Source organism: Labeo rohita, chromosome 9 (assembly GCF_022985175.1).
Source record: "Labeo rohita strain BAU-BD-2019 chromosome 9, IGBB_LRoh.1.0, whole genome shotgun sequence".
NCBI lineage: Eukaryota > Metazoa > Chordata > Actinopteri > Cypriniformes > Cyprinidae > Labeo > Labeo rohita.
Window position 1 is genome coordinate 36,189,091 of NC_066877.1, and position 144,179 is coordinate 36,333,269.

The following is a 144,179-nucleotide window of genomic DNA, read 5'->3' on the forward strand; positions in this document are numbered from 1 at the left end:
GAGATTCAAAAACATTAAAAAATCTAAATTTTTCCAACCTTTTGACTGGTAGTGTATATATATATATATATATACATACATACATATATATATATATATATATATATATATATATATATATACACACACAGTAGTCAACATTTGAAGTGGATCAAAACCAAAATGGATTAAAGTTTTCCTAAAACCAACAAAACAATACCCATTCTTGTCAACTTTCATTAACTTCTTTGATCTATTTCAAATGTTGACTACTATAAATATATATATATATAGTGCATGAAATGCGCTGCAAAATTCATGTCGATGAATTATTTAACTATAGGGCATGGGTTCACAAGCTTTTTGGCATAAATTAAAACTGTATTAAATTATTTACTTGAAGTACTACCTCATATTTGAAAGGTGATGTGTGTAATTTTTTGTTGTTGTTAAAATATTTCTAGAGCTCATTCTGATAACTTCTTTCTTTGTTTATTTTTGCCTATTTATTTATTTATTTATTTTATGTACATTTGGTAAATTTTTTTTACTCATAATATTGACATTTTACTTCTTCCCCTCCAAAAAAACCCGAATTTAAGAACACACAATTGCAAGATACAAACTTTTTAATAAGCAGTTGCACGTTTAGATTTTACAATTCTAACATTTTTCCCTTAGAATTGCGAGGGGAAAGCCCATTTAGTGTCAAACGTGATGAAACAACATCTTTTTTTGTAATAACGAGATGTATTTAGTATTTATTATTAGGATTAACCCCTTGAGATGCACCATCTCATTTTTGAGGGGGTCCCAGAATACAATATATCACAATCACAACGTAAAACAAAACAAATCAACAAATGTTATTAAAACAAAATAATCATTGTTAAAATGACATAATTTCTTGTAATAACGAGATGTTATGTCATTTTAACCAGATCTTTTCTTGTTAAAAATTGCATCACATCACATCTGTCGGCTGTCGTTAAAATGGCAATTAGCTCATTAAAACAACATCTTTACTCGTAATAACGAGATGTCATTAAAATAAAATAAGTATCTTGTTAAAATGACATAATTTCTTGTCCTAACAAAAAATTCTTGATTTAACAACATCTTTTCTTGTTAAAAGAACATCTTCTCTTGTAATAACAAGATATTATGTAATTTTAACAAAGTCCTTTCTCATTAAAATAACATCTTACCGTAATAATGAGATGCTATGTTGTTGAGATGTTTAACATCTTTTCTCTTTAAAATCACATCTTACTGTAATAATGAGATGTTATGTCATTAAAATGACAATTAGCTTGTTAAAACAAAAAAAAAATCTCGTAATAACAAGATGTTACGCTGTTTTAACATCTTTTCTTGTAGATGTTATGTCGTTAAAACAAGTGTCTTGTTAAAATGACAATTTCTCATAATAACGAGATGTTATGTCCTTTTAACAACATCTTTTCTCTTTAAAATCACATCTTACTGCAATAACGAGATGTTATGTCGTTACAACGGCAATTAGCTTGTTAAAACAACATCTTTTCTCGCAATAACGAGACGTTACGCTGTTTTAACATCTTTTCTTGTAGATGTTATGTTGTTAAAACAACAAGTATCTTGTTAAAATGACAATTTCTCATAATAACAAGATGTTATGTCCTTTTAACAACATCTTTTCTCATGAAAATCACATCTTACTGTAATAACAAGACATTATGTGGTTAAAACGACAATTAGCTTGTTAAAACAACTTCTTTTCTCGCAATAACGAGACGTTATGTTGTGAAAAAATCTTTTCTTGTAATAAGATGTCATTAAAACATAATAATTATCTTGTTAAAATGACATAATTTCTCGTCATAATGAGATATTATGTTGTTTTAACAACATCTTTTCTTGTTAAAAAACATCTTTTCCCGTAATAATGAGATTTTTTGTCGTTAAAACAAGTATCTTGTTAAAATGGCATAATTTCATCTTACCGTAACGAGATATTGTCATTTTAACATCTTTTCTCATTAAAATCACATCTTACCATAATAATGAGATTTTGTGTAATTTTAAGTCTTTTCTCTTTAAAATCACCTTACTGTAATAACGAGATGTTATGTCGTTAAAACGACAATTAGCTTGTTAAAACATCTTTTCTCAAAATAACGAGACGTTATGCTGTTTTAACATCTTTTCTTATAGATGTTATGTCATTAAAACAAGTATCTTGTTAAAATGGCATCATTTCATCTTACCGTAATAACGTGATATTGTCATTTTAACATCTTTTCTCATTAAAATCACATCTTACCATAATAACAAGATTTTATGTGATTTTAACAGTCTTTTCTCGTTAAAAAATCTTTTCTTGTAGATGTTATATTTTTAAAATGACAATTTCTCGTACTAATATGTTGTTAAACAACATAATTATCTTGTTAAAATTGCATCATCTAATAACGAGATGTTGTCATTTTAACAACATCTTTTCTTGTTAAAATCACATATTACAGTAATAACGAGATGTTGTCAATAAAACAGCAATTAACTTGTAATAACAAGATCACATTAAAACAAAATCATTTTTTTGTTAAAATGACATAATTTCTCATAATAAGATTTGATCTTTTCTTGTAATAACGAGATGTCATGCTGACATGAAATATGCAGTTGCATTGAAATAAACATTGTTGACATTAATTTTTTATGTAAAATGTGTGAAAGAAATTAATCTAATTCTTCCGAGCTCATTTTCATCTTGTCTGTGTCCGTTAAGTTCTAAAAAAATATATATACATAAAATAATCAAATGAGTTAAAATGCATTTTAAAGTAAAGCATTCCCTGTATGTTCACAAAATGCATTATCATATGGTTGAAATGTAAGCTACTTTGAAGGAATTGCTTCATGATATAATATAATATAAGTACTCATACTGAGATTTCAGTCACACGCCAACAACTACTAACCGTCATTAGATAAACACACCCAATAAAGTCGCCAATAACTGTCATATCAGTATTCAGTTGCACTGATGTTCTCCATGAGGATGCCTCACTTACATGTGTATTTTTTTTCATGTGTCATTTTTCTCATTACGCTCACTGCAGGGAGTCTTCGAGTCATTACCAAGATCCCACTTTCAGCAATGTGGAGCAATAAAGATAATAGATCGTTTATCCACAGCGAAAAAATACAACACAGCAAGCCCACATATTACTTTATCATGCTTATAATTACAGGCTTCAGTCGCCTAATTGCGATATTAATATCATTCTGTAATATTATGACTCGTCACTGCCGTACAAGCAGAAAATGAATGGCGCACGGTAACAGTAAAAGACATACTGAGAAGCGTTTATGACAAACACAACAAATGCAAATGAACATTCAGCTTTTAAAATCAAGCTCTTCCAAAAATGAAACACTAAACCTGATCACTTGTGAACTGTGATGTTTTGCGATGTTTGGACTGTCATTCTGACGGCACCCATTCACATTCATTGGTGAGATAGTGATGCAATTTTTTCAAATCTGATGAAGAAACAAACTCATCCTAATATTGGATGACCTAAGGAGAGTATATCTGCAGCTAATATTTATTTTTGGGTGAATTACTCCTTTAATGCATCGAGATAAACTCTTTTCGTCAGGGCTGTATTGATCACAAACACGTCCGAGTGCACAAGGCGGTCGTGAGGTCCGTGATCTCACCTGGAAATGGTGTGATTCCCTGAGCGCTGCTGTCGGGGTTGTTGAAGCGTGGCGGTGTATCCGTGACACATCGATCTGCCCTCATAATGACTCTCTGTGAACCAGACACACAGTCCGGCGCCTGTCCTCATTCATTCCTACTGCTGGTTGAGGAAAACCAGAGTTGGTTTATGGATTTCTTTTTTGTCCCAGTTTGAGAAATACAGAATCTGTTGTTTCATAACTGCACTTAGTTTGATATTAGTTTGATTTGGCTGAAACATTTGATGGGACTAAAATAGAACAGAGTGTTTTGTTGTTGTGGAGAAATATGAATGAGATGAGCATTGAATTTCTTTGATTATTTATTCTACCACAATCTAACAAAACCTATTAAAAACACATATTATATTAAATGCATTAAGCCTAAGTCTTCAAGTTTATTAGTTTGTAATTTAAGCTTTTACCAGCCATATTCATTTTTATTTATTTTGCTTTATTTTATTTTATTGAGCTACAACGCAAAATTTCACCTCAAACTAAAAGACTTTTTAAAAAGAATTTTACATGTATAATGTATAAGCAAACATATAAAATTAATTAAAAAATTAGAAACATAAGTTTCCATGGTCATTTTTAGTTGCATTTCTTTACTGTTCATTCGGTTGTGTGTATCATCCACACAAACTAAACACTTGCTAACAACACACTGAATTTTAGTAAGCATAAGTGTTAAAATATAATAATTTTTCCACTAATTTAATATTTTGACAGCCACAATAATTGTTATATTGAAGTTAATATATAATTGTTATATATTATTTAATTTAATTTTATTTTATTTTATTGCACTACAACACGAAATTGTACCTAAAAGTTAAAGACTTCATCTTAATTTTATATGTTTGTACTGTAATGTATAAGTAAAACACATAAAATTAATTTACAAATTAGAAACATAAGTTTTCATGGTAATTTTAAATGCATTTCTTTAAGCCTAAGTGTTAAAATGTAACTGTTAAAATGTAAATGTTTTTCATTTATTTAATCTTTTGACAGATAATAATCATTTTTATTTTAAATACTATTTTATTTTATTTTACTTTTTTGTCACAAAACTGCACCTAAAACTAAAATTGCACCTAAAACTAATTACATATTTGTAATGTATAAGTACAAATATTTTTAAAATTACAAACATGAGTTTTCATGGTAATTTTTAGTTGAATTTCTTTACTGTTCATTCTGTTGTGTGTATCATCCACACAAACTAAACACTTGCTAAAAACACATTGAATTTTAATAAGCCTAAGTGTTAAAATGTAATAGTATTTTATTAATTTAATCTTTTGACAGCCATAACGCAAAGTAGCACCTAAAACTAAAAGACTTGTTTGTTGACATGTTTGTAAAACACATTAAACTAATTTAAACATTAAAAGCATAAGTTTTCATTTGTATTTTTAATTGCTTTTTATTTTTAATTTCTTTACTGTTGATTCTGTTGTGCATATCATCCACACATTATTTAATTGCTTTTTATTTTTAATTTAATTTTATTATTTAATTTTATTTCTTTTTTTTTTTTTTTTTTTTTTTATTGAGCCACAACACAAAATTGCAAAATTGCACCTAAAGTTAAAAGATTTTATCTTAATTTTACGTTTGTAATGTATAAGTAAAACATATAAAATTAATTTAAACATTAAAAGCATACGTTTTCACTGGTATGTTTAATTGCTTTTTATTTTTAATTTCTTTCTTTACTGTAGATTCTGTTGTGTGTATCATCCACACATTATTTAATTTATTTAATTTCATTATTTTTTATTTCATTTTATTTCATTTTTTTTATTGAGCCACAACACAAAATTGCAAAATTGCAAAATTGCACCTAAAAGTAAAAGACTGCATCTTAATTTTTTGTTTGTAATGTATAAGTAAAACATATAAAATTAATTTAAACATTAAAAACATAGGTTATTATATATTGTATTTATATATTGTATTTTTAATTGCATTTATTTACTGTTGATTCTGTTGTGTGTATCATCCATAAATTATTTTATTTGATTATTTTTTTTATTTTTAAATTTAATTTATTTTTTTCATTTTATTTATTTTATTTTTTTTGAGCCACAACACAAAATTGCTAAATTGCACTTAAAAGTAAAAGACTTCATCTTAATTTTACATGTTTGTAATGTATAAGTAAAACATCTTCAATTAATTTACACATTAAAAACATTTTTTAATTGCATTTCTTTACTGTTCATTCTGTTGTATCACAAACTAACTAAACTTCCTAAAAAGACTATTTTATTTTAGAGCCACAATGTAACAGCTAAATTGCACCTAATAGCTGAAGACTTGATTTGCTTATATGCTTTGATCATTTTGCTGTGATGTGCATTCGAATCACTGTATAAATCACATAAAAATACAGTAAACAAATCATGCAAAAGTGCGTCTCCAACCCTAAACGACATGCCAAATAGTGTCGTGTGCAGCTGTGTTTTCTGTGCTGGTACTTTGTCTGCACGGATTATCTTCAGGGATGCTTTATAAACTGTTTTTGCGAGATATTTTGCAGTCGTTCAGCCTTTGGCCAATGGCCGCCTTCCTTGAGCTGTCAGTGTCGTCTCCATCAGTTCGCTTACAGGAGTCGAGTCGCTGTCAGATTGAGAACGGCAGCGTCTTTAGATCGGCCATCATTCCAATAGCTGCACCGTTTTTATTGCCGTGACCCGGTCAAGATGAAGAATTGTCACATGAAATAAGAAAACCTGCCAAATGCATTGAAGTGATTGTTTGTTGAACACCTTTTCATGCACGACAACAGAGCCGCTTCTTATTCTTGTAGATAAAAGCTGAACAAGCAGCAGGTTTGGAGCTTGACAGATCGAACGTGACGTAAAAAACGCAGTTGAAGTGAGTGAAACTAGTGACTCTTTACGAAACTTTAAGGCTAAATATGTCATGCCATCAATGAGTCCGAGATGAACGGCTTGATGAAGGGCTGTCGGCAGCATTTACAGCAAAAAAAACAGTGTCTTGAGTTCATTCTCTCAGATCCTGCAGTCAGTGAAGAGCTAAAATACTGTCATCATGTACACTGGAGTTTTGATGGCACTGAGTGCTGTTTTATCCCTCTATAAATAAAGCATAGGCTTTCATTTATAGTGCTTCCTGTAGCAGCTGAAAATTGAAGCAGCATATATTTTTGAGTGTTCAACCATCCGTGTTGAATTATTGATCGAAGCGCATTACTGCATTAGTAAACTTTCAATAACACAAACCCTCCACTGAAGCTCTGAGATGATGTTTACTATAACCTTCAGATGTTTGCAGTGAAGATTTGGAGAAGTAAAGCTCACTAATGGATCCTCTGCAGTGAATGGGTGCCGTCAGAATGAAAGTCCAAACTGCTGATAAAAACATCACAATAATCCACAAGTAATTTACACCATTCCAGTCCATCAGTTAACATCCTGAGAAGACAAAAGCTGAAACAAATACATCATTAAGAATTTCTTAACCTATAATAACGCTTCTTTCAGTGAAAAGGTCCATTTCCTGTTGTCTCTCACAACAAAATCCAGCCACATATTTGTTTAGAGCTGTTTTCGAGCTTGTAAACGGTGCTTGATCTGTGCAGATTTCTCTCCTGATTCAGACCAGATTACTTTTTCACTGGAAGAAGCGTTATTATGGATTAAGGACTTGTATTTTAGTTTAAAACGTCTTATTGATGGATTTGTTTCAGCTTTTGTCTTCTCAAGATGTTAACTGGATTGTTTATTTTATTTTATTTTATTTTATTCTATTTTATTTATTTATTTTATTTTATTTTTGAGCCACAGCACATACACGTTTGTAATGTATAAGTATACAATTCATTTAAAAATTAAAAAAACATAAGTTAACATTGAATTTGAGTAAGCCTATGTGTTAAAATGTAATAGTTTTTCATTAAATTAAACTTTTGACAACCATAATCATTTTTATTTTAAAGTCTACTAATTTATTTATTTATTTTTTTATTTTATTGAGCCACAACACAAATTTGCAAAATTGCACCTAACATTAAAAAAAACACTTTATCTTAATTTTACATGTTTGTAATGTATAAGTAAAACATATCAAATTAATTTAAAAATCAACATCCACACAAACTAAAAACTTTAATAATTTTTCATTAATTGAATCTTTTGACAACCATAATCATTTTAATTTTAAAGTCTACTATTTATGTTGTTTATTTTTATTTTATTTTAACCTAAAATTAAAACACTTCATCTTAATTTTACGTTTGTAGTGTATGAGTAAAACATATCAAATTAATTTAAAAATTAAAAACATACGTTTTCATGGTATTTTAAACTAACAAACTAAAAACTTACTAAAAAGACACTGAACTTTATTAAGCATAAGTGTTCAAATGTAATAGTTTTACATTAATTTAATCCTTTGAGAACATAATAATTTTTATTTTAAAATCTACTATTTTATTTTATCTTATTTTATTTTATTTTATTTTAGAGGCACAACAGAACAGCTAAATTGTACCACTTCTTTTATTTATTTGGTTTGATAATTTTGCTGTGATATGCATCTGAATCATTGTATAAATCACATAAAATACAGTAACGCTTCCTCCAGTGAACAGTCCATCTCCTGTTGTTTCTCACATCAAAATCCACCCGCATATTTGTTTAGACCTGTTTTGTCTTTTAAACAGTGCTTGATGTGTGCAGATTTCTCTCCTGATTCAGGCCAGACCTTTTTTTCACCGGAGGAAGTGTTATTATGGATTATGGACTCAATGTATTTTAGTTAAAAACGTCTTAATGATGGATTGTTTCAGTTTTTGTCTTCTCAAGATGTTATTTGATTGACTGGAGTGGTGTGGATTACTTGTGAGGTTTTTATCAGCTGTTTGGACGCTCATTCTGACGGCACCCATTCACTGCAGAGGATCCATTGGTGAGCAAGTGATGGAATGACACATTTCTACAAATCTGATGAAGAAACAAACTCATCTATATCTTGGATGGCCTGAGGGTAAGCACAATTTCATTTTTTGGGTGAACTATTCCTTTAAGGCCTGTTCATGCCAAAGACAATAACAATAAAGTATTAAAAATAGCTGTAATTGTAACAATAACACATTATCGTTGGAACCACTTTCAGAACATTGTTTCCCAATGAAAATTCATTAGTAAATGCACAAGTGTCTGCTCCATATTTACCATATTTAACATTTTACACATGCATCTAAGTGTCTGTCAGCTGTATAAATGCTGAAACCTTTTATTTGACACCTATACTGTAAAATAACTCATTCTGACTGCTGTACCTTAAGGCTTGTTTCACACATCCGCATGCATTGAGATTTCACACAACGCCGTTCTGCTGCATTTCAGAGCTGTGGCTTGATCACCCTGAAAAATAAATTAAAAGAGAAATATCACATTTACATCCTATAGACGTCATGATTTGGTCAGTTACCCGGATGCACGACTATATTGGCGATACTCGGATATAAACGACAGTATGAATTGCACAGTTAATGCACTACTGAACACGTTGTTCTGCTAATTTATGCTGTCTAAACCATGGGAATAAACATGTGGAAGCTGCCAAATCATATAGAGAAGGACTTAGTAAGCAGGAAAAGACATAATATTTGGACATACTAAAGTTAATAGGTGGTAAAGATACATACAAGCAGAATTAATTAAGATATTAGCCTAATATTTCACCGACCTGACCAGAAGCAATAAGAACAAACACAAATGTTGTGACGTGTCGTGAAAACACTATTAGTAAATCATTTACAGAGACAAAAATTCTAAAGCATACCTAAAGCTTAAAATCTTGTGAATTCAGTCATTTACTGAACAGAATGCAGAATTTAACCCCATATTTAATGTTTAGAGTTTATTTTAACCACATTTGAATTATAAATCATACCAAAACACACTATAAATCACTGTGGATGAGCAGAAAAATAGAAATAATTGTAAACTGCATGTTTATTAAATTGCTGATAATAAATTGAAGGTTAAAAAAATATTTTATAGTGCTCCTTATTGACAAAAATAAAAAACAATATAGTCAATGTCGATGTTTATGGCTCAGTCTGACTAAAAAAGCTTGATCAAACTGATTGAGTTTGATCCCAATTCAATTTCGGATTGAAAACGGCAATGTAGACCTGAAATAATCTCATCAATAGAAAAACAAAGAAAGAATAGAAACGCATCGATTCGATTTTTCTCATTCTGATTCAAAAATAGTAGCAGGAAGTAGCAAGTCCGACTTAAAAAGAACCGAATGAGCCGGTTCAACCAACTGTCGAAATTTACCGAGAGTTACCGAGGACTCGAAAAAACCTGAATGAGCGGTTAAACCAACAGTCGAAGTTTTCCGAGGATTACCGAGCGATGATTCTGATGAGTGAGTTGACGATACTTGGCAACAGTTTATTGTGCTTGCAGATTTTTTAAGTTGTTTAAGCGACATGTCGGACATATCTGTTTGTGCATCAATGTCTATAATGTGTGCTGCAGTTGTGAAACGTTTAGGAATCTTATCCCAAGTTGTCAATATTGGTGATATGTGACCACAAACACAGTTAACCCTGGTTAGGTAGGCATATGCTGGTTAGGTAGGTTTTGATGCTGGTTTAAGCTGGTTCTTGACCAGCAACATGACCAGCAAAGGACCAGCTTAAACCAGCATCAAAACCTACCACTGTAAAAAATTTCCCTGGAAAAAAAACGGTAATCTACTGGCAGCTGTGGTTGCCAGCATCTTACTGTAAAAATACAGTGTGCTACTGTTTTTGAAATTAACAGCAAAATGCTGTTTTGTCATCTACAGTATACAACTGTAATTTAGCAGCATATATCTGTTAAATTACATAACCAGCATTCCAGCATCAACATACCTACCAGCATATGCTGTTTTTTTTACCAGGGAACTTAAACTTAAGTGAATGAAAGGCAATAATCAGCAATATGCGTCCACACAATAACTTTATATTTGAATGTTTAAGTATGTCTTGACTCAAATTACTTTATTTGAATGATTTATTGATACAAAAAGACATGAGTTGTTAGAAAAGGGAAGCGTAGTGACATTGACAGCGTCAGGAACTGATGAATCGGGCTTTTTGAACCGGTTCATTGAGTCGAACTGTCCGAAAAGAACCGGCTCGCGGAAATGAATCGGACTTTGCATCACTATTAAGTGGAATATTTACTACATATTTGCTACAAAAAGCTCTTCTGACATATTTATCAGTGTTCCTTTTTGGTATATAATCAAGGAAAAGACATTCATTTTACTCACGGAAGCTCCTGTGATTGTAAAGCGATCCGGTTCTGAACGCAGCTGACATACTGCGCATGCGCTGAAGTGCGTATGTGAATCGGATCGCGAATCGGATCGGTTAAATAGAGTTAAGTGCTACAGACATTCTAAAAGGCATTGTGTTCAAAAGATTATATCGAAAGAGTTCGAAGAAAACTACCTTCAGAAGCACATCCCACCAAAAAATTAGAAATGACCCAAAAGAAATGGGTTTTGCACATTTGTAAAGCTCAAAGAGGTTTTGCATGGAGAGAAAGGTGTGCTTTTTAAGAGAAAACCTGTCAATAAAGTGAGAAAGATGCTTCCCTCTGTTGGATAAATGACTCATCTGGAGTTTTATTTAAAGCAGAAATAGCCAGTTTCTCTCTTTTTTGTTCGGCATCCGTCTGACTGAAGGATAAAGTGTCAAATGTGAAACACGAAGCTGACATATACAGAGACCTTCATTGATTTTTCACTCATTACAGCTTTAAACTATGATATTATGACAGCATCCAGTTCAGATTTAATGACCGCATTATATAAGAATATATAAAAAGGCCAATCTCTGACCACAGCTTTATTAAACCAGGCGTCTCCTATATAATTACCAATCCTACAGACCAAAGGTCATCGCTCACAGGATTTAATGACCAGTTTGATGATCGCACCTTTGGCCGGGCCAATTGCACCTGTCTCGTAAAGACACACAAAGAGACCCGTTGCCCTCTTTGCATTCGTTTTTTTATATTTCATCCTTAACCGCAGCTTTTGATTCAACCACAATAAAGTCTAAAAGCACTAAATGAACTACTGCTGTGTTTTTGCATGAACGAATCTTTTCCAACAAAGATCTTTTGCACTGTTTTGACACTGACAGACGCAAATTACAAGGTACGAGATCATAGAAATAACGCGCTCGATTTTCTTGTCACTCATTGTCAGTCTGTTTTGTAGGTCAGGCGCTGTTTGATTTAAAGATGTTGAAGGAAATGAGTTTCGACAGTGTCAGTGACAGTGACCTGTCATATTGTGGATCAAACAGATATTATTCATTGCCTGAAGCGCCACAGGAATCATATAGAACAGGATAAGTTGAGACTTGAGGCTATAGAAAAAAAATCTTATGCAAAGTCTCACATTTCAGCATCTTTATCTCTTGCATTTTATCATCCAGCAAGAAATCTGGCATCAGTTTGAGCCATGCAGCTTGTTTTTTGTGTTTGATTACTAGTATATAAATACTGTATGGCATTTGCCTATATGGTTTGTGCAACTGTTGCTGTTAATTTTTCATATGCTCAGAGACTCAATAGTGCCACATTTCAGAATTTTGTACTATGGAGTTCAACCAGCTGCCGCTGAATCCCATGCAAAAATCATAATAGGAAAACCAACAGATGGAATAAGTGTCTGCACACCTTTGAGCTCCTAGAAAGGAATTGAGACAAAACAGAAGAAAACACTTTGCTAAAGCTGTCTGGTCCTCTAGATAATGTGATTGATGCTGTCAGTCACACAGGCGTGACCTGTCTGTTAGTCTCCTCCTGCACTAAAGCAACACGCTCAACCTTTTAGCATTTGCAATCATGTGCTAAGTGAATCTGTTTCCAAGGCAACCTGGGTTCCCCATAAATTCCCTAGAGGTGTGAGCTGGTGAGCCTATTGTTTATTTCCTTTTTAATTTGATAGATGTTTTCAAAAAGAGAAACAAAGTACAACAGAGGTTTTCCACCATATTCTAATGACTTTACCTGAAAATGGCAAACCTAAGGGAAATATAGAATTTACACATCAATATAGTCAGGGTTATTAACTAAAACTAAAACTAATATCATAAAAAAAAGAAAATAGAAAAGGAAAATAAAACAAAATATAAAAACCTCCTTAAGTCTATAACCTATATAGAGATATAAAAACAATTAAAAGTAATAAAAATGGCAAAAACCCAACAACAACAAAATTACTCAAACTTTAGCTTCTAAATTAAAATCTAAAAACAAATTCAAAATATTAAAAATACAATGGTGTATAGCTAATAGCACTTGAATATATAATATTTTAAAGCTATATCAGGACAAGTTCGTATGTATTTTACACGGTGGCTAATTTGTATGAATTTGTACGACCTCACTCGTACAATTTTGTAGGTTTTCTTTGACGGGTTGGTTTAGGGGCGGAGTTACGAGGTGTTCATTTTTATGAATTCTTACGAATTTGTCACCTTGTATAAAATACGTATGATTTTTCACAAAATGTGCGAATTCGTACGACCTGACTTGAATCAGTCACCTCATAAAATATGTACAAATTGCAATATCTTATGAGAGCACAAAAAGTCAAGCACGATATTTTTCATAAAACAATATTTTTAGGATCTATTTGTGATGTTTAAATAATGTAAACAATGAACGAAAATATGTGTATAATAATAAAAAATTACAATACTTACGATGTTACGTCCGATCCAAAATAGAAATGGCGCGGTTGCTATGGTTACCGCATGGGCGAACACAAATTCTGTTCACAAACATTTGTTTTGCGCACATTTTGATGTAATTAAACATTTGTGGTTATATCAAAATGTTATTGTAATCGATTTGTGTTGTTAAATAATATAAACAATTAAATAAAATGTGTGTATAATAACTGAAAATAAAAATTACCAAAGTTGGGATGTCATGTCCGATCCAAAACGGAAATCACTTGGTTTCTATGGTTACGACATGACCAACAGAAATTCTGTTCACGAGCCTCTGTTTTGCACAGATTTTGATGTAATGTAATATTTTTGATTACTTCGAAATGTTATTGTGATCGATTTGTGATGTTTAAGTAATATAAACATTTAAATAAAATGTGCGCATAATAATAAAAAAATGATAAAACTTCGTTATTATGTCCCAGTCAAAACAGAAATCGCTCGGTTGCTATGGTTACCGTGTCTATGAATGCAAATTCTGTTTGCAAGCATCTGTTTTGTGCGCATTTTGATGTAATGTAACAATTTTTGCTGTCAAAATGTTATTGTGATCTATTTGTGATGATTTAATAATTTTAAAAATGAAAATAAATATATGTGCGTATAATAGTAAAAAAATGACAATACTTCGATGTTACGTCTGACCCAAAACAGAAATGGCTCGGTTGCTATAGTTACCGCATCGGTTTTACAGGCATTTTGATGTAATTTAACAATTTTTATATCATGTCGAAACGTTTTTGTTATCAATTTGTGATGTTAAACAATATAAACAATGAAATAAAATATATGTATAATAACTGAAAAAAAGACAGTACTTTCAATGCTACGTCTGATCCAAAACAGAAATCGCCCGCTTGCTATGGTTACCACATCAAACAAACACAAATTCTGTTCATGAGCATCTGTTTTGCACACCTTTTGATGTAATGTAACATTTTTGATTACTTCGAAATGTTATTGTGATCTATTTGTGATGTTTAAATATTCTAAACAATTAAATAAAAAATTGATAGTGATAAAAAAATTACAATACTTCGATGCTATGTCTGATCTAAAACAGAAATCGCTCAGTTGCTATGGTTACCGCATCAGCTAACACGAATTCTGTTCGCGAGCGTAATGTTTAATGTAATTAAACATTTTTGGTTATGTCGAAATGTTATTGTGATCTATTTGTGATGTTTAAATAATATAAACAATTAAAAAAAAAAAACTTTAAAAAATTGCATTACTTCCATGTTATGTCTGATCCAAAACAGAAATCACCTGGTTGCTATGGTTACCGGATCCTGAAGGCAAATTCTGTTTGCGAGGGTCTGATTTTTGCACATTTTCATGTAGTGTAACATTTTTGGTTATGTCGAAATGTTATTGTGATTTATCTATAATGTCTAAATAATATAAAGAATTACATAAAATATCTGTATAATCATAAAAAAAAATTGAATATTTCGATGTTACGTCCGATCCAAAACAGAAATCGCTCGGTTGCTATGGTTACCACATTGGCAAACAGAATAGCGTCTGTTTTGTGTATTTTTATGTAATGTAACATTTTTGGTTACTTCAAAATATTATTGTGATCTATTTGTGATGTTTAAATAATATAAACAATTAAATTAAATATCTGTATAATAATAAAAAAAAATTACAATACTTCGAAGCAGTGCTTGAAGTGGAAAAAAAGAAGTGCGGGTACTCACCAAAATGTATAGTGCCACAATCAATCAATCAATCAGTCATTACATAACTTTTTCAGTACAAATAAGCTCAGGTCCTGACTACACTGTAAAATGTAATTAGTTGACTTTACTTGTAAAAAGCGTGGAAACTGATTACCTTAAAAAAACTAAGTAAAGTGAAATAGGAATAGTATGTTGTACTGACAAATGCTTACTTAGTATAGTTTACTTACACAAGAGTTGTAGTAACTAACAAAAAACTGTTGAGAGTACTTGATTCTTTACTTTAGGTTTACTCTTGACTTAGTATAGCTACTCACTGACTCCCAGAGTGCATTGCGACATGAATAAATTATGCAATTGCTTTGCTTTACTGTTGCTGTTTGTATTTGCCAATTTCATTTGCTGTCTTGTGTCAGTAGTAGCACAACAAAAAACAAACAAAAAAAGCTCATAAAATGGTTATTGATAGTTAATAAAAATAAATAAAATTGAGTTGTTGCCATTGTTGTGATTCACATGCTGAATGTTGAAGTCTGTGTGTGACTCACGCACATTACCCCAAATATTAAAAGATGATATCAACGCAGTTAAAAGCTTCTTATAGTGTTTATAAAAAAAGAAAAACAGTAAAATCGTAAAAAAAATCATTAATCATCATGAAAAACACTCAACCTAATGATTCTTTGAAATCAAAGAACTCTGATTTCATGCTGCATTGTTGCAACAACAGAAAGAAAACTATAGCAATAGAAACAAAGTTCCAAGTGCCCAACCAAAAGTAACACTATTCACTATAATGGTGAGTATTAAAAAAAAAAAAAAAAAAAAAACCTTTTCAGGAAAATCAACATTAATTTATGAAGTCAGCTTATGTGATGTTCTCTCAAATATTTCAGTTGTATTGAAAATTCAACATTCAAGATGACTTTGGGAAATGAGTGAATTCAAATAGTGAAAGAAAGATGTGAGTGAAAAGTCTACTAAAAATTGCCCCATCTCAAAAACTTTCTTTTCTTCTTCTTCTGTTGTCAAGTTGCACATTAGCAACATATTAGTGCACTGCTGCCTCTCACTGGTTTATTAATGTCATTGGTTTCTTTGTGGATACTTGAATATTTTAAGTAAACATCACTCAAAGCAAGTAAGTAAATTGTTTTATTTGCCTTGAAAGTAGCTGTAACTTAATAAAACCTATCAAGTATAGTAACTAAGTAAAGATAACTAATTGTAACTAAGTAAGGTAAACTACTGGGTTTTACAGTGTATACCTGACTGTTACTTTAAATTTCAGACTTCACAATGTGTGTATAGTGCCACAATCAACCAATAATTAAACGTTATTAATACAAATAAATAAGTCCTGACTGCACCTTACTGTACTACTATATGGAACCATTCAGAATCACTATCTGAGCAGTGCATAAATCACCTTTAGCCAGTATTCATTATAAAACATGCTTATAAGCCAAATACACGGTGAAAAGAATAAATTACCGGCATCTGGACGCAAGTCACTGTTCTCTGCATCATTAGCGCTGTTTTTAACTTACTGTTTGAATGCTTTCACTTTTAACTGGAGTTTACCGTTTTAAAATTATATGATCGCAAAAACCTGCTTAATATACTGATTCGAGGGCCCAGTCTCATATTCTATTTGGCGTGCTATTCATACGCTGAAATTGACTTCGGCGTGAATGATATGCACGTGCTTGACGTGCAGTTTTTGTGTGCCTATTATACGCATCTACCCCACGCCTACAATAAATTAATCTTTCCCGTTTCTTATAGCATTATAGTTTTGTCTTGTTTGTAGTGTGATCAACGTTTGTGTAAGCAGTAGATGTGTTAGGGAAGTAACACGTAACATTCTAATTATATTTTGCTAAAACGAACGAAATTACTCAAAAAAAAGAAAAAGATTTGTTCATTTTGCTGAACGAGACTCCGAGTCGGTATGATCCGAACTTCCCATCACTACATTCACTCATGCCCTCAGACACTCTATGCCTCGCTTACACAACAAGACCCGCCCACTGATTAACATCGAATTTGCATACAGATTGACTTTGAAAATGAAAACTGTGAAATAAAAGAGACAATAAAACGAAAACTAAACTTTACATTTGAACTCACTATTATTGCGTGAGCATTAGTAAAAGACTTTGTAAAAAAATGTATTTGCATTTTCTTTTTCACGTTTGGCTTTCTATTTTAATATTGGCAGTCTTACCTCGAGATTGCAGTGAAAATGAAAAGTCAAATCTCCAACTGCATTTTATTTTTCAATTTGACAAGGACAATGTGTTGTCACAGTGAAAAATAGAATGAAAGTTAAATCTTTTCATTTAATTTTCAATTTTGGCACATATTTTGCGTACAGTTTTCTATAATGAAATTGTTAATCTGGTTTTCATTTTCATTTTTATCATTTAATTTATTTATTTAAATTTGGCAGAAAATACCTTCCATAGGTTTGGATTGTCTGACAATGATAATGATGATAATAATAATAATAATAATAATAATAATATCACTTTTTGTATCTTAGAAATGCACATTTAATAGTAGGTTGAGGATGCAGAGGTAAATTTTTGTTGCTTATCAATCAGTAACACTGTAAAAATTGTAGCAACCTCAGTTTTATATGGTTAAATTTATTCTGATTATTCTGGTGAGTAAATCATGATAAACACAGTTAAAACCACACATAATGGGACCTCAATACCATGGTAAAAATCAGCTGCGCTCATACCGGAAGCGACGCCGTCGCGACGTGCTGGGTTTGTCCAGGCGCGTCCACGCCGCGTCAAAAAAAAAAAATACATCTTCTCTAGTGATTTCGCGCAGCGCGGCAGTTTGAACTTTGGTCCGAGCAGATGAATGGTCCGCATGGCGCGATTCAAATGAGCCACGCTGTTTCGTTCCGCTTTCGACACGTAAAAATGATAAAAACTCTTCATATCTTTTTATCGAGGAAAATTATATCGCAATAATTATCGTTATCGAATTATCGCCCAGCCATAATTTTGATGTAATGTAACATTATGTTGAAATGTTATTGTGATCCATTTGTGATGACTAAATAATACAAAAATTAAATAAAATGTGTGTATAATAATAATAATAATAAATTGCAATACCTTGATGTTAAGTCTAATCTAAAACAAAATTCGCTCACTTACTAGAGTAACCACAATGGTGAATGCAAATTCTGTTTGGGAGCATCTTTTTTGTGCACATTTTGATTTAATTTAACATTTTTTTTATGTTGAAATGTTATTGTGATCTATTTGTGATGTTTAAATAATATAAACTGTTAAATAAAATCTGTATAATAATTTAAAAAATTACAATACTTAAATGTTATGTCTAATCCAAAACAGAAATCGCTCGGTTGCTATGGTTACCACATCAGCAAACACAAATTCTGTTGGCAAGCGTTTGTTTTGCACAAATTTTGATATAATGTAATATTTTTGGTTATGTCGAAATGTTATTGTGGTCTATTTGTGATGTTTAAATAATATAAACAATTAAATAAAATATGTGTAATAATAATAATAATTACAATATTTCGATGTTACATCAGATTCAAAACAGAAATCGCTCGGTTGCTATGGTTACCGCATCGGCGATTGCGAATTCTGTTCGCGAGCATATGTTTTGCGCACATTTTAGATGCAATATTTTTGGTTATGTCAAATTGTTATTTGAAAGCACTGCTTGAAAGCAGCATATACATACAAGAATACATACATACTTCTAAAACAAAAGTTACTTTACGGTTTTTAATTCTTAAAAACTCCCTAATCAGCATTTCAGTTTAAGAATGCGCTCACGATTCACCGCTTCGGAATTGTTGCGCATGCGCACAGAGAGGCGCGGAGCTGCCCAAGTGCTGAACCCGGCGCACAAGCCAGCGTCTGTCATCAGAAGAGATTCTCCAGCGCTGACAGACGCGTCACACTCTGAAAACACACCATTTAACGACAGCCAGGACTGTACCCGTCATCTCTAATCGCGCGTTCCGTTCCCGCTGCATCTGATTCGAGCGCAGAATGATTTTACGCGCTTTCTGGATGCGCAACAGCGGACCCGCGGCGTCTCGGTGTCGTTTCTTTCACACAGCCGAACCATGAGATTCCGGGCTGAAGTGGCGCTTGTGTGCTCGGCTTTTCCTGCGGAAACCTCGGGCTGTGTTTTAGTTGGGAAGAAAACGCGACTGACGTTCGTTCGGGGCGCGTTTCTGAGCCCATGAGGGAAAGCGAGCGAAGCCAGAGGAATGACTCGCCCTTCTGTAAAACTCCTCACAACTTTACTCGCATGCTTGATAGAAATGCTCAACTTCAGGTACGTGCTTCACTTCCTAAAGCAACTATTCAGTCTTCTAAACAGCTCGTTATTAGAAATACGAGGACGTTTATGAAGCATAAACGCGAAGAGCGTCTCCTGTCATTCTCAGGTACACGCATCCTGACGCGCGTTGCCATGACAATTAAAGGATGCTCGGATGGAAATCAAAACGTCAATTCGAATTTAAATTAGAATTCGTGCAGATAAACAAAGATTCCATACTATTTTTCTAATTCTTTATGTAGAGGGTTAGTTGTCACAAAGGTGACAGTTTCTTTTATTTGTGTCAATAGTGTGACAACATGCCCCGCCATAAGGGTCAGTGTGTGTTAAACGAACTGTATCTTATTTTCTGGACAAGGATAGACCTGTTCGATAACTTGTTTGTAGCTCATATTTTAAGGTTTGTGTCCTGAAACTGACTTTCAAAAATAAAAACAAAAGTGTGACAACTAGCCCCGGTCTGTTGCCTCAGTTTATTCTCAAGGACAAAGAGCCTCAAGTGCATTGATATGAAATGAAAAAAGAAAGATTTTTATAAGATAAATAAATTCAGATCTACTCTTTTCTATTCTAGTGATGTCAATTTGTTACGTTTTCTTACCCTGGACCACAAAACCAGTTTTAAGTCGCACCGGTATATTTGAAGCAATAGCCAACAGTACATTGTATGGGTCAAAATTCTTTCTTTTATGCCAAAAATCATTAGGATATTAAGTAAAGATAATGTTGCATGAAGGAATTTTGTAAATCTCCTACCATATATATTAAAAATTAATTTCTGATTGGTAATATGCATTGCTAAGAACTTCATTTGGACAACTTTAACGGTGATTTTCTCATCATTTTGATTTTTTCCCACCCTCAGATTCCAGATTTTCAAATAGTTTTATCTCAGCCAAATATTGTACTATCCTAACAAACCATACATCTGTGGAAAGCTTATTTATTCAGCTTTCAAAAACAGACTTATGACTGGTTTTGTGGTGCAGGGTCACCTTTTATTACATTAACAATAACAGTTGTTGTAACATTCTGGGAACGTTAGTTTAAGGTTATAAAAATGATGAGCATAATGATTATTAAGAATAAATTCCCTATACAAGCACAGTGAATGCATGTGATGTTTATTGACACTTACTGCTCTGTGTCTCAGGATAACGTCAGGAAAAGAGTACGAGAGAATGTCCGGACGTGAATTTTCTTCTGCGTTGTCTCCCTCTGATTTCCTGGACAAACTGATGGGCAGAACGTCAGGTTATGATGCTCGGATAAGACCCAACTTTAAAGGCATGTAACCGTTGAATATTCAGTTCATTACACTGCTGTTCTTACACATGTGATTACAATCAGTCAAAACATTCTGATGCTGCTATATATACAAAATATATCTACAGTCATACAATTTGTGTCAGAAACAGACCCCATTTTCATTTTTATTCTTTCATTCTTTCATTTTGCATTAATTCTTAATCCAATCTAGGGCTGTCAAGCCATTATTTATTTTTTTATCTAAATAATTGCAACTAATTTATCACAAAGTAATTACACATTAATTCAAGTTATTACCCTCCAAATGATCATTTAAAGTCATTACTGTGTTAAATGAGAAAAGCATTGAATAGACAAGCTTTAGAAACATTATTTTAATTCAACATATAAGTTAATACACAAACATTTAAGGCTAGAATGTCATAACATTTGGTGTTTAGGTTAGATTTGCAAAAATAAAGCTATAGGTTTTAAATAGACATCAATGGGTTTTAAAAACTTAAATACTGAAATATGAATAATTAAATTATACTAAATATGAAACTAAAACTGCGAGTTGGAGGTGGCAAATCGCTATATTAATGAGTGAGTTATTCAGTAATTTAATCAGGCGAATCGTTCAAACCACTGGTTCATTCAGAAATGATTGTCTTTACGAACGAGTCACTGAATCATTGCATTACTTGATTTGTTCAAACAGCTGATTCATTCAGAAATGAAGCAAGCGACTGTGCTTGCAAATGAGTCACTGAATAATCACCTTGCTTAATTCGTTGAGAAATTAAGCAAGTGTCTTTATGAATGAGTCAATGAATCACTGACTCACTCAGTCTTTTCAAAAGGCTGATTTGCTCATGTGACTGTCTATTTGACTAACTCACTGAATCATCGTCTCACTCGATTTGTTCAAACAGCTTATTTGCTCAGAAATAGAGCAAGCTACTGTCCTTATGAATGAGTCAAAGAATCATTATAGCTCACTTGATTTGTTCAAACAGCTGATTTATTCAGAAATGAAGCAAGTGACTGTTTTTATGAACGAGTCACCGAATCATTGTCTCCCTTGATTTGCTCAAACAGCTGATTCATTTAGACACAAAGCAAGTGACTGTGCTTGCAAACGAGTCACTGAATAATCACCTTGCTTAATTTGTTCAAACTGCTGATTTGTTCAGAAATGAAGCAAGTGTCTTTATGAATGAGTCAATAAATCACTGACTCAGTCTGTTCAAACAGCTGATTTGCTCAGAAACTAAGCAAGTGACTGTCTTTATAAATGAGTAACTGAATCATTGACTCACTTGAATTGTTCAAATGGCTGATTAGCTCAGAAATAAAGCAAGTGACTGTCTTTATGAACAAGTCACAAAATCACTGACTCATTCGATTTGTTCAAACAGCTGATTCATTCAGAAATGAAGCAAGTGACTGTCTTTATGACTGCCTCACTGAATTGTTGACTCAATTTGTTCAAATGGCTGATTTGCCTAGAAACGAAGCGACTGTCCTTATGAATGAGTCACTGAATAATCACCTCACTTAATTAATTCAAACAGCTGATTCACTGAGAAAGGAAGGAAGTGACGGTCTTTATGAATGATTCACTGAATCATTGACTCATTCGATTTGTTCAAACGGCTGATTAGCTCAGAAACGAAGCAAGCTGCTGTCCTTATGAATGAGTCACTGAATCATTGTCTCACATGATTTGTTCAAACAGCTGATTAGTTTAGAAAAGAAGCAAGTGACTGTCTTTATGAATGAGTCACTGAATCACTGACTCACTCGATTTGTTCAAATGGCTGATTCGTCCAGAAAAGCAGCAAGTGACAGTCTTTATAAATGAGTCACTGAATCATTAACTTACTTGATTTGTTCAAAAATGAAAGAAATGACTGTCTTTATAGACGAGTCACTGAATCACTCGATTGACTCACTTGATTTGTTCAAATGGCTGATTAGCTCAGAAACTAAGGAAGCTACTGTCCTTATGAACAAGTCACTGAAAAATCACCTCGATTAATTGATTCAAACAGCTGATTAGTTCAGAAAAGCAGCAAGTGACCGTCTTTATAAATGAGTCACTGAATCATTGACTCACTCGATTTGTTCAAACTGCTGATTAGCTCAGAAACGAAGCAAGCTACTGTCACCTCAATGAATTAATCACCTCGATTAATTCATTTAAACAGCTGATTAGTTCAGAAAAGAACAAGTCACAGAATTGTTGATTCACTCGATTTGTTCAAACAGCTGATTCATTCAGAAATAAAGCAAGTGACTGTCTTTATGACTGACTCACTGAATCGCAGACTCGCTAAATTTGTTCAAATGGCTGATTTGCTCAGAAACGAAGCAAGTGACTGTCTTTACGAACAAGTCACTGAATCATTGGGTTGTATGATTCAATCACACTGCTGATTCGTTCAGAAAGGAAGCAAGTGATCATCTTTTTGAACAAGTCACTGAATCATTGACTCACTTGATTTGTTCTAATGGCTGATTCATTTAGACATGAAGCACGTGACTGTCCTTGTGAACGAGTCATTAAATATTCACCTCACTTAATTTGTTCAAACAGCTGATTTGTTTAGAAATAAAGCAAGTGACTGTCTTTATGAACGAGTCACTAAATCAATGACTCACTTGATCTGTTCAAAACAATCAAAATCAAATCATTCAGTAACGAATCACAGCTGCATGTCAGTCGAATATGCTAAAAATTTCTGCTCAATTTATGAAATTGAGCCAATATAGTGTCTAAAACACAATATTAACTTATCGTTTATTGACCTGTTGTATAAAATCAATAATCACATTTGCAGTCATGCAGCTCTTTTGCTTGTGTGATATATCTAAAATATATCATATGTTGTAAATATAAGACAAAAACTCATATGGAGTCATTTTTGCCCTCATATTTTGAATTTTAGGGCCATATTCTGTACATTCTGATGAACACAGGCCGATTAAATGTGGGCTGTTATTATTGTCCTGTAAGTGTTTGCCCTTGACCTGACTTTGACCGAGAGGAGTGTCTGTCCGTTCCTCCGGATGAGCTTTTGCTTAATGGCCTGTAAAACAAACATATTTAGTGAGTTATCTACTAGTGCTTTGGGGAACACGGCTCACCGAAACACGTTCAGTCAACCTTCAGCTTCCACTCGCATCTCACGCAAACATCGCTCACATCTCACCCTCATTTCAAAAGAAAAAATGAGAAATGATTCATGTGTGAAATATCTAAACAATAGAACTCACTAACACTTTACTTTCACTTTAAGGTCTCATTTGTCAACATTAATTAATGCGTTAGTTAATATGAACTAACATTTGTATACTATTATTAATCTTTTTAATGTTTGTTTATGATAGTTCAGACAGTGAAATAATTAATGTTAACTAAGATTTAAAATATTGAAGAAATATTTTTTGTTAGTTTGTTAATAATGTAGTTTCTTGTCTTTTTTATTTTGTGCCAAGAAAACAATTTTTTTGATATTTTACTTTTTTATTATTATTCTCATCACTACATACAGTATTTTGAACTGTATTACTATAAAAATGTAATGCAATGTTTTTGTTATTTAAATCAGCATAAATTAAAAGCATTACAACAAATAAAACCATAATGTAAATATTTTAAAATTTCATTATTTAATTATCTTTGTAATTAACATTATTTTTGCATGTTAAGGTAACCAATGAGAAGTTTGAATGAAATGTGCATAAGTGATTAAATTAATGTCACAATGCAAATCTTAATATTTACAAAAAATTTTCTTTATGCAAAATCTAATTTATTCTTTCTGTTTTCTTTTCTTTTTTTTTTTTTTTTTTTTTTTGTAACTACAGCAATAAGAATTTTGGATGTAACATTAATGTAATAATGTTATTATATTAGTAATAAAATATAAACATTTAAGTTAAAATATACATTCTTTTATTAATTATTTTACATTAATTAATATTAAAACAAACAAACATATATACATATATATATATATATATATATAAAATGTATTAGTTATAATTATAAAATTTATGTATAATTAAATATATTACCTATGTCATATTTAATATATTAACATTTAATTATTATTTTAATCTCTTAAAAGTTATTTGATGACATCAATTGTTTACAATGATTTCTCAATGCAAAAAAAATAAAAAATAAATAATAAAAATATATAGGGTTGAATTTCCTTATGCAAAATATCTTAAATTATTTATTTATTTGGTGTTTTTTTTTATTTCAGCAGTAAGAGTTTTGTATGCAAAATATATATATTTTTTTACACTACAGCAATAAGAATTTTGGATGTAATAAAATTATTTATATATAATTGTATATAAATTATTAAATTAATAAAAAATAAAATTAACAGTATGTACATGCATGTGCGTATATATATAAAATTTTATATTAGTAATAATATATTATAAATATATTTAAATTAAAATATACATTCTTCTAATTCTTTTACATTCATTTTAATATTAAAGCAAACAAACAAATGTATATATTTAGAATTGATTAATTATGAATATAAAATTATTTATGTTTAATTACATATATTAAGTACAAATATAATAATATTTAACCATATAATATTTAATATATTAATATTTAAATAATATTTTTAATCTCTTAAAAAGCTGTTAAAAAAAGCTGAGTTCTATTTGATGACATCAATTATTCACAATGATTTCTCAATGTAATACATAAAAAAAATATATAAATAAAATAAATAAATAAAGACTTAAATATAGGGTTGATTTTACTTATGCAAAATATCATTAATTATTTATTTATTTAGTGTTTTTTAAATTACAACAATAAGAGTTTTGTATGAAATGGTGGATAATTGTTAAAATTATGGAAATTCATTTTCTTTATGCAAAATAAAATGTATTATTATTTTTTTGTTGACTTTTAGGTAAAATATATCTATTTACAATAAAAAAAAACAAAAACTTTTAAGTAGTTTGTGCAACTCAGATTTATAATATAACTATAACTTTCATCACCTGAAATAAATTTAAAAAACGTTTTAAAAAAATAATACATTAATTTTATTTTCAGCTAGTTGGCAACACTTTTTATTTCATTTAGTTGATCTTGAAATACAAGTTTAAAACTAAAATTAAATGTATATGTAATATATACATTTTATATACATGCTATATTCCACATAAAGTCATCTGCTCATTCAATATTGAGAAGGTTTCTACAAGAGGAACTGTAGTTTTATCTTGTATTTTGGAAGATATTGTCTGTCAAAGCGAAGCACAGACGAATGAACACAGCAGAGTGATTTGTCTACTGTATTATTTAACAGTGTCTTATTTTATTTGTTCGAAAGCGTTGGCTGAAGAACGGCTATTAAAGCTGAATGTGTGTGTGTGTGTGTGTGTGTTTCTCAGCATCGAGCGCCAGCTTTGACTCAGTCGATGTCTTCCAGTTGAGTTTGGCGTGGATGTGTGTTTGTGCCCAGGAGTGATTAAAAGGCAATCTTGTTAGAAAACATTCACGAGCTTCAAAATACCTCCGGGGGCGCATCTAATGGATTATTTTTAGAAAGCTGCACCTACAGAACCTTAATAAACTCCTTTCATGATTTTCAACATGCATGACAGGACACAATCTGCTCAAAAAAAGATGCTGTGTGGCGCTGACTGATATATTCACTATACATTACATTGTTTTAAATCAGAGAACAACATCAGAGAAACATAAAAAATACTACTTGGCTGTTTTTAACATAATAATAATAATCATAAATGTTTGTTGAGCAGCACAAGACTGGAGTAATGATGCTGAAAATTCAGGTTTGATCACAGAAATAAATTACATTTACAAATATATTCAAATAGAAAACAGTTATTTTAAATAGTAAAAATATTTCAGTTTTTACTGTTTTTGCTGTACTTCGGATTTCATAAATACAGGCTTGGTGAGCAGAAGAGACTTCTGGGAAAAAATAAAAAATTAAAAATCTTACTGTTCAAAAACCTGTGCCTGGTAGTGTATAATCAAATATTGTCAAAAGGCAATAAATATATATTATTTCAGTTACAAGACTGTACAAGGATGCATTAAATTAATAAAAAGTGACAGCAAAACAGTTTTTTATTATGTTAACTAAAAATAAAACAACATTTTTGTTAATTGAAATAAAGGTGAAAGAAAATATTAGATTTAAATATATAAATCAATTATAAAATAAAATATATATAAAAAACTAAAACTAAAAAACATTTTTGCTAATTAAAATGCAGAAATAAAATAAAATATTAGAGTTAAATATCTAATCTAATCTAAAATAATAATAAAGAAAATACTGTTAAAAATGTTTGCTAACTTAAAGTTGAAATAAAAATATAATATATAAATAAATATAAATATAAATTAAATCATTTTTGATAACAAAAAAGCTAAAATTACATAAAATTAAATATATTAAATATATAATCAAATATAAAATTTATATATATATACATATATAATTTTATATTTGATTATATATTTAATTTATATATATATATACAAATTATATAAATTATATAAATATATAATATCATATCTTTATATTTATATATATATATATATATATATATATATATATATACACACACACACAAAATAAAACAGTAAAAAATGTTTGCTGCCTGAAATAAAAATATAACATACAAAGCAGAATTATAAACACAATATAGAAAACTGAAATATAAATATTTGATGAAAAACATAAAATAAATAAATACATAAATAAATAAATAAAATTGGCAAAAGAAAATAACAAATTAATATTATAAACATTTAATATTATTAATATTATGTTAACTAAAAATAAAACCCATAACATTTTTGTTAATTGAAATAAAGGTAAAATAAAATATTAGATTTAAATATATAATCAGTTATAAAATAAAATAGATATAAAAAATTAAATAGATATAAAAAACTAAAAATAAAACAAAAACACATTTTTGCTTATTAAAATAAAGCTGAAATAAAATAAAATATTAGAGTTAAATATATATTCAAAAAAATATATAAAACTGTTAAAGGTGAAATAAAAAATAAAATGAAATATAAATATCCAATGAAAAACTTAAATTAATGCTAAATTTTGCACTAGAAGAATACTAGAAGAAAACCTGGAATAAAAAAAATAAAGTTAAACATTAATATTTAAAAAAATAAAAATTGCAAAAGAAAATAACAAAAATGATTTTTAAAAGATTGCAAAAATAAAAATATTAATATTATAAAATATAATATTATAAAAATGTAATATCATTAATATTAATATTATAAAAATGTAATATTAATATTGTTAACAAATAAAACTCCTAACATTTTTGTTAATTGAAGTAAAGGTGAAATAAAATATTAGATTTAAATACATAATCAATTATAAAATAAAATATATATAAAAAACTAAAAAGAAAAAGAAAACATTTTTGCTTACTACAATAAAGCTGAAATAAAATAAAATATTAGTTACATATATATAATCAAAAATAATATATATATATACACATATATATATATATATATATATATATATATATATATATATAGATAGATAGATAGATAGATAGATAGATAGATAGATAACTTGAGGTAAACCTGAAATAAAAAAAAAAAAATGAAATAAAAATATTTGTTAAAAAAACTTGATAAATGTTACACTGGCAATTAAAATTATTATTATAATAAAGCTGAAATAAAATAAAATATTGGAGTTACACACACACACGCACACATATATATATATATATATATATATATATATATATGTATATGTATATATATATTAAAAATATAAACTTAAAAATTGGTAATTGAGATAAAGCTGAAATAAAAAATAAAATTAAATATAAATATTTTATTAAAAAAAACAACAACTTAAAAATGCTAAATGTTGCACTGGCAATTAACTGTAGTGAAGCAAAAGTATTTGTTGGAAATAAATAAATACTAGAAGAAATAAAAAAATAAAGTAAAAAAAAATGGCAAACGAAAATAAAAACATTTTTAAAAAGATTGTAAAAAATAAAAATGAATTCAAAATATTAAGTAAATACTAAATAGTAAATACTAAAATGACACTGCAGTAAAAACATTTATAATGTTACAAAATGCATCACATTTTCCACAAAAATATTGTGCAGCACAAAAGTTTTCAACATTGCTAATAATCATAAATGTTTGTTGAGCAGCAAATCAGAATATTAGAATGATTTCTGAAGGATCATGTGACACTGAAGACTGGAGTAATGATGCTGAAAATTCAGCTGCGCATCACAGAATAAATTACATTTTAACAGATATTCACATAGAAAACAGCTGTTTTAATTTATAAAAATATTTAACATTTTTTTACTAGTTTTTTTAATAAAATAAAAGCAGCCATGGTGAGCAAAAGAGACTAAATCTTTCCAATTGTTGTCATTTGTGGCCTGCAGGTCCTCCTGTGAACGTCACATGCAATATATTCATCAACAGCTTCGGTTCAGTGACAGAAACCACTATGGTAAGTGTTTGTCATTCAGCTGACAGGAGTCCCACCTATATTTCAAAATAAGAAAACGAGATTTTACTTTCCACTAACTTTCCATTAAAACATTCCCTCGCATTAAACGGCTTTGTTTTAATAATTCAAATGGCGAGCGATGCTGTGGAACAGGCCTAAATTCAGATTGATTAGAGTCACGTCTGGAGATTTTAAGACGCTTCGGGCGTAAACAATTCCCAAATCTGGAGTCGGCTCTCATTCTTCTTTCCCAAGGAAAATTACTGACGCCCAAAATCCGAGAGCATCTCGAGTGGATATTAAACACAAACACGAGAGACGCTGCTTTGATCAAATGCTAATTTTGTTTACATGTTTTTGATGATCATTTTTAAGCAAGCAATCATACTAATGAACAGCACAGAGAATACAAGACTACGATGAGAACTTAATGAACTCGGACAAAGTGACACTAAAATGATGCTAAAAAAATACTACATGTGCAAAAATCACTAATGCAAACCACTAATTTATTATTTTATATTTTATTACTTTTTTTTAATTAATGATTTTTTAAATACAAAAATAAATGTAATGCATCTAGATGATTTACATGAAAAATAAACATAAAAACAAATAAATAGATAAAAAATGTGCACACACAATATTATGCTGCACTAAATTAAAGCTGCTTATCTTTATATTTCAGTTAATTAGCTTGATTTCTATAGGCTTTTTGTAATGCCGTTATTTGCCCGTCACGAGTGGAACAAAACGTCTGGCTTATTCATTCATTCAACAATGAAAACCGTGAATGACATTGGGTTTCTAGAGTCACTTCTCAAGCTAAACTTTGAACAAAAGCACATAGAAATGCTTATGAAGTCACTGAATGGCTTTACTAGACATGTTATGATGAAGTGAAGTCATGTCATTCTTATATTGAAAAGGGAAAATAACAGAAAATAATATATATATTTTTTTTTTATGGCTGTGTTAAAAAGTCTTTTATGAAGCCGTTGTATAAAATACTGTGTGTGAAAACACAGCAACATCTATACTGTGTTATTTTAGTAGATGCTATTAAAATTTTAATTAATAAATAATAAATTTTAAATGTTTTTTTTTTTTCTGTTTTAATTTATATTGTTGTTGTTGTTGTTGTTGGTCATTTTCATTCTCTCTTTTTTAATATCTCTAATAGTTGTTATTTATTTTTATTTCAGGTTTAGTTTTTTTAGTACATCAAGTTAAACTAAATGAAAATGAGAAAAATTTCCTTGACATCACATTTTCCACAAAAACAACTAGGCAACTTATTTTATAATGTTTTTTTTTTTTTTTTTTTTTTGATAATTATTTGTTTTACTTTACTTATATTGTTTTATTTTATTTTATTTTAAGTTTATTTTATATCAAGTAACAAAAAAATAGCATAAAAGTGCACACAATTAAAATTCATATCTCACCTTTTTAGAAGTATCCTTTTTTTAATAAAATTAAAATGAAAAAAATAATAAAATAAAATATTATTATTTGTCTATATAATTTTTATTTAGTTAATTTAGCATCAAGTTTAATTAAATAAAAATAAGTCATGTTTTAATTTTTAATTTTGTTGTGTTTGTCATTTTCATTCTTTTTTGTTTGTTTGTTTGTTTGTTTTTTTTTTTGTTTTTTGTTTTCCAAATATCTGTATATAGTTTTTATTCATTTTTATTTCAGGGTTAGTTTTAGTTTTTTTCAATACATCAAGTTAAACTAAATGAAAATGAGAAAAGTTTCATTGGCAACTAAGCAACTTATTTTATTTTATATTTTATGTTAAAGTGTATTTTATATCAAGTAACAAAAAAGAATCATAAAAGTGCAGACAATAATTAAAATGCACAGCTCAGCTTTTCAAAAGTATTTTTTTTTAATAACACTAAAATAAAATAAAAAATAATAAAATACAATGTTATTAATATGTTTATATAATTTGTATTTATTAGTTTTTAGTTATTTTAGCATCATGTTTACATAAATTAAAATAAGTTGTTTTAATTTTTAATTACTTTGTTGTGTTCGTCATTTTCATTCTTTTTTTGAATATGTTTATATAGTTTTGATTCATTTTTGTTTCAGGTTTAGTTTAAGGTTTTTTTAGTACATCAAGTTAAACTAAATAAAAATGATAAAAGTTCCCTTGGCAACTGGGCAACTTTAACTGAAAAAATAAAATAAAATAAAATTTCTTTTTAGAAGTATAATTCTTTAAAATATTTTTTTTTAGTTAAAGTTTATTTTACATCAATCAACAAAAAAGCACCAGTAAGTGTAGACAATAATTAAAATGCGTCTCATCTTTTTAGAAGTATATTTAAAAAAAAAAAAATTAAATAAAAAAATTAAATAAAAAAATTATATAGACATTAATAACATTTATTAGCTTTATTCAGTTATTTTAGAATCAACATTAATTAAATGAAAATGACTTATGATTTAATTTTTAATTATTTTGTTGTGTTTGTTATTTTCATTTTTTTTATATCTCTCTGTACTTTTTATTTATTTTTATTTTAGGGTTAGTTTTAGTTTTTTTCAGTACATCAAGTTAAACTAAATGAAAATGAGAAAAGTTTCATTGGCAACTAAGCAAAATTTTATTTTATATTTTATGTTAAAGTGTATTTTATATCAAGTAACAAAAAAGAATCATAAAAGTGCAGACAATAATTAAAATGCACAGCTCAACTTTTCAAAAGTATTTTTTTTAATAACATTAAAATAAAATAAAAAATAATAAAATACAATGTTATTAATATGTTTATATAATTTGTATTTATTAGATTTTAGTTATTTTAGCATCAAGTTGACATAAATGAAAATAATAAGTTGTTTTCATTTTTAATTACTTTGTTGTGTTTGTCATTTTCATTCTTTTTTTTTTGAATATGTTTATATAGTTTTGATTCATTTTTGTTTCAGGTTTAGTTTAAGGTTTTTTTAGTACATCAAGTTAAACTAAATAAAAATGATACAAGTTCCCTTGGCAACTGGGCAACTTTAACTGAAAAAATAAAATAAAATTTCTTTTTAGAAGTATAATTCTTTAAAATATTTTTTTTTAGTTAAAGTTTATTTTATATCAATCAACAAAAAAGCACCAGTAAGTGTAGACAATAATTAAAATGCGTCTCATCTTTTTAGAAGTATATTTTTTTTAAATAAAATAAAAATTAAATAATAAAATTAAATTACAAAAATTATATAGACATTAATAACATTTATTAGTTTTATTGAGTTATTTTAGAATCAACATCAATTAAATGAAAATAACTTACAGGTCTGCTGATCTTCTGATTGAATTTAGCCACAAACCATCTCTTGTGTGTTTTCTATCAAATGTGCCTGTAAAGTCAGAAGCAAAGATACGTATCTGTGTCTTGTTTTGCGTCTCAGGACTACAGGGTGAACATCTTCCTGCGGCAGAAGTGGAACGACCCTCGTCTGGCCTACAGCGAGTATCCGGACTCGTCTCTGGATCTGGACCCGTCCATGCTGGACTCCATCTGGAAACCAGATCTGTTCTTCGCCAACGAGAAAGGAGCAAACTTCCACGACGTCACCACAGACAACAAACTCCTGAGGATCTTCAAGGATGGGACCGTCCTGTACAGCATCAGGTGCGAAGATGAAGATGATGTATTAACATTTATACGCTTTTTTTTTTTTATTATAAAAAATAAATATTAGATGAAAAACAAACTTACATTAGAAATGTTGCCTTGGCAACGTAAAATTACATTTAGGTATTGAGTTGAAACACTAAAATGACTAAAGCTGAAATAAAAAAGCTAAATAAACATTTACAAACAGAGAATTAAAATGACATAAAATTACAATGAAAGCTGAAATTTAAAAAAAAAAAAAAAAAAAAACCCTGAACTTAAACAAAATAAACGTTGCTTTATAAAATACGTTTAAATTGAAGAATTAAAATTACTAAAACAAATAAAAATGGATGAAAGCTAAATTGATTAGCTTAAAAAAATCTAATTAAAATTACAAAAGCACATAAAATGACTAAACTAAAATTAAAATGAAATCTGAAATAAAATATTAAATGATAAACTTAAACTTATAAATCTTAAAAATAGAAATGTTGCCTCTGCAACTGACTGGAATAAAATAAGCTCAAGTTGCAGTAATAAAATGACTAAAATGGAAACAAAAAGTAAAAGCTAAATAAAAATATTTTAAAAAGAGAATAAAGAAAGACAAAAGCACATAAAAATGAAAGCTGAAATAACTAACTAACTAACTAAAATAAATAAAAACATTAATATGAAAAACCTTAAAGTAAAGTTAAACAAAGTTAAACAAAATAAGAAATGCTGCTTTGGAAACTAACTGAAATAAAATAAGTTTAAGAATAAAATTACTAAAAATGAAACAAAAAAAAATGCATGAAAGCTACATACATTAAACAAACAATTGAAAAAATTACAAAAGCAAATAACAAAATGACTAAACTAAAATTAAATGAATATAAAATTAAATAAAATATTAAATGAAAAACTTAAACTTATAAATCTTAAAAATAGAAATGTTGCCTCTGCAACTGACTGGAATAAAATAAGCTCAAGTTGCAGCAATAAAATGGAAATAAAAATAAAAGCTAAATAAAAATATATTTAAAAAGATATAAAAATGACAAAAGCACATAAATATACAATGAAAGCTGAATTAATATATATATATATATATATATATATATATAAACATAAGATAAAAAACCTAAACAAAATAAGAAATGCTGCTTTGGAAGCTAACTGAAAGAAAATAAGTTTAAGTCGAAGAATTAAATTACTAAAACTGAAACAAATAAAAAGGATGAAAACTAAATCGATTTTTTTTTAATCTAATAAAAATTACGAAAGCACATAAAATAAATAAACTAAAATGAAAATGAAATCTGAAAACTTAAATTTATAAAGTTTAAAAATAGAAATGTTGCCTCAACAACTGACTGGCTCAAGTTGCAGTACTAAAATGACTAAAATAATTGTTTTGTATTGTATTGTTACTGAACGCAATCCAAACAACAGCAGAAACGATCACAGAATTCATCAAATCCACTGATAATGAAGCTGTTTATTCGTGCACCGTCTGCACTGATCTGATATGAAAACATTATTCATGAATTGCAGCTGCTCACAGTTGTTTTTCTCCAGTGTATTTTGTCACATTGTAAGAGACGTTCAGCGATTCTCTCGTTCCGCCGGCGGCAAAAGCACACGACAACGACTGAAGTCATTATCAATTAAAGCTCTCGCCTCCCTGAATCAAGAGGCTGATGAAATCTCACAGATCGACGCTCGTTTTCAATCATCTCAGGTGAAGACGAAGATCGAGCGCAAGATTCGCTTTAAAGCATTTCAGAGAACAAAACGCTGAACATCCAGACCTGAGTGACACACAAAACACAGGAGTCTCAGTCTGTTTTCCTTAACTAAATATAAAACTATTCAGAAATGATTTTTATTACTTCAAATAAAGCAGAAACATTACAATATTAGATGAAAAACTTAAACTTAAATTAGAAATGCTGTATTGGCAACTGAAATAAAATTAAAGTATAATAAAATAAAACATTTAAAGTACTAAAATAACTAAAATAAAATTAATTGAAATAAAAATAAATTAATAAATATTTAATAAATAAATAAATATTTAAAAAACTAATAAAAGTGAGAAAAGCACAAAAAGTATAAGAAAGTAAAATATAAAAGAAAGCAGTTAGAATAAAAGCTAAATAGAAATATAAAAAAAGATTAAAACAGTTTAAGATTAAAAACAATTACTGAAATGAAAATGAAAATCAAAGGTAAATAGAAATATAAAAAAGAAATAGAAATGAGAAAAGCACATAAAATTGAATGAAAGAAAAATTACAATGAAAGCTGAAATAAACATTAGATGAAAAACAAACTTATTTTATTTTAGTTTTCTTTTAAGTTGAAAAAGTAGCAAAATTACAAAAATTAAAACTAAAATTACAATGAAAGCTAAATAGAAATATAAACAAATGAATAAAAATGATGAAAACAAAATTACTAAAACTACAATGAAAGCTAAATAGAAATATTTAAAGAAAGAATAAAAATGATTAAAACAAAATTACTAAAACTAAAATGACAATGAAAGCTACATAGAAATATAAAAAAACAAAGAAAAATGACAAAAACACATACTTAAACTAAAAATTACAATGAAAGCTAAATAGAAATATTTAAAAATGAATAGAAATAACAAAAACACTAAATTAATGAAAATAAAATTACAATGAAAGCTAAACATAAATATCAAAAAAACAATAAAAATTACAAAAATTATTAAAACTACAATTACACTGAAAGCTAAATAGTAATATTTTAAAAAAGAATAAAAATGACAAAACCACATAAAATTACTGAAACTAAAATGACAATAAAATCTAAACAGAAATATAAAAAAAATTAACAAAAACGACAAACACAAAATTACCGAAACTAAAATGAAAATGAAAGCTAAATAGAAATATAAAAAAAAAAATTATAAAAATGACAAAAACAAAATTAATGAAAATAAATTTACAGTGAAAGCTAAATAGAATTATTAAAAATGAATAAAACCGACAAAAACAAGTAAACTTACTGAAACTAAAAATACAATGAAAGCTAAATAGTAGAAACTAAAATTACAATGGAAACTAAATATAAATATTAAAAAAATGAATAAAAATTTTGTGTTTTTCTATTTAGATTTTATTGTCATTTTTGTTTCAGTAATTTTATGTCGTTTTGTCATTTTTATTCTTTAAATATTACTATTTAGCTTTCACTGTAATTTTTGGAAAATATGACATTGTTTTATTTAAATCTAACTTTTTGAGAAAGTTTTAGAATTGTTACAGCATTAAAGGAGTTATAAATCTTTCAGATTGTGCTGCATTTCTAGGTGACATTTTCTCAAAGATGCTTTTTGCATCTCAAGTCATGCTGAAGAAAATGATCTTGTTTACTTCTCAAATTGCATTGAGTAAGAACAGAATGCAAAACAGAAATATTTAACTAGTAAAAATGCATGTATGAATCAAAGCTTTTCTGTTCAAGCAAGTGATAATCGATTGGAGACATTCTGAACAAATATCTGCATTTCTTACATCCACACGTTTATTTTGAAAATGAGCTGATGTGTTACTGTCCTAGTTTTCATAAATGCTCCGTTTCTATAAATCACAACACATCAGCTCCTCAGCGCTCATTAAAAGCGACAGACGCTCTGAGTCGATGCATAAGTCATAGAGTAGTGAAGCTTGAGATCCGCTGAGGACCGACTTTCCAGGTGCGTCTCAGATAAACTCATCTAACATTAAACAGCTGACTCACACAAATCACACATTCAGAGCACACGCAAACACACGCGTGTATGACACTGTCCCGTCTTCTGTAGGCTGACGCTGATATTGTCCTGTCCGATGGATCTCAAGAACTTCCCGATGGACGTTCAGACCTGCACCATGCAGCTGGAGAGCTGTACGTCTCCCATGCATCCAGCACACCATTTTTTGTATTTATTCATATTTTTAGTTTTTTATATTTTACATTTTCTTTTTAATTTTAATGAACACTTTAGTCATTTTGTACAATTTTTGCCAGTTTTATATTTTTTATTGCTTTATTTCAGTTATTTTCAGTTTAGTTACATTGTAGTTAAAGTTTTAAGTTAGTTTTTGTTTATTTTCAGTTGTAGTTATTTTATTCAGTAGTTATTTTTAGTTTTGTATTTATTCATATTTTGAAATAGTTTTTATATTTTACATTTTCTTTTTAATTTTAGTTGACATTTTAGACATTTTGTAATTTTTTTGTAAGTTTTATAGTTTTTTTTATTGCTTTATTTCACTTATTTTCAGTTTGTCTACAATTCTGTGCTTTCAGTTACATTTTTTGTTAAAATTTCAGTCAGTCATTTTGTTGTGCATATTGGTGATATGATAATCATTTTTATTATTTTTTAAATATATATTTTCCAGATTTATTTATACAGTATAATTTTAGTTAAAGTTTTAAGTTCGTTTTTGTTTATTTTCAGTTGTTTAGTTATATTTAGTTTTATATTTATTAATATTTTGAAATAGTTTTAGTTAACATTTTAGCCATTTTGTACAATTTTTGTCAGTTTTATATAGTTTTTTTTATTACTTTATTTCATTTATTATTAGTTTAGTCACATTGTAGGTAAAGTTTAAAATTTGTGTAAAGCTTAGTTTTATGATTATTAATAGTTAAAATTAGTTTATTTTATATTCTGTGCTTTCAATTAAATATTTGTTAAAATTTCAGTCATTTCATGTTGTGTATTTTTGTTGGTGTTATTCTCTTCTTGTGTGTATATTGTTATTTTTCAGTTTCACTTTTTGTTTAGTTATTTTTAGCTTTATGATAATTTATTTATATATATATATATATATATATATTCCAGTTTTATTTATACAGTATAATTTTAGTTAAAGTTTTAAGTTATATATTTACTCATTTAATTATTTTTTATTTTTATATTTTCCAGTTTTTTTTATTTTAGTTAAAGTTTTAAAGTTTAAAGTTAAAGTTTTTGTTTATTTTCAGTTGTTTAGTTATATTTAATTTTATATTTATTAAATAAGATAAAACTAAATATTTGTTTATATTTTCTTTTTAATTTTAGTTAAAATTTTTGTCATTCTGTACCATTTTGGTCAGTTTTATACATATTTTTTTTTAGTATAATTTAAAAAAAAAATTATGTTTCAGTTATTTTCAGTTTAGTTACATTGTAGGTAGTTTAAAATTTGTGTTAAAGCTTAGATTATATTTTTAATATTTTAATTAGTTTAATATTTTAATTAGATCCTTAATATTAATTTGTTCATTTTATTTTCTGTGTTTTCAATAAATTTTTTTATTAAAACTTCAGTCATTTTGTTGTGCATTTTTGTTAGTTTTATTCTTTTTTTGTTGTTTAAATGTGTATATTGTTTTTATTTTTGTTGTTTTCAGTTTAGTTATTTTTAGTTTTATGATATTTATACATTTTTTTGAATTAGTTTTTATTTTTATATTATTTGTTTTAATTTTAGTTAAAGTTGCAGTTTTGTCAGTTTTATGTAGCTTTTATTTTTTAAGTTTATTTTCAGTTGTTTAGTTATTTTTAGTTTAGTTAATTTATATTTACTAATATTTTGAAGTCGTTTTTACTTTTATATTTTCCATTTAAAAAGTTTTAGTCATTTTATTGTGCTCTTTGTTAATTTTTTTCATTTTTTGTAGCTTAAATGTCTGTAGAGTTTTTATAATTTTGTACTTCAGTTTTTCAATTATTTTCAGTTTTATGATATCAATTCATATTTTGAATTATTTTTTATTTTTATATTTTATTTTCAGTTATTTTGTTGTGTTTTTTGTCAGTTTTTCTTTTTTTTTAAAATATTTTTAAAATATGCCTATTCTGCTTCTATTTTTTTAAGTCCTTTAGTCTTTCACCTTAAAATAAATAATATTAAATACAATTATAACTGAAAGTGTTTATTTCTGTGAATATTTGTGGTATTACAATTTTACTGTTTTTGTAGTTGTTGTAGTTAGTGATAATCTTGCTCATGTTTTCCTCCAGTCGGCTACACGATGAACGACCTGATCTTCGAGTGGCTTGATAAAGCTCCGGTTCAGGTGGCCGACGGCCTGACGTTACCGCAGTTCATCATCAGAGACGAGAAGGAGCTGGGCTACTGCACCAAACACTACAACACAGGTCACACCATTAAAAAATAAAATAAGTCATTTTATTGTATTTCAGATAACATTTATTTTATTTCAAGCAAAAAAAAAAAAAATTAATGGTTTTAGTTTTGGTTAACTACAATAACCCTGAGTTAAACCAAACATTTTTTTTATTTGTATTTGTATTTTTTTGGTTGCAAATGGTCTCGGTTTTAGTTATTTATAAACTTTATGTTTATGTCTTTATGTAAAGTTCTTTGACATTAAATGAAAAAAAATAAAAAAAAAATATATATATATATATATATATATTTATTTATTTATTTATATATATATTTTTTTGTTTTTGTTTTTTTTTAATTATTTATTTACATATTTTTTTATCTTCTTTGCAGACTGTAAGGTGAACGCCTTTTTTGTCATTAAAACCCAAACTGACATTTGACTGGTTGTTATGTTGTTTTGTTATTAATAAAATAAGATAAAATAAAATCAAATAAAAATAAATCAAATCTATGAAAAATCTAGCCTTTAATCTAAAGCAAATTAACCACTGAGAATGAGGAGAACTTAATTAAAAATAAAAAAAAGAAAGAAAAAACCATAATAGGTAAAATGTCCATAAGCATTACAGTAATGAGAATTTTAATTGGAAAACAATTAAAATTCTCATTATATATATATATATAAAAAATGCTAAATTTTATTTCCTATAATTTTCTCATAAATCACCAAACAGGAAGTACTGCACAGAACACTAAACTAAACTAAACCAAACCAAACCAAACGAAACTAAAATCTGATACACATACATAATTTTAAATAAAAATAATATATATAATATATAAAAATAAAAATCATTTTTATTTTATTTTAAATAAAATAAAATCTGATACATATACATAATATTAAATAAAAATAATATATATAATATCTAAAAATAATAATCATTTTTATTTTGTGAAAAAACTAGACGTTTTTATTGATATTTTTTAACTCAACATCATAAAATGAGCAAATATTAGGCCTTTTTTTGCAAATCAGCAGAAATTAGTTTTCTTGCTTCATAAGTGCATGTTGTTGTAAAACATGACCAGCACATGTTGATTTTTGGGTGAACTATGCCCTCAACATGCACATTTGAGCATCCGATGCGTCTGTACTGCTGTGTAAGTGAAGGTGTTTGCGTGTGTTCAGGGAAGTTCACGTGCATCGAGGTGAAGTTCCTGCTGGAGCGTCAGATGGGTTATTACCTGATCCAGATGTACATCCCCAGCCTCCTCATCGTCATCCTGTCCTGGGTCTCCTTCTGGATCAACATGGACGCGGCTCCGGCTCGGGTCGCTCTCGGCATCACCACCGTCCTCACCATGACCACGCAGAGCTCCGGATCACGAGCCTCGCTGCCCAAGGTCAGAGGTCAAAGGTCATGTCACTACAACACAGCAGTTCATGAACACTGACATAGAGCTATTAATCAACCATTCAAATATTAATGAATTGTGAAAATTAGGCAGGGCAGATTCAGTGCTTTTTTATTTTTATTTTTTTAATTTTGTATCACTGATATACTGTTTTAGTTTTTGTTAATATTTAGAATTATAAATATATATTGTATTGTTTTTACTTTAGTAATTTTGTTTTTGCCATTTAGATTAGTTTTAAGAGTTTCTTTATTTTCTGATTTGGATTTTTGTTTGCTTTAGTTTTAGTAGTTTTAGTTTCTGATTTTATTTTAGTTTAGCCAATGTGACATTTTTTCACAATGTGACGAGTTTTTCATTTTCATTTTCTATTTTATTTCAGCTTTATTTCAATTCATGATTAGTCATTTTGTTTAGTTAAACTGAACAAAACATATAAATGCCATGGCAACTAGCTAAAATGAAATAAAATAAAGCTAATTTTATTTATTTTCATTTAATTTCATTTATTATTGAATTTTTATTTCATTTATTTTAATTGTATTTTTAATTTCATTTATTATTTTATTTTTTATTTTATTTAATTTCATGCCATTTATAAAAGCCCTGGGCAAATTATTCTGTTTTTTTTTTTTTTTTTTTTTTTTTTTTTTTGTGTGCGCTTTTTTTTTTTTTTTAAAGTTTCTAATTCTAATTTAGTAAATGTGTAAAATAAAAGTAAATTTTATTGCAGCGTTTACTTCCTTTTTATTCATGTTTTAAAGATTTCTTAATTTGCGAAAAATACTATAATGGCATTAGAGAATTAATAAATTACTAAAGCATTACTAAATCAGTTTATTTTACAGATGATTATACTTATAAATAATTATTGTATTTATATTTTATCATTTTATTTTTATTTAATTTAATTTATTTTATTTTCTATTTAATTTCATGTCATTTTTAATTATTTTATTTTATTTAAAGTAACAAAAATGTTTTTGTTTTAGTTGAATAAAAGCCCTGGGCAAATTATTCTGATTGCATTTGTTTTTTGTTTTTGTTTTTTCCCCCCTCTAATTCTAATTTAATAAATATGTAAAATAAATCTAAAATTCATTGCCGTGTTTACTTCCCTTTTATTCATGTTTCATGTGGAAAAAAAAAACTACAGTAGGATTAGAGAATTAATAAATTACTAAAGCATAAATTAGTTTATTTTGCAGATTATTATTTTTATAAATAATTATTGTATTTATATTTTATCTTTTTATTTTGATTTGATTTCATTTATTTTTTATTTCATTTAATTTCATGTTATTTTTAATTCTTTTATTTTTTTATTTCATTTCAAGTAACAGTATTTTATTTTATTTTTAGTAACAAAAATGTTTTGTATGGATTTTGTTTTAGTTGAATAAAAGCCCTGGGCAAATTATGATTTAGCAACTTCTTGTATTTTTATATAATATTTTAATATTATTCTAATATTATTTAAATTATATATAGAATTCTAGAATTTAATATTTTAAAGCAGTGTTTTTTTTTTTTTAAATTTATTTTATTTATTTATTTATTTATTTTTTATTCATATATTTTTGACTACAACATTTTAATATATTAAAATAGTATCACAGGCTGTCAGCTTGAACTAATTCAACTAAACTGATTTCCTAATGATTATATTAACCAAAACAGCCTAAAACTGCATGAATTATCACTCGTTTTCACTCACACATCAGATGTACTTTAACGTATGTATTAAGTGCTGACGTTCATTGTGTTTGTGATCATTAAATCTCCTGAGATCAGGTCAAAGTGAGCGTCAGACAGACCGAACGAGTGTCTGATTTACATTTTGAGTGAGATGTGGAGCAAACAGCAGCTCATCCAGAGAGAAAAGCCTTCATTAGAAGCTCCTGCAGGATTATGGGATTATTCTCCGTCTAGTAATGAGCGCTTTCATTTACAAATAATGCTGATGATCAGATTCACGTAATGACACAGGCATCAAACGAGGCCGAAATGAGTTAAATAACAGCCGCTTTAAAGACAGCGTCACATTTAGAGGATGTTTTTGTGACGTTATAAGGCCCCGAAAGCCTCTTCAGTCTCAAAAGCAGCACTTACAGCCGAAGGTAATTTGCATTATGGGTTACGGCACAAAAAAAGCTAATCGCCCTGATAATTGTGTTCTCAGCTTTTGTTGTTTTCAGTCCAGACTCTTTCCATTTCATATTTCTGTTCCCTTTCACGCGTAACGTCTCTCATTCACATCAGTGAACTGATTGTCAGTCTCAAACTCATTAGATAAAAAACACTCCATAATGAGTTTGTGAGCGTGTTGTTATTAACAGGCTAATGGTCAGACAATAGGGATGTTTTTAATGGCTGATATTCAGCACATATGTATGACGTTACACCATTTATTTTAAATAACATGCAATCGCTGCAATATAATTTAGATTTATTTTACATATTGACTAAATTAAAATAACTGCAAGATAAAATAAATAAAAATGAACAGAACCGAAAAAATAATCTGCATATGCATAACTTGTAGTTTCTTACATATATATACACACACACATATAGATAGATAGATAGATAGATAGATAGACACACACACACAAATGTTGTAGTAATAGTAAGTAATATTTATTAAAAAAATAAACTACAGTGATTTAATTTTAATTTCTTTATGATTTAATTAGCATTTCATAAATAGAAAATAAAATTGTATGTGTATGTGTGTGTATATATATATATATATATATATATATATACACACACACACATACACACACACATACATAAAACAAACTAAAAAAGATATAGTTAAATTAATAAAAAGTATTATTTTAATAATAATGTATATACATATACATATATATATATATATATATATATATAAATTATAGGTAAAGGTATTATAGATAAATTATGTTGATTTAATTGTAGTGCTGTTAATTTATTAATTTATTTATGATTTTATTTTTATTTTATCAATTAAAAATAGTGATAATTTTTATTTTACTAATATACTCTAAAAATAATATTTATTATATTTATATATATATATATATATATATATATATATATATATATATATATATATATATATATATATATATATAAATGATACATATAATTGTAATTTTATATTGTTTAATATTGTTAATAATATTTTATATTGTTTAATATATATATATATATATTTTTTTTTTTTTTCTTTAAATAAAAATTATATATAAAGTTTTAAATGTATATAGACATCCTGTTACTATTTTAATAAATAAAAGAAATTTTAATTAAAAATAAAAACACATTACAAATAAACAAAAAACTGTAGTTAAATAAAGTAGTATTTTAATTAACAATTTATATATAATAATAATAATAATAATAATAATAATAATAATATTATTTATTTATTTATTTATATATATATATATATATATATACACACACACACACACACACACAAATGTTGTAGTAAAAACTAATTGATTTAATTTTAGTGCTATTAGTTTATAAATTTAATTTGTTTTAGTTTGTTTGTATTTTATAAATAGAAAATAATATTGATAATTTTTATTTTACTAATATATTCTAAAAATAATATTTCTAAAAAAATAAAAACATCCTGTTACTATTTTAATAAATAAAAGAAACTGTAATAAAAATATATAAATAAAAATACATTAAAATAAACTATAAAAGGTCTAGTTAAATAAATAAAAAAGTATTATTTTAATTAATAATTTAAGTAAATTACAATTAAATAGTAAATATATATAGAATACACATATATTTTATATGAAGACAATAAATGAATATATATATATATATATATATATATATATATATATATATAGCTTTTCGTCATTTACTCATGTGCCGTGTGTGTTTTAGGTTTCCTATGTGAAGGCTATCGATATCTGGATGGCGGTGTGTTTGCTGTTCGTCTTCGCCGCTTTGCTGGAATACGCCGGCGTCAACTTTGTCTCCAGACAACAGAAGGAGTTTCTGCGTCTGAAACGAAGGCAAAGAAGAAATCAAAAGGTACTGAAACACTGACACGTAACACAACATTTCTGATTGTGGCTTTACAATGTTCAAGCATCTTTAGTCTGAAGGCCGGAGGCCAAACCACATCCTACAAAAACAACATTAGCCTCGTCAGCTGAAACGATCGGCTTCATCATCCTGACGAGGAGACATTAAGACCAGAGCCAATTACAAATCACTCAATCAAGAGCTTAATAATCCACTCCGCTTACTTCAACATCTCAAACCGAGGCCAAATGCTCATCTTTCGTTTGTTTACTCTAGAATTATTCGCAAACATGAAGGAATTGCTCATATTTTGGGCTAAAATTAGTCTCCAATGGGACAAAAATAACATTTAAGGAATAAATCATCCAATAATTAAAAATCTGTCATCACTTACTCACCACTCAGGCCAAACTCTATTTCGTCTCTGGAACACAAATGGAGATAAAATGTAAAAAATAAATAAATAAATAAATAAATAAATAAAATAAAATAAAATAAAATAAAATAAAATAAAATAAAATAAAATAAAATAAAATAAAATAAAATAAAATAAAATAAAATAAACACACACATATATAAATACTATTTTGGAAATATACTTAAAAATAATTAAAAAATATATTTACAAATGCATTCAAATGACTTTTAGTTAATTTTAATAACATAGAATAAACAGTTTTATTGTATAAATATTATTAGAAGTAAAATAAAAAATATATAAGTATATTTTAAAATAAATACATTTGAAAAAGAATATAAGCCGATGGTGATATATTATATTATACTGTAAAAATAAAAAATAAAACAAAATTATATATATTATATATATTATATATATATATATATATATATATATATATATATAAAATGTAAATAACATTACATGTTTTTTTTATTTTAGAAATATATTTAGAAATAAAATTGAAATATATAAGTATTTTAAAATAAACTTGTATAAAATATTGAGAAAATTTCTGTATTTTTAATTACTGTATGATTTGTTTCTCAATAATTCTGTTTTGTCATCAGAAATGGAGAAAAATTATATAATAATCAATTAACTAAATTGTATTTTTTTATTTTAGAAATATATTTACAAATAAAATTTTAAAAATATATATTTTAAATAAATTTAAATAATATGAAAGAATTTTTATTTTAGAAATATATTTAGAAATAAAATACAAATATATAAATACATTTTAAAATAAATTCTTCTAAATAAAGAAAGTGGATGGTGATTTTTATACTATATTGATAAAATAAAAATAGAACTATTATTGCGGGGGGAAAAAAATCATCCAATAATTAAAAATCATTACAAATGGAGATCTTAATAAAAATGTCAAAATATAAAATAAATTAATAATTAACAAATGAAATTGTATTTTTATTTTAGAAATATATTTACAAATAAAAATTTAAAAATATTTAAAAAATATATTTAAATAATATGAATACTTTTTTTCATTTTATAAATATAGTTAGAAATAAAATAAAAATAAATAAATATTTAGTAAGATAAATACTTAACGAAGAAAAAAAATGTAGTCATCAACACAAATGGAGATGCTAATAAAAATGTCAAAAATATATATATATATATACACAAATAAATATCATTTAAAATCAATACATAAAAAAGACATGTGAAATATTAAAATATTTATGAAAGCGAAATATTTATTTTATAAATATATTTACAAATAAAATTTAAAAATATATATTCTTTAAAATAAATGTAAATAATATGAAAGAATTTTTTTATATTAATATATATAGAAATAAAATACAAATATGTAAATATATTTTAAAATAAACACCTCTAAATGATTGGTGGATGGTGATGTTTATACTATATTGATAAAATAAAAATAAAATAATTATTGGGGAATGCTAATAAAATTATAATAATATAAATATTAATATATTTTTTTATTTTATAAATATATTTACAAATAACATATATTTTAAAATCAATACATATAAATGACAAATGAAAGTGGATAAAAAGTGCCATTAAAACTAAAAAAATAAAATAAAATTAGTAAAATTAGTGCATATGATTTGTTTTATTAGTCTTCTGTAATTACAAAGACACAGCAAGTAACAATGAATTAAACTTCAAATTTTGACAGAAAAACAGAAATATGTACAGTTTAATTTACGTTAAAACATAATTTTTTACAGTGTAGTTCATGTTTGCCAATGCAATAACGTCATCAAATGTAACCGTATTGTAAAGCATTAGCATCAAAACAAACTTAAATATGAATCTGTTTAAATACGGCACTAAAAACACAATAATAATCCTTTAACAAGCCACAAAACACAGAAGGATTGCAGGATTATCGCTCCATTAATTTTAGACAAAAGCGTTTGCACCTGAAGCTTCGAAAGACTCCACACCTGAGACAAAGATGAAGACGAGCTGCGGGCTCATTAAACAGCAGCAATAATTAAATGAAAATCATCAGGCCTGCGGCTGCTTTCATGCTCAGTGTGTGAAATGATTTCTCTTATTTCTGAACTCACAGGAGGAGGAATTACAAGACGACCGACTGCATTTCTCCGGATACACCACCACGTCTTGCGTGAAGGACGGGACGGCGGTTAAAAACGCGCAGACGAACGCAAACCCGCCGCCGGTCGTCCTGAGAGACTCGGACGTGAACCGGAAGAAGTTCGTGGACCGAGCGAAGAGGATCGACACCATATCGCGCGCCGCCTTCCCGCTCGCCTTCCTCATCTTCAACGTCTTCTACTGGATCACGTACAAGATCATCCGGCACGAGAGCGCCAGGAAAACTTAGCTCTGGGATGAAACTGTGAATAATCATATTTCAATATCTGATGGGCTTTTTTTGAACGGTTTCGTATGAAAGACGCTGTTTTATACGATTGTGTTTTGGATCGTTTTTATGACTGGAGTCGTCAGTCTTCTCCTCTTTCTAATCACGCCAACTTTTACAGCACAAAAAAACACCATATTGTGGATTTAATGAGGGTGAATCGCACTAAAACCCATCAATGTCCAGCTTATATTTCACCAACAACTTAATTGAAATATTACATGTAATTAAAATGCTATAAAAGTCGGTAAATATAATGTAATAAAATGTTCTAAAATTAAATTTGAAGAAATAATTTGTCTCTTTTTTTATATTTTACACACACACACACACACACACACACACACATATATATATATATATATATATATTACTGTTTTTGCTGTACTTTGGATCAAATAAACACAGGCTTGGTGAGCAGAAGAAACTTCTTTAAAAAAAACAAAACAAAACAAAAAAATCTTACTGTTCAAAAACTTTTGATTGGTTGTGTGTGTGTGTACTTGTTTTTGCTACATTGTGGGGACCGGCTTGTGGTCCCCATGGGTACAAAAGCTTATAAATCATACAGAATGAGATTTTTTGAGAAAGTAAAAATGCAGAAAGTTTTCTGTAAGGGTGAGGTTTAGGGGTAGGGTTAGGGTAAGGGGATAGAAAATACAGTGTGGACAGTATAAAAACCATTGCGCCTATGGAGAGTCCCCACAAAGATAATAAACCAGACGTGTGTGTGTGTATGTGTATGTACACGTACACACACACACACACACACACACAAAGTATACACTACTACTCAAAGTTTGGGATCAGTAAGACTTTTAAATGTTTTTTAAAGTCTCTTATGCTCATCAAGGCTGCATTTATTTGATCAAAAACACAGGAAAAAAACAGTAATATTGCAAAATGTTATTACAAACTAAAATAATGTAAATCTATGCTATCACCTTTTATGTTAATTTAACACATCCTTGGTGAATAAAAGTATTAATTTCTTTCAGAAAAAGAAAGAATAAAAATGTACTGACCCCAAACTTTTAAACAGCAGTGTATATTGTTAGAAAAACTTTCTATTTTAAATAAATATTGTTATTTTTAACCTTTTATTGATCAAAGAATCCTGAAAAGAAAAAGAGTCACAGGTTCCAAAAAATATTAAGCAACACAACTGTTTTTAACACTGATAATAAATCAACATATTGGAATGATTTCTGAAGGATCATGTGACACTGAAGACTGGAGTAACAGCTCATGAAAATTCAGCTTTGCATCACAGAAATAAATTATATTTTAAAGCATATTAAAATAAAAAACATTCATTTATATTGTAATAACATTTTGCAATAGTACCGTTTTTTCCTGTATTTTTGACCAAATAAATGCAGCCTTGATGAGCAGAAGAGACTTCTTTATATATATATATCATTTATATATATTTATATATATATATATATATATATATATATATACACACACATACATACACACATATATAAACATTATATTATTTTATATTTACTGATATTAAGATTTACCCATAACTTGTAGGACTTTGTTGAAAACCTTTTTACTCATCTGTCGTCTCAATTGGTTTGCATTTTTAATAACACATAATAGTCCCGATCACAGATGAAAAACGTTTGGTTTTGGCTCTTGGTCACGTTGTCTCTCATTACGGTACGGTCTGATGTAGATTCGTCTGATGTAGATTGGTATGATGTTTCTCATGACTGTGACACATAATCAGTTGTTTGGAGACGTGTTTGATTATCAAACTATTAAACGCTGCATATGCTCAACATTTTCATATTTCAGGTCTACTGAGCCAGTTATTGGGGATCAAATGATTGTGATTATGGAACGAAGATGCTGCAATGAAATGCAAATGTAAAACCACTCGTTAAGACATCAGTCCTAATCTGTGATGTCTTGAGGACATCACTTCCACTGCAGTGAATGGGTGCCGTCATAATAATCCATAATAACGCTTCCTCCAGTGAAAAAGTCCATCTCCTTTTGTCTCTCACATCAAAATCCAACCACATGTTTGTTGTTTTGGACTGTTTTGGCTTGTAAACGGTGCTTGATCTGTGCAGATTTCTCTCTGGATTCAGGCCAGACCACTTTTTCACTGGAGGAAGCATCATTATGGATTATAAACTTAATGTATTTTAGTTAAAAACTTCTTAATGATGTATTTGTTTCAGCTTTTGTCAGATGTGAACTGATGGACTGGAGTGGTGTGGATTACTTCTGGATTATTGTGATCTTTTATCAGCTGTTTGGACTCTCATTCTGACGGCACCCATTCACTGCAGAGGATCCATTGGTGAGCAACATCTCAAGAAAACCAATAAAAACTAGATAAAAAAAGGTTTGTCAAGACAAACTCCAGGTTAGCTTGAGAAAGTCTAGTCTGAAAGTTTAAAGCAGCTGTAAACGCTCAAATTTTTAAACTTTGTATAGATAGATTGGATTAGTATGTTGCTAACATGATTAGCATGTAGTTAGCATGTTTCTAACTATTTTTCCAACATGTTACTTGCATGGTTAGTATGTTACTAGCATGTCGCTGTCATGTTTTAACATGAGTAACATGTTACTAGCATGTTAGTTTGTTTCTAACATGATTCACGTTACTAGCATGATTAGCATGTTGCTAGCTTGTCGCTAACATGATTAACATGTTACTAGCATGTTAGTTTGTTTCTAACATGATTCACGTTACTAGCATGATTAGCATGTTGCTAGCTTGTCGCTAACATGATTAACATGTTACTAACATGTTAGTTTGTTTCTAACATGATTCACGTTACTAGCATGATTAGCATGTTGCTAGCTTGTCGCTAGTATGATTAACATGTTACTAGCATGTTAGTTTGTTTCTAACATGATTCACATTACTAGCATGATTAGCATGTTGCTAGCTTGTCGCTAACATGATTAACATGTTACTAGCATGTTAGTTTGTTTCTAACATGATTCACATTACTAGCATGATTAGCATGTTGCTAGCTTGTCGCTAACATGATTAACATGATTATGTTTTAGCATGATTAACATGTTACTAGCATGTGGTTAACATGTTTTAAAATGATTAGCATGTTACTAACATGGTGCTAGCATGATTAACATGTTACTAGCATGTGGTTAACATGTTTTAAAATGATTAGCATGTTACTAACATGGTGCTAGCATGATTAACATGTTACTAGCATTACCATGTTGTTATCATGTTTTTAACATGATTAGCATGTTACTAGCATGTCGCTAGCTTCATTCTAACATGAGTCACATGTTACTAGCATGATTAGCATGTTGCTAGCATGTTTCTGGCATGACTAGCAAGTAACTAGCATGTTTCTAACATAATTACCAAGTTACTAGCATGTTGCTAACATGTTTTTAAAACGATTGGCATGTTGCTAGCATGATTAACATGTCACTAACGTGATTAACATGTAACTAGCATGTTGCTAACGTTTTTAAAATGATTAAGATGTTAGCATGATTACCATGTTACTAGCTCGTTTCCAGTGTGATTAACAAATTACTAGCTTGTTGCTAGTCCGTTTCTAGCATGATTAGCTTGTTACTAGTTTCTAACATGACTTGCAAGTCACTAGCATGTTGCTAACATGTTTCTAGCATGATTAGCATATTGTTAACATGATTAGTAAGTTACTAGCATGTTGTTAGTCTGTTCTTGAAATGATTAGCATGTAGCTAACATGTTTCTAACATGTTTTTAAAATGATTAACAAGTTACTAGCATTATTACCATGTTACTAGCATGTTGTTAGCTTGTTTCTAACATGATTAGCTTGTTACTAGCATGTTGTTAGTATGCTTCTAACATGACTTGCAAGTCACTAGCATGTTGCTAACTTGTTTCTAACATGATTAACATGTAACTAGCATGTTGCTAACATGTTTTTGATGATTAAGTTACTAGCATGTTCCTAGCTTGTTTCCAGTGTGATCAGCAAATCACTAGCATGTTGCTAACATGTTTCTAACATGATTAGCATGTTTCTAGCATGTTTCTAGCATGATTAACATGTTATTAACGTGTTGCTAGCATGTTTTTTAACATGACTAGCATCTTACTAGCACGTTGCTAGCATATTACTAGCATGATAAGCATGTTTCTAGTATGATTAGCATGTTACTAGCATGACTGTAGTTGCTAGGCTTGGCTAGTGATAGACTGTGTCAGTGTAAGTCTTTGGGCTTTTTATGATTTTTAATCTTCATTTTTATGAAAACGATAAGTCGGATCAGTTTGATCAGATACAGTAACCCGAGTCCGATCAGACGACTTTCTCAAACATCAGACTCACCATTACGGCTGATCTCAGACAGACGGTGCTGATGCTGATGCTGGTTTCCATAGTAACAGTGTCAGCGGTGAGGACACTTGAACTGGATGATTGTCAGCGGCGCTTGTGTTTGCTCGGGTCCGTCTGAAACACGGCTCTGTGTCTTCGGTGTGAGAGAAGAGCTCTAGAAGGCACTGGGAGTGTTATGAAATATGACGATTACTTGAAGAAACACACACACCAAATACAGAAAGTGATGCAATCAACTCTGAACAAGCTGAAATCAAGTATCGTAGTCAAAAGAAATGTGCCGTGTTCTTTTGTTTGCCATTTGTTTATATGTGTACAAAACTGAAAAAACAAACATGTCTCAGTATTCGTAATCTGCTGCCAGTTTCTGCCTCTCTGAGAGAAAATCTAAGTATTTTGTGTGATCTCAGAGATCAGATCAGTCGTAGTCTTCTCGTATTTCAATCTAAGGCTTCATTCTCTTAAGACGCCTCAGCAGAAGCATCTGATCTGCTGGTGAGAAGCTGTCGTTCCTCAGGGAAGTGTGTTTTCTGACGCTGATTGATCACAAGACTGAAACACAAGAGCATCAGACTCACTGACATCAGGACACTCACAGATGTGCTGCTGATTTCCCTCCAAAATGACATCACTTCCTGGAGGACAATGCTTTTGTTATTTAGAATTTGGATGTAAATTGACATTAGAACACAGAAAATAAATTATTAATTGATTTTTAAAAAAGGAGAAAATGTCATATAAATTGTCAAAAAATTATAAATTATCAATTGATAAAAAAAAAATCTTGGAAATGACATTCAAATCGCAAAATTGTGATTATAAATATTTTTAACAGAAAAAATTATAAATTGTCAATTGATTACAAAAATCTTGGAAATGTTGTTCAAATCATATCATATAAATATTCAAGTCATATTTAAATATATATTTAAATATATAGATATATATATATAGATATAGATATATATATAGATATATACACACACACACACACACACACACACACACACATATATATATATATATATATATATATAATATATACATATTAATTGTACAAAAATAGTCACTTATTGATTATTAGTCATTAACTGATAATCTTCCCGTCCATCAGGACTCTAAATTCTCAATTGTAAAATAAAATTAAAAAAATGAATAAATAAATATAATAAAATACAATTTAAAAAAACTGAAAAAAAAAAAAACTGATTTAAAAATAACAATAACTAATAAAACCAACAAAAACAAATCACAAAATCTCTTAAAAAATATTAAATTAAAAACTGATTTTAAATAATTTTAAAATATATATTTTAATTATTAAAAACTATTAACTGATGATCTTCCCTTACACCGCAGCTCTAAATGTGCTAAAATAAAATAAAATAAAATAAAATAAACAAATAGACATAAAAAAACCTAATAAAACTGACAAAAACACGTCAAATTTTAATTAAAATAAAAATAAAAGTGGAAAATATTTAAATATAAACTAATTTAAAATACTAAATTATTTTTTAATTATATTAAAATAGTCACTATTAACTGATGATCTTCCCTTCAACCACTCAATTGTAAATTCTCAATTGTATATGTGCTAAAATAAAATAAAACAAAACAAATACAAAAAAAAAAAAAAAAAAAAAATTAGACATTAATAAAACTAATAAAACTGAAAAAACATCACAAAATTTCTGTAACTAAAATGAAAGTGGAAAATATAAAAATAAAAACTAATTTAAAATATTTTCAAAAAATGTATATTAGATTAATAATATTAAAATAGTCACTATTAACTAATGATCTTCCCTTCCACTTCGCCTCAAAATTTTTTAATTGTACATGTGATAAAAATAAAATAAAATACAATACAATAAAATAAAATAAAATAATAAAATACTAAAAAAATAGACATAAAAAACGAATAAAACTGACAAAAACATCACAAAATATCTAAAATGAAAATGAAGGTGGAAAATATAAAAATAAAAACCAATTATAAAATATTTTTTAAAAATATATATTAGATTAATAATAATAATCAAAAAATTGTGAATATTTTTCACAATTTTTAAATATTTTTAACATAAAAAAATTATAAATTATCAATTGATGTGAAAAAATCTTGGAAATGTCATTCAAATAGCAAAATTATGATTTTAAATATTTTAACAGAAAAAAATATAAATAACCAGTTCTTGGAAATCTCATTTAAATAGCTAAATTATGATTTAAAATATTTTTAACAAAAGAAAAATCAATTGTAATAAATCTTGGAAATGTCATACAAATGCATGATTTAGTCAAACTAAAACTTATTACTATGTTTTCAGTAAAAATGATCATTTTCAGTAAATATGCATCAACAATACTGTAATATTTTCTTATGTTATTTATTTACAACTTCAAAATAATTTTTACAGTATCTGTCTACAGACAGATGTATATAGATAGAAGTTATATTATTTTTCAAAGGTTTAAATAAAAAATTATGCTGTGTGTTTAGCTGTATGTTTATTTTTTATTATTTATATACTGTAAATAAATAAATAAATAATAATAATAATAAAATAATTTTCACTCATAAATTGCTATTAAATTTCACAGGTAATTACAAAGAAACAGCAATTATTGTGAAATAGTGGTAGAAAGCAGAAAGACTGAAATACAGCTGAAGGATCCTCAAATTTATAAAAACAATTGTCTTCAAGGGTTTTTGCATCCAAGTGTTTATTTTCAACAGTAAACGCATAAATGGGTAAATAGCGGACAGGTGGTGATGGAGAATGTGTGTGTGTGTTTCCCTGCGGAGGACAAAGTGAGGGCTGTGAGGGCAGATGAAGGCTTTCCTGTGGAAATGTCACTGAACTATTAGAGGCGTGAAGCCCTGGAGAATCTCAAGACAAAACCAGACTCTCAATCTCCAGCAGAAGCTCATGGAAACGTTCATCGAGCGTGGATTCAGATCAGCTGGAAGATACAGAGGAGAAGCAGTTCAATATTTCATTTGTTTTTGACAGAAAGTGCAAAGTAAAATGCGTTTATTTTATGTATTTGATCAGGCTGTGATGCTCCTCTTTTTCCAAGCTCTTTTAAAGGAACAACTCAACTAAAAATATAAATTCTGTCATTATTTACACATTTCATGTCATTTCAAATCTGTATGCTGTTATTTCTTCCTATAACAACTCATCACTTTCAAGCTACAAAAATGGCAAAAATCCACCATTTGTCATATTTCATGTGAATTATTTTCATTGTATTGTTTTTAAATGTTTAAAATATATATATATATATATATATATATATATATATATATATATATATATATATATATATATATATATATATATACACACATTTTAAAAAGTAAAAAAATATATTTACCATTTAAATTATTTCTGTATTCTTTTATTTAACACTCATATTTTTTGTTGTTAAAAAGTGCTTGTGCATTTCTGAATTAATATGTTTTTTTGCATCTAGTTTTCACTTAGCTGGAAGTACTAAATTACTAAAACAAACTGAAAATAATGAAAAAAATGAATTTTTTTTAAACAAAAACTAATAAAATTGACAAAATGCGCAACAAAATTAAAATAAAATATAAAAAAAAATACAATTTACACTTAAAGTTAAGTACTAAGATTATTAAAACGGAACAAAATTGAAATAAATAAAAAACAATAACTAACTAGACAGTTACTAAAAAAAACAAACAAAAAAAAAACAACAACAACACAAAACTACAATCCAACAAAAACACATCACAAAATTTCTTTAAAATGAAAATGAAAGTGGAAAATTCATAAATACAAACTAATTTAAAATATTAAAAAATATATTATATTAATTATATTAAAATAGTCACTATTAACTGATAATCTTTCCTTCAACTGCAATTATGCATGTGCTAAAATAAAATAAAATAAAATAAAAATTTTATTTTAATAAATAATATTTATATTTTTGGTGTATTTTGGCAGATATTTTTATGAGTTTACGGGTTTGGACCGTCATGACGTTGACTCTGAAGTGCCTTTACCTACAGACGAGGAGCTTCCATCAGTGCGGCTTCATCTGCGTCCAGCTGCGTGTGAATCATGCGCTCTATCAGTCTGCTGTAGCGTGTGCAGTCCAGCAGTGGGCGGAGCCTCTCGTTGTACCGCCCCCGTTCTTTAAGCCACTCCTCCCTGAGCGTCTGGAGCGGCTGTGAGGAGGCGTGTGACTCCGCCTCTCCTCTCCTCACTCCCTCATCAGAGCGCAGCACTGAACACACGCCCTGCGTCACGGTGTGGATCTCCGTCTGTAGAGTCTGAGCCAGAGATCCAGCGCAGGACCTCGGCCTCTCCAGCGGCTGGATGTCATGAGACACGGGCAGAAAGTCACACAGCGAGTGCAGGAAGCGCAGCAAACTTAGCTCGTCCCTGCAGCAGAACACAACAAATCACATTTTATATTTTGCAATTTTGGTTAATCATTTTATTAGGACATTTATTTAATTTAATATATTTCAGCAAGTTGATTCAAGTCAATTCTGACATAAATTATTCATCTTATGTCATTTTTTCCTATAACACTTTTATGACCACACGGAAAAAGGCACATCATAAAAGTATCATAGTTCATATCGCTTTAAAAAATCATTTTTATTCTATTTTTTAAATTTCAATTTAAATTATTTCTGTATTCCTCATTTTTAATGAATACTTTTTGTGTAAATTTATTGAAGTGAAATTTATTTTCAAAATTTTTATAACAAATTCAGTTTTTTTTTTTTTTCATTTAACCTTCTCTGGATTGCATTTTAATGGTTGAATTAAAATTTAGTAATTTGAAAAGTATGCTTAATTAATTAACAATGAAACTTATACAATTTTACATCAATTTATTAAAGGTTTAACAAAAATTACATTTTAGGGGCTTATGAATTCTGATTTCTTAAATTATTATTATTATTATTATTATTATTATTCCTCATTTTAATATTTCTGGATTTATTTTTTCCCCATTTTTCTAGATTTTACATTTTACATTTTTCTGCATTCTATCTGAATGGTTTTTAAAATTAAATGTTAAATAATTATAAAGCATATCTAGCTAAATGAAATAATTAAACTTACACAATTTCACATCAATGTATAAAAAGTTGAACAAAAATTACATTTTAGGGGCTTATGAATTCTGATTTCTTAAATTATGTTTTTTCTCATTTTAATATTTCTGGATTAAATTTTCCCCATTTTCTGGATTTTACATTTTTCTGCATTCCATTCTAACGTTTTTTTAATTGAACTGGAATAATTATAAAGCATATCTAGCTAAAAAAAAAAAGTAATTAAACTTATACAATTTAATAAAAATTACATTTAGGGGCTTATGAATTCTGATTTCTTTTATTATTATAATTATTATTAATTAATTAATTAATTAATTAATTAATTAATTAATTAATTAATTTTTTTTTTTTTTCATTTTAATATTGCTGGATTTAGTTTTTCCCCATTTGTCGATTTATTAAATTTATTAAAAGCTTAACAAAAATTATATTTATAGGGAAATTATGTTTTGTTTTGTTTTTCCATGTGAATATTTTAACATTTAAATTTTAAAACATTTTAACATTTAAATATGGATTCTGTCTTTAATGATTTAATTACAGTTGTAAAAACATGTTTAATCAACTGAATTAATTACTTTAACAATTTAATTAAATGTATTTTTTAAAATAAAAGAAATAATTATTACTTTCTTCTGTACATTACATTCTCCTGTAGACTAGTAATCTATTTCAGTCATCATTTCTTCAGTCAAACCAAACTTTTATTTTGGAAAGTTGTCATGAAGACCTTCAAGTTTCTGTTTGTATATAAATTCCATTTTTATTTTCAAGGATTCTGTTTATGTTTATTGAGAGTCTGTAAGAATATAGAGATGGATTGTGGATTAAATATATAGAAATGTCTGTGAATGTTAGGTTGGTAACCTGAAATCAGTAAAATGAGACCCGGTGAGCACCAAATCCAGTGAACAATGTTTTTTTTCATGGAGGATGAGAAGAAAAGTCACATGACTCAGATAAGTGTTTTCACCTGCAGTAGACGCTCAAGACGCCCTTAAACGGTGAGTTCTGCACCCAACGGAACAGCCGGACGCCTGTCGGGTCTGCGGTGAAGCGCGGGTCGATCTCCAGCCGCTCAAACCGCATTGACTCCTGCAACCAGCCCTGCACATCCGCCAGCGTGTGATCCGGACACTCCACCATGAAAAACCACACGTCCATGAGCGCCATCAGACTGAGAAGATCCTCTCTGGCCTCGTCTGAACACACAAACCATCAGGGAACATCATCATGACTAGAAAATACAAATACTCCCATGCCAAATTACTAAGGAGAAGTCCACTTCCAGAACAACAATTCACACATAATTTACTCACCTCCTTGTCATCCAAGATGTTCATGTCTTTCTGTCTTCAGTCGTAAAGAAATTATGTTTTTTGAGGAAAACACTTCCAAAATGTAGTTTAAATGCAGCTTCAATCCCAGCCGAGGAAGAAGGGTCTTATGTAGCGAAACAATCGCTCATTTATTTTGGAAAATAAAAATTAGTATACTTTTTAAGCACAAAAGCTGGTGTAGCACAGACTCTGGGATGCGTGTTCATGACGCTACGTACTATTGAATCACGTTGAAAGGTCACGTGGAACTACAGACCAATGCGTTTACAAAGCGAACGCACAAAGACTAAGAAAGTCCAAGTCAAACGCTGTTTACAAACAAAAAGCTACAACAATGTCGGACAATTCTGAAGTTGTAGGAGAAAATAACATGGAGTTTTTCTCCATACTCAGTACACAGACGATGAACTTACACGTGACTCATAGTAGCGATGGGAAGTTCGGATCATTTTACCGACTCGGACCTTTAACTCTCGTTCAGTAAAATGAACGAATCTTTTTGAGTCATTTTGTTAATTTTAGCAAAATATAATTAAAATGTTACGTGTTACTTCCCTAACACATCTACTGCTTACACAAACATTGATCACACTACAAACAAGACAAAACTATAATGCTATAAGAAACAGAAAAGATTCATTCATTGTTTACCTGGGTCTTTAGTCTATGATTAGCTCACATCACCTCTTATTTGACAAGTTTTTGGGTTTGAGTTGTTCGTTCATCACGTGACAGACCCATAAGATGAACGAACGACTCGAAAAACCCAAAGACTCGAAACAGATGAACTAATTCCAGTACAGAACCTAACAAGACGTTGCGCATGCGCGACTGAACGAATCACTCCACGAGACGACTCGTTCTTCCCAAGTAACATTAAAGATTCGTTCAAAATGAACGATCGTTCAAGAATGACCCATCACTAATTCGTAGCATTGTGGACGCGCATCCCAGAGCCTGTGCTACACCAGCTTTTGTGCTTAAAAAGTATACAAATTTTCATTTTTCTAAAAAAAAAAAAAAAAAAAAAAAAAAAAAAAGACGGATCGTTTCACTAGATAAAACTCTTCTTCCTCATCTGGGATCGTTTAGAGCCTTTGAAGCTGCATTTAAACTACATTTTCAAAATCGGGGCACCAATGAAGTCCATTATATGAAGAAAAATCATGAAATGTTTTTCTGAAAAACCATAATTTCTTTACGACTGAAGACAGAAACACATGAACATCTTGGATGACAAGAGGGTGAGTACATTATTTGTAAATTGTTGTTCTGGAAGTGGACTTCTCCTTTAACCGGAACCGATACCAATACTGATTATGATGACAAAACCGATACAGACAGTTAGATTTTTACAAGGGAACTCAGATGATTCATATTTAGATGAAACTTAAACTGCATATAAGGTACAGTAGTGATCAAAAATCAAATATCTAAAAATGCAACATATCGGTGCTTGATCAGCCGATATATCGGTGCATCCTTACTCTAAACTGACAGTCATAAGGCCATTTTCTCACCTGTGTTGAGTTTGCAGTCACGTAACAGTTGCGGATGCAACTTTCCCATGGAAATATCTTTCAGATTTAGTGAGATTTGCCCGCAGTGTTGAGAAACCCGAGCACTTTCTTCAGCAGGAGATCCGGGTGATTGTTTGGTGCTGTAATGGAGCATGATGGGACATCTGACGCAGCCCGAGGTTAATAAAGGAGCCGCGTCGGTCACAGCGACCAGGGCGAGTCTTGATCCGCCGCTGTCAGCAGAACAATCGGAGCGTCTGATCTTCATCGGTGACGGGCCGTGAGCGACAGCTGCGTCTGATGCAGGATACGGCAGGATCACAGTCTTCGTGTTCATTACAGCAGCAGTTTGACGAGAATCCAACACGATTGAAGCACTGATATTCATGACAGACCTACAAAACAGTCAGAAAAAAAGTTATGTTTTGGTATTTATGCATTTGATCTTTTTTCCAGTAACAAGAAACATTATTTGATCCAAATCAAATGCATATCAGACAGGGTTAATACCTCTTATACTATAAAAAAACAAACAAACAAACAACATTAACTGAAATTAATATTAAGAAAACACACACACACACACACACACAAAACAGTTCATTTTAGATATCTGAACATTTCTCATTTACATTTAGTTTAAATTTAGGCAACAAAATAACAAATTAATTAGTAATAATAAATAGACAATAAATTGACTTTAAAAAAAAAAATTAAAACTAAATATTTTGTGTTTAAAAAAAAAGTCTATTTATTGTCTATTTATTTATTTATAAAGTTTGCATATTTTTGTGTATTTTTTTAAATAAAGATTACCTTTTCCTTTTTCAGGTTATTTAGTATCTTTGATTTCTATTATCTTTTATCCTTTATTTTTATAAGTGTGTATATTTTTGTGTAATTATTTACATTTACTCCTTTTCCTTTTTCATATTCATGTTATTTTAATATCATTAATATTCTATTGTAGTTTAATATTAATATTTTGAATTCGACTTAACTTTTATATTTTCAGTTATTTTTTTTTTTCATTTTTGTCGTTTTATTCAGGTTTTTTAAGTGTATTTATGGTATATTTATTCATTATGACGTTTGCATATTTTTGTGTATTTTTTTAATGATTACGGTTTCCTTTTTCATGTTATTTTAGTATCATTAATTTTCTATTACAGTTTTGTTAATGTTAAATTTTATTTTAATATTTTCTGTTTTCAAATGTAATTTTAGTTTAAAGGTGAAGTGCGTATATTTTTGTGTAATTATTTACATATTTACATTTACTCATTTTCTTATCCATATTATTTTAGTATCATTAATATTCCATTATAGTTTTGTTCATATTTTGAATTGGATTTAATTTTTATATTTTTATTTTGATTTGAGTTAGTTTTAATAATTCTTCTGTTTTTGTCATTTTATTAGTTTTTTGTTTTTTATGTCGGTCTACTGTCTATTTATTAATTATGAAGTTTCCATATTTGTGTATTTATTTTAAAGATTACGTTTTCCTGTTATTTTAGTATCATTCATTTTCTATTATTATATTATGATACTAAAATAACATGAATAGAAACAGTAATCATTAAAAAAAAAATACAAAACAATATGCAAACTTTATAATAAATAAATAGACATTTTAAAAAAAGCCTAATAAAATTACAAAAACAAAAAACTAACTAAAATTAAAATGAAAATATAAAAATGTAATTAAATTCAAAATATTAACAAAACTATAACAGAACATTAATGATACTAAAATAACATGGATATGAAAAAGGTAAAGGAGTAAATGTAAATAATTACAAAAAATGTACACACTTATAAAAATAAAATTTAACGTTAAAAAACTATAATAGAAATTAATGACACTAAAATAACATGAAAAAGGAAACAGTAATCATTAAAAAAAATACACAAAAATACACAAACTTCATCTTGAAAATTTAAATGCAAACAGCAAATTTAAAATAACAAAACTATAAAAATATTAATAATACTAACATGAATAAGAAAGAGAAAAAGAAAAAAAACTTACAAAAAATACATGCTATGCAAAAACAATATCTGTAGGTAATTGGTATTTGTTGTTATGTATAGATTAAATAAAAAAGGCATGTTTTTAGATTTTTCTTACTAAATAAACACAAGGAAGAATCATATTTTTCCTTTCTTTCTATATGTACCATTAACATCAAAACTTACCTACTGATTTTACTAAAACATTTTAGTATATATAAAAAAAAATCCCACTTGGGGACTTTAGTGAACATTCCTGAGTGACAATGCAAGTGAATCATTAGATCAGAGTCATCTGAATCAATTAATTGAAGTGGACAGTTTGAACTGATTCACAGAAATGAATCAAACATATCAATTCTAATAACGATAGCGCTGTTTGTAAATCATCTCTGTCTGAACGCTTTCATACTCACAAAACACGAGACGGTTTAGACCAACAGATTTGAGCAGTTTCTGAGTTGAATGTGATGTTCATGATTAGCAGCTGGTCTCCTTCAGGTCAGGTGAAGAACAAACGCAGCTGCATTTCTAAAAACAGACTCATTTTCCTGCACATGGCGGTCTGGTTTCTATGGCTACAGCCTCTCAAACTCTCGGCCTTATTACCCTGAACAGCCGAGTGTGAATATATATCTGATATCTGTACAGTAATGAGATTCAGCTTCAATATTTGCTCACATTCTCTGTTAGCATGAGGTCTAGGGCCAGATAGTAGGTTGTAACGCTCAAACAAATAGATCAATGTTTTGAGAGCTGCACAGAGTCACACTTCTCAGAGAAAATCAACCTACGAACGCTTTACTTATTTGAGACTTATTACTTAAACTTCAGTAGCAAAAACAGCATGAAAATGCACTTACATAAATATGATCTTCTGAGCAATCCCTTTTAATGAATCTTTGAATTTAATTCAATGATTCGTTTGCGTGTCCCCACATGGCATTTTACATGCATTAAATATTTTGCAAAACAATATCAGTAAGTAAATGTTCCCGTTTATGATTATGTGTTGTTATAGTATCATGAGACGCTATAATAGTTTTTATTATTGTATTTTTTTTATTGTATGTCATATTTTTACATTTATTTTAAACTATATTTTACTGCAATTAATAAAAAAGTTTTATATGGTTTTAATTTGTTTCATTTTTCATCAACTACAATAAAATTTCAGTTTTTGTCATTTTAATCATTCATTATTTTTAATAATTTTAATAATTATATATATATATATATATATATATATTTATTAGATATAATATTTCAGTTAACCTATAATAATAATAATAATAAAAAATTGTGTTTTTGTCATTATATAAAGAGATATATTATTATATTAATTGTACTTCAACCTATATTTTATTTCAATTAATAAAAATGTTTTATATGGTTTGAATGTTTCATTTTTCATTAACTGCAATAAAATGTCAGTATTTTGTTGTGTTTTTGTCATTTTAATCATTAATTATATATATATACACACACACACACACACACACACACATATATATAAATATTTCAGTTAACCTATATTTTATTGCAATTAATATGGTAATATAATTTATATGGTTTTAATTTGTTTATTTTTTCCATTAACTACAATAAAATTTAAGCATGTTGTTGTATATATACATATATATATATATATATATATATATATATACATATATATATATATATATATATATATAATTAACTACAATAAAACTTTAATTAGTTTCAAATAATTAATGTAATTAATTTCAACCTATATTTTATTTCAATTAATAAAAATGTTTTATATGGTTTTAATTTGTTCCATTTTTCATTAACTACAATAACATTTTAGCTAAAGTTTCAGTATTTTGTTAATTTTGTATTTTCATATTAATACATTTTCATTACATACCAAATATATATTTGTCTTGTCATCTATGTCCAATAAAAAGTTTTAATTTTAATTTTAGTACAATTAACCTATACTTCAAATTAAAATATTTAAATATGATTTTAATTTTTGTTTCATTTTTCATTAACTATAATAAACCCAGAGTTAAATGTATGTTGTTTCAAAGCAAATGTACAGAAATTTAAATAACAAACCAACATAATAATAAATAAAAATAAATAAATAAAAACACTAATAAAAATGAACAAAAAAAACTTTAAAATAAAAATATTAAAAACAATTTAAAAATATGAATATAAAAATGATAGTATCTTAATATCATTCTTTCTTTAGTAAAAAAAAAAGAAAAAAGCCTTGATTATTATTTTTTAATAATAAGTTCTATAAAGCTAGTACAACGACTCGTCTGAAGAGTACATCTCGTAAGGAGTGACATACGTGTTATTTGTCGTTGTCAGAACAACACCGACGATCAGACTCTGTCCGATGACTCTCTGCCAAACTCTGTGCACCTTCAGAGCAGCTTCAGCACATTCAGTCTGCATCCCATCATCCTCTTCATCTCCAGCATCATCGTCATCATCATCCCACAGAGACACAAGCCCCTCCTACAACATTCACAGACAAACCCGATCTAAAAACTGCTGACTACAGAATGAATCTCAAGCACTTTTTACTATGAATGTGTGAAGAACCTGTTGTGGAGAGGAGATGACATGTTCTCTGCCTGACACCAGATCAGTTAAAGCCATTAATGACTGCTGGAGGAGTCTGTCTTTGACCTCCACGTCTCTCTGAAGGTCTTCAAGGACGTTCAGGCCGCTCTAAAGAAACCAATAACAGACAACCATGGATGTTATATTTAAGAGGAATATTTTAGCTTCAATCACACTCTCAGAAAAAAAAGGTACAAAACTGTCACAGGAGTGGAATCAATTCAAAATGTACCAACATATGCTACATAGTCGCTACTGCGTGCGACTATGAAAAAATATTTAGGAGCACCACCGTGACCCGATCAGCATAGTTGTGTTTGGGCTGAGGTGGGCTTCAAAGGTTTCTACGTCTTTTTGCAACGTTGAGTAATGAATCACAGACATATCTCACCAATCCCTTCATAAACAAAGTGTAGAGAGAGTATAAAGAAGAGACTGATTGTTCAGTGTAGAGAGTTTCATTCATTATAACTGAACTTTGTGAGATTGTGATGAACTAAGATGAGTGACAGCTTTTAATGATTTTTAAAGGGGTCATCGGATGCCCATTTTCCACAAGTTGATATGATTTTTTAGGGTCTTAATGAAAAGTCTATAATATACTTTGGTTAAAAATTCTCAATGGTTGTGTAAAACAACACCCTTTTTACCTTGTCAAAATGAGCTCCGCAAAAATCATGTCATTCTACGGGGTTGTTCCTTTAAATGCAAATGAGCTCTGCTCGCCCCGCCCCTCTCTTCTCTCCGTGGAGTGACGAGCCTGTTTACTTTAGCCGCATTCAGCCACGTTTAGCCGCTAAACTTCCTAACTACCACGTTATAAGGAAAGGCGATCGCAAAGATTCATATAAAAACCCTGATACTCACTTCTGCTGTAAGTGAAGCTGGATCACAAATGATTCGCGTGAACATAGACGGATATATGTAGATCGGGAGGCGCATTCCCTTCACAAAAAAACGTAATCCAATGCATCTTCAGCGGCTCAGATGTTGGGAGTAAATGACGACCACTACGTTCATTATTACATCCAGCAACACAACACCTCAATTGCTCAATCGGAGATATTCTTGTCTAACTTGCAGAGGTCGGACTGTTACAGCTGATCTGAGGTAAAACGCTCATGTCAATCAACTATCGTAGGAGTGTCCTCTGTTGGTGTGATGCCACACTGACAGGCATCTGAGAATGACTCAATTTGAAAAAGGGGATATTATTTTTACAGATTAATTACAAACCACTGCATGGATTTGTATCATTATAGTGTAGATTTGTACATACACTGACAACACACATTAATGTTCAAACAGCATGTAAAAGTGAACTTAGCATCCGATGACCCCTTTAAGGGAGTTTGTAAGTGAGATATTGATTTAATACAAGTTAAATAACCAAGAAGTTAATATTAAGTGACGTACATTGTCTGACTATAACACTATTGGTTGATTTTGCTCTATTTCGTCGTCAAAAATAGCCTGAAACAAGTCACAACTGAGCCGCTGCGCATCTCCATTTAAACACATCAGTGTTTTGTTTATGAATGAACATGTTTTTTAATAAATCTCGTGAGTCAATGATTCAATTTCCCATTCATAAAAATAGTCACTTGCTTTATTACTGAATGAATCAGACGTTCTAACAAATCATATGAATGAATGATTCAGTAATTAAATCAGTGACTTGCCGCCACCTACTGGCAGATTTAGTTTCATTTTTAAAGTATCTTTTCAGTTATTTAAATCATTTAAAATTTCTATATTAAAAATGTAATATTTAAAACATTAATCTCAACATGAATTTATGAATTTGATTGTACTCATGCAGCCTCATTAAACATAAAAAATAACCTACAAGCCACTTTTGTGTTATTCTGTGCCACCTCTGTAGTACTAATTAATTTTATTAATACTGATTTCATTTGATTGGCAACTTATTCTTATTCTACTTGTTCTTACTCTGTTGTTTTAATCAGAAATGTTAAGAATATGACATAAAAGATGACATACTTTTAATAAAGTTAGAAAAATGCCATTGCAAAGGTAATAACAAAATTCCCCTGTAAATCACTTTAAATAGTCAAATATCACCTTGTAAGGAAAAGGCCAATTTTTGATCAGATTTTTTGATTATTGATTAGAACGTTTTCCTAAAATTTTGACTGCGCTCCTACATTTTTTAAGTTAAAAAAGAAAAGTAAGCGTACAGGCCTGTAATATGCACCATTCAAGGGTGAATAAAGTACAAAGATGTACAATTTTTCAACTTCGTTAAATAACTATTCCCATAATACCTCCATTTTCAAAGGAAGAAAACTCATTAGGAGTCTGTAGACACACAAGCAGGTGCTTGCATTAATTACCTGCAGTCTGGTCTCTAATGCTTGAACTGTAAGAAGGTGATTCTCCTGTGCTGCGTCTGAAGTGTTCAGCTCCTCACCGTCTGATCGGCCACACTACAGAGTATTTATGGTTTAAACACAGCAAACTCAATCAGAGGTATTAAAAACTGAGATTAGTGCTTCTCAACTGGTGCAGAGAGCAGGAGAAACTATGTTAAATGCAATAATGCGTCAAAACAAATAGATTTATCAAGCTAGTTTGATGTACTTATTTGCATCCTATCAAACTCTACAGAGGCTATATAAGTTGGATGTGCAATATAAACTCCAATAGATGTAGATGAAGCTGTTGACGTACAGAGTAAGTGACGGCACACAGATCGGTGAGCAGGAAGCTGCTGAGTGGCTCTTCAGACGAACTCTCAAACACTAAGAGCATCTGATCCGTCCCGCATCCCACAAAGTCATCGACGAGCAGCAGACGCACTCCTGTCCAACAGCACGCCACCTCAAACATGGGGAAGAAAATTAATAAATTAATATATTATTTTTCATTAATCCTTTTCCTTTGCACATTTATTCAAGTGTCTTATTTTAAACTATTTAGAAAATATTATTATATTAAATAATATATATACACTGCTGATCAAAAGTTTGGGATCAGTAAGATTTTTAATGTTTTTAAAGATGTTTCTTATGCTCATCAAGGCTGCATTTATTTGATTAAAAACACAGAAAAAACTGTAATATTGTGAAATATTATTTCAATTTAAAATAACGGTTTTCTATGTAAATGCATTTTAAAATGTAATTTATTCATGTGATCAAAGCTGAATTTTTAGCATCATTACTCCACTCTTCAATGTCACATGATCCTTCAGAAATCATTCTAATATGCTGATTTATTATCAAAACAGTTGTGCTGCTTAATATTTTGTTGGAACCTTCTTTAACAAATTAAAAGTTGAAAATAACAGCATTTATTTAAAATAGAAATCTTTTGTAACAGCATAAAGCAGCATCTAAAAGTTTGTGGTCAGTACATTTTTATTTTTTTTTGAAAGAAATTAATGCTTTTATTCACCAAGGATGTGTTAAATTGCTAAAAAAAATGATAGCAAACACTTATATTGTTTGAAACGATTTATATTTAGAATAAATGCTGTTCTTTTTTACCTTGTATCATCAAGAATCCTGAAAAAAGAATCACAGGTTCTAAAAATATATATTAAGCAGCACGACTGTTCCTGACATTGATAATTCTAATAATAAATCAGCATATTAAAATGATTTCTGAAGCATCATGTGACACTGAAAACTGAAGTAACGGCTGCTATAAATTCAGCGTTGCATCACAGGAATAAATTATATTTTAAAATATATGAATATAGAACACCATTATTTTAAACAATAATAATATTTTACAATATTACATTTTTTCTGTATTTTTTTTTTAAGTAAATGCAGCCTTGATGAGCATATAAGAACTCTTTAAAAAACATAAAACATCTTAACAATCCCAAACCTTTTAACGGCAGTGTATATAATATTAATAATAATTTTTATTTATAATTTTTGCTTTTGTTCAGCAGAGTATATGCACACAGAATAAAATGAATTTAAAACAAATATATATTCAAATAGTAACTAAAATATTATTCACTATTAAACTATTAACAGATAATCTTTGATTAAATATAACATGCATTCATGTTAAATTAAACTGAATATTTAACATTAATATTAAACAGTAGTATTTTAGAGAGAGAGAGAGAGAGAGAGAGAGTTAGAGAGAGATTAATTACTACTATATACTTTAGGTACCAAAAAACTGGTTGAAAACAAGCTTTTTCAATGCATTTTATAATATAATTTAATATAATATAATACAAGATGTAAAACAGACACAAGTTTTACTCAAATCTCTGTATAAACGCTTCTCTTACAGGACATCACTTCAAAAAGCTCCTGGATAAACACTTGCAGCGATGCATCATTACAGATAATATATAATCTGACATTTTCTGCTGCTTTGAAATGTTTTTGGTACGAACAGTAACCTTTAAATGAAAATCCTGCAAACAGTTTTTATATCGTCCATCAGTACGTGTACAGTAAACGCCTGTGCTGTGATTGACAGTCTCCTTCTGTTTATCGTTTATTTAAGGTCGAACCTCTTAAGAAGCGTAACAGCAAACTGATATTGACAGAGCTGCATTTTGTGATGCTTTAGAGACCTGTGGTTCTCAACCAGGGGCCCGGGACCCACTACAGGGCCTCAGCACACTGACAACAGGCCACAAGATGGTTAAAATGACATAAAATAAGACAAAAAAGCAAGAAAACAAGGTAAAAGGTCTAATAAGTAAGGTGATATCAATGGGACAGTTTTAATTTGCCCCCTTAAAGACTGACATTTTTTTTTTTTTTTTTTTTTTTTTTTTTTTAAGATCACATGGTCTTAAACCTGTATAATACATGAGGGCATTTTAAAAAATGTAATTTCTAGATTTAAAAAAAGTCATGAAAATGAATAAAATCTTAAAAACCTGAGAAATTTTCTCAAATTAATTTACATTTTTGTGGTTTTGTCAAGTTTTGAAAATGTTATCAGGTGGAAACTGCAGCTGAAAAATTACTATTCATATTTTTTATTTAAAAAATATTGGAAGAACTTACCTTGTAATTAAAATAATTACAAAGAATTAAAATATTAAAATTTAAAATATTTTATTTTATGTAATGTAAGACCCCTCAGGTAAATAGGATTATAAAAAGTCAATTTTTGGTTTTCTAAAATGTTATGTTTAAATATGAAGCATTATTCAATTAAAGATGCATTAATTGTCAAATATTTCTAAAAGATTTTGTTGACATATTAGAGATAAAGGCTCTTCCAAGGGGATTTCTATTTTTTAATCACTCTATAAATCAGAAAACACTGTCAACAGGCAAAAAACAAATACTTTTTCACCATGTTTTTAGCAATAAAATGTGCATAAAATCAGGTAAATTACATTACAAATCCCTGTAACATTTTGGTGTATGTAAGTGCTGCTAAAATGGAGAGGAAAACTCTTTAAAGATATGTTCTATAATTGAAAATACACTTAAATGTGTATTTTGGATGTTTTAATTCCACTTCTTATTTCTAAATTAGCATTGAAAAGCCAATTATAATCACTGTTTTATGATCATAACAGCTTAACCTGCATTTAGAGGTTAATGCATGAGCTGATAAAATATGAAACGCAATGAAAGACGCTTTGGATAAAAGCATCTGCCAAATGCATAATCTCACAAAACCTGTCAGGAACACATCCAGATCATAATGTGCTTCAAAATCAAAAGAAACAAGATATTTTGCTTAAAGGCAAGAAAGCCTATTTTTAGCACATTGTGACATTATTTGCATGAGACTTAAACATATTCTTAGCATCATTATTAATAGTATTAAAGGCATAGTTCACCCAGAAATGAAAAGTTTGCTGAAAATTGTTTGTTTCTTCATCAGATCTGTTGAAATGTGTCATTCCATTACTTGCTCACCAATGAATCCTCTGCAGTGAATGGGTGCCGTCAGAATGAGAGTCCAAACAGTTGATAAAAACATCACGATAATCCACACCACTCCAAAATTTTAGTTTAGAGCTGTTTTGGCTTATAAACAGTGCTTGATCTGTGCAGATTTCTCACCCGTTTCAGACCAGACCACTTTTTCACTGGAGGAAGCGTTATTATGGATTACGAACTTGTATTTTAGTTAAAAAATGTCTTATTGTTGGATTTGTTTCAGCTTTTGTCTTCTCAAGATGTTAACTAATGGACTGTGGATTACTTGTGGATTATTGTGATGTTTTTATCAGCTGTTTGGACTCTCATTCTGACGGCACCCATTCACTACAGAGGATCCATTGGTGAGACAGTGATGGAATGACATCTTCTAACAAAATATATAAACTATTCCTTTTAATAACAACTCACCTGGAAAGTGTCTTTCCAAACAGTGCAGACGTTCCCCTGATTGAAGGTTACGACAATAAGACAGTCGTTTTTCACAGTGTGAACTATCTGAATATTCAGCGGTTGCTCATACGGAAGAAGACAAACATCCCGAGGAAGTCCGTTCTCAAACAGAACCAGCTGTTTCATGCTTGTGGCCGCCAGAACAACCGATCTCAAACTGTCGACCTCTTCAGCTGAGAGAACCATCATGCACCGAATCACAGAGCTGTAGGCATCAGGTACAAGACATGCTGAATTAAAGCTTCTTCCGTCTTCTGTGAAATACAGTATGTTTTGCACATTAGACTGATCGCTTGAGACATTTTGGGCTCCTTGAATCACTATTTGTCTTTGCCGAAGAGGAAGTTCGCCAATAAAGTTGACTCTCAAGGGAATTGGGACTTCTTTCACTCCACCGGTTTGTGACGATATATAAAAAACAGAGTTTTCATGACTCCAAATCAACGTAGGGCCGTGCACTATTGAAATATTATCTCTCATCTCGTATGGCAACACAAACTCAGCATGAAGCTTTGCATCTGTGGACGTGCATATGGAGTAAAGCTTGTATTTAAATGCAGACGTCCTTTTCTTGCACAGCCTCAGTAAAACACAAGGCACTTTTTGTCTCTGTTGAACATCCAAAGCGGAGCAACAATGAACAATGTCCATTTCAGCAGAGCTGTCCTTGTGAATCAGGGACGGGTTAGGGTCTCTAACGAAGAAGCTTTGCGAGTCTCGGTCGAAGGACAGACTGTAGAAAGAAACCTCTGAGCCTTTGCGATGATCTCGAGTTTTTGAGCTTAAACTCTTGCAGTGGAATGCAAGCACTTCTCCTTTAACCGCAAGCATTTTGTTGTGCCGTTCTGCTGCCATCGCCTTGTGATCTGAAGTCAGTTCACATGATAAGCTGGAGAAGAAAGCGAAAAGAAACCTTAATCTTTTTTTTAAAGAAATGCAACACCAGTTTACTTTATTTAGTACTTTACTGACAAACTCACAAAAGACTTTTGGAGTCCGTTTGGTGTCAGAATTTGGATCATTTGGTTTGGCATCCAAACTTGAAAACGTTGCTTCACTGTGGAAAACAATCAAAAAGTTGGTAAATTAACAAGGTAATATCAGACATATGAAGTAATACAGTCAGAAAAATATGCAATAGTTCACTGAAACTTGGAACAAAACATAAAAGAAAGTCTAAAAAAGTTTGCATGCGTGTTTAATATTTAATGCATCATTCTTTTATGGCTCAATATGGAGGATAAAACAGCTCAGTTTTATTCAAAGACTCAAACTGAGCAAAAATATGCAATTTGTTGCAGATGGTGATATTTACACAACCAGCCAAAAGTTCTCAATGTTTTTTAAAGTCTCTTCCTCTCACCAAGCCTGCATTTATTGATCCAAAGTACAGAAAAGAAACGGTAAAACTGTGAAATATATTAACTATTTAAAATAACTGTTTCCTATTTAAATATATTTTAAAATGTAATTTATTCCCGTGATCAAAGCTGAATTTTTAGCATCATTACTCCAGTCTTCTGTGTCACATGATCCTTCAGAAATCACTCTAATATTCCAATTTGCTCCTCATAAAACATTTGTTATATTATTATTATTTATTATTATCATTACCATGTTAAAAACAGCTGAATAGAATTTTTTGAGGTTTCTTTGATGAATGGAAAGTTCAGAAGAACAGCATTTATCTGAAATAGAAAACTTTTGTAACATTATAAATGTCTTTATCATCACTTTTAATCAATTTAAAGCATCCTTGCTAAGTATTAATTTCTATCATTTCAACAAACAAATAAGTAAACAGACTCCAAGCTTTTGAACGGTATAGTATATAATGTTACAAAAACATTTTATTTCAGATAAATGCTGTTCTTTTGGATCTTTCTATTCATTAAAGAAAACTTTAAAAATGTAGTTAACTGTTTTAAATATTGATAATGATCAGAAATGTTTCTTGAACAGCAAATCAGCGTATTTGAATGATTTCTGAAGGATCACATGACACTGAAGACTGGAGTAATGATGCTGAAAAATTCTGCACAGAAAAAAATTACATTAACACATTCAAACAGAAAGCAGTCATTTTAAATAGTAAAATTATTTCTAAATTTTACTGCTTTTGCTGTACTTTGGATCAAATAAATACAGTGTGATACAATGTGATGTTTGTCCTTCAAGAGTCACTCTCAACTTATCTGTCTGTAAAGCCTATAAAAATAAACTGTCTTCATGTATTTCAAACACTTCAGCTTGTTATTCTTATTAAGTCAGGGGCATTTTTTTTAGGATTTTTTACCAAGTAAAGTCTCTGAGAACCTGACACATTGCACTTCTGAAGACTCCAGGTAGGTTGCAGTTCTGGAAAATGGTGGCGCTGGAGAGTAAACGGTTCCTGATGGTGTCACACCTAATTCTTCACCTTAATTCCTAATTCTTTTGCAGTTAACATGCATCTTTTCTTCTCCAGCTGTTTTTTCTGACCATGCAGACTCAACAAGCATTTCGCTGTCTAATGGTCAAGCCTTAACTTTGCAAATTTTTGTAATGCATTAGTATTGCATTCTTCTCATGGGCATTTAATAATTTGGACTTTTCAGTCTGGGTTAAATATCTTTTTTGGCTCATTTTATCTGTAAAAGAAAACATGCCTAATAATTATGCACACCTAAATATAAGGAGTTTTTCACTTCCAGCCTTCACAGACAATTATATATCACATATAAATGATTAAATACAAAATTAATAGTAGTTATTAAGACTGATGTGGTTTAGAATTGGTAAAATGTGTTTGGAAAAAAAATATGACCAGAATATCAACATGCCTAATAATTCAGCACACAGTGTTTAGCATCAAGTGAGACTGAAGACTGGAGTAATGATGCTGAAAAATTCAGCTTTGAGCACAGAAATAAATTACATTTTAACACATATTCAAACAGAAAGCAGTAATTTTAAATAGTAAAATTATTTCTAAATTGTACTGCTTTTGCTGTACTTTGGATCAAATAAATACAGGATTTGTGAGCAGAAGAGACTTAAAAAACATTAAAAATCTGTACAAAAACTTTTGACTGGTAGTGTATATGATGAAATTCTGCTGATGTAATTGTAAATCAATGATATCTTTAAAACAGTATAGCAGATACTTACATAAAATGCTATAAATATTAACCTTTCGCTATATTCTAATAGAATACTGGTCAGTTATGTTTATGATTGCATTATAATAACTGCAAATACAAAAAAACACATATATGCACTATTAAGCACCAGTTTAAAGTGTTTTCAAACATGGGTTTGTATAAAAATTGTAAACATTAGTTACCTCAGGTACACAAAAGCGATATTACAATAAAGTTCTGCGTTTAATATTAATATAACTAACTTAGGCGACACTGGGTGATCAAAAAATTAATATTTTATAACAAAAAGCTTTTATACTTTACCCCAGCATAACTTTTATCACTGTTTACAGTTTTCCGTGTGAAAAACGCTACTTCGCTTCCTCAAACTGCGCGCTTTGCCGTACGTCACGTTCGCGCTCGCGTTTTCCCGGATGTTTCTTAAAGAAACAGTCCAACGGCTCAATCACTGTTTCACAAATAAGTCATGTTGTCAGAGGACATCGCTGCTTTTAGACACCGCGCATGATGGGATTATTTGCTGTTTGTGATCAGAGCCTATCAGAGGAACTTTATCTCGCTGACAGAGCCCGTTCAAAGGTTTGTTTGACATGTCCGAGCCAACATGGCGTCATCGCACGTCCAGTTTCGCGGAGCCTGCGATCGATTACGCTGAAGATCAGGCCACTGCTGACTGACAGTACGGACTATCATGGCGGAGGCAGGACAGGCGGAATCAGAGCAGGTAATCAGACAGCTAAACAAAAGAAACGTTTCGTGTTATATTCTCTTCTAAAACGGATTTATAATGACTATTTTACGCTCTTCAAAAGGACCTCGAGAGCAAGATTGAAGAAACGCGACAGAGGTTTAAAAGCGAGTATGTTGAAGGTGAGTTAGCAGTATGCTAAGTTCACAAGTGTTGTGATCTTCACAATAACATTGATTATTATCATATAATTGCACGTTAATACATATTAGAGTGTCCACAGTGACATTTAAGACTTTTGTGCATCATGTGTGTTTTGTTAAAGCTTATTGTGAGAGCAGATGTGTATTATTTGCTAAAACAGCTGTTGGATTTAGCTGTCAGAAATGAGTATTTTAATAATAATGCTGTATTTTGCTGTTGCAAAACTCGCTTTAGTAAGGAATAAATAGCAATAAATGCAGAAGTCAGTATTACAGTCTGTGCATAAATGATTTTATGATATTTCCTAGACTGTAGTTTCAAATATATTCTCATATACTGCTTTAAAACATAATTTAACAAGGTTCAACTTATATTTTTAGTAGTCTAAGATGGATATATTCATGTGTATGTGTTAAAAATATATATATAATATGTAAAATATGCCTATTTTGTGGTTAGATGTTGGAACTGACAGGTATTAACAGACTTAATGGCTCAATATTATGGTTATAATAACAATTATAAAAATAACACCTTCCGATATGATACACGAGATGGGTCACTAATTCAAACACTATTGCTTTTACAATCTCACAGAGTCTAAAGACAAATATGACAGCAGAGATGTGGAGAGACTCTTTAAAGATGACGCTCTGGTCGAAGGCTACCTCACATGGAGAAACTTTGTTGTGGAAGACACCTTAAAGATGATCGATGAGAGCTTACAGTGGAGGAAAGAGTTTAACTTGAATGGTATGTATGTACAGTATTGCGGCCTTGATTCGTGTAGTGCTTGTTCCCAGAAGAGGCTGAAATGAGGAAGTTGCTCACATGCACGTTGAGCTTCTGTACCATAAATCTCGTGAAAAACATGTCTAGGTCACAGTTGCCCAAAAAAGAAAATGAAACTTTTTTTTTTTTTTTTTCATCCAAGAGTTCTCATTCATGCATCTGGACATTTTTAGATGTATTTCTGAACAATTTTTACAATAAAAAGTCACATTTATTCTCAACTGTGAATCTTATTACTGTAGTAATTTTTTTTTTTTACCATATTACAATAAAAAAAAAATTAAAATAATTAAAAAGCATGATTATTTTCAACTGAAATTCTCCTTACTGTCAAACTATTTTTATAGTATTACAGAAAAAATGGAAACATTTAAATGTTATTTTTAAAATAGTTTTTAAAATAAACAAAATCATTTTTGCATCTGTGATTCTTTTTACTTAGTATTTTTTTTTACACTTTAAAAGTAATTTTTATTAAAGTAATATTTAAAATAAAAATAAATCATTATCCTCAACTGTGATTTTCATTTTCATTTTTATTTATTTATTTTTTTACTATATTTCAGTAAAAATTTAGATTTTTTTTTAGGGTTACGGTTACAGTTAAATTATTGTAATTTTAAATTTTATTTTTAAAATAATTGTAATAAATATTATTTATTACAATAAAAATTATTCACAACTGTGATTTATTACTGTATTACAATATTTACCATATTACAGTAAAAAAAATGAATTTTATATTTTAATGTAATATTTTAATTATATTAAAAAAATCATTAATTTTAATCGTTGTACATTTTTAATTTAAATAATTGTATTTTAAAATGTTATTTAATTTTTTGAATTTAAAAAAAAAAAAAAAAAAACCACCATTAAGCTCAACTGTGATTTTCATTACTATAGTACTTTTTTACTCTACTACAGTAACAATTTTTACTTTAATTTTAGCTTTTAAATATTTTTTTTTCACGAAAAAATACTTTTTTTGTGATTTTCATGACTGTAATACATTTTTTTTTTAACCACATTACAATAAAAATGTTTTTTTTTCATGTATTACAATCAGCATAAAACTTAATAATTATACAAATTATGACCCAGACATGTTCTTGACAAATTCACTTTTTTGAAATGACAAGAAGATGCAGTTAAAGATTATCGTTAAGTACTGAAAGCTGTAATTATTTGGTACTTTAATAATGGTCCATATTTATTATTTTATGATTATTTTTTCTCTTGATTCCAACATGGACATAAGTTCTTCGCGAATAAATAGTGCAGAATTTCTATATGCTCTGCCTTTGTTTTTACACTTAAAGATTTAAAGAATGGGAAATGTGCTTTCATTGACTGACCAACAGGTCATGGTGGTTCATAAGATCGGCTTTGTGCTCCAGCAAAATGATTTTCTAGCTTTACTTTCTGAAGAAGACCCTCATTGTATGTCGTCATAATCCTCCTCTTGTCTGTGCTTTATCCTTACAAGCTCCAGTGTGTTAATTCAATCATTTTAGCTGATGTGTTCAACAGAAGGGCTTTAAAATAACTTTCATGGCCTCCAAAGCAAATAGAGTCAGTGCCGATTTTCACTTATCAAACGTGTCATCGGGTGCTTGAGGAAAGCGTGACGTTCACAGTGTTGCAAGCTGATACTGTTGTGATGATTCAGGAAGAAAATGTGATGAATGAGTGCTATTTTATTTTTGTTTGCTTCTTCCTGTAGACCTCACAGAAAGCAGTATTCCCAGATGGATGTTTGAGAGCGGTGCAGTTTATCTTCACGGATACGACAAAGAAGGAAACAAACTCTGTAGGTGGAGTTATTTCCCATGCTTGGTAAAACTGCACTTCAATAGCTCATTTAGTGAAAGCAGTGTGGAAACATGCCTTGATTATGTTAATACATTTTTACTGATTTTAACTTAAATATGTTTAATAAACTATACTCAGCTATACAAACCAGATCAGAAAAAAATACATTGAATATATAATAAAAAAAACAACAACAACAACAACAATAATAATAATAATAATAATAATAATAAATGAGATTTAATAAATAAGAAATTGTATAATATTTATATAAATGTTTAATAATAATAATAATAATAATAATTGAGATTATTATAATTTAATAAAAATGGTTATAATATTTAAATAAATATTTTAATAATAATATAATTATTAATATAGTAATTAATAATAATAATAATAATAAATTAGATTTAATAAATAAGAAATTGTATAATATTTATGTAAATGTTTAATAATAATAATAATATAGTAAATATTATTAATAATAATAATAATAATATTAATAATAAATAGTAATTAATAATAATAATAATAATAATTGAGATTATTATAATTTAATAAGAATGGTTATAATATTTATATAAATATTTTAATAGTAATATAATTATTAATAATATAGTAATTGATCATAATAATAATAATAATAATAAAAATGTATAAGATTTACTAAAATTATAATTTAATAAATAAATGTTTTTATATTTATATAAATATTTTTAATAATAATAATAATAATAATAATAATTAATGACATTTAATATAATTTAATACATTTTATAATAATTTATATACATTTTGTAATAATATTAAAAACAACAGCAATATTATAATAATAATAATAATAATTTTGTTGTTGTTGTTGTTATTACAACCGCTAAGACATTAATATAACAATTGTAAAACTATTGCAATGCAAAATAAAATTTCCTAAAATGTATGTTATTTGATGTAGTAAATTTATTTATAATTTAGATAGTAATAGTATATTTTTTATGTGTGTATATTTATTTATTTATATAGTCGTTTATTTTGCAGGAAAACTGCTGTTTTTCGACAGCAGGATTTCAAACACATTTCATGATAAATGTCCTCAGAAATGTTGGATATTATGCAAATTTGAAAATTAAGCATAACTGGCATATGTTGCACTGCCAAATGCATGTTAAACTTACTTTTATGACACATTTGCTTGAATCAAATTTCCCCTGAAGAATCAATAAATTTGAATGTTTTGTTTGAAATCCCAAAAACTGTTTAGGGGAATGTTGTGAAATTTGGCACATTTATTTCAATGGGTCTGAACATTATTAGCACCAATTTTAGGGTCTCTGCCTAAAACCCTCTAGCGCCACCATCAGCTCAAAATATGACTTTGTATGATTAGAACTTTTTGACTCTGAACTTTTCAGAAATTCCCGTCTGGCAAGATAGATCTGCTGATCCAATGGGTTAATGTCAGATATTATGCAAATCTAAAAATTAAGCATATCTGGCACATGTTGCATTGCCAAATGCATGTTAAACTCACTTTTATGACATTTGTTTGCATCAGATTTCCCCTGAAGAATCATGATAAATGATATCCATCCATCTGCTGTTCTTACTGTCTTTGTATTTTGAATGCAGTCTGGTTCAGAGTGAAGCTCCATGTTAAAGATGCCAAGTCGATATTGGATAAGAAGCGGTATGTGGCGTTCTGGTTGGAGCGTTACGCCAAACGTGAACCTGGGATGCCGCTGACAGTCGTGTTCGACATGTCTGAGTCCGGACTCAGTAATATAGTAAGTGCTTCAATTTTTTTTATATCACATTATATATAGTTCAGAATTACTTTTAGTGTTTTCTTTCAAGGTCATCTGAGTGCATTTGTTTTGATTAGCCTTGGGCCATTATTGACCCTCTGGCAGGCATTTTAAGGTCATTAGCTGTATGAGTTGAAGGTGCAGAGGGACAGACGCCATTCACTGGTTTAACACTTTGCAGATTAACGTGGCCTTTAAATCCTTTTGGTCAATCCAACTCGCTTGCTTAATCTGAGAGAATTTCCCGTCAAACTGCAAATCTCGTCGTCTCATGTTTCTGCAGCAGAAATGCGGGAGTTTAATGCTGCTGGAAGGCCAAAGCCGCAGCCTAATCAAAACTAATGCCAGTTTTATATGGAGGAATTAGAGTGTGCTTTAATTTGCTCTTTAATGCTTATCTTATATGACTGTAAATTGGCTGTTCGTGTTATAATATGAAGGACTGTCATATGGGGTGTCTTTACTGTGGAGATGTGCTTTGATCGGATATATTTGAACTTAAAGTTTAATCATTTCATTACTGTATCAGTTGAGGTTGGTTCTCTCTCTGTGTGTAAAATAGTATTTTATTTAATAAATTGTTATTTCATTTTTTTATTGACCTTTGTTGCATCATTAGCAATTTATCCGGAGCCAAACAGTGAATGTTTTGTTTGAAATCCCAAAAACTGTTTGGAGGAATGTTGTGAAATTTGGCACATTTATTTAAGTGGGTCAGAGCATTAATTGCACCAATTTTAGGGTCTCTGCCTAAAACCCTCTAGCGCCACCATCAGCTCAAAATATGACTTTTTATAATTGAAACTTTTGACTCAAGTAGAAAATCCTGTCTGGCAACATAAATCTGACGATCGTGTTTATTGTGCTTACAGCTGCTGTGTATATTTCACTGTAATTATAGTTCTTGGAGAATTTCTTCAGATAAAAACAGGAAAAGGTTGTTTGTTCTCCTCCCATTGCAACAGTGACCATGTCAAGTTTATAGGTTTTCAAATAAATGTTCCTTCTAAGAACTGTTCTGTTGTTTTCTTGTAACAAACTTTCATTGAAAAGTAATATTGTGGCTCCCAGGAGTGAATCTGGAGAGCAGATGTAAGTGTCAACAGTGAATGAAGCTAAAGGTTACTTGAGCGTTCAGTAAACATCAGGATTGCACAATTAAATGATTAACTGGTTGTAGTACAGTCTAGGAGTGTTTGTGTTGAGCGGTGTGTGCGCATTCAGTGCTGGTTGAGCCCTGTGGTCAGCAGTCTTGTGTACTGTTGAATTTGACACCTATTGGTGACCTTTACCAGTTAGTTAGCCAATGGATTAACAGCAGCTTTACAGTTGAACTCGCGTCAACTGTTAAGTCTTAAAGTGGGTCAGTAAAGTAAACACTCTCACTGACATACATCCGGATATTCAACAAAACTGAATGAAAAGCGCTTTATATATTGATGTCACAATGTTTATTAAAAAATCCATGTTTTAAATCCATCTTTTTAATTTCACATGTAAAAATATTTTCTGTTTTTTCTTTTCTAGGATATGGACTTTGTCAAGTATATCATTAACTGCTTCAAAGTGTACTATCCAAAGTTTCTTTGTAAGTATATTCTGCTTTTTTTAACCTTCCTGGGTTTGTCAAACTGGGTTGATGAAGAGTTAATAACTGAATCGAAAATGTCAAATTTAAACAATGAAAATAAATACAATTTTAAAAAGTTTAAACATTTTTGACATCAGAAAATTGTGTACATGCATATGTCATTTTGAGTTATTTAAGCTCAAAGAGGTTTGGCTGACAAAAAAAAAGTTTGGGAATCCTAGAATTATAGACAGGGATTTCATATCTTTGTTTAAACGTCTTTGTTTTGTTACCCAGCCAAAATGATCATGTACGAGATGCCATGGATCATGAATGGTGAGTTGGGATTGGCTAAACTCTAAACAGATTTTTGTAGCGATGTCTGGTCCAGCAGTTTATTTATCATAATTTTCTTTTGTGTGGCAGCTGCCTGGAAGATAGTGAAGACATGGCTGGGCCCTGAAGCCATCAGTAAGCTCAAGTTTGTCACCAAGAGTGACATCCAGACGTATGTTGGACCTGAGCACCTTCCACCTTACATGGGAGGAACAGTACGTGCAAATAGCAGTTACTTGGTTTTAATTAAATATGGCTTGAAGTTTAAATAATAGATGTACTTTGATCAAATATTTGAACTAAAATGGAAAGTTTAATTAGTTTCTGTACATCAGTTAAGGGAGGATCTTTGCCTTAAAGTGTAAAATTCTGTTTTCATGCATTATTTCTTTGAGCTTCATTTTGCATCATCAGCAATATTTGTTGTGTTGAAACCCTTAGAACCATTAGAAACCCTTTGGAAGAATGCAAAGAAATTTGGCAAATTTATTTCAAAGGGTGTTAACATTAATCAGACCAATTTTAGAATCTCTGCCTAAAATCCTGTAGCACCACCATCAGTTAGCTTTCTAACTGTAGAAAATAGATTGTGTATTTTGCTTATTCTAATGTTGAAGCCCCAAGAACTTGGAGGAACATTGTGAAATTTGGCACATTTATTGCAAATGGTCTAAACATTAATTGCACCAACTTTAGAGTTTCTGCCCAAAACCCTCTAGCGCCACCATCAGCTCAAACTATGACTTTATGCTTGTAACTAGAAAAACTGATTGTGTATTTCGCTATGTCTAATGTTGAAACACCAAGAACTGTTTGGAGGAAATTTATGAAATTTGGCACATTTATTGCAATGGGTGTAAACAGTAATTGCACCAACTTTAGGGTTTCTGCTTAAAACCCTCAAGCACCATCATCAGCTCAAAATATGACTTCATGATTGTAACTAGAAAAACTAATTGTGCAATTTCGCTTAGTCAAATGTTGAAACCCCATAAAACCGCTTGGAGGAACATTGTAAAATTCGCACATTTATTGCTAAAGGTCTAACCATTGATTGCACCAACTTTAAAGTTTCTGCCCAAAACCCTCTAGCGCCACCATCAGCTCAAAATATGACTTTATGCTTGTGTATTTCACTATGTTTAATGTTGAAACCCCAAAAACTGTTTGGAGGAAAGTCATGAAATTTGGCACATTTATTGCAATGGGTCTAAACATTAATTGCTCCAACTTTAGAATTTCTGCCTAAAACCCTGTAGCGCCACCATCAGCTCAAAATATGACTTTAGACATAGTGAAATACACAAGCATAATGTTGAAACCCCAAGAGCTGTTTGGAGGAAAGTTATGAAATTTGGCACATTTATTGCAATGGGTCTAATCATTAATTGTGCCAACTTTAGAATTTCTGCCTAAAACCCTGTAGTGCCACCATCAGCTCAAAATATGACTTTATGCTTGTGTATTTCACTATGTCTAATGTTGAAACCCCAATAACTGTTTGGAGGAAAGTCATGAAATTTGGCACATTTATTGGAATGAATCTAATCATGAATTCCTCCAACTTCAGAACTTCTGCCTAAAACCCTGTAGCGCCACCATCAGTTCAAAATATGACTTTATGCTTGTAACTAGAAAAACTGATTGTGTATTTTGCTATGTCTAATGTTGAAACCCCAAGAACTGTTTGGAGGAAAGTCATGAAATTTGGCACACTTATTGCAATGGGTCTAAACATTTATTGCACAAACTTTAGAATATCTGCCTAAAACCCTCTAGTTCCGCCATGAGCTCAAATATGACTTCATGATTGTAACTTGAAAAATGAAAGGTCATGAAATTTGGCACATTTATTGCTAAGAGTCTAAACACTGATTGCACCAACATTAGAGTATCTGCTTAAAACCCTCTAGCGCCACCATCAGCTCAAAATATGACTTTTTGTATGATTGTAACTTTTGAATCTAGAAACATAAATCTTGTCTAGCAGCAAAAACCTGACTTTGTATCTCACTGTGTTTGATGTTGATGCTGTAGGTTAAAGAGCTTATTGTGATTAGTTGCTTACAGCCATATACTTCAGTAATTCAGATTTTTTTGGAAAATTTCTCCAGTTCTCCTCAAATTACAAGATTTTCGGTATTGAAATAATAAACACAATATACAACAAAAAGATAATAAATTGCAGGATTACAAAGATTCACTAATATTGTTTTGTTTTATGTGACAGGACGAATTCAAATACAGTTATCCGCCTCTCCTGGATGATGACTTCCAGTCTCCAATCTGTGAAAACGGTCCAATCGTCAGTGAAGATGAGAGTGACATCAAGGACACTGAATCCGAGTCCAAAGAAACTCTCGAATCCAGTTTCAATGCTGATCAATCCATCAAACCCAAGAAGGTATTCCACATTTACGCGTTCATGCGCTGCATTCTGTCTAATCTAACTTTTGCTTGTTCACGTAATCAAGGTCACATTTTCCCAAGAATCAAAAGAAATTATATTTTGCAAGATTTTCTACAACACATTTTGCATGTCTTTTGAGGAATGTTTGTTTCCAGAAGCTTTATTTTCACTGTTCCTCAGTGGAGGAATGATCTTCCCAAGCCTCCAAAAAAAAAAAAAAAAATCTCACTCATCTTTTTGTCTTATGTTTCAATAAACTGTTCAATTTTTAATTGATTTTTTTTGGACTTTTATTTTAGATGTCAGGCTTTAAAGAGTTTATTCTCATGAAAATAGTGCAAAAATATGAATGGTCCTGGAAACCAGCTTCATTTTCTTTCTGCAAAATAGTATTTTCTTTCTTTTGATTTTGAAATGTGACCCGAACATGATCTTGGTCGGTTTCATTAGGTTAACTCCTCTACTACTGTTACTCCAGTTACTGCTTATTCTTTGTTTCCAACAGTGATTTTTTACTTACTTTTGAATCATTTCATTTTGTGAATAATTCTTGTACTTTTGACTAATTTATGCATTTGAGCTTCTAAATCAATATTCTTTGACCATTGTGATTTGAAATCAAAGCATGCTGATTCTGCACATTAAAGCTTTTGCTGTAGTGACACAGCCGAGACTTTGTACTGAAGCTTTTCTCTCCTTGTAATTTCTCTTGCTCTCTTTTGGCCTCTTTATTAGTGAAATGATAAACACGAGATCAAGGTAACATCAGGTCAATAGAGTTCTAGCAAAGATTGGGACTGGACGATAAAACTACAACAACTAAATGTACAATGATAAACAGCAGTATTTACTCATATATAGTTACTAAAACATGAAAAATGAGTTTAGAGTTCAGAGTGAACATTTCTGAATGATGATGCAAAGGAATCATTTAATATATTTACCTGATTCACTGAAGCTGACAGAAATTAATACACTTGCCAACACAACTTTTCTACTTAAGTTGAAATGAGAGATGCTATTAAAACATCTGTCTGAACACTTTCATACACTGAAAATTTGGTAAAAAGGCAAGTAATACATTTAATTAAATGTGAAATTTTAAGTAGAAAGAACAAGCTAGTATTTATTGTTAAACGTACTCCCACTATTTTTAAACTGTAAAAATCGCCATAATATTCATAAAATTAAAACCATGTAACAACATTACTTTAAATAAATGGTAACGGAAATAAAATAAAATATTAAAAGCTTAATTTATTATATTTCAGCTAGTCTCCAAAGCATTGCCAACGTTTCTCATTTTTATTTAGTGTAACAATGTAATAAAATAACTAAAACTGCAATAAAAATTGATAAACATCTATTTGAACAATTTCACCACAATATTGATAAAATTAAAACTATAAAACATTACTTGGAATAAATGTTAACTGAAATAATATAAATTATTAAAAACTAAATTAATTATATTTCAGCTAGTCTCCAAAGCATTGCCAACATTTGTCATTTTCATTTAGTGTAACAATATAATAAAATAACTAAAACTGAAATAAAATTTGATAAATATGTAAACACTTTCGTTCACTGAAAATTTGATGCAAGATTAATTTTGTAATTAATTCTGAAAATTGTTTAAAAGAAATAGTAATATATTTAATTACATGTAAAATTAAGTAATTTTTATTAAAGTAATTTTAAATATTTATTAAATTAAGGAATTAAGTTTTTTGTTTTTGTTTTATAAAACAGTCCAATAATGTTGGTTTTATTTACAATTTGAAAATTATTTTTTTTACAGTTTACTCAAAACAAGCAACAATCTTTAGGAGATTTAATGCTCAATTTAAAAACCACAATAGGGTTTTTATAGTTAACTAAAACCATTTTAAAAAAAAAAGTTACTTAATTTTAAGGTTAATTTTAACATTTTTCATTTTCTCTTTTTCTTATTTTCATTTTATTAACTTGATATACGAAAATAACTATAACTGAAATAAAAAAATAAAAACTACAGACATATTTAAAAACAAAGACTAAAAAAATATATATATATAAAAATTTCACAAGATTTTTAAAACTTTAAAATTGACAAAAAAGCAGAAAATATAAAAATATTAATGAAAAATAACAATCTTAGTAATACTAAAATAATAGTAATTCACAATGTTGCTTATAGAAATCATTTTATATTTTCCAGCTCTGTGTTGTTGAAGTTTATCATAGTATTTCTGTTCAGCTGAGAAGATTGGATGATTTCGTCACATGTTCAGTGGTTCTGTAATAATAACGAGCCTTTATCTAGTCTTTCAAGCCGACGCATTGTGCTGGTTAACGATCATTGTCACTCATCTCTGATCACATCAACTAATCAAACGTCCATGACGTCTCACAGTCTTGTGATAATAGACGTGTTGATTGCTAATTCTGATGTTTCACTCATGATCGTCTCATTGATCGCTCCGATTCATCATGTGACTCTCTCAAACTCTCAGCATGAGCTTACAGGTTTGGATGATTGACTTGGCATGAGATGAAGGAGTTTGAAGGCTTTCATTTGAGATCCTGAGATCCTTTTCCAATACTCAAATGCATCAGTTGAGTTTTCTCATGTCCCTCTCTGTCTGTCTTAAAACAAGGACTGGTAAGACATTATAGATGTTTCTACACCCTCAAGTGCCTGCTGTTCCCAGAGCGAAACCAGATTCATCCCATGTGTCCATCCCATTTCAACAACACCCACCGAACGAGGCGCTTCTGTTTGCTCGGTCCCCAGTTTGAGTGGCATTTAACATTATTTTAATTGATTTTTGATTGATTTTTGTAATCAAACCACCGTCTGGATACGGGGTTTATTCGATTTCAGCAATCAAAGCTAAATGAAGACGTTATTTTAGCCATTTTACTTGATTATCTTTGTGTTGTTATTGTGTTAAACTCCACAGGGCTCCTATACACTAGAGAATACTGTTGTTGGGAATCCAAAACCGGTTCTTGAGCGTCTGCATTCCTCTAATGTGTACATATCATGTTTCCTGCTGAATCTACTGCAAAAAAAACTGTTTTATTTGAGATATGAGTCTGAATGATCCCTCACGTTGGGTCGTTTTTACCTGGAGATCATTTCTTTTTCCTGAAAATGCTTAATGTTATCACATTGGCAGTGTTGCCAGGGTTGCTTTTTTTTGAAAATGCACTCCTGGGAAAAATGACAGAAACTTCACAACATTGAAACTTTTAACAGAAATGTATTACTATATTATAGTAAAATTGCATTTCTCAAAAAATAGGTTAATACTAACCAAAGATATTTTTTTAATGCATGTTTTAATATCAAACATATAGTTTTGTCGTGCATTATCTTATTTGACCAAAAAAAAAAAAAAAAAAAAAAAAAAAAAAAAGTCAATATTTTTTGTTGTAAATTAATTGTTATACATGACCCTGGTCTTAAGTGGCACGGGTATATTTGTATATTTGTAGCAATAGCCAAAAATATATTGTATGGGTCAGAATTATAAATTTTTATTTGATGCCAAAAATCATTAGGATATTAAGTAAAGATCATGTTCCATGAAAATATTTCGAAAATTTCCTACAGCAAATATATAAACTTATTTAAAAAAAAAAAAAAAACGTATTAGTCATATGCATTGCAATTTATTTTTTTATTTTTTTATTTTTTATTTTTGCAACCTCTGATTCCAGATTTTCAAGTATAAATCTCAGTTTCCAAAAATTGACACTTATGACTGGTTTTGTGGTCCAGGGTCACATATTATATTATATTATATTATATTATATTTAAAAGATTGGTAAATACAACTAACAATTTAACCAATTTAATTAGAATTTTTCTTGATACATTTGTATTAAATCATAAAACACAAAAGAAATAAAATAATGTGTTTTAAAAAAACAAAAAACAAAACTGGTCTCTTTCCATAATTGTTAGTGAATATTGTGATAAATATTGATATGATATGGACAAAAATATTTTCATGATCATGAAAAATGTTGAAAATAAAATGAAAGAAAGGAGGGAAAAAAATAATAATAATAATAATAATAATTTATTATTATTATTATTATTAAATAATTAAATAAATATGAATCATATATAATAATTATTTAGTTTATATATTATTATTATTATTATTATTATATTTTCCCCTCCTTTCTTTCATTTTAATTTTCACCATTTTCATGATAATGATGGGCTGGGTGATATGGCCAAAAATATTATGACAATATTTATAATCAATATTCATATCATAATCAATATTTATCACAATATTCATTAACAATTATTATGGATTTTTTCTTAAAATAAATTCTTTTAAGCTTTTAAATTTAGGTGCCTATGAAATTCATTTTATTTTATTTCTTTTGTGTTTTATGATTTAATGCAAATGCAACATGAAAAATTGTCTAATTGAATTGGTAAATACAACTAACAATTTAATCAATCTTAAAATATAATATAATATAATATAATATAATATGTGACCTTGGACCACAAAACCAGTCATAAGTGTCAATTTTTGGAAATTGAGATTTATACATAATCTGAAATCTGAATAAATTGTGAAAAACATTTTCGCAAGTATTTACAAAATACTATTTTTTTTTCTTTTTCTTTTTTTTCTAGTTTTCATTCCTTTTGGGTGTTTTTTTTGAGTAAATTTGGGCTGGAATTTTTTCTAGGACCTGGCAACCCTGCACATTGGACAAAAATTATTGACTGTCTTCTTGATACTCATTGATCTGATCTCATGCAACTCCATTTTTGAGCTAAAATAATCCACAGATAATGCTTTAATCAAAAACTGAGGTGTATGAGCTCAGATCAATGAGATTTGTAATCAATCACTTCTAAAAAGAAACACAAAACCTGTGCTAATGAAAGAAAACAAGTTGATAAAAAGTGAGCAAGTGATGGAATGACATTTCTTCAAATATGATAATGAAACAAAATCATCTACATCTCAGATGACTTGAGCACATTTTCAGCATATTTTCATTTTTAGGTGAACTGTTCCTTTAGGGAGATTTTAAGTCTATAGAGTCAAACTTTGGTGGTTAAGCAGAAACGCGTCTTCTAGTGTGTAGGAGCCCTGAGACAGAGGAACTACTGTACACCACTGTCATATGATTGCTTTCTTCATCAGCATCATGATGTTTTCATCAGTTTTAACACTCTGAAATTCAAGCTTCTGTATTGTGAGTTGTTTATGTAAATCCACTATTGAATCATTTCATTTTTTGCACTAAAACTCCATCGAAATGAAGCCTTTCCACATTTACATTTCACAAACAAGTTTGTTTTTATTTTACAATGTGATTTTGAAAGTGAAAAACAATTGCTTTTATTATGATTGGTTTTTGTGATCAGTACTGTGATTGATTACTGTATGCTTGCCAAAGAGAAATCATTTCATCACTAATGATCAATGAACTAATGAACAGACACTAATGACTGATTTACTGATTTAATGTTATTTAATCTTAAATGTAATCTCATGTGAAAAACATTTCATGTAATCTAATTCAACACTGTAGTTTTGACATTATCAATCAAAAACTGAATAAAGTCCAGATCATTTCAAATCTAATCTGCCTCTTTGATTAATGGATGCATCATAAGGCCAGTTCTGTCGATTACAATGCTGTGACCTTTGACCCCTACCCCCTGACACACTTTTCCACGCGTTCAGTTGCGCCAGTTTCGCTTCAACTTTGTTTCTACTTCCGCAGCACGGGCACAAAGAAAGCATGTGTTCGGCGGGTTTCGTTTAATTTCCACGTGTGTTTGGCGGGTTGCGACTGAAGGAAGTGGATGAAAGGTCTTAGGCTGGTAAAAATGGGAAATCACAACCTGATGGTTTCGGTCTGTAAGAGCGCGTGTTCATATTGGCTCGTTGTGACTTTCTTCCTCATTTCTGATGTCATTGATTTCATTGGTTGCTGTTAAATTGTATCAAGTTGAGGCCTGCTGACTGTTACATTTCAAATTACTTTGTTACATTGTTGCTCTCATAGTCAAATCGCCAATTCTTATTAAAAATGAATGTCTAGTTGCTTTGTTTTGTTTCAGAAACACTCATATTCTGCCATTTATTGCAATGAATTTGTCATACAGGTTGTTAATTATAAAAGATCTCCTTTTGTATCATTGTTCATGCAACATTGCTACACTGCATGTATCAGTTTTTCGATATTGGAGCATCTGAACGGGTTCATGAGCACAAAAATCAGACTTGGTGCTAAGTGTCATCATGATGTTGTGTAATGTGTTTTGCAGGTTAATTTCCTTGAAGACAGTCAAAAGTCAGACGATCTGGAAAGAGGAGAATCTGTACGACTGAGAGGGGCTAGAAAACCTACAACCACTTTCAAGGGCACATTACTGCACATCAGGTAAATCACTGCGCTCATGTTCAATTTACTATTCACTAAAGGAAGAATCATATACATACCGTTCAAAAGTTTGGGGTCAGTAAGACTTGTAATAGTCTTTAAAGAAGTCTCTTATGCTCATCAAGGCTGCATTTATTTGATTAAAAATATAGAAAAAAAAAACAGTAATATTGCAAAATGTTTTTACAATATAAAATAATGTTTTTTATTTTAACATACTTTAAAATGGAATTTATTCCTGTGATGAAAAGCTGAATTTTTATCAGCTGTTACTCCAGTCTTAAGTGTCACATGATCCTTCAGAAATCATTCTAATATGCGGATTTATTATTAGAATGATCAATGTTGGATAATATCAACAGTTGTGCTGCCAAATGTTTTTTGGAACCTGTGATTTTTTTTTTTTTTTTTTTTCCAGGATTCTTTAATGAATAACAAGTTTAAAAAGTGCAGTGTTTATTCAAAATATAAATATTTTATAACAATGTAAATTATTTATTATTAACTTTTAATAAACTTTTAATTATTAACTTAATACATCCTTGGTGAATAAAAGTATTAATTTCTTTAAAAAAAAAAACAAAAAAAAAAAAAACACAACAACAACAACAACAACAATAAAAATGTACTGACCACAAATTGACGGACAATTTTCTTAAATTTATAATAATAATAATAATAAAATAAAAAAATACAAATACAATAATTTACATCCTGGAAATAAATAAATAACTAAAACTGTATTAAATCTAGAACTGAAATAAAGAATTTAAACTTAAAATACTAACATTTAAAAAGAGCAAGAACTAATAAAAATGCACAATTTGGCCAAAATCTTCATAGGACATATAATAATAATAATAATCATAATAATAATAATAATAATCATAATAATCATACTAGTACTAGTTAGTATAATTATAAAATTCCAAATATAAAATATATTATAATATCATATAATATTTTGTATAAATTATTATAAATTGAAATATAAATACATTTTAAAACAATACAAGAAATTACAATATTTTAATTTTAAAAGGTATTTACAAGTGCAAAATTACACTATCATCATCTATGGATTAATTTAATTTTCAAACATTAAATAATCAAACGTTTATTTTAAGTGTAAAACTGTCCTTAAAGTTAATTTTAAAACAAATAATAATAATTAAAAAAAAAAAAGCATAAAAAACGTGCGTTACATCATTTCTAAAATATTAAACAAATGAAAATAAAAATATAAATATGGCTCTAATAGCATATAAATAATACTAAAATAACACTGGCTCATTGTTAGCTAATGCATTAACTAATGTTGACTGTAAAATGTTACCAAAAAATGATGAATATATAATAAAATGATGTTTGTTTTTTAATTGAGTGAAAAAATATGTGAAAACATGCCTTGATTCTGTCTACATTTCACTAGATTTTATTTCTTATATTTTATGACGACTTTTGATTCAAATGATGCTTCCTTTTTCAAATCCAATGCATAAATAAAGAGATATATTTTTTTTTAGCTGTATCTCCCATATGCACGCACACACAATCATGTGTAAAGTCACACAGCTGAAGGATTTGATGGGAATCCGTTGCAGCATGTTTCTTAATGAACGCGGTCTGTTGTGTGAACGTCAGTCACTACGAGATATTTCAGGAAGCACTTTGTTTTCATGCAGTAATCTGTTAGTAAGGGTTGTGAATATGGATATAATCTCGATAATCACACGTCTGTCGTGTTTCAGTCCATCAGAGGAGCTCAGATTCGGTGCTAAAGAATCAGAGAAGAAGTGTTTGATCATCCTCAACAACGTCACCAAAAACCACGTGGCCTTTAAGGTGAGACGCTTTATAACAGCAGACATAACTTCAACAAACAGTTTGATTTCAGTCTTTAAAATCTTATTATGGAAGTAAACCGCGGTTGTAATGAAAGGTGCTGATGATAGGATTGGTGTTTACAGTATTTGACTGTTCGTTTGATCATGTTTTGTTTGTTCAGGTCCGAACTACAGCTCCAGAGAAATACCGTGTGAAGCCCAGTAACAGCAGCTGTGAGCCTGGAGCCAGCGTGGACATCGTGGTTTCACTTCATGGAGGTAAACGGCAGCCAGATCTTATTTATTTATTAATTTAATTCAGAATCACTCTGTGACTCCAGTACTGGTGAAATGGGTGTTAGGTATTCTTATCTAATTATGAAAAATGACTGGAAAGTCACACAGATAAACTAAACTAAAGACACAAAAATATAGAAATGTGCCTTGGCAACTAAGAACAAACTCAAGCTGAAGCACTAAAACTACAACCTGGAAATAAATAACTAAAACTGTACTGAAACTAGAACTGAAATAAAGATGATTTGAACCTAAAATACTAACATTTAAAAAGAGCAAGAACTAATAAAAATGCACAATTTGGCCAAAATTTTAATAGGACTTATAGGATAGGAATAGGATATTATTATTATTATTATTATTATTAATAGTAATAATAAATAAATAAATAAATAAAATTAATGTTAGTATTATTATAAAATTAAAATATAAAAAAAAGTTTAAAACAATTACAAGAAATAAGAAATACAATTATATAATATTTCAATGTAAAAAGAGATTTAAAAGAAATATTTTTACATTACAACTGTAAAATTACACAACTAATATCTATGGATCAATTTAATTTTCAAACATTAAATCAAACTTTTATTTTATTTGAAAACTGTCCTTAAATTAATAATAATAATAATAATAATAATAATAATAATAATATTAATAATAAAAGAGCAAGGAAAAAAAAGACAACAGCACATTATGAAATTTCTAAAAAATTAAATTAAAATGAAAACATTAAAAAAAAACAACAACAACATATTAATGAATAATGGCACATAAACAATACTAAAATAACACTGGCTTATTATTAGTTTATGTTAGTTAATGCATTAACTAAATGTTAACAAATAACTGTAAAATGTTACCAAAATATGATGAATATACAATAAAATTATGTTTTTTTTTAATTGAGTGAAAAAAAAAGTGAGAAAGTTAATACAGTATGTATGTATGTATTTGTTAATTTTTATAATTAGTTAAATATTATTTTATTTTATTTATAATTAGTTGTTAGCTAGCAACATGCTAATCATTCTATTTGACAGACTGTATTGCCTTCAAAACATTCAAGATTTAAGCTTCAAAACTACTTTACACTATTTCAGACTGAAAACCATCAAACCTCATTTTTAAACTTATAAAACTTTAACTTAAAAAAAAAAAAAATTCATTCGTGTCTGCTTATTTACATATAGAAGTGAGAACATATGAATGTGTTGTTAAGTTCTTGGAAGATTAACTTCAAATCTCAGGTGTGCTTGAAGTAAATCTTTTAAATCTTAAGGGTTTGACAGTAACTGGTCATTTGACGTGTGTGTGTTTTGCAGGGTTCCAGGCGTCTCCTCAGGACCGGTTTCTGGTCATGGCGGCAGAGATGGAGAGCAGCGCCGGAGCCGCCGTCCCAGAACTCGCTCAGTTTTGGAAGGAAGTTTCTAAAGCCAAAGTCATGGAGCACAGGTGACGACTGTCACACACCCACTGCGTTCTGGGACTGCGCTGTCATTCACTAATAGAGCGCACATTAATTCGAGCACGAAATCTGCACAGGAGCTTTTTCACAAACAAGGATCCATCAGTATCTTTTGTACAAAAACAAATCTATTACTATTAGATGAAACACGACACGTGTCAGTCTAGTCTGATGTTTGATATGAGGATGTGGAGTTCATCTGGTATTATTTGACACTAATCTGCCTTTTTTTTTTTTCCCTGCAGGTTGCGCTGTCACGTCCTCGAGACTCCAAAGTCTATTCTAAACAACTCGTTTGAGAGTCCATCAGTGACGGCCACCAACGACCATCAGGACCTGCAGAGCATGGTGAGATGCTGCTCTCTGACACTCACTATTCACTTTAAAACTAGACGTCAGAGCCAAAAACATTTTGTTTTTATGCACTGCCCAGTTTGGAGATTTTGTGCTGTTTGGCTGTCATTTCAGATTAGTGGAAATTTTTAAATATTTATTTTACTGCATTTTAGCTGATCATTGGATAAAACTAGGCTTTAGCGTTTTTGTACAAAGAGGATTTTGGATCATCACTCTATAAATTAAAATTAGGAACTTTTTTTCTCCTGATCTCACAATTCTGACTTTTCCTCACAATTCCAAGCTTAGATTTTTTTTATGTTATTATATTTTTTTTCCTTTTTTTTTTTTACATTTTGAGTTTATATCTGTCAATTCTCATTTTTCCCCTGCCCTGTGGAAGTTCATGAGAAGTATAAATAACAATTAGGAAAAAAAATAATCAAATTGCAATTTCTTGTTAAAAAAAAAGGAAAAAAAAAGTCTAGGTTTGCTGCAATAATAATAAGAATAATATATAAATTAATACAAATAAAATAAATATTATGTAACTATTATGGTATTTCACTGAAAAATAATTTAGTATTAAATTATAGTAACAATAAGCAGAATTATGAAAAATAAAATAAATATTACAAGTATAATATTTCACCGAAATTTTTTGTTGTTCTTGTTATTGTTATTTATTGTTATCATTTTATTATATAACTTTTTTTATCTTATTTCACTGCAACAAAGTATACTTTATTAAAAATATTTTTTTTAAAACTAAAGGAATCTTAATTATATTTTACTTTAAAAATAAATATTTTTATCATCATTACAAAATGTATAAAAGTTACAAAAAATATTAAAATATTTTACTGCAAACAAAATCAATAAATATTACTATTATAATATTTCACTGAAAAATAATTCCGTATTTAAAAATTATAGCAACAATAAGCAGAATTATAAAAAAAATAAAACTACTAATATAATTTCACAGAAAAAAATATTTCAAAAAAATATAAAAATAAAAATCTTATTTGACTGTAAAATAACAAGTATACTTATTAAATTAAATAAGAAGTCTTAATTATATTATACTGTAAAATAATATTTATCATTTATTTATATATATATATATATATATATATATATATAAATAAATGATAAATATTATTTTACAGTATAATATAATTAAGACTTCTTAATTATATATTATTATTATTATTATATATATATATATTTATATATATATATATATATATATATATATAAATATTCAAATTCAAATACAAAAAAATAATAAAAAAAAAAAAAAATTTTAAACCTGGCTTTATCCAATGTTCAGATTTTTCTTCTGGTAAAAGTATGCAAATGACTACACATTTCATTAGATAAGCCTCATTTGCATATTTAAAGAACATTCCAGTAAATATAAAATGTTAATGTCTTAATGCATTGTGATATACTGATATCTTTTAGTTACACATTTTACCCTAAATCCTTCATTAATGAATCATTAATGCAGATACTAATTTTCTCATGCGTCTCCATCAGCTGATGAACATGATGGTGTCTAACTCACGTCTGGAGCAGAAACTGGAGTCGTGTCTGTGGATGCAGAAGGTTCTGTTGGGTCTGCTGTCGTTTCTATTGGCTCTCACTGCCTACTCGCTCTGGACGTCATGAAGCACGTCTGACGCGTCACAGACTGTTCGCCGCTTTACTGTAAACGGTTTGATGGACAAACGCAGGGACGTTTTTGCTCGCAACCGTCAGACAACAAGCTACAAGCTAAATCGTGTATTTTTATCAGAATAAACCACAGTTTAATTTATAAAACATTGTGTAGAGTTCCTAAGATCATGCAAATGTAATTAACTCAGTTTGATTTTAATATTATATATATAGTATTTTATAAAAGTATGAATGTGTGAACAATAAAAATGACACTTTTGTTACGCACCACTTTCCTGTCTGCTTTTTATTGCCTGTACAAATACAAGAATCTTGATGTTACAAAATAAACTAGTTACTTTGCAATTAACTAGTTTGGAATAAAAGGCAAATCTTGTGTGCATGTGTGACGTGTGTTTATAGCCTAAAAACAGGCCTCATATGCGACTCCGGACCACAAAACCACTTGTAAGTAGCACGATATATGTGTCAATTTTTCTTTTACGCCAAAAATCGTTAGGCTATGAAGTAAAGATCATGTTCCATGAAGATATTTTGTAAGTTTCCTACCGTAAATGTATCGAAACTTAATTTTTGATTAGTAATATGCATTGCTAAGAACTTCATTTGAACAACTTTAAAGGTGATTTTCTCCATATTTAGATTTTTTTTAGATTCCAGATCTTTAAATAGTTGTATCTCAGACAAATATTGTCCTGTCCTAACAAATCATACATTAATGGAAAGCTTATTTATTTAAACGTAGATGATAGGAAGTGTACCCCTATTTACTCAAATATATTTTAACACTCACTTGTCGCAACCTACTGCCATAACAGCGTGTTACAACGTTTATATGAAGCGTAACTCTAGTTTCAAATTTCGTTTTTGATCGCACCTTATGTAACAATGTTTAAATATCGAGATCATAAACTTCTATCCAAAAACGAGGGCTTGTGGCAAAAATGGCATCAAAATGCCCTTGCACAGTTAAACCAAATCTATTACAGCCGTCGTAAATAAAGTGCAAATAAAATTAAAGCTGCAAGCAGCAATCAAAGCTGGTTTTGCATCTGAACTCTTCAAATGTAAAACATGTAAATGTAGAACAAGTTATATCCTTTTGCCAGCCGTTGGCACTATGATTGAATCTGAATATGAGCCTTAAGACATGTTCAGGCCAGAACGTGAAGTTTGGGGCAGATGGGACATTGCATGTTTAAGTAAGTGTAAAACAAGTCATTTCCTGTTGCCAGCAGGTGGCGCTATCATCATAACTGAATATTGGCCTTTACATGTGTTCAGGTCAGGACTCTTATCGAACAAGTGAAGTTTGGGGCAGATTGAACACTGCATGCATGAGTTACAACAAATTCCTCTTTCATGGCATTAATAGCACGCATTAACACTTAGTAAGTGTTTCTAGCATGTTTCTATGTTTAGCCTAAAATGGCATATTTTGCTGTGCTTTTAATAGTCCATCACACTGTTAGACCTGTCACTTCCGGTTGGCAGCAGGTGGCGATATGACTATAACCGAATATGGGCATGTAAATGTGTTCAGACCAGGACTCTTATCAAACATGTGAAGTTTGGGGCAGATTGGACATTGTTTGCTTGAATTACAACACTTCCTGTTTTATGTCTTTAACAACATGCTTTAGCACTTGGTAAGTGTTGCGAGCATGTTTGAGCGTGTTTTTAGCAAGTTTAGCACTCAATGGCTTATTTTAGTGTGTTGCTAATAGTGTATCACAGTGTTAAACATGTCACTTCCTGTTGACAGTAGGTGGCGCTATGACTATAACTGAATATTGGCATGTAAATGTGTTCAGACCAGGACTCTTATCAAACCTGTTAAGTTTGGGGCTGATTGGACATTGTTTGCCTGAGTTACAGCAACTTCCTTTTTAATGGCGAAACATCGAATTTTGTCACGCCCCTCGACGAAAACTCAAGATCTTCACAATTTAGCATCGCAAAGGCCTTATGATGACACTCAGCAAATTTGAAGTTGATCGGATAAAAACTGTAGGAGGAGTTCGTTAAAGTACGAGGCCTGAAAATGGCAAAAACTGCACAAAAATCATACAGGAAATTCACTATAACGGACTTCCTGTTGGGTTTCGGATTTTGCACCAAGAGACTTTTTTGTAGGTATTGGTGTGTTACATGAATGTACCGAGTTTCGTAAATGTACGTGAAACGTAGCTCGAGGCGCACTCCGCTGAAATTTTATTTTCACACCCACTTCTGAAAACCATATGAGATGTAAATTTTCACCAGGTCTGATGCGTGTGCAAAGTTTCGGGAGTTTGAGCATGTTTAGGCCCTCAAAAATGCAATTCGCTTTGGAGAAGAAGAAGAACGGAGCAATTCCAATAGGAATGCAGTGCTCAGGCCCTAATAAAAATAGTCGATTTCGTCATTAAATCACAGATCTACTCATTGCACATTTATTTTGACGGGTTTTTACAGTGTTGCGCATTATAGCCAATCACACACAATTCTGTTGAGTGGCAGTGAATGCAGTGACCAATCAGAGGCGTTCAGATGAATCATTGAAAACAACAACAGAGTGAGCAAAAATTAGCAAAACAACACATTTAGTATATTAACTGTGAAATCCATGCTATTGTTTATATCTGAGTATTGCCAATATTGTTTTCTCAAGATGTGAACTGATGGACTGGAGTGGTGTGGGTTAATTGTGGATTAATGTTTTTATCAGCTGTTTGGACTCTCATTCTGACGGCACCCATTCACATCCATTGGTGAGCAACTGATGGAATGACACATTTCTACAGATCTGATGAAGAAACACACTCACTTTTTTTGTGTGAACTATTCCTGTGTTTTTGTCTTGTGTTGCAGAATGACTCATGGCTGAAAAGTATCATGTCGAGCTCAATTAGGAAATATTATCAAGATACAATATGATCTTGTCACACGTCTGTGAAATTCAGGCGCTGAGCTGAAGGTGTGAGATGAAGATGAGTGTGAAGACAAATCAGACGAGACACGTCATGCTGTCTCTTTAACACACACTCATGTTCACATAATCACACACGGATGACTCACTCAAGCCCACACCATAAATATAGATCAAACCAACATGTGCATCCAAAAAAAAAAACTTTGATTTCAGTGTGAGCACCATCAGAAAACTAAAAAACATGTATATTCTATACATAGACAGATAGATATTAGAGAATTTGAGTTTATTTTAAAAATGTGTATAATATTATTTTAATTTAGTTAAATTTTGTTGTCTTTATATATAGTATATATATATATATATATTTTTTTTTTTAATTTCAGTTTTAGTTTTTAGTTCAAATTAAAATGAAAATGAGAAATGTTGCCTTAGCAACTAGCTGAAATAAAAAAAAATTCCTTTTAGTTAAAGTAGCATTTTTTTAAATAATAAAAATAATTTCCAGGTTTCCCCATATCATTTAACACAAATAAAAATGTATCAATTATAAATTTCTAAATTGTTTAATTAATGACAAATTACGTTTTTCAAATAAATAAATAAAATGAGCTAGAAACCCATTATTTAAAACGTATATAGTAAATAAAATAAATAAACGTAAATAAATACATTTGCACATTTATGCATTTATTTAATAAATATGTATTTCAATGTGCATTTATTTAAATGTTTATTAGTACATTTAATTTTTAAAATGCATTTAAAGTGCATTTAATACATTTAAAATAAATGTACATAAGTGTAAATAAATGTATATCAATAAATATGAATAAATATATGTAAATAAAATGTATATCAACAGAAGTATATAAATAAATGTAAATGTGTAAATAAATAAAATGTATATAAATAAATGTTAATAAATGTGTGTAAATAAATGTAAAGCAATAAATGTGAATAAATATATGTAAATAAATAAATGTAAATAAATGTATTTACATTTATTTATTTACATCTAAAAAGTGTAAATAAATGTTTATAAATAAATGTAAACAAATGTGAATAAATATATATAAATAAAATGTATATCAATAAATTTATTTAAATGTAAGTGTGTAAATAAAATGTATATAAATAAATGTTAATAAATATATGTAAATAAATAAATGTATATCAATAAACGTGAATAAATAAATGTATTTACATTCATTTATTTACATGTAAAAATATGTGTAAATAAATGTTTATAAATAAATGAATAAATATATTAAATAAAATGTATATCAAATTTATATAGATAAATGTAAATATGTGTAAATAAATAAATGTATATAAATAAATAAATAAATGTGTATATAATTAAATGTAAATAAATATATGTAAATATAAATATAGATAGATAGATAGATAATGCATCCAGTTTTTGCTTAACACTTAACATAAATAAAATGGTTGCTAAAGAACAATAATTTAATTAATGATAATATTTTGTTACTGTTTCCACCTTTTTTGTAAAACAAAGGCTTCAGAATATAAATATAGACACAAATGCTGAATGAATCTTTCTTTAGTGAATGATGTGGATTGGTGGATCTGCAGTGACCAATCAGAAGTGCGGTTATCTGTGATAATTATGTTCATAAGAGCCTCAGCTCTAATTACAGCCTGGTTTGTCTATCAGCTCTGCTTTAATTGATTGGTCTGTGATCAGCCGCCGGCCTGTTGTTCAGTTTCACTCCAGTCTGAACTGAAAACAAGTGCAAATGAAGCCGTCGATCGATGGAGAGTTAATGAGACTCGGAGATCATGAGAGGAGCTCAACACAAGATGTTCATCACCATCAGCCTCTGCTCAAATCACATTCACTTCAACCCACAGATCAACCTCATCACACAACAACACGTACTCATTTCATGAGACCAGGATCTGCACTTTTATACTTTCATTTGCAGTATATTCAAGGTGAATCAGTGTGTTTTTTCCATGGGAACTAATGTCATTTTAGTGTCTTCCAGGTACAGCTGCAGTTCTGTAGAAATATTCTGATGTACATACATCAGATAAGGTTTCATACAAGCATTATTTATTTTTTGTAGTCATTAGATCAGATGTTTTGTAATGCATGTTGTATGATTGTGTCACACTGACACCTGCTGGTGGAGATGAGCATTACACACCAGTAAAAGCTGCTGTTTGAGATGATCAAACAGACAAATCAATGTTTAGGAATTAAAATGGGGATCCCAGCAATCACACAGAAAATATAGTAAACTAAAACTAAAACTAAAAATTCTTATTTAAAAATACACAAAATAAATAAACAAATAAATACATAATAAAAGAAAATAATAATAATAATAATAATAATAATATTATTATTATTATTATTATTATATTAAATATATAAATTCTTATTTAAAAATACACAAAATAAATACATAAGAAAATAATAATAATAATAATAATAATAATAATAATAATAAATATTAATAAGTATTAATATATTTATGCGTTGCATTTTGTGTTGAAGTCGTGACTTCGATCATTCAGTTCAAGCGATTCACTAGCGAAAACTAGATCAAAAGATCCATTCAGTTTCGAATTTCGACATCTCTCGCAATAACGCACTTACAGTGATGGGTGAAACTGAGCTTTTCAAAATTCCGAATCAGTTAAACCACTGCGTCGCAAAACGATTCACTGTTCAACGTTTCGGAGCGCTCGAATTTCATTCAGATTCAAATAGTGTATTGAGAATCATAGGTCTAGACTTCAGATCGGAACTTTGCATATCGCGAATCATTTGATTCAGATCGGGATTTCAAATCGCGAATCATTTTATTTGAGACAAAAGCGGATTCGCGAATCATTTGATTTAGACCGGAACTTTGCGTATCACGATTGATTCAGTTCGGGATTTCAAATCGCGAATCATTTTATTTAGGTCGAGACTTTCAAGTGGGTTCGCGAATCATTTGATTCAGATCAGGATTTCAAATCGCGAATCATTTTGAGACAGAAGCGGGTTCGCGAATCATTTGATTCAGATCGGAACTTTGCGTATCGCGAATCATTTGATTCAATTCGGGATTTCAAATCGCGAATCATTTTATTTAGGTCGAGACTTTGGAGCGGGTTCGCGAATTTGATTCAGATCAGGATTTCAAATTGCGAATCATTTTATTTGAGACAGAAGCGGGTTCGCAAATCATTTGATTCGGATCAGGATTTCAAATCGCGAATCATTTTGAGACCGAAGCGGGTTCGCGAATCATTTGATTCAGATCGGAACTTTGCGTATCGCAAAGTTTTTTTTTATTCAGTTCGGGAATTTGATTCAGTTCGGGATTTCAAATCGCGAATCATTTTATTTGAGACAGAAGCGGGAGACCGGAACTTTGCGTATCACGAATCATTTGATTCAGATCGCGATTTCAAATCGCGAATCATTTTATTTAGGTCGAGACTTCGGAGCGGGTTCACGAATCATTTGATTCAAATCGAAACATTGCGTATGGCGAATCATTTGATTCAGATCGGGACTTCTGAACTCCGGGATCTTCGAAGCGGGTTCGTGAATCATTTGATTTAGACCGGAACTTTGCGTATCACGAATCATTTGATTCAATTCGGGATTTCAAATCGCGAATCATTTTATTTAGGTCGAGACTTTGGAGCGGGTTCGCGAATCATTTGATTCAATTCGGGATTTCAAATCGCGAATCATTTTATTTAGGTCGAGACTTTGGAGCGGGTTCGCGAATCATTTGATTCAGATCAGGATTTCAAATCGCGAATCATTTTATTTGAGACAGAAGCGGATTCGCGAATCATTTGATTTAGACCGGAACTTTGCGTATCGCAAATCATTTGATTCAGATCACGATTTCAAATCGCGAATCATTTTATTTGAGACAGAAGCGGATTCGCGAATCATTTGATTTAGACCGGAACTTTGTGTATCACGAATCATTTGATTCAGTTCGGGATTTCAAATCGCGAATCATTTTATTTAGGTCGAGACTTCGGAGTGGGTTCGCGAATCATTTGATTAAATTCGGGATTTCAAATCGCGAATCATTTTATTTAGGTCGAGACTTTGGAGCGGGTTCGCGAATCATTTGATTCAGATCAGGATTTCAAATCGCGAATCATTTTATTTGAGACAGAAGCGGATTCGCGAATCATTTGATTTAGACCGGAACTTTGCGTATCACGAATCATTTGATTCAGTTCGGGATTTCAAATCGCGAATCATTTTATTTAGGTCGAGACTTTGGAGTGGGTTCGCGAATCATTTGACTCAAATCGGGACTTCTGAACTCCGCGATCTTCGAAGAGGGTTCGTGAACAATTCCCGATGCGACGGTGGTTCGTGAATCATCATTCAGATCTTCAGAGCGCGGATCGAGAATCATTTGATTTAAATCAAAATTGCGGAGAGCGAATCGTTTGATTCAGTTCGAGAGCTCGGAGCGCGTATGGCAGGTCTTTTTTTTTCTTTATTATTATTATTAAACAACGTAAAACATCAAACCAGTACTGTTATAAAAACAAAAAGAAAATGAACTGTGGTTCTCTCCTTAATCAAAAGGTCAAACAACAGATTAATGACTTAATCCAATTTTTAATTCTAAATTGAAGTCAGACACTGAAGTGAGTCGCCGTTTGGCAGTGTACCCACAGAGATATTTTAGTCCGATTTTTTAATGTTCATCTAATCTGCTGTGCTATGACATGTCTCTACCAATATTCAGCCACTACTAAATTGTCCCTAGCAATCATTTTGAGCAATGAATTCTCTGTTGTCCGCCGTTATGTCCCCACCAATGCCAAAATCAAACCTACACCCTTGTAGTTTTGCTAGAAAAATGCAGTATATCTGAACATTGAGTGACTCTAGAGAGAGAAAACACTCACCTGTCAATGTGCTACTACACACACTTGGTCAAATGTTCATCTCTTCTGTTCACCATGGGTGTTTTTATTTGATCAAAAATACTTAAAAAAATGTTAAATATTTTTATAAATTAAAATAGCTGTTTTCTATGTGAATATCTGTTAAACTGTAATTGATTTCTGTGATCAAATCTGAATTTTCAGCATCATTACTCCAGTCTTTTTAGTCACATGATCCTTCAGAAATCATCCTAATATGTTGTTCTACCTAATATTTTATTATAACTATTATGCATTTTATTTTTTTTAGAATTCACAGATGAATATAAAGTTCAAAAGAACAACATTTAAATGCTTTCTAACATATAAATGTCTTTACTGTCATTTTTAATCCATTTAATGCATCCTTGATGAATATATACATGTATGGAGGGGTTAGTTAGTGTTACTCACTGTGTTTTTGTTGATCAGATGCAGATGAGGAGCTCTTGAGTCTGTAAATGTGGTTTTAATTTGGTGTGCTGATCCTGAAGGAAATGCCAGGAAATGACAAACAACACTCAGCCTGCTGGTTTTCATTCTGTGCTGTTTTTCCTCTACAGAGACCAGTTTCAGTTTTGGTCTGATCTAGTTCATTTCAAGACAATCAAAAGAGCTTGATTAGCCCATGCAGGTGTGATTGATTGAGCAGGATCAGATGAAAATCCAGGAGCGGATCGATGACAAACTCACTCCTGTTTCCTCTGGAAATCTGTGAATATTTATTGAACATGAATGTATTTTATTGTCTGCTGCTGATTTATTAAGGCAAAGTCACTCCAGTCTTGTGTTATATGTACATTGATGCATTTATCAAATGCTTTTATTCAAAGTGGCTAATTGTTTATTGTTTTAGTGTATTTCTAGTTCAAGATGAAGAGATTTGAACGTGGTACTTGATTATATAATTACTCTGAATTCATATAAAATGCCTTTTATCTTAATGAAACACCACAAAAATGAGCATTAACTCAAGCCAGTGAACTTTTAAAAACATTAACTCAATTTTTTTTCACTTTATTGTGATATTATGAGAAAAGAAACAAACTAATATGATTTACACCAGGGTTATTATAAGTAATTAAACTAAAATTAAAACTTGATGTACTAAAATAACTAAAACTGAAATAGAAATGAATAAACACAACTATTTATATATATATATATATATATATATATATATATATATATGAAATGAAACCCTAACCCTAATGAAAATGGGAAATAAAAAACAAAAACTGATTCAAAATATTAATGAAAATGTAAAAATATCTTATTGAAGTTAGAGTTCAATATTTTATTTTTAACAATTATATCTCAGTAAGTTTGTTTCTTTTATCATCATATCACTCTTTACATTTGCTGAAAAAGTGTAAATCATAGTTTGTTTATTTAGCATAATATCACAATGTTTATGCTTATTTTAAAGTAAAGCTTAATCAATATTATCATACTACAAAGTTTATTTTTGTTGAAAACATTTTTTAATGTGTAATTCTATTAGTTTGTTTATTTGATTAAAATGACTTACACTTGTAAAAATATTTTTTATATATAAAAATATATTTTATATTTTTATATCAGTATAAATCATATTTGTTTATTTTGTTATATCACAGCATTAAAGTTGTTCATAAAAAATATATTTTTAAGTGTCAATCATATTTATTGTATCCTAATACCACAATGTTTACATTTTGTAATATATAATATAATATGAAAAATTATATATATAAATCATGATCATAACTGCTGTTGTTTTTAAAAAGTTACATTTTTTATTTTTAAAAGTGTAAATCATTGTAGTTTGTTTCCATTTAACACTTGTTCTAAGTTTGTTGTATTTTTATTTTAGTTTTTTTTAAATTGTTGTATCTGTTTGTTTCTTTTGTATTATACTATTTTGTAATATTATATAATATGTAATATTATATTTATTTTATAATATTATTTTTTCTATAATATTGTTGTTTTCTATATTAGTATATATATATATATATATATATATATATATATATATATTAGTTTGTTTATTTGATCATATTACAATGATTTACACTTGTATATTTATATATAATATTTATATATAATTATATTTAATATTTTTTATAGTACATATACATATTTACATATTTGTTTATTTTGTGTGTGTGTGTGTATATATATATATATATATATATACATACATACATTTTTAAAGTGTAAATCATGATCATAACTGCTCACATTTGTTTTAAAAAGTTACTTTTTTTATTTTTAAAAGTGCAAATCAAAAGTTGTTCAAAAAAAGTATATTTTTAAGTGTCAGTCATATTTAATTTATCCTATACCACAATTTTTACATTTGTGTGTGTGTGTGTGTGTGTGTATAAATGTAAATCATGATCATGCTAACATTTATTGTTTTTAGAAAGTTATCTTTTTATTTTTTTATTTTTTTAAGTGTGAATCGTTGTAGTTTTTTGTTCCAATTTTGTATTGTTTTTATTTTGTATTTTAGTTTTTTTTTTATTGTTGTATCTGTTTCTTTTGTATTATTTTATAATACTATACAATATTATATTTATTTTATAATATGATTTTTTTCTATAATATTCTGATTTAATTGAAAATAGGTGTGAATTGTAAATAGTTTCAGTACTTTGGTTTGAGTTTTTGACGAGTTTCTATAAGATAGAAGTAATAATGAATTCAGAGTGACCATCATATAGGACTGAGCTGGTATTGGTCATTTTTTCCGACATAAATATATGAAACACACACACACACACACACACACACTCATGTTGAGAGGAGTGAGTTTGTGTTCCGTTGTTCAGATTAACCCGAAGCACATGATGCTGGAGCTCGTGATTCAGTCGCAGCTCAGCTCAGTCATGAAAGACTTTCTCTCTTCTGTTCTGTTTTCCTTCTTTTTCTCCAGCCGAGCTCCATCATGGCCTCTCCGCGCCTCGAGACCTTCTGCTGCCCGAACCGGGATCCCGCCACCGCGTTCATCATCGGTTTCCAGCCGCGGCTGTTCAGCGGGATGTGCGCGTGCAGCGCCGCTCTGAGCCTCTTATTCACCGGCGTCCAGATTCTGCCCAAACGGAGGCCGTTCAGACACTGTCCGCAGCCCAAACCGGCCTCTTCACTCCGGATCCTCTTCATCATCAGCGTCTGCGACCTGCTGGGATGCGCAGGTGAACACACACACACACACACACACACACACACACACACACACACACACACACACACACACACACACATCCCGAATCTGGGTCAGTCAGGCTGCTCCATAAGCTCATTACAAACTGAACTTTTGTTAGATTTTAGACGCTCTATCAGACAAATGATGTGTTCAAATGTTGGATTTTGCCATAAAGTTCATTTGCATCAATGGATGCATTTTTCTGTATGTTCATAGTAATGTCTTTAGACAGGAACATTACAAGATTTACAGCTTTAGTTTAAGGTTGGTACAGCTTTTTGATGTGCAACATCATAAAACTAAAAATTGGAATAAAATGAATGATGATTTGTTTTTTTTTTTATATATATATATATATATATATATAATGAGACTTTTATTTGCATAATGTTTTGGTAATTGATGTGCCTAAAATAAAGTACATTTTAATTACCTATTTAGTTATTATTCTGTTAGTATTTATTTATTTATTCATTCATTCATTTTTTTAAATATATATGGAAATATGTAGTCTTTACCCTTTCTCTCTATAAATAATAATAATTGTACAATTGTAAAATTGTATGTTTATATTTTTTATTTTTATCTTTTATATTTTTAATTGTGCATTTTTATATTTACATTGTGAATACATTTTTGTTGACAAAACAATTAAATTATTATTAATTATTAATAAAATAATTATTAATAAATAATAATAATAACAATAATAATAATAATAATAATAATTATTATTATTATCTAACCTTGAAATTGTTATTTTAATTTTTGTTATTATTTATGGATTTATTGTTTTAAATACATGGAAATAAAAGGCAATATAAATAATATATTTTATTATTATTTTTTTTATTATTATTTTTAGCATCATCATGTAAGCTTAACTACATAAAAAAATATTCTTTTAATTTCTGTTAGTATTTATGAATTTATTTATTTTTTTAAATATATTGAAATAAAAGGCAGTATGTTTTTGGTCTTAACTTTCCCTTAAATAAATAATATATATATTTTACATAAAAATATGTTATTATTCTTTTATTATTATTTATTATTTTTTTAAAAATATAACTACATAAGAAATGTTATTCTTTTAATAATTTATTATTAGTTTAATTAAGAAATTATTCTTTTAATTTATTTTTGAATTTATAATGAATTTATTTTTTAATTTCTAAATAAATATTATGTTTTACTTAAAAATGCGTGTGTATAATAGTAAAATGGTTATATTTTTACACTGTACATTTGTTCATTATTTCAATTATACACATTTTTATACATTATTTTACAATTGTATACACTATAATGTAAAAATAAATTGTATACATTTTATATTGGTATGGATATATTTTTACATTGTAAATTCATGTTAACATTCGACAAAACAATAAACATTTAGTAAAGGCTTAAACATACTACCTTACATTGGAATATATCTTGTTTTCATTTACATCTGTGTGCGTTTTAACAGTCCTAAAAGTCCTTAATCCTAAAATGTCCAAATGCAGAGTTGTTTTAAATACTGAATGTCTTTCGAGATATTTAATAAGTGTTCAAACCACACATGATATTTTCAGAAAGTGTTTAATTTCATAGCTTTTATCAGAAAAGCCTGGAGGAAAAGAGTGACACAGTTTGCTGTGAGATTCTGAGTCTCCTCACATTCTGTGTTTACAGTATTCTGCTGTAAATCTGCACATGTTTGCGTGTAATGACGAATATCTGCTGTTTGTCCAGGAGTCGTGGTCCGCTCGTCCGTCTGGCTGGGTTTGCCGGATCTGGTCAGCAGGATCTCAGACGGGAACAGCAGTGACGTCTGGCCGCAGGCGTTCTGTGTCGGCAGCGCGGTGAGAAAATCACATCATCAAAAAAAAATAAATAAATAAAAAAAAATTGCCCATTTAAAACTATATTTTCTCAACCCATTTCATTCTTGACATTTTTTATAACAAATAGTAATATTTGAAATACGCAGGTACTTTCAAATCTTTAAGAATATGTATCTTTCCAATTAAAATAATTGAATGCAACTGTATTTATTACAGAATATTATAAATATGAGGTTCACTGTCCTGAATCTGGTTTGTGTCTGTGTAGATGTGGATTCAGCTGTTCTTCAGCGCCTCCTTCTGGTGGACGTTCTGTTACGCGGTGGACGTCTTCCTGGTGGTGAAGCGCTCGGCGGGCATCAGGTGCGTCCCATCATGCACCTGTGTGTGTGAGCGCTGCGGCAGATGCTGATGTGTGTGTGTGTTTCAGTACGATCGTCCTGTATCACATGATCACTTGGGGTCTGACCCTGCTGCTGTGTGTGGAGGGAGTCGCCATGCTTTACTACCCCTCCATATCCAGGTAAACACAGAAAAACAAGTAAAAACAGAGACTGGGACTGATTAAACAGCCTCAGGATGGTGTTTCCTTCTTTTTCTGGCATTATTTAATTCTGAAGGTCATAAAAGTGCTGTGAAAAATAATATGTAATCTGGTTTTGGCAAAGTTTTTTGAATCAAAATGATGTGGACCTCATTAATTCAGAAAGTATAAAAAATAGTATACCCTTTTTTACTACACTATAAAAAATTATTTGTAAATAAAACATTTTAAAATAAAAACATTGTTAACAATTACAAATATTAAAAATACTTTAAATAAAATATGGATTATTGGAGTAAGTTTTACAAAAAAATTATATATATATATATATATATATATATATATGTATATAAATACTAACAAAAAAGTAAAATATATATATATATAAAGAGCTTTTCACATTTTAAAATAAAAGCACATTAATTTACCTAAACATTATGCATTAAGGCTGACAAATAAAAGTCGTATACATTATTAATTATTATTTAACAATCTGAAAAACCTTAAATGTATAAAAATCTAAAATGTGTTTACTTCGGTGTGTTACTATAAAAGTTTTATAATTAACAAATTACTATTCTTTACAGTGGAAGAAAAACCCTAAAATTTTATTTTAAATTTTTTTTTATTATTTAAAAATCATAATAAATAATACAGATTATTGGAGTAGGTATAACAAGAAAATACTATTTTAGTTTTTCTACTTCAAAATTAAAAAATAAATAAATACAAACAAACATTTAAATGATAATATCTAATAAGGTAAATAAAGTTATTTTTACATTTCAAAATAGAGGCACATTAATTACTAAACGTTATGCATTTAGGCTCATAAAAAATGTTTTGTAATTAACAAATTATGATACATTATAGTGGAAGGAAAATCGTAAAATCTTTAAAAAAAAAAAAAAAAATTAAAAATCAAGTACATGTTTAATTCAATGAGTTACTATCTTATAAGTCCTATAATTAACAAATTATTATTCATTACAGTGGAAAGAAAACCTATAAAGAGTTTTTAAAAATCACAAATTCATGTTTACTTTTGTTTTACTTTTGTTTTTTGTAATTATTTGTGAAATGTACTAGCAGTTTATGAGTGAAAATTGTTTCAAAGCAAATTCTACACAAATTATTTTTCAGTGTCTGAAAAATGATAAAGATGCATGTTGCACATTTAATTTGCAAACTAGCAGCAACAAGTTCATGTGTTTGATTCCCAAGGGAATGCATCAACTAATAACATGCAAACCTTGCTTGCAATGCAAGTTGCTTTGGATAAAAGCTTCTGCCAAATGCATGAATATAAATGTCATTGGTTTATCACGTGGATCTGAATTGAATGTGTTTGTCATGTGAGCTGTGAGAACGGCCTGCAGCACGCCATTCCTCACTACGTCACCACGTACGCACCCATGCTGCTGGTGCTCCTCGTCAATCCGGTGCTGTTCACACGGACCGTATCTGCCGGTGAGTCAAATAAAAGATCATTTTAACTTAACAGAATAGTTTAGCCAAAAAATGACTTTACTTCAGGCAGTCCAAGATTTGAAGAGTTTGTTTTTTTTATCAGATTTGGAGAAATGTGTCATTGCATCACTTGCTCACCAATGGATCCTCTGCAGTGAATGGGTGCCGTCAGAATGAGAGTCCAAACAGCTGATCAAAACATCACAATAATCCATACTGCACCATTATCCAGCCACATATTTGTTTGGATCTGTTTTGGCTTGTAAACGGTGCTTGATCTGTGCAGATTTCTTTCCTGATTCAGACCAGACCACTTTTTCACTGGAGGAAGCGCTATTATGGATTATGGACTCATATTTTAGTTAAAAGCATCTTAATGATGGATTTGTTTCATCTTTTGTCTTCTCAAGATGTGAACTGATTGACTGGAGTGGTGTGAATTATTGTGATGTTTTTAACAGCTGTTTGGACTCTCATTCTGACGGCACCCATTCACATCCATTGGTGAGCAAGTGATGGAATGACACATTTCTCCAAATCTGATGAACAAACAAACTCATCCTAATTTTGGATGACTATTTTTTAGCCAATTTTACAATTCATGAGTTCATGCATGATCCCCATTTGACTTTTTCTCAGATAATCTTGCATTTGTCTGTGTTTTAACGCAGTGACGTCGCTGCTAAAGGGTCAGCAGGGAATCTACACCGAGAACGAGAGACGACTCGGATCTGAGATCAAAATACGCTTCTTTAAGATCATGCTGGTGTTCGTCATTTGGTAAGACATTGAGAGATTCATATCCTCCTCTCTGAAACAGATTCAGCCATAGATGTGACTGCAAAACAGTCGGCTTGAGAAAGATAAAACAGGAAGTTTAAAAAGTTTTAAAAGCTAGAAGTTTGAAGGTTTTCAGTTTTAAGTAGTTTAAAGTAAAAAGTAGTTTTAAAGATTAAATAGATATAGATAGACAGATAGCATGATGTCAGCATGTTACTAACATGATTAACATGTAACTAACATGTTGCTAGCATGTTCCTAGCATAATTACCAAAGGTACTAGCATTTTATTAGCATGTTGCTAGCATTATTCTAACATGATTATCATATTGTTAACATGATGTGTAAGTTATTAGCATGTTGTTGCATTATTATAGCATAATAAGCATGTTACTAGCATGTTGTTAGCATGATTAGCACGTTACTAGCATATTAGAATGATTCTAGCATGTTTCTAGCATGATTAGCATGATTTGCAAGTTGCACTTGTTAGCATACTTAACATGATTCTAACATGATTACCATGTTACTAGTATGCTGCTAGCATGTCACTAGCATGTTGTTAGCATGATTTGTAAGTTACTAGCATGTTGTTAACATGATTCTAGCATGATTACCAAGTTATTAGCATGTTGCTAGCATGATTCTAGCATGTTTGGCATGTTACTAGCATTTTGTTAGAATGATTTTAACATGCTTAGCATGTTTCTAGTATAATTAGCATGATTACCAAGTTACTAGCATGTTGCTAGCATGTTTCTAGCATGATTAGCATGTTAGTAGCATGTTGCTACCATGTTTAATATGTCACTAGCATGTTGTTAGCATGATTAGCATGTTATTAGCATGTTGTTAACATGATTCTAGCATGATTAGCAAGGTACTAGCATATTGCTATCATGATTTTAACATGATTGGCATGTTATTAGCATGTTGCTAGCATGATTAGCATGTTACTAGCATGTTGTTAACATGATTCTAGCATGATTAGCAAGGTACTAGCATGTTGCTAGCATGATTTTAGCATGATTGGCATGTTATTAACATGTTGCTAGCATGATTAGCATGTTATTAGCATGTTGTTAACATGATTCTAGCATGATTAGCAAGGTACTAGCATGTTGTTATCATGATTTTAACATGATTGGCATGTTATTAGCATGTTTGCTAGCATGATTAGCATGTTACTAGCATGTTGTTAACATGATTCTAGCATGATTAGCAAGGTACTAGCATGTTGCTAGCATGATTTTAGCATGATTGGCATGTTATTAACATGTTGCTAGCATGATTTTAGCATGATTGGCATGTTATTAGCATGTTGTTAACATGACTCTAGCATGATTAGCAAGGTACTAGCATGTTGCTATCATGATTTTAACATGACTGGCATGTTATTAGCATGTTTGCTAGCATGATTAGCATGTTACTAGCATGTTGTTAACATGATTCTAGCATGATTAACAAGGTTCTAGCATGTTGCTAGCATGATTTTAACATGATTGGCATGTTATTAGCATGTTTGCTAGCATGATTAGCATGTTACTAGCATGTTGTTAACATGATTCTAGCATGATTAGCAAGGTACTAGCATGTTGCTAGCATGATTTTAGCATGATTGGCATGTTATTAGCATGTTGTTAACATGATTCTAGCATGATTAGCAAGATACTAGCATGTTGCTATCATGATTTTAACATGATTGGCATGTTATCAGCATGTTGCTAGCATGATTAGCATGTTACTAGCATGTTGTTAACATGATTCTAACATGATTAGCAAGGTACTACCATGCTGCTAGCATGATTTTAGCATGATTGGCATGTTATTAACATGTTGCTAGCATGATTAGCAAGGTACTAGCATGTTGCTAGCATGATTTTAGCATGATTGGCATGTTATTAGCATGTTGTTAACATGATTCTAGCATGATTAGCAAGGTACTAGCATGTTGCTATCATGATTTTAACATGATTGGCATGTTATTAGCATGTTTGCTAGCATGATTAGCATGTTACTAGTTTGAAGTTTGTCGAGTTAAAGCTATCGGAGGAGTTACAAGCTGCGTCTCATTTCGGAGGCTGCATCCTCTGGAGGTCGCATTTGAAGGCTGCACACATCATTAGGGATCACGTGTTAAATTACTTTTCTTAAATGAGACGTCCCCGATGACGTGTGCAGCCTCCAGAGGATGCAGCCTCCGAAATGAGACACAGCTACAGTCAGAAATTTTAGTCTCAGAAGAAGAAGAATGATGTTTAAATAGCATTTCAGTAAGATGGTTTTCTCAAGCCAACTTAATGAAGATTTAATCAATGAAAACAGATGTTTCCTGTGCTCTTCCTCACATCAGCTGGCTGCCCAACATCATCAACGAGAGTCTGCTGTTTTATCTGGAGATGCAGGACGATGTTAAAGCCAGCGATCTGAAGAACGTCCGTAACGCCGCGCTCATCACGTGGTTCATAATGGTGAGTGTTTCTGTCTAGAACATGTGTATCACATCTAGTGTTCACCTACTTGAGCAAGATTAATGAAACACATCTCTATCCTCAGGGAATCCTGAACCCCATGCAGGGTTTTCTCAACACGCTGGCGTTCCACGGCTGGACGGGTTTGCGCGTGGACTTCAGCCGGCAGAGACGCCGCGAGCTGCCCTGGGATTCGGCCTCCACGTCGCTGGCGGTCGCAGGCGGATACGCACCCGTCGCTGGATCGGCGCTGCTCTACCAGAGCCACGTGCAGGAGATCAAGAAGAACCTGAGCGCCAACGGACAGCAGCAGCACTCGGACGCCATCAGCGTCCTGTCTGAAGGTAACGGACCAGAGTGGGAACACAAACACACACCCGTCTATACGGGCTGCTGACGCCGATCGCCGTTTGAGTGCTACATCTGTAAAATATGAAATATAATACATCTTCAAATGGGACCTGAGCTGTATTTGTATGCTTGTTGAGAAATAAACTACCAATGTTTTTGAAAAGTCTCTTCTGCTCCCCAAGGCTGCATTTATTTGATCAAAAATACTGTAAAAGTTGAAATATAATTGCAATTTAAAATAACAGTTTTCTGTCAATATATTCAGGTTGTCCCCTAGTTTTCTTCTTTGAAGTAGTAGTAGTAGTTATGACATTTGGCACACAGATAGAGGACAGTGTCAACATTATCCACACCAAATTTGGAGTCTCTAACTCAAACTCTCTAGCGCCACCAATAGTTGCACTCATAACTTTTAAACTGTAAAGTTTAGAAGTCAAAATATTTTCCCTGTTTCCTTGGCTCATGCCAAGTCAAATGCGTACCAAAATGTAAATTTGTGTCAAGTTTTTTCTGTTTTCAAATATATGAAACACATTCTTTTTTGAAATCGTTCTAGATGGTTAGTCTGATTTGAGCCAAAACTGGCTGAGATCATCTTCAGACCATGCCGGCAAAACAAAAAAAGTTGATTAGTCAAACAGTTCTTGAATTCTTGAATCACGCGCAGATTAATTAAATAAAGTATATGCCAGAATTACCGTAAAAACTTTGAAATATTATTATCGTTTCAAATATAATATTTATAAGATTATTTCATTTAGAATTTTTATTAAAATACATTTATTGTATATTGAGTTTATGGCTGCCCATAGAAGCGTTTGTGAAAAAGTTGTGAAATTTGGCACAGAGATAAACCATGAAGTTTAGAAGTAAATTTTTTCCCTCTGATTCTTAAAAGATATGGAATTCAAGTTGATTAATCAAACCTTTCTCGAATTCTCAAATAACACGCAGACCATTCTACGAAGAGCATGCAAAAACTACTGTAAAAATTGTGAAATATTATAATTTCAAATAACTAGCATGTTACTTATGTTTTCTACGTAAATACATTTTGTCTATGGCCGCCCATAGAAATGTTTGTGGAAAAGTTATGTAATTTGGCACACAGTCAGAGGACAGTCTCAACATTATCCACACCAAATCTGAAGTCTCTAACTCAAACTCTCTAGCGCCACCAACAGCTCAAATTTGCACTTATAACTTCTAAACCATAAAGTTTAAAAGTAAAATTTTCCCCTTTGATTCTTTGGATCATTCTTTGGATCAAAAGCACACTTTTTTTTTTGCACTCTTCCTAGACGGTTTGCCTGATTTTCACCTAAATTGGCTCAGATCATCTTTACTTACAACTTTCAAACCGTAAAGTTTAAAAGTAAATTTTTTCCCTCTGATTCTTAAAGCTATGGAATTCAAGTTGATTAGTCAAACCTTTCTCAAATTCTCAAATAACACGCAGATAAATTCAACAGAGACAATGCAAAAATTACTGTAAAAATTGTGAAATATTATAATTTCAAATAACTGTTTTCTATGTAAATACGTTTTGTCTGTGGCCACCCATAGAAATGTTTGCAGAAAACTTATGTAATTTGGCACACAGTTAGAGGACAGTCTCAATATTATCCACACCAAATTTGGAGTACCTTAATGTAAACTCTCTAGCGCCACCAAAGTTGCATTTATAACTTTTAAACCATAAAGTTTAGAAGTAAAATTCAAATGCATACCAAAATTTAAATTTCTATGTGTCGAGTTTTTTTGCTATTTTCAATTATATGAAAACATACTTTTTCAAACTCGTCCAAGACGGTTTGTCTGATTTTCACCAAAATTGGCTCAGATCATATTCAGACCATGCTGACAAAAAGCTATGGAATTCAAGTTGATTGGTCAAACTGTTCTCGAATTCTCGAATAACACAGACGCATAAATTCAAAGAACTGTCTTCTATGTAAATAAATTTATTGTATAATAAGTCTATGGCCTTTCATAGAAGTGTTTGTGGAAAAGTTGTGAAATTTGGCACGCAGATAGAGGATAATCTCAACATTATCCACACCAAATTTGGAGTTTCTAACTCAAAGTCTCTAGCGCCACCAACAGTTCAAATTTGCACTCGTGTTTACACCTATAACTTTTGAACCGTAAAGTCTAATTTATTTTCTTCGTCTGGTTCCTTGACTCATGCAGAGTCAAATGCACACCAAAATTTAAACTTCTTGCAATTTTTAATTATAAGAAATATATTCTTTTTTCTGCAATACACACTTTTTTCGTAAAATATATTTTCATGCAAGATCTTTCACAATTTTGAATCATACAAAAAACATACTTTTTCAAACTCATCCTAGATGGTTTCTCTGATTTGCACTAAAATTGGTTCGGATCATTTTCAGGGGTTGTGAGGCTGTATCTCGGCAGCGTTTTAGCGTATTCAAACCAAACTTGGTGTGTTTTATAATAACCATGACCCGGCGATACCTGCACAGTTTTGGCACAGCGCCACCTAGTGGTCAGGAGATATGAAGAATGCCTATTTTTGCTCAGAACTTCTGAATGGTTTGGCCAAGGATCAGCAAACTGAGTTGAACAATATCTAGTTTTCTTATGTCAGCCATTATGGGCATCAACCATTTAGAATTTGGTTGTATAATGCCAAATTTTACAAACACATTGGCGTATCGTCATCCTGAGAATATCAATACCAGTTATGCCATAATAGGTTGAACTTCCTGCCCGCCATTGTGATTTTCTTTGTCGAACTGTTGCTAGTGTTTTGGTACAATTTTCAACAAATTCAACTGATGTTGACAGATAAAACTGTTTACGTTTACACATCAACGAATATGCTGGAATGATGCCAAACTGTGTCTGAGGCTGTATCTCTGCAAAACTTTCTCAAAAACATTTCTATTGCATAAAAATGCTGTTCTTTTGAACTCTATTCATCTGTGAATCCTGAAAAATAAAATGTATGACGGTTTGCACCAAAATATTGGGCAGCACAACTGTTTATAACATTGATAATAATCATAAATGTTTGTTAAGCAGCAAATCAGCATATTAGAATGATTTCTGAAGGATCATGTGACTGAAGACTGGAGTAATGATGCTGAAAATTCAGCTTTGATCACAGAAATAAAATTATATTTTAACAGATATTCAGACAGAAACATCTTTTTTAAATTGTAATAATATTTCACAGTTTTACTGTATTTTTGATTGAGTGCAGTTCTGATGTGCAGAAGAGTCTTCTTTCAGAAACTTAAAAAAAAAATTTAATAATTCCAGATTTTTGACCGATACTGTAAATACATAATACAAGCTGCTATATTGGTGAATCTCAAATCTGTTCTGTTTGGGTTTCCATCTACAGGAAGAAAAAATGTTAAATCTAAATAATAACACTACCAACCATAATCATATACAGCAAAATAACTAGACTTACCTCCCATCTTCTCTTTTGTCGTTTACATCAAAGTCAGTAACAGTATTTTGATGTACTAAAACTGTATTTTATGATCAGTTAGCAATTAAACATATGTAAACATCCTTAAAATGATAAACTTGTTTGATAAACAACACTTTATAAAATATTATGAATTTTTTTTATGAATTGTATTTTGTACAATTTGTCAATTTGTCACTTGTTATAAACATGTTTACACTTAAAAATATTAAAGATCTGCCAAAATACGCTCATATTCAAGAAACAATCTATGAAAACAAGACTTGATACCAAATGCAGTAACACTGCTCAAGTAAATATAATTTTGAGATACTTAATTGAAAAATAAGATATAAATACTCATTAAGAATAAGGTTTTTGCGGTGTAATTTAACAAAATACCAAACCAACCAGCATTTTTGTTTGGGTTTGACAGGTCAATCACATCTTTGTTATTTATGCATTAGATTTTCCTGTCTAGCTGATGTAATAAAGCAAAACCAGTTGTCATTATTAAAAATGCAACATCAGGGTGAAATTAACTATTCTTCTTTATCTCATCTCATAGATTCAGAGTCTAGTACAGTAGAAATCCACATATCCAGTGAGCAGCGACAGTTGGAGGACGTGAAGCCAAACGGAGCGTCACTGGAGATTTCTATGGGCTGAACGTCCCGCCGGCCTCAAACACACTCTCTCATACACTACAGCTTCTGATTCACAAAGAAAAAACAAGTCTTCATGCATTTGTACAATCAACCCATCTGAATGAATCTCTAAATGATCAGTTGTGTCTCTGGCCTGTTTGTGCTGTTGATGGTTTCTTGAACACTCCACATAATTCAGTATGAAACTTTGAATCTTTCAGTGTCAACATAGAATTGAAACGTCCTTCATCAAAGGATTACACTGTAACAATACAGTATTAAACAGCACAAAGGTTGTGTAGAAATAGCTGTTGTTGCTTGTTTTGCTCATTTTGTACTTTACTAAATTATACTTATTAAACTCTTCATTATATGCTCTTATTAAACGTGAAGTGTCATTTTTTTGATGTCACTGGTAGTTTTCAGTCTTAAATAGTTTGAAGTTTAAAGTAGTTTTAAAAGGTTAAAGTTTGAATGCAGTCTGTCAGCTAGATAGATAGACAATTAAAATTTTTAACATGATTAGCAAGTAGTTAGCATATTGCTAGTCTGTTTCTAGCATGATTAGTATGCTACTAGCGTGCTCTATCATAATTAGCAAGTTGTTAGCATGTTGCTAGCATGTTTCAGCATGATTAACATGTTATTAGCATGTTGTTAGCATGATTTTCAGCATGTTTAACATGATTAGCAAGGTTGTTACATACTAGCATGCTACTAGCATGTTGTTTGATTAGTTACTAATGTTTCTAGCATAATTGCATGTTAGCATGTTGTTAACATGTTAGTTTAGCTTTGTTGTTTTAGCATGATTAACAAGTTATTAGCTTGTTGTTAGCATGATTAACAAGTTGCTAACATGTTGTTAGCATGTTTCTAACATGGTCAGCAAGTTGCTAGCAGGTTGTTTGCGTATTAGCATGCTACTAGCATGTTGTTAGCAAGTTACTAACGTGTTTCTAGCATAATTAACATGTTACCAGCATGTTGTTAACATGATTAGCAAGTTACTAGCACGTTGCTAACGTTTCTAGCATGATTAGCAAGTTATTAGCAGGTTGCTAGAATAACTGTAGCATGATTAACAAATTACTAACATGTTTCTAGCATAATTAGCATGTTATCAGCATGTTAGTAGTATGATTAGCAAGTTATTAACATGTTGCTAACATGATTCTAACATGATTTGCATGTTAGCATGTTTCTAGCATGATGAGCCAGTTGCTAGCATGTTGCTAACATAATTAGCATGTTATTAGCATGTTGTTAATATGATTAGCAAGTTACTAGCATGTTGCTAGCATGATTCTAACATGTTTAACATGTTAGCATGTTGTTAGCATGTTTCTAGCATGATGAGCAAGTTGCTAGCATGTTGCTAACATAATTAGCATGTTACTAGCATGTTGTTAGCATGATTGGCAAGTTACTAACATGTTGCTGGCATGATTCTAACATGATTAACATGTTACTGGCATGTTGTTAGCATGTTTCTAGCATGATTAGCAAGTTACTAGCAGGTTTCTAGTATGATTAGCAAAATAGATAAATAGCTGAGTTTGAATGAGTTTAAACGGATTATAAATACAGTACATAGAAGGGAAGTTTGATTGAGTCTCAAGGGATTCTGGGAGTTTTGACAGTTGGAGTTTGAATAGTGTTGCTCATTTGAACATTCCGTCAATGTAAGTCTATGGGATTTTTCTGAGTTTTAAACGTCATTTTTAGGAAAACCGTAAGTCCGATCAGTTAGAAAAGATACAGCAACTCGAGTCAGATCAGTCTGAAGATCTGGGCTGAGTTTGGAGTTTGTAGAGTTAAAGCTCTAGGACGAGTTAGAGTCAGAAATGTTTGTCAGTATAATAATAACTGTACGTTTAAATAGTATTTCAGTAAGTTTTCTTTCTCAAGAAAAATCAACAAAAATGTAACACTAAAAGTTAAAAAGTTATTAATATAATATTTCACTATTTTTACTGTATTTTTAAATCAAATGAATGCAGTCTTGGTGAGCAGAAGAGACATCCATTATAAACATTAAAAAAAATCAAATTATTCCAAACTTAACGGTTTCACATGCAGCATGAAAGAATCAAACACGACTGTTTGTAATATCAAAATAAAGTGATTTATTTGAGCCTCTGAATGTGAGACATTGAGATTCAGTTTTGTCCACGAAACAGATTTAAACTTACTGCAGATCTCTCGACGTGCCAACATCACGACGCAATTCTCAGTCTGACACAGACGATAAGGGCTTCAGGAAACCCGCGGCACGCAGAAATGCCATGCTCTCCATGCATTTCAAAGAAATTCCCCATTAAACCCCACTATTGGTTTTACTGGAATAAAAAATGTCCGTTGTCAAACAAGCGTGAAGGTGCAGTACGAAGTTATCGCCACACCAGTCACGATGGCGTCGAGTCGAGGCACCGATCACAGCTTAAAGTTTACAGCAGGACTAACCGATCAGATCCTGATCGAACCTGGTCATCAAACACAAAGCTCAGTAGACGGACAAACAATAATCGTGTAAAAAACAAACGTGTTACATTCATCACGCGACCGCTGAAAACGTCCAAATCAGACAAAAATTTGATAAAGTGATGAACTAGGATTCCCAATTAAACAAGAATTCACCAACGCTCTCTCAATTACAATTCATACGACCCAGTGACGGGTAGGTTATTCGTGCAAATTTATACGAATTGGGGAACTCGTAAAATACGTATGATTTAGCAAAAAAAAAAAACCTCGTAAAATATGTACGAATTGCTATGAGATCGGGTTGGAATTCACCACCTTATCCATGTAAATCTGACAGAAAGTTCTGATGGTTGCTTGGTTTCTATTTCTGCAATATTGTGTTGAGAGACTCCGCCCATGCTGAATTCTCATTGGTCCAAAAATTTGACGGCCAGGTCACACAGCAGTTACACATTCAGTGTGAAACGACAAAATACTTTGTAAGGATAGTATAGCGACTAAGAATTGTGGTTACGTTGTACTAATTTGTTCTTTTGTTTTAATTAAAAACAATTCAAATTGTTTCAATTCAAATTCAAAAAACAATTCAAATTTTTTCCCTTACTTTAAATAAAATGTGGCAAGAATTTGTTTGCTAGTTTTTGTAAACTGTGACCATGAAACGTGAAACTAATTCGTTCTATCATTTAAAAAATTTGTCTAGTAAATGTTAGCAATGAAACATCGTACAAATACCTTTAGTCATTTTAGTAATTTGTGGCCACGTGGTAATTTCTTCTCTCATTTTAATAAAATCGCAGCCTCGAATTAAGAATTTGTCCACTCTTTTTAGTAAATCGTGGCCACAGAACATACTAATTCACTCCCTTGTTTTAATTAAATTGTGGTTGTGAACAATTTGTTACCTTGTTTTCGTAAATCGAGGCCATGAAATGTCACACTAATTCGTGGATTTTGAATTTCTTCCATCGTTTTAGTCGATCGTGGCCACATCATAATTTGTCGCCTTTTTAATCCACAGCCACAAATTCAGCCATGAATAGTTCTCTATTTTTAGTAAATTGTGGCCTCAAAACATCATACTAATTCACTCTCTAGTTTTAATTAAATTGTTGCTGTGAATTTGTGAATTTTGTTGAATCTTGTTGACAATTGTCATTTTAATTAAATCGCAGCCACGAATTAAGAATTTGTTCATTTTAGTTAAGTGTAGCCATTAAACGTCATACAAATACCTTACGTTGTTTTAATTATTTTAATAGAATTTCTACCATCATTTTAGTAAATCGTGGCCACATTATAATTTGTTTCATTTTAATTCACAGCCATGAATTTAGCCATGAATTTCTTCTTTTTAGTAAATCATGGCCACAAAACTTAATAATTCACTTCACTGTTTTTATTAAAGTATGGCTGTGAATTTTGTCAAAATTTGTTGATAATTTTATTTTAATTAAATCGCAGCCGTCAATTAAGAATTTATTCCCTTTTTTAGTAAATTGTGGTCATGAAACGTCATACTAATTCATTCTATCATTTTAATATACTTGTGGCCACGAATTTAGAATTCAATCCCTCCTTTCAGTTAATTGTAGCCGTGAAATGTCGCACAAATACCTTACGTTGTTTTATTTAAGTTGTTTTAAATTTCTTCTATTGCTTTATAAAATCATGACCAGAATGTAATTTGTTTTCATTTTAATTCACAGCCACGAATTTTGCCACAAATAGATCCTCTTTTTAGTAAATCATGGCCACAAAATGTCATAATAATTCAGTTCCTCATTTTAATTAAATTGTGCCTGTGAATTTGTCAAATTTGTTGACACTTCGTTTCATCATTTTAATCAAATGGCAGCCACGAATTAAGAATTTGTTCCCTTGTTTTAGTAAATCTTGGCAAGGAAATGTCATACTAATTCGTTCTATCATTTTAATAAATTTGTGACCACAAATAAATCGTTTTAATAAAATTCCTTCCCTCTTTTTAGTAACTCGTGGCCACAAAACATTCCCTCATTTCAACTGAATTGTGGCTGTGAATTTGTGAATTTTGTTAAAATTTGTGAATTTGATGCCTCGTTTTAGTTAATTGTAGCCATGAAACGTCGTACAAATTCTTTCAGTAGTTTTAGTAAATCGTGGCCACATCATAATAATTTGTTCTCTCGTTTTAATTAAATTGCAGCCACGAATTTAGAATTTTAATAAAATAATAATATAAATTAAGAATTCCTCCCCTCATTTTAATACTAAATTATGGCTATGATGTACTAATTTGTTCACATAATAAATGTAACACATTTTGTTTACTAAAATGAGGGAATGAATTCATAATTCATATAATTTCCTTGCCTCATTTTACCTAAATAATGGCCATGTATTTAGAGTTTGTTCTCGTTTTAGTAAATCGTGGCCAAAAATTGTCATTCAAATTTTTCCCCTCATTTTAATAAAACTATTAACAAGAAATTAAGCATTTGTTCCCTTATTTTGGTAAATCGTATCCACAAATAAAAAATTAAATCTCCTTGTTTTAATTACTTTGAGGCCACAAATTAAGAATTTGTTCCACTGTTTTGGTAAATCACGTCTACGTCGTACAAATTTGTTGTAAATCGCAGCCACGAATTAAGATTTCGTTCCCTCGTTTCAATAAATTATGGCCACGAAACGTACTGATTTGTTCCCTCCATTTAGTAGATTGTATCAATGTCGTACTAATTTGTCGTATCCTTGTTTTTAAGTCAAAATTAACAAATAGGTACGAGGAAACATATTTACGATTTATTGAAATAAATTGAAATAGGGAATGAATTCCTAACCCATGGCTGCGATGAACAGACTTTTGTCGCCCGTCATGTTTGTCGCTACATATATTCTGAAGTTTCAGTAATTAGTCTGTTCACACTGAAATCGAATATGTTTAATGCAAATTAGGATTTTGGACCAGTGAGATTTCGAGATGGGCGGGGCTTCCTAGTGCAACGCCACATTAAAGAAATCAAGTGATCAACAAAAGACAAAAATTCAGATTTGCATGGAGGAGAGCGATTTTATTACTTGTCGTTTTATCAAATCACACCCGTTTAGGACTCGACTGTGACGCTGAGAATTAAATACGGCCCAAAACGCTCGATTCCCACTTATGATAATGATATATCCTCACAATTGAATTTATTCAAAACCGCTGCCGAGTTTCCTGCCGATCCAGCAGGCGTGACGTGCACAAAATCAGAAAACATAAAAAAGTATGAAAGATTAGTTTATAAACATATAAACACAGTTTATAAAATCTGCGTAGTTCCGATCTCATTTACATCTTTACATTCATTAAATGTACATCCAGTGGGAGGTTTTACACCTGTGTATTTAATATCTGAGAATCGTCAAATATTTCCCAAGTACTCGGCCGCTGACGTCTTCATTCACCCTTAAACCACCGGAAGCGGCACACGTGAAGCCTCGCCTTGAATTAAAGGTGGTTAAAAATCTGTTTCCTGACAGTCAGACTTCACGCATGGCACCCATTGAATATCAGTGTCGCCCGAACGTGATAAAACCTTTCGAATGAATCATCTCCAGCTCTTCGGCGTCCCGGATGTGCGTCCGCTGGCTCCACTTCATCGACCGCTGATCAACAGCACTTCTCTGACCATCTCTAGTGGACGTTTCCTCTAATTTGGTTTTCAACATTTGTTCCCGGTGAAGGGTCTCAATTGACCGGAAGAAACGAGTTCAGTCACAACCAGCAGCCGCTGGGACGCACCGAAGGCTTTAGCTGCACGATCCGGCATCCGGATTCACCGAGAGCTACTTCCTTAAATCAAGAACACAGACCTGGAAAAACAAGACAGGGTTTAAACAGGGTTATTATCATGAACTAAAACTGTTAAAAAAAAGTGAATTAAAAATAAACCTGAACATTAAAAATAATTGTCTTGGTAACCAACTGAAATAAGTTAAAATGCAAAAAAATGATTACCTGGAAATTAATAAAAACTCAAACTGAATTAAAACTAAAATTAAATCTAAAACTAAATAAAACCCCAATAAAACTTAAACTAGATAAAAATATTTAAAGTAAATACAAATTAGAAATGTTGAGCTGGCAACTAAGTACAATTTTTTTTTTTTACTAACTTTTTTACTAACTGGTAAATAAAATCTAAACGGAATTCAATTTAAAAAAATATTTTTTTTTTTTTTTTTTTTTAACTTTTCGTTATTTTTATGCAAAGTTGTAGCACTAAAATTACTAACTGCAAAAAAAATAAATAAATAAATAAACGTAAGATGAAGTCAAACTAAAGTTGAAATAAATAAATTAAATCTATATATCCTCTATATATCCTAAAATAAAACTAAATGTTATTAATGTTGCTTTGGCAACTAAATAAAAATAAATAAATAAATAAATACAAAAAAAAAAGTAAAATAAGTTTTAAAAACCTAAATAAACTAAAATAAACCTAAACATTAGATGAAAAAAATAAAATGATTTAGGTTTCAAATTTTAAATTCTAAGTCTAATTTAGTTAAAGTTGAAACACTAAAATTACTTACTGGGGGGGGACAAAACAAGATGAAACAAAATGAAATTCAAAATAAAGGAATCTAAAAAACCTAAAATAAACCTAAATATTAGACGAAAAACTTAAATTAGAAATTAAACTGAAATAAGTTTATAAAAGCAGAAAATAAAGCAGAATTAAGACTAAAAATGAAAAGTTAAATAAAAATAAATGAAAAACTAAACAAAAAATGACAAAAAACTAATAAAAATGACAATAGCACAAAAACCTTTAAAATATAAATTAAATTAAAATAAAAATAAACACTAAAATATAAAAATCTAATTTAAAATAATAATAAAAAGTATAGTAAATAGTACTAAACTACTAAATAATATAACTGATTTTAGACAAAACAACAACAAGAAATTTTTGGAAAAATGTAACTTAATTTTAATTTTAAAATGTAATTTCCACAATGTTATCTCATGTCATGTCTCATGTCAATATTATTTTTTGTAACTATCTTTGGAGACACGTAATTGAATATATATGAATTAATTATAAATATAAATATAAAAGAAATAATGATACATTTCATAAATTGTACGTTCACTAAAATATTTAAAAATGACATTTCAGTCAAAGTTTGCGAACTATTTAATCAAGTAGATGAACGTACCGATCCATCAGACGCACTCGCTCCCACTTTATCTCCCACACTGTTCCAGCAAACCTCAAATATTCCTCCCGTTCCTCTGTAGCTGTTCACCAATGCACCGCTCTGAAGAAAACACGTATACCATCACCATCATCATCATCATCATCATCACACTGACGCACAGCTGTTTGTGAAGGAGCGCTATCGCTGCTGTACTGACCAGCGTATCCCAGATGTGAACGCATTTGTCGAAGGAGCCGCTGGCCAGGAACTTCCCATCCGGACTGAAGGCCACGCTGTAGACGGGCTCCTGGTGTTTGGTGAGCGTGTGGATGCAAACGCCCTGGTCCACGTCCCATAACCGCACCGTCGAATCAAACGAGGCACTGAGAAAGAAAAAGCAGCAGTGCATTGTTAGGTTAACATGAATGTGAACAAAACAGAGATGATTTTTTTATAAACGTATGGAAAGAATTAAGCTCAAACACTTCAGACATTATGTATTTTGGTTTTCTGAAGCCCACTTTAATATTGAGCAGTTTTACATTGGTTTTAGATTCGACGGACCCCTAAATATGGGATAATCATATTTAATCAAGGCATCAATAAAGTTTCTTGTCAGATTATTATTATTATTTTTTATATATAAAAGTACACATAACTTCTTGTTTGAAAAATATTTAAATTCCATCTATTAAGTTTATTTGTTATTTGTTATTATTTTATTCCTTTTTAAATTGGCTTTAATCTAACTGAATATATTTACTCTAACTTTGTATTAACTTATTTTAATGTAATTGTTTATTTTCCTAAATTTCTTATACAATTTATTCAAGTCAATTCAAAATTTATTTAAAACTAATTTAATCAATTTGTTTTTGATTAAATTAACTATTAAATCACTGTTTTCATTCATTTTAATCTAATAGTTATTAACTTTTTTCTTTTTTTTATTAACTGATTTAACTATTTTTATTTTTATTTATTCAATCTAATTTACTCACTTTTTAAATTATATTAATGTATTTTTTATGCATGTAAATAATTAAGTGTGTTATAATCCAATTTATTATTTTAAATGGGTAATCTAATTTCATATATTTGCTCTAATTTTGTATTTACTTATTTTAATCTAGTGTTTATTTTCCTCAAGTTATTATTTTCCTAATTTTTCTATTAATCTAATTTAATTTAATCAATTTGTTTTTGATTAAATTAACTGATTTATTTGAACCATTTTAATCTAATTTAACATTTAATAAATTCTAATTGTTTATTTTCCTCAAGTTATTACTTTCCTAATTTTTCTATTAATTTATTTAGTTATCTGATTTATTTTAGTCTTTTTGAAATTTATTTTAATCTAATTTAATTTCAATTTGTTTTTTATTAAATTAACTATTAAATCTCTGTTATTTTAATGTTATTATTTTTTATTTTTTTAATTAATTGATTTAACCATTTTTATTGTATTTTAATCTAATTTCATATATTTAATGATTTATTTATTTTAATCTGTTATTGATTTTTCATTTTATTCATTTATTTACTTTATTTCAATCTTTCTTAACACATTTAAATTTAATCTGATTTTAATTATTTACTTTTCAGTTTCCTTTTATTAATTTTACTCTGATTTATTTTTAATCATTCTAATTCATATTTTTGTATTAATTTATAATTTCTTATTAATTGACTTCTTTTTTTTTTTTTTTCTTACCTGGCTAGCAGGATGTTGGCGTTGGGATTGTTGCTCCCTGTGCCCGTCGGGCTCCATTTGATGGTGTAAATCTCTTTATTGTGCGCTTGAAGATTGTGAACGCATGAATCCTGCTTCATACTCCAGATCTGCCGTGAGAGAAACACAATTTGATCATATTTAATACACATTTCATTATGCATTTACTGTAAATCCGTTTTACCAACCAGAGGAACTGTTGCAATTAGCAATGTGTGTAAAAATAAACATTTAAAGAATATTCAGAAATAATTCCTACCTTTAACGTCATGTCGTCTGAACAGGAAGCCAGCAGCATTCCCGACGGGTCCCATTTGATTGCGTTCACTTCATTCTGCAAGCAAACAAACATGTTTATCTGCTGTTCAAGAACAGTAAACCCCGACTGTGTGTTAGTTGTGTTTTAGGTGCTGCTCACCGTGTGCCCTTGGAAGGTCTTGAGCGGACGTTCACTTCCCAGGCGGCACACGTGGATGCACATGTCAGTGCTGCAGGAGGCGAAGGTGGTGTTGTTCTGCCAGTCCACGTCCAGCGCCGGAGCTGTAAGAGTCAATAAACACCCATTAATTATCATGATGTGAACTTCATCTTCACAGCTGCTCTCATAGGATTAAACTATCATCAGATACACTTCACTACAACCCGCCAAAATACAAGTGTGATTGACTGACCCACCAAAATAAAAGAAGATTTGATTCTATTTGCATGTTTTAATTTTTGCAGTAAACTACAGATGTGCAGCACAACACAGAAATTCTGGATTTTTTTTTTTTAATTTTCATAGGAGGTTTCTGATATTGTAAAAATGTTAATTATTGAATTGTTACACTTTTATGAATTTGATTGATTAAACATTGTTTTTGATTATTATTATAAATTGCAATAGTGTAATTATTATTAATATTATAAATATGCTTAAATTACTATGTGGAAAATATTTCATTTCTATAAAGTTCAATTATTACTAGTGCAGTCAAATCAATTAATCACGATTAAATCACATACAAAATAAATTATATATTTATATGTGTATTATATATTTATATGTACAAATATTCACGCATGTGTTTATATTTTTAAGAAATAAATACAATATATATTTATATTTTTTAATACATAAATATACACAGCACACACACATATTATGTAAACAAACTTTTATGCTGGATGCCATTAATCACAATTAATCAATAATTATATTTCTTTCTACTCATTTCTGTATAGTTAGATGTATTCATTATTATTATTATTTTTTTTTACATTATATTAATCTAATTTGTATTGAAGTAATTTTTACATTTTATCTATTAAATTTTATTGTATTTATTTTAATCTAAAATGAATGAATGAATAAAAAGAAGAAAATAAATAAAGAATTTGATTTAAATAAATAAATAAATAAAATAAAAATGTGAATAAAATGTAATTAAACCATTCAAATGACATCCAGAAAAAAAGCACAGAATTTGGGAATAAAACAAAGCTGATTTCATAGGGCTTACAATTGTAATATTTGATCAACTTGTAATTAATTTTCTGGTAAATGATATAAGGTTTCATAATTTCAATTAATTAGACATGCTTTTAAATAACTAACTTAATTTAGACATTAAAATGGAAATCAAAAAAAAAAAAAACAATCCAGAAAAATTAAATGTAAAAAATTAAAATAGAATCTAGGATGGATGGATGACTAAATAAATAAATAAATACAATTTTCACAGGCCCTACATATGGCTTTAAAAATCTGAAAAATAAAATTAAGAATAATAATCAAATCTGACATTTGTGTATTTTCACAAATACCTTCAGTATGAACGTTTAATCTACGAGCTCCTGTAGTTTGTAAACTCACCAGAATGAAAGGGGAACTGCTGCTTGGCTTCACCTGTGTGAGCGTCCCAAATGATTGTCGTCTGCAGGAAGATGAGAAACCACAGAAACGAATGAATGATTATAGAAAAAAGCCAGATAATAATCATTTTTTTCTCTCCCGGAATGCATTGTACAGCTCAAATCAACAACACATGGATCTAGGAATGCCAGGATTGTGGGTTTGATTCCCTGCGATTACATGAACTGATCAAACGTACATCATGAATGCAACGCGATCTGCTTCTGATAAAAGCGTCTGGCAAAAGCACACATGTAAATGTCACAATGACGGCACAGATACTGACCTTATCGACTCCAGCGCTCAGAATGCTGTTGCCTTTCTTGTTCCACTTGAGTGCAAATATGGGTCCTTTATGCTGGCCGAGTGTGCTGCTGAGATTACCTGTTAAACAGGTCAACACCAGCTGGTTTAAATAAAACACTCGTCGAGTCTGATTAGTGCTCGGTGTAAAAGAAATGACTCGACTTACCATCTTTTGTCCATATTCTTGCAAATCCGTCATAAGATCCGGTTGCTAATAAAGTGCCGTCACTCTACAGACACAAAAAAACCCCACAATGAACTGGGATGTGAAAATAAGCCAAATATTCAGCATGCTTTTTATTAACATTTCCAGGGTCCAAAATGAACTCGCCAAGTGCCAAATGAGAGTAAAATTGACTTTTAAAGGCTAAATAAGTGCTATTAAATGCATTTTAGGAACAACACATGGTTTTAATGATCTGATCATCAGGCTCCTATGAGAGATGCTGTTTCATGAAACATGAATGAGAAATATATTTTAAGGAAATTATGGAAAAAAAAAAAAAACATTTCACCTACTATTAGATTATATGAATTTATTAGTTTTACTAATTAAATAATTAGATTTAAAAACAGGTTTACTTTTTTTTAAATTACTTTACATTTATTATAACTACATTATTTTAAAATTAAAATAATTAAATTCCGCAATTTCAGAAGATTCAAGAACTGAAACTTTTAATGGTGTTATATAAATAAAGTTGGAAAACCAAATGCGTTCTGGGAATCTGGGATGAACTTAACTAAATAATTAAATAAGTTTTTATTTTAAAGCTTGACAAATCTAGAAAAAAATATATTTATTGTTAAAATTTCCAAGACTTCTTTATATGTTATTAATTTCCACTTATTTTTAAAAGTCCAGGTTTTCCTGGGAAAAAAAAAAATAAAAAAAAATAAATAAAAAAATTGAACAACAAAACTGATTTCATAGGGTTTAAAAAAAATATGTTTCATGATTTCAATGAATTAGACGTGCTTTTTAATAACTAAAATTTAATTTAACCATTAAAATGGAAGCCAGAAAATTTTGGAAATTTTTTTTTTTGTTTATTATTTATAAATAATTAATTTATATCACTTTTCCACCTATTTGTGATTATGTAAACTGTTTTTTTTCCAGGAATTTCTACTGTAAATATTTTAAAGCTTGACAAAACTAGCAAAAAAGTATTTATTGTTCAAATTTACAAAAATAAAATTCTTTATATGCTATTAATTTCCATGTTTTTTTAAGTCTAGAAAACATATTTTGAAAAGTCCTTCATATTTCCAGGTTTTTGGAGAAAAAAATAAATAAAATAAAACGGAAAAAAAAAAAATGAATTTGAATAAAACAAAACTGATTCCAAAAAAAAAAAAACAAAACAAAACAAAAAAAAACACTTTCGCAACTTGTAATTAATTATTGTTACACTGTATGTTTCATGATTTCAATTAATTAGACGTGCTTTTTAATAACTAAAATTGAATTTAACCATTAAAATGGAAGCCAGAAAAATTTTATTTGTATTTAATTATTTATAAATAATGAATTTATCACTTTTCAGGAATTTCTACTGTAAGTATTTTAAAGCATGACAAAACTAGAAAAAAAAAGTATATTTATTATTAAAATTTCCACGACTTCTTTATATGTTATTAATTTCCAACTTTAGCAAACTTATTTTTAAAAGTCTTTTTTTTTTTTAAGTCTAAAAACACAGACTTTGGGAATAAAACAAAACTGATTCCATAGGGCTTAAAAATGTATTTTTGTTCAACTTGTAATTAAATATTGTTAGATTGTATAAGTTTCATAATTTCTATTAATTAGACACGTTTCTTAATAACTAAAATTGAATTTAATCACTAAAATGAAATCCAGAAAAATTATATATATATATATATATATATAAAAATTAACTAATACATATATATATATAAAAATTAACTGTGTTATTAATTTCCATGATTTTTCAGGTCTAGAAACTCCTTTTTAAAATTCCCCTCATATTTCCAGATTTTCCTAAACTCTGAGAACCCCTTAAATAAAAGTGGAAGTTGTTGAAGCATAAATTAAAATATGTAACAGCAGTTTTTTTTAGTTTTTTTTTTAGCTGATTTATCTATTTTAAAAGCTCATTTTGTGTAATTTTGAATCATTTTAAGCATCTTGTGGCCCTGGATTGAGCACCGGCGCTCTTAATAATTAACAGCGCACTCACGTTCCAGTCTAATGAGGTGACGTCTTTGTTGCTGGGAACGTCCTGTCCTCCCTCTCGGATGCAGTGCCGCAGGACCAGCTGAGTCGAGCCGCTGTTGCTGTTCTCATTCAGGTTCCATATGCGTGCCGTCGAGTCGCCAGAACTGCCATATAAACAAAAACTTTTTAGGCAAGTGGGGAAAAATATAACTAACTGATGTCACAATATTTTAATTGTTTACATTAATAATTGCAAACTTTATTTGTATAATAAGTTCTCTGAAATGTTATGTTTCAAATATAATTAAATATACACTAATTTTTTCATATAAACACATGCACACAAACGAACACACAAAGGGCAATAAAATAAACACTTTGGCTTTAATTGGTACTAAATATGTCATTAATATGAATAAAATGTAAAAATAAAAAAAATAATAAAACTGTCATTAATAAAAAAAAAAGTTAATAAAATATATAAAAAAATATAAATTATAAATTAAATTTAAAATATAAATTAAAAAAATATAATTAATTTAAATAATTAAAATATAATAACATTTAAACAATTTATAATTAATAAAAAATATATATTTAAAAATTAATCTAAAATATCTATTTAAAAAAATATTAAATATTTGAGCCCATATATTTATGCCTATCATGTAATTTTAGAAAAATATTTAGAGCAATTGAAGCCATTTCACAACAGAAAAATCAGTCGTTCCTGTACAAGTCATACAAATTCAACAGCATCAGAAATTCTTCAGCTCTCTCCCTTGAGGTCAGAGGTCAGGTGGACTCACCCTGAGGCTAAGAGGTCAGTGACGGGGTTCCAGGCGCAGATGAAGACCTCCGACTCGTGACCCCTCAACACTGTGGCCTTACTTGCGGGAATCTGGACCTCGCCGTCCACCTCCATGGCCTCCACATGGTTATCTGACAGAGGAGAAACAGCTTGCAATTACAATCACACTTCAACAATTCTTACCCATAGTGCATTGCAGGTCCGTGCACCTTTCAGAACTGAGAATCCAACTGCTATTTATTTGGTAAATTAGGGCTGTATGCGTTCTGCAAAGCTCTTCAGTACAACGTCAAAATAAAAGTTGAGTATTATTATTATTATTGTACAAGAATTTGTACTAAATCATAAATCCAGAAAAAAAAAATATATATATATATATATAAATTATAAACTAATTATTGTAAAAAAAAAAAGAAAAAAAAAGAAAAAAACTAATAAATTATGAAGTTGTTATAAGTTTATTAATTCAACTGATGAGACATGGTTTTTAATTATTAAAAATAAATTACACCGATAGAAAATCCCAAAAATAAAAAGGTAAAATACAGAATTGGGGAAATTTGGGAAAAAAAAATATTTCATAGTGCCATACATTTTTTGTTTGTTTCCTGATTTTCAATTAATTAGATATTATTTTTGATGAAAAGACTTACTGAATTCGTGGGTGCCGTTCTCCTCTCCGTTCACCGGGGTTTCTCCGTTCTTCGTGGCGTGGGACTGAACGGCCGTTGTGTTGCTGGAGCTGTGGGGTTTCTGCTGCTGCTGCTGGGCGAGTTTGTCTCTGAACGCCTGCTGTCTGGAGTGAACCACGTCTGGCATCACGGCGTCGATGAGCGACAGAGACTCTATCGGCCGGCCGTCAAACACAGTGCCATCCTGAAAGATTCAGTGATGGTATTACAATCAAACACAATCCAAAGTGACACAAACAAACAGAAACGGCTCATCTAGAGAAAAAATATCCTATGGGAAGTATTTGAATTACTTCATGGTTCAATAGGGATTTTTTTAATGAACTTTATACTTGTTTGTGGTCAATTTAAAATGAAATAAAACTTACAATTTCTCAACATTTTTACTCTAAATATTTAGCGATTTGCATGACTAGAAAATGTGTTTTCATTATATACATTTATTTTACTTCAAAACGTCATTTTATCTGTTTATCAACATTTTATTACCTGTATTAAATTATTATTTTATTAATAATTTTATATTTATGTTTTAAAATTTTAAGCATTTAAGCCGTTAGATCAAAAGATTTTAAAATCAAATTAAATTAAAAGTTCAAATTAAATCAAAGGTTCAGACCAGGGTTATTATTAGCAAACTAAAACTAAAAGATAAACAAATAAAATAAATAAATAAATAGACAAACAAATTTAAAAAAGTATAAAAATTCTAATTTTCATTTACTAAAACTGAAAATAAAATAAATAAAAAATATATAGATGTTTTAGATTGTTATATTTTATAATATTATAATTTTATAATATATTGTTTGTCATTTTAAAATAATACATTTCAGTTTTTTTATATATATATAATAATCATATTTTTACATAATATTTATTATAGTATTATAGTATCTCAATTATACAAATCAATAAATTAAAAAGTAAACAAAATAAATAAAATATCAAAAAATTACTTTATTTCAGCTAGCTGCTAAGGCAAAATTTCTCATTTTCATGTATTAAAACTGAAATAAAATTATTTAATTTAATTTTATTATTTTATTTAATTTAATAATAATAACATTTTCACATAATATGAAAAAAACTAACAACTAACTAAAATTAAAATAATCAGAAAAAAAAAAAAACTAATTTAAAATATTAATAAAACTTACAGTATCTCAATTATACGAATAAATAAATAAATACATAACATATACATAAATGAACTAAAATAAACTAAAATAAAATGTATAAAAAAATACTTATTTTATTTATTTCAGCTAGCTGCCAAGGTAAAATGTCTCATTTGCATGTACTAAAACTTAAAATAAAATTAATAAAAAATACAGAGATGTTTTTATATTATTATTATTATTATTATTATATTTCATAATATTCAAATTTTAATGTTTTTTTTATTTTAAAATAATACATTTGATTTTTTTTTTATTATTTAATTTAATAATAACATTTTACATAATATTTAAAAAACTAACAACTAAAATTAAAATAATCAGAGAAAATATAAAAACAAAAACAAATTTAAAATATTAATACAACTAGTATCTTAATTATACAAACAAACAAATAAATGGTTTGTTGGCATAATAGCAAGACTGTTTATTTTTGTATCATGGTCAATGAAATTCTTGTCAGATTAAGTAAAAATCTGAAAAAGTGTCTTGACCGAGCCAACAATAAAATCTCATTTGTTTTTTTTAAGTGCTAGAAAGCATGTCTAGATATTATTATGAGTTATAGCAGGTGACAATTACTTATGCAAAAATCCAGATTAATCGAAGTGTTCAAAGACTGACCAGTGACATGACTAGAATCAGTCGGATGGTTAATAAAGATGACAAGACGATTAATGACTGACCTCATTGATGCTGATCTCGGCCTCCACGTACTGAAGGCCTTTCTGCAGGATGGAGATGAGGGCAGCAGGAGGCACCAGAGTCCCGTTTATGTTCGACTGACTGATGTGGCTCTCGATACCAAATGTGAACGCAGAGTGAGAGAAACCTACAGCACAAAGGCCAAACAGACCGGCTTTTAATCGATGAACAGACACTTTATTTCAACCGATGAGTAAATGTGTGACTAAACATTATACAGCGCCTTTAAGAATTTCAGATCATCTCAAAGCCTGGTTTACGTCAGTTTGAGGTGATTCTGAGAGGGTTTACCTGACTCCTGCAGATATCTGTAGACCAGAAAGTTGACTTCATCACTGGTAATGCTCATCTTAGCTCAATCCTCAGAGGATGAGCGACACCGGAGCTCACGAACGGCTCCTGCGGGAAACATGACATTTACACATTTAATGCATTCATTTACAAAGCCTACTACTACTACTACTAAAATGAAACAATCATTATTTTTAGGGAATAATCACACAGTATTTCTTCCATGTTTTCATTTTAATAGTAAATTGAAGAAAATGTGAAAAAAAAAAAAAAAAACCTTAATCCAGAGAAATTACAGTGGAAAAAACAGAGTTTGGAAAAAATTTGTGAAAAAATAAAACAAATTTCATAGGGGCCTAAACATGCAATTTTTGTTAAATATTTAATAAACTGATGTGAAATTGTATACGTTACATGATTTTCAATTAATTAGACATGATACATTTTTTGATAAATAAAATGTAATTTAACCATTAAAAAGGAGTCACGAAAAATTGAAACTGAAAAAAAAAACAAAAAAAAACAAAAACAAAAGATTTACTTCATTTACTTCATCCTGAAGTACTAAAATAACAGAAACTAAAAAAATGAAAAAGAACTAAGTAAACATTTTAAAAAGCAAAAACAAATGAAAGTGACAAACAACAAAGTTACAAAAACACACTGCGTGACACACATAGCCAAACCAAACAAACTTACACAACAGGATGTTTTCACATGTTCATTTAACTTGATACAAAGTTTCTCAACTTTCTATTTAATTTCTAGTGCCATTGATCTGGTATAAAGACCTCCATCTAACAAACTAATTCTCTATTGGTGAGAATGATCTATTACAGTCTATTATTATCTATTATATAAGAAAAGCCAACTCTGATTGGCTGATGACTCAGATGACAAATTTTGGTTGGAAAATATTGTATTTCATTAGAAAACATTTACACTTGAACATACATCAATAGAAAAAGAGAAAAAAAAAAGCTTTTTTGACTCGTATTTGAGTTAAAAGCATCTTGATGACAGATTTGTTTCAGCTTTTGTCTTCTCAAGATGTTAACTGATGGGAGGTATATTATGGATTATTTTGATGGTCTTATCAGCTGTTTAGAGTTTCATTCTGACGGCACCCATTCAATATCACTTCAGTAGTCGCCTAATCTGATCATCATTACTGTCAATGAGACAAACGGCAGTGAAATTAGCATCACGGTGCAACATGACCGTCCTGTTTGCAAGTGTTCACTAAACAGTGCAGAATTTAACAAACTGCTGTCCAATTAACAAAAACACGCACCGGCGTTATATCACAGCCAGTGTCCTTGAGCTGAAGATGACTGGGTTTCATTGCACCAGATAAATAGATGCATCCTCTTATATTAGAGCTCATATGCATCACGGCTGGTTTTTGCTGACTAATGTGTTTTAGAAATAAACCTAGCACTTCCTGAAGTGTGACTGAACAGCAGAGCAGAACATAAGCAGTTTCTGATTACAGGAAACAGGTTAAAACAAACCGCAGCTTAAATTAAATTAATCAGTCATGGAAACGCCAATACAAACGAAACGAAAATAAACACATGGAGCCATTCATAATACACGCTGGCAGAAGACAAGAAAATTTATTTAATGAGCATTACAGTTGGACAATATTCAGAGCATAACTTAATATTTGATGCATTTACTCTGGAATGAGTCATTTTTAAAATGTTTAATATAAGAAGTAAAATATAATGAAAATCAAGTAAAAAAAAAAAAAAAATCACAAGGAAAGGATCCTGAACCAGCCTTTTATTTAAAAAGAAAATAATATAATAAAATAAAATATATTCACTATGTTTCTGAATTGTGTAAAATATTTTTTTTTTAGCCCTGTGACCACAATGCTATTATAGTTTTTACTAATATTTTGAATAAACTGTTTATTTTTTCATTTTTATTTAATTATATGAATTTTGTTTAGTGTTTTCAGTATTTTTACTTTCGTGATTTTATACCAGCCTAAAAGACAACAACAACAAAAAAAATAAAATAAAATACAATAAAATAAAATAAAATATATTCACAATGTTGCTTAAGTGTGTAAAATACTTTTTTAGTCTTGTGGCCACAATGCTATTATAGTTTTCACTAATATTTTAAATAAATTGTTTATATTTTCATTTTTATTTAATTTTATGAATTTTGTTTAGTGTTTCACCATTTTTACTTTTGTAATTTTTAACCAGCCTTTTATAAAAATAATAATAATAATAATAATAATAATCAAAATAAAATATATTCACTATGTTGCTTAATTGTGCAAAATATTTTTTTAGTTATGTGGCCACAATGCTATTATAGTTTTCACTAATATTTTGAATAAATTGTTTATATTTTCTTTTTTATTTAATTTTATGAATTTTGTTTAGTGTTTTCATCATTTTTACTTTCGTAATTTTCAATCAGCCTTTTATTTAAAAAAATAAATAAATAAAATAAAAATGTAATTTTGTAATTTTTAACCTGCCTTTTATTTAAAAAATAAAATAAAATAAAATAAAATAAATTCACAATGTTGCTTAATTGTGTAAAATACATTTTTAGTCCTGTGGCCACAATGCTATTATAGTTAACTAATATTTTGAATAAACTGTTTATATTTTCATTTTTATTTAATTTTTAACATTTTGTTTAGTGTTTTTGTCATTTGTACTTTTGTATTTTTTTTTAATGAATTAACCGTTTTACTTCAGTTTTATGGTTGTATGGTTTTAGTTTCAGCTAACTATAATAACCTTGCTACAAAACCACGAGAATACAAGCAATAAGACCACAGAAGGAGTGAAACGGTTAACGTCAGCAAGTCTTAAGACATTAACAAGAACCCTCTTGAATGAATACAATCTAGGTTAATATATAAAGGAAGGATAAAAATTGTCACAAGCACAGAGCCAAAAGAAACCGCAGGAATGATTAATGTGGAAAACAGGACAGGCGAGATGAGAGGAGACGCATGTGAGTCTGCAGAGGGCCTCATTTTCTCTTGGCTGGTCTCCTCTGACAGATGTGCTCTCAGGACCTGCAAACAGCAGCCATTTTCTCCTGAGCGGCGTAAAAAAAAAAAAAAAAAAAAAACCCGCCGCTAACACGAGGGTCGCAGTCATTTCCTGCGGTCGCATGAGACTGAGATCAAACTAATGAACCCGCAAACTAAGAATTTGTCTATACATGATGATTCACTTCTGCTGATGAAACACTGTATTTAAAACTGGACAAAGTCTAATAAAGCAGTAAGATTGTACGTTACAGTGATTTTACTGCATTAAATAATGACTCTTTACAATTGCCTTTCTAGTCGAATTTTGTTTGCATCACTGAATCAGTATTGTCGTTTATCGCTGGAAAGCTGTTTTGAAACAAATCAGTATTGCATAAAGCATTATATAAATAAAGGTGACGACTTAAAACCCCTTTAACTGCAGGAAATCACTAACACAGCCTCTCGAAATGTATCACTTTAACAAAATGACAGCAAAAAAATAAAATAACAAATAATGTTCAATAAATAGTAACATTTATCAATAATAAATGGAATAAACAATTATTTTAGAAAGTAATATAGTTTACAAATGTAGTCATTAATGGTTGTTAAGCAACGAAATACCAAATGTGCTCTCTAAAATAAAATAAAAAATGTTTTTAGTAATTATCTTTAAGGCAGTCACAATCATGAATTTTGTGCTGATTGTTTATTGTCATACAAATAATTGCTATTATTAAATCATTAATAATTATTATATATGACTCCAAAAAAAAAAAAAAAGTAATGATTAAATTATCTTTTGGCAAGTAATTAAGTTTATAAACAGTCATTTATGGCTGTCAAGCAATGAAATACCGAATATGCTCCACAGGTGTGTGTGTTTTTCTCATGGACATAATAAATAGAATAAAATAAAATAAAATAAAATAAAATATTATTTTTAGGCCTGTCACGATTATGAATTTTGTGTCGATTGTTTATTGTCATACAAATAATTACGATTAATGATTTAATTCTGTTTTGCCAGAGTCAGACTATTACTTTATTTTTATTACACAATTCCAAGTAAAAAAAAAAATAATAATTTAATATAATAAAATATATACACAACACACTCAGACAAATATTATGTCAACAAACTTATTTTGTAAGTGATTAATCGCAATTAATCGATGTGACAGGCTTATATTACATAAGACATGATATTGCGCATTTGTGGCATTTCAAGTGCTGCAATATGCGACTAAAATTTAAATTGCACAATTATTGTGGTTTCTTAAATCATTTTGATTACAGAGTTTATAAATAATCGTGACAGGCCTAATTATTGTAACTTTGTGTGTAAATCACAGAAAATTACACAACTGCGCCCAGATCAGCAAATGTAGTCTAATTTTCTTCAAACACAAAACCACAATGTAAATATTGAAATTAAATCAAACCAGTCACTAATTTAGTCAACAGCAGCCGATCTGAGCAAAGACAGACTCCAATCATCAGCAGAGAGATTAACGATGATATAAACCTGTAAAACAGCTGATTGCAGCGACGTTTATGACCGATTTCAACTTTAACAACGTCTGAAACAACAATGTTGCCATGAGAAAAAAGAGAAACCTGTGCTCTTTCATGTCCAAACACCATAACACACACTTATATTAAACACAACATATTAGTCTAACATTACTGTATTGTTTGTGATGTATATATACACATCTGCTTGCACACTAGAGTACAGTATGACCAAAAATAAGTCTTTTCTGCTCACCAAGGCTGCATTTATTTGATCAAAAATAGTGTAAAAATGTGAAATATTATTATAACTTTAAAAAACTGCTTTGTAAGTGAATATCTGTTAAAACGAAATTTATTTCTGCGATCAAATCTGAATTTTCAGTATCATGACTCCAGCCTCAGTGTCACATGATTCTTCCAAAATCATGCTCAAGAAACATTTCTGATTATTATCAATGTTGAAAACAGTTACTCAATATGCTACTCAATATTTTTGTGGAAACTGTGATACATTTTATTTTTCAGGATACTTTGATGAACAGAAAGTTCCAAAGAACAGCATTTTCTTGAAATAGAAATCTTTTGTTACTTTATAAATGAATTTACTGTCAGTTTTGATCAATTTAATGCATCCTTGAATAAAACTATTATGCTGGGACACTAAATGCAGCTGTTTAGATCACCAGTAAAATCATTAAATAATCAATACATCACCCTAAAGATGCCTTAAAAAACAAACAAGCCACAAACCATTCTGACTTCATGTGTTTTTTCTAAGTTTACTCAGAAATGAGCCATGAAGATCTTTCACAGACACTGCAGTCTCTTTCTCTGTCTCAGAACCAGGTCATCTTGGCAGATTTGGATTTGCAGTAAATGCCGAAGGCTTTGCTCGAATCCTGGAGAAAATCCCAAGACCACAACTCTCTCACTTCAATCCTATTAACCATTAACTCAGTCAACTTGTAATGATTTACAACTCTGAGCAAATCTAAAGCTATTTATAACAGTGAGACAAGCTGTAGCGTGGGAGTGCATTTGAGGATGAATGGAGATCAGACATGGGAATCAGACACAATATAACTTATATAATCAGATTCCATTCTCTTGCCTTGACCATTGCATTAACAAGTCTTGAAGAACATTTGGTCTATATTGTTTTAACTATATACTTAATGTTGCACATCTTTATCAGCATATTTAATGTTTTTATATTTTTTATATTTATATTTACCTTTTTTATATTTATTTTCACAAATATTGGTCTATTTTTTCCCCACAAAATCTGTTTGTTTTTATTTATTTATTTAGATTTTTTCTAGGTTTTTTCCTGCTTTTTTTTTAACAGTTAAATTAAATTTTAGCACTCAAAAAGCATGTCTAATTAATTGAAATCATATAATTCAACAACATTTTAAAGGCTTATGAAACCCACTGAATTTTTTCTAAATTCCATTTTATTTCTCACAAAATCTGTTTACATTTTTTTTGGAATTAATTTAAAATTGCAATAACTATTTAATTTTTTAATAGTTAAATTTTAATAATCAAAAACCATGTCTAAATTTTTATAAATCAAATATTTATTTTATTAAATTAAATTAATTTATTTTTTATTCTGTTTTAATGGTCTAGTTAAATACACAAAAGTTACAAAGCATGTCTAATCAAACGAATTCATAGAACTTTTACAATTTAAAAAAAAAACAATTTTAAAATTGTATAGAACAATAGAATTGGTATTTAAAATTTAAACTTATTATTTTATTTATTTTTATTTTTTTAACAACAAACGGTCCTATGAAAGAGCCAGCCATGACAGCCAAGACTTGATATAAATTTATTAAAAAAAAAAAAAAAAAAATCAAACAGAGGTAACTAAATGAAGGCACAAAACATTATTAACTGAAGTGAATTAATCTTTTAAAATGTAAATCCTTTTTTCTTCAATAAATAAATAAATAAAGTGTTACGCATCTCGGAAATCATAGGGCTCAGAACTGCACATGTCCTTTGCAGACAAAACACTCCCATAATGCAATGTGATGAGCTCAGTGGAAAAAATGATGGACTAATACTGAGAAATATTAAAAACTTTCAGCAATTAAAAGTGGACTATTTTAACCAATATTTTATTACTAATATCATAACATCCACAGCTCATCATGCCAGTGACAAACTACTAAAAACAAGATTGAGTCTTCATGTGCTTCAGATGAGGAACACAATTTTGTGTTAATTGTGTTAAATATTTCAGGCTTATTTTGATATGCTGTCAGCAATCAGCCCAAAATCAGAAAATACAAAGAAAATTCCTGATTCTCTGTAGGCCTGCAGTGATGAAGATGCTGCACATAAAAAATACATAAAAATACTTTTGAATTTTATTATGCAAAATAAGACAAGAACTTTCTGTGATTCTGGTCTGATCTAATGTGTGGTTTCCTCACAGATGGTGTTAAAAACTCACCAGCTCTGAATGAGACTTTTACCCTCTGTCCAAATATTTACAATGGAGCTGTACCGTAGTAAACAGAGTGAAACCACTCCACCCGTCCAGCTCCAGATGCCCTCTGGCCAACAGAAACACATGCTGTGATGGAAATAATATACGCAAATACATGAAGCTACATGAGCGATCAGATCTGGATATAAGCTGTAAATGAACAGCCTATAATAATAAACAGAACCTTTTTGTCCTCACTGATTGGTTAAGCTGTCTATACATTACTGATAGACCAATATGGACTACTGCTTGATGTTTGTTCATGTTTAGCCTTCAGTCTGTAAATGTCCTGTTATCAAATATTGTAAAAACTGTATAAATAAGCAGACTATTTTATCAGCCACTCAACTGTCTAGATAGTGAGTAACTATGACTATTATCAGTTTCCAACCTCACAAAAAGACATATGTTTAGCAAAACGAGAGTCACTGTATGAGTCATTTTCACTAAAACGTGTCCTGGTTATATCTCACCTCTACAGAAAATGAGAAACTATATTTTGCAGAGTTCCTGCACTTTGTGACCATATGTCCAATTTCTAGCCAACGAAAAATCTGATAAAATTATTATACATTATGCATTTTTCACATCAGTTAATTTTGTAATTTAGAAAATATATTACGTAAAATAAATCTAAATATATATTCATAAACATAAATTCAGTGTTATTTACAAAAACCTTTTTTTTTTAAACAAATATTATTTCAGTCTTTCTATTTCAAAATGTCATACTTAATTCAATGTGATACTTTGTTACATTTTCTCTGTAATTATTTGTGAAAATTACAAGCAATTTCTGGGGGAAAATGGTTTATGTATATTGGTCAAAGACGTTAAGACGTCCACATCAAAAGAAATTTACTAAAGTGATTTTATGTCCATAGAAAGCACATTAAATGCAAGTAAAGTATCTACTTTTAAGGTTTCAAATAAGTTTTTGGAGAATAAAAGATCAAAATATGGTTGAAATAATGTTACATTGTCATTCAGTGTAACAATATTTTTGTAAAAATCTGACTTGTACATATTAAAATATATAAAATAATAATGGAGCATATTAAATTGTATTGTTTTAAATGAGTAAAAATTCTTACTGACAAATGGGCTAAACCTAGGTTAGTGGCAAATTTTTAAACATAGTATTATAACTAGTATTTGGGGTGAAAGTAATTTGCCTTTTAATACGACATAAATTGATTTTTGTTGTTAATATGCCTGACAAGATTGTTACACTGAATGACATTTTAGTGGGTGTCTTCTGTAAATTACGGAAAATGTATGATATTTATTTTTTGCTCAGAAAAACAAAAATAAAAATGCAATTAAATTAAACAGAAAACTTTTAATTTTTTTAAAACAACAATTTAAAGCAGTATTACACTTACTGTTTTTTATGCTTAAACCCTTTTTCATCATATATATAAAATAACAATTTTCCCCCAGAAATTGCTATTAATTTAACAATTTTATATACTACTGCTGAATTACAGCATCACCAATCAAATTAACAGAAAAATATAT

The 144,179-nt window shown here is 29.7% G+C and overlaps 5 protein-coding genes across 8 annotated transcripts in view; 3 read left to right on the forward strand and 2 right to left on the reverse strand.

Annotated features, from left to right (window-relative positions):
• Positions 1 to 19,083: 19,083 nt before the first annotated feature.
• Positions 19,084 to 47,729, forward strand: glra2 (glycine receptor, alpha 2). Its single transcript, XM_051118371.1, has 9 exons — positions 19,084 to 19,545; positions 20,705 to 20,838; positions 29,299 to 29,366; positions 32,790 to 33,013; positions 36,825 to 36,907; positions 39,024 to 39,161; positions 40,328 to 40,542; positions 44,452 to 44,601; positions 47,133 to 47,729. Exons 1-9 carry the CDS (start codon positions 19,478 to 19,480, stop codon positions 47,406 to 47,408), a joined length of 1,356 nt encoding a protein of 451 aa, XP_050974328.1. The 5' UTR covers positions 19,084 to 19,477; the 3' UTR covers positions 47,409 to 47,729.
• Positions 47,730 to 54,308: 6,579 nt separating this feature from the next.
• Positions 54,309 to 103,986, reverse strand: fancb (FA complementation group B). Of its 4 annotated transcripts, none has more exons than XM_051119343.1 (11): positions 74,207 to 74,368; positions 71,741 to 71,817; positions 70,719 to 71,649; positions 67,093 to 67,242; positions 66,756 to 66,848; positions 64,378 to 64,506; positions 64,121 to 64,290; positions 59,776 to 60,170; positions 57,889 to 58,117; positions 55,846 to 56,223; positions 54,309 to 54,766 (listed from the first exon to the last, which is right to left on the reverse strand). In XM_051119343.1, exons 3-11 carry the CDS (start codon positions 71,613 to 71,615, stop codon positions 54,763 to 54,765), a joined length of 2,445 nt encoding a protein of 814 aa, XP_050975300.1. In that variant the 5' UTR covers positions 71,616 to 71,649; positions 71,741 to 71,817; positions 74,207 to 74,368; the 3' UTR covers positions 54,309 to 54,762. The 4 variants fall into 4 exon arrangements, with proteins under 4 accessions (XP_050975300.1, XP_050975298.1, XP_050975297.1 ...); XM_051119341.1 differs by lacking the exon at positions 74,207 to 74,368 and adding an exon at positions 103,826 to 103,986 and having other exon boundaries at positions 54,310 to 54,766; positions 55,842 to 56,223; XM_051119340.1 differs by having other exon boundaries at positions 54,310 to 54,766; positions 55,842 to 56,223; positions 74,207 to 74,366.
• Positions 74,459 to 95,862, forward strand: mospd2 (motile sperm domain containing 2). Its single transcript, XM_051119344.1, has 15 exons — positions 74,459 to 74,627; positions 74,716 to 74,773; positions 75,393 to 75,548; positions 77,314 to 77,400; positions 79,032 to 79,186; positions 80,735 to 80,795; positions 81,075 to 81,113; positions 81,204 to 81,328; positions 83,344 to 83,517; positions 89,828 to 89,943; positions 91,695 to 91,788; positions 91,952 to 92,048; positions 93,392 to 93,521; positions 93,780 to 93,882; positions 95,416 to 95,862. The coding sequence occupies exons 1-15, from the start codon at positions 74,595 to 74,597 to the stop codon at positions 95,545 to 95,547; spliced, it is 1,560 nt and encodes a 519-aa protein (XP_050975301.1). The 5' UTR covers positions 74,459 to 74,594; the 3' UTR covers positions 95,548 to 95,862.
• A 2,256-nt stretch (positions 103,987 to 106,242) lies between the features above and the next one.
• Positions 106,243 to 118,618, forward strand: gpr143 (G protein-coupled receptor 143). Its single transcript, XM_051118556.1, has 9 exons — positions 106,243 to 106,593; positions 108,345 to 108,454; positions 108,705 to 108,799; positions 108,867 to 108,959; positions 110,341 to 110,450; positions 111,122 to 111,230; positions 113,584 to 113,701; positions 113,787 to 114,045; positions 118,072 to 118,618. The coding sequence occupies exons 1-9, from the start codon at positions 106,347 to 106,349 to the stop codon at positions 118,170 to 118,172; spliced, it is 1,242 nt and encodes a 413-aa protein (XP_050974513.1). The 5' UTR covers positions 106,243 to 106,346; the 3' UTR covers positions 118,173 to 118,618.
• A 3,679-nt stretch (positions 118,619 to 122,297) lies between these two features.
• Positions 122,298 to 144,179, reverse strand: part of tbl1x (transducin beta like 1 X-linked) — a 23,325-nt gene continuing 1,443 nt past the window's right edge. The window contains exons 2-15 of the mRNA XM_051118959.1: positions 135,616 to 135,723; positions 135,306 to 135,451; positions 133,400 to 133,622; positions 132,745 to 132,877; positions 131,958 to 132,099; positions 129,917 to 129,980; positions 129,731 to 129,828; positions 129,406 to 129,466; positions 127,969 to 128,090; positions 127,810 to 127,884; positions 127,533 to 127,660; positions 126,033 to 126,198; positions 125,834 to 125,935; positions 122,298 to 124,477 (exon numbers count right to left, since the gene is read on the reverse strand). Coding sequence (XP_050974916.1) covers positions 124,451 to 124,477; positions 125,834 to 125,935; positions 126,033 to 126,198; positions 127,533 to 127,660; positions 127,810 to 127,884; positions 127,969 to 128,090; positions 129,406 to 129,466; positions 129,731 to 129,828; positions 129,917 to 129,980; positions 131,958 to 132,099; positions 132,745 to 132,877; positions 133,400 to 133,622; positions 135,306 to 135,451; positions 135,616 to 135,673 — 1,545 coding nt within the window. The 5' untranslated portion in view covers positions 135,674 to 135,723 and the 3' untranslated portion in view covers positions 122,298 to 124,450. The remainder of the gene's footprint in view (positions 124,478 to 125,833; positions 125,936 to 126,032; positions 126,199 to 127,532; positions 127,661 to 127,809; positions 127,885 to 127,968; positions 128,091 to 129,405; positions 129,467 to 129,730; positions 129,829 to 129,916; positions 129,981 to 131,957; positions 132,100 to 132,744; positions 132,878 to 133,399; positions 133,623 to 135,305; positions 135,452 to 135,615; positions 135,724 to 144,179) is intronic.

Bases quoted from the DNA above. Each gene is read 5' to 3' on its own strand.
- glra2 (XM_051118371.1), top strand. From the start codon at position 19,478: ATGACTCGCCCTTCTGTAAAACTCCTCACAACTTTACTCGCATGCTTG. The intron at 19,546-20,704 runs GTACGTGCTTCA...TCTGTGTCTCAG, and splicing joins ATAGAAATGCTCAACTTCAG to GATAACGTCAGGAAAAGAGT. The intron at 39,162-40,327 runs GTCACACCATTA...GCGTGTGTTCAG, and splicing joins CACCAAACACTACAACACAG to GGAAGTTCACGTGCATCGAG.
- fancb (XM_051119343.1), bottom strand. From the start codon at position 71,615: ATGGCAGCAGAACGGCACAACAAAATGCTTGCGGTTAAAGGAGAAGTG. The intron at 66,849-67,092 runs GTACGTCAACAG...AATACTCTGTAG, and splicing joins TGTGTGCCGTCACTTACTCT to TGTGGCCGATCAGACGGTGA. The intron at 60,171-64,120 runs GTATGTCACTCC...ACTGTTTTGTAG, and splicing joins CTGACAACGACAAATAACAC to GTCTGTCATGAATATCAGTG.
- mospd2 (XM_051119344.1), top strand. From the start codon at position 74,595: ATGGCGGAGGCAGGACAGGCGGAATCAGAGCAG. The intron at 91,789-91,951 runs GTGAGACGCTTT...TTGTTTGTTCAG, and splicing joins AAAACCACGTGGCCTTTAAG to GTCCGAACTACAGCTCCAGA. The intron at 93,883-95,415 runs GTGAGATGCTGC...CGTCTCCATCAG, and splicing joins ATCAGGACCTGCAGAGCATG to CTGATGAACATGATGGTGTC.
- gpr143 (XM_051118556.1), top strand. From the start codon at position 106,347: ATGGCCTCTCCGCGCCTCGAGACCTTCTGCTGCCCGAACCGGGATCCC. The intron at 108,800-108,866 runs GTGCGTCCCATC...TGTGTGTTTCAG, and splicing joins AAGCGCTCGGCGGGCATCAG to TACGATCGTCCTGTATCACA. The intron at 114,046-118,071 runs GTAACGGACCAG...CTCATCTCATAG, and splicing joins CATCAGCGTCCTGTCTGAAG to ATTCAGAGTCTAGTACAGTA.